The sequence below is a fragment of the Theropithecus gelada genome, chromosome 1, assembly GCF_003255815.1.
Source record: "Theropithecus gelada isolate Dixy chromosome 1, Tgel_1.0, whole genome shotgun sequence".
NCBI classification, from domain to species: Eukaryota; Metazoa; Chordata; class Mammalia; order Primates; family Cercopithecidae; genus Theropithecus; species Theropithecus gelada.
The window spans coordinates 17,691,125-17,835,303 of NC_037668.1; the positions used below are offsets into that span (position 1 = coordinate 17,691,125).

The 144,179-nt window shown below is 39.7% G+C and overlaps 2 protein-coding genes and 1 pseudogene across 4 annotated transcripts; 1 reads left to right on the plus strand and 2 right to left on the minus strand.

Moving 5' to 3' along the window:
• Positions 1 to 16,972: 16,972 nt before the first annotated feature.
• On the minus strand, positions 16,973 to 63,926 carry FLG2 (filaggrin family member 2). Its single transcript, XM_025376593.1, has 7 exons — positions 63,913 to 63,926; positions 62,625 to 62,784; positions 57,282 to 61,489; positions 55,897 to 57,193; positions 55,352 to 55,720; positions 20,108 to 20,266; positions 16,973 to 19,532 (listed from the first exon to the last, which is right to left on the minus strand). Exons 2-7 carry the CDS (start codon positions 62,760 to 62,762, stop codon positions 17,211 to 17,213), a joined length of 8,493 nt encoding a protein of 2,830 aa, XP_025232378.1. The 5' UTR covers positions 62,763 to 62,784; positions 63,913 to 63,926; the 3' UTR covers positions 16,973 to 17,210.
• Positions 63,927 to 104,609: 40,683 nt separating this feature from the next.
• LOC112610196 lies at positions 104,610 to 105,016 on the plus strand (annotated as a pseudogene). The gene has a single exon (XR_003116286.1). The product of XR_003116286.1 is annotated as a high mobility group nucleosome-binding domain-containing protein 3 pseudogene (transcript).
• A 6,173-nt stretch (positions 105,017 to 111,189) lies between these two features.
• Positions 111,190 to 116,422, minus strand: CRNN (cornulin). Of its 2 annotated transcripts, none has more exons than XM_025363507.1 (4): positions 116,362 to 116,422; positions 114,228 to 114,378; positions 112,339 to 113,064; positions 111,190 to 112,161 (listed from the first exon to the last, which is right to left on the minus strand). In XM_025363507.1, the coding sequence occupies exons 2-4, from the start codon at positions 114,363 to 114,365 to the stop codon at positions 111,538 to 111,540; spliced, it is 1,488 nt and encodes a 495-aa protein (XP_025219292.1). In that variant the 5' UTR covers positions 114,366 to 114,378; positions 116,362 to 116,422; the 3' UTR covers positions 111,190 to 111,537. The 2 variants fall into 2 exon arrangements, with proteins under 2 accessions (XP_025219292.1, XP_025219295.1); XM_025363510.1 differs by having other exon boundaries at positions 111,190 to 112,031; positions 112,209 to 113,064.
• Positions 116,423 to 144,179: the final 27,757 nt, after the last annotated feature.

Consider the following 144,179-nt stretch of genomic DNA (forward strand, 5'->3'; position numbering starts at 1 on the left):
GGCTGGAGTGGAGTGGCATAATCTCAGCTCATTGAAACCTCTACTTCCTGTGTTCAAGTGATTCTCCTGTCTCAGCCTCCCAAGTAGCTGGGACTACAGGCACCCACCACTGTGCCTGGCTAGTTTTTGTATTTTTAGTAGAGACGGGGTTTCACCATATTGATCAGGCTGGTCTCGAATTCCTGACCTTGTGATCCGCCCACCTCAGCCTCCCAAAGTGCTGGGATTACAGGCATGAGCCACCACGCCCGGCCCTGCTCATTCTTTCTTATTCTTTTTTCTTGATTTTTATCTGACCTACTTATTTCAAAAGATCATCTTCAGATTCTGAGATTATTCTGCTTTATATAGTTTATTGTTAAAGCACTTGAATGCATTTTATACTTCAGTCAATGAATTCTTCTGTTCCAGAATTTGTATTTGGTTCTTTTCATGTTACCTATCTCTTTGGGAAATTTCCCATTCATATCCTGAGTTATTTTTTCTTATTTCCTTGTATTATTTTTCTGTATTCTCTTGTATCTCATTGAGCTTCTTTAGTATTGATATTTTGAATTATTCTTCTGAGATTTTATGAATTTCTTTTTAAATTGAGATCTGCTGCTGGAGAATTATTGTGATCCTTTTGAGGTGTCATGTTTCCTGTGTCCTTACATTGATACCTGTACGTTTGGTATAACAGTCACTTCTTTTAATTTTTAAATTTGCTTTTGTAGGGGAAGATGTTTTCCTGAAGATATATCTGTGGTGTTGGCTATGTAGGGCACTTTGGTTTTCATTCTGGGTGCATGTAGTAGTGTAGTCTCTTTCTAATTTATTTGGCTATAAACAGAATCAGTGGTATCTGTGATATCCTCAGTAGCTTAGAGTGTGGTTGTTACTGGAGGCTGTGATGTAGTTTTGCTGGAGACTGGGATACTAGTGAAGCCAGTGTTTGGAGCTCATTATTGGGATGAATCTGCCTATCTTTGGGCCTCAGAATGACCTATGCTGGCATCACAGTTAGTGGATTAGATTAGGCTGATTCCTGGGCCTCCAAGTGGCTTTCTTGGGTTCTGAAAATGGCAACAGTGGCCTGGGGGATAGGCAGGTTCTCTAGCCCCTGAGCAGCAAGCATAGCATGGGTAATAGCAGTAGCATTGGTGGGATAGCCCTCTAGAACCCAAGTAATCCATGCTAGTGTTAGCATTAACTGCAGTGGGCTAAGTGGGCCAGTGTCCAGGCTCATAGGTGCTAGCTATGGTAGTAGCAAGAAAAGAGATAATAAAGATTAGAGCAAAAATAAATGCAGTTGATGCAAAAAAAAAAAAGTATGAAAGATCGACACAATGAAAAGTGGATTTTTTTGAAAAGATCGACAAAGTTGACATAGCTAGAATAAATAAGAAAAAAGAAAGATGACCTAAATAAATAAAATCAGAGATGAAAAAGAAGATATTGCAACTGATACTGTGGAAATTCAAGGAACATGAAAGACTACTATGAACAACTATGTGCCAATAAATCAGAAAAGGTATGAGAAATGGATAAATTCCTAGATGTATACAACCTATCAAAATTGACCCATGAATAAATAAAAAACCTGAATGAATAAATAACAAGTAATAAGATTGAAGCTGTAATAAAAAGCCTTCCAGCAATGAAAAGCCCAGGCCGAGATGGCTTCACTACTGAATTTTACAAAGTTGGGGGCCTGGCACCACCACACCAGAGTTACAGCACATAGACTAGGAGTGCTGAGCTGAGCCTCAGCTTTCTAAAATTTTCCAGAAATGAACCCAGTCAATTGAACTCATCTTATACCACAATTAAACCCACAGGGGTATCAAAGACGATACCTCCCCCCAAAAAATCCGAAGGACAGCTTCAAAGATTGAAGGAACATCAGCACACACAGATGAGAAAGAGCCAGTGCAATAACTCTGGCAACTCAAAAAGTCAGAGTGTCTTTCTACCTCCAGATGACTGCACTAGTTCCCCAGCAATTGTTCTTAGCCCAGGCTGAAATGACTGAAGTGACAGAAATACAATTCAGAATATTCATAGGAATGAAGATCATCAATATTCAGGAAAAAATGGAAACACAATCTAAGGAATCTAAGGAATGCAATAAAATAATACAGCATATAAAAGACAAAATGGCCATTTTAAAAAAGAATCAAACTGATCTGGTGGAGCTGGAAAACTCACTTTAAGAATATCATAATACAGGAGTGTAGAGGATCATGGTGGATGGGAGGCAGGACTAGATTGTAGCTCCAGACAGAGCAGCACCTGGAGGCTTGCACTGTGAATTTTAGCTCCAGATCAACTGAAATAACAAACCACCAATCCTGAGAGGACCCACAGACCCTCTGAAGGAAGTGGACTGTTCCTGAGGAACCTGGAAGATACCCCAAATACTGTGAGTGCCCCAACTGTGGAAGTGGGAAAAGGAGACCCTCCTCTCCCAAACCCACACCCCAACTAGAGAAACTGAAAGTCTGTTTGTGGGAGAAGTTTCTGACTTTACCTGAAGCTGAGTCAAGTTAAGAGAGCTAAGCAAAATACAGGGGTAGAGGAAGCATTAGGAAGGCCCTGGGAGCTCACTGGGTCCCCAAGCAACCCATTTCTGCTTGGCACCACCAGGATCCATTGGGAGGGTGGCCAGAGGAGCAGGGGGTAAAACTCCACAGGGAGACAGAATTCGCTAGCCAAACTTTGTAACAATTTGAATGCGTCAAGAATTCTGGCCAGAATTCAGGTAAGGGCACAAATCTGGCATGCAGACTTCACCAGTTGGGGAAGAATTAAAGCCCTTTTCTTTTGCACCTGTGAAGCAGATAGCCTTGGGCAAGTTTTCAAGCCCCTCTTGCCCTCCACCTGGAAACAGACTCGGGGCTGTTGGGGAGGGCACAGTGGGAGTGAGACCAGCCTTTTAGATTGTGTGGGAGCTGGGTGAGGCTTGTGACTGCCGGCCTTCCCCAACTTCGCTGACAACCTGCATAACTCAGCAGAGGCAGCCATAATCCTCCTAGGTACACAACTCTAGTGACCTGGGAATCTCACCCCAACCCTTGACAGCAGCCACAGCAAGGCCCACCCAAGGAGATTCTGAGCTCAGGCACGCCTAGCCCTGCCCCCAACCTGATGGTTCTTCCCTATCCACCCTGGTAGCAGAAGACAAAAGGTATATAATCTTGGGAGTTCTAGGGCCCTGCCCACCGCCCATTCCTTTCCACGCTACTACAGCTGATGCTTTCTGGAAAGCACCACCTCCTGGAAGGAGGCCAACCAGCACAAAAATAGAGCATTAAAACACCAATGCTAAGGACCGTCACAGAGTCCATTGCACTCTCCGCCACCTCCAAAGGAACAGTTGCTGGTAACCATGCTGAGAGACCCGTAGACACTTCACATCACAGGACTCTGTGCAGACAACCACCAATAGCAGCCAGGAGCTGGGTAGACTCACTGGGTGGCTAGACCCAGAAGAGAGACAATATCACTGCACTTTGGCTCACAGGAAGCCATATCCATAGGAAAAGGGGGAGAGCAGTATATTGAGGGAACACCCCATGGGACAAAATAATCTGAACAACAGCCTTTAGCCTTAGACCTTTCCTCTGACAGAGCCTACCCAGATGAGAAGGAACCAGAAAACCAATTCTGGTAATATAACAAAACAAGTCTCTTCAACACCCCCCTCCCCCAAAATCACAGTAGTTCACCAGTAATAGATCTAAACTAAGAAGAAATTCCTGATTTACCTGAAAAAGAATTCAGGAGATTAGTTATTAAGCTAATCAGGGAGGGACCAGAGAAAGGTGAAGTGCAATGCAAGGAAATCCAAAAAATGATACAAGAAGTGAAAGGAGAAATACTCATTTAATTAGATAGCTTAAATAAAAAACAATCCAATATCCAGGAAACATTGGACAAACTTTTAAAAATGTGAAATACTTTGGGAAGTCTCAGCAATAGAATTTAACAAATAGAAGAAAGAAATTCAGAGCTTGAAGACAAGATCTTCAAATTAACCCAGTCCAACAAAGACAAAGAAAAAAGAATAAGAAAGTATGAACAAAACCTCCAAGAAGTCTGGGATTATGTTAAATGACCAAACCTAAGAATAATTGGTGTTCCTGAGGAAGAAGAGAATTCTAAAAGCTTGGAAAACATATCTGGGGGACTAATCGAGGAAAAATTCCCTGGCCTAGCTACAGAGGTAGACATCCAAATACAAGAAGCACAAAGAACACCTGGGAAATTCATTGCAAAAAGATCTTCACCTAGACAGATTGTCGTCAGATTATCCAAAGTTAAGACAAATGGAAGAATCAGGATCTGTAAGACAAAAGCACCAGGTAACCTATAAAGGAAAACCTATCAGATTAATAGCAGATTTCTCAGAAGAAACCTACAAGCTAGAAGGGATTGGGGCCCTATCTTCAACCTCCTCAAACAAAACAATTATCAGTCAAGAATTGTGTATCCAGTGAAACTAAGCATCATATATGAAGGGAAGATACAGTCGTTTTCAGAGAATTTGCCATTGCCAAGCCACCACCACAAGAACTGCTGAAAGGAGCTCTAAATCTTGAAATGAATCCTGGAAACCCATCAAAATAGAACCTCTTTAAACCATAAATCACACAGGACCTGTAAAACAAATATACAAGATAAAAAGGAAAAGCAAAAAAGCAAACAAAAAAACCCCAAAGTACACAGGCAACAAAGAGCTTTATGAATGCAATGGTACCTCACATTTCAATAATAACGTAGAATGTAAATGGCCTAAATGCTCCACTTAAAAGATACAGAACTGCAGAATGGATAAGAACTCACCAACCAACTATCTGCAGCCTTCAGGAGACACAGCTAACACATAAGGACTCACATGAACCTAAAGTAAAGGGGTAGAAAAAGGCATTTCATGCAAATGGAGACCAAAAGAGAGCAAGGGTCTCTATTCTTATATCAGACAAAACAAACTTTAAAGCAACAGCAGTTAAAAGAGACAAAGAGGGACAGTATATGGCAAAAGGCCTTGTCCAACAGGAAAATATCACAGTACTAAACATATATACACCTAACACTGGAGCTCCCAAATTTGTAAAACTATTACTAATGGGCCTAAGAACTGAGAGACAGTAACACAATAATAGTGAGGGATTTCAATATTCCGCTGACAGCACTAGAGAGGTCATTAAAACAGAAAGTCAACAAAGAAACGTTGGATTTCAACTATACCTTGGAATAAATGGAATTAACAGATACATACAGAACATTTCATCTAACAACCACAGAATACACCTTCTATTCAACAGTGCATGGAACTTTCTCCAAGATAGACCATATGACAGGCCATAACATGAGCCTCAATAAATTAAAAAAAATTGAAATTATATCAAGTATGCTCTCAGACCACAGTGGAATAAAACTGAAAGTCATCTCCAAAAGAAACCTTCAAAACTATGCAAATACATGGAAATTAAATAACCTGCTTCTGAATGAGCAATGGGTCAAAAACAAAATTGAAATGGAAATTAAAAAATTTTTCAAACTGAATGACAATAATGACACAACCTATCAAAACCTCTGGGATACAGCAAAGGCGGTCCTAAGAGGAAAGTTCACAGCCCTAAATGCCTACATCAAAAAGTCTGAAAGAGCACAGACAACCTAAGTTCACACCTCAAAGAACTAGAGAAACAAGAACAAACCAAACCCAAACCCAGAAGAAGAAAGGAAATAACAAAGATCAAAGTAGAACTAAATGAAATTGACACAAACGAACAAAAAAAATGCAAAAGGTAAATGAAACAAAAAGCTGTCTCTTTGAAAGATAAATAAAATTGATAGACCATTAGCAAGATTAACCAAGAAAAGAAGAGAGAAAATCCAAATAACATCACTAACAAACAAAACAGGAGATATTACAACTGACACCACTGAAATACAAAAGATCATTCAAGGCTATTATGAACATCTTTATGCACATAAACTAGAAAACCTAGAAGAGATGGGTAAATTCCTGGAAAAACACAACCCTCCTAACTTGAATCTGGAATAATTAGATACCCTGAACAGACCAATAACAAGCAGTGAGATTGAAATGGTAATTTAAAAATTACCAACAAAAAAAAGTCCAGGACCGGATGGATTCACAGCAGAATTCTACCTGACATTCAACGAATAATTGCTACCAATCCTTTTGATGCTATTCCACAAGGTAGAGAAATAGATAGCTTAAAGAAATAGATAAGAAAGAAGGAACCCTCCCTAAATCATTCTAAGAAGCCAGCATCACCCTAATGCCAATAACAGGAAAGGACACAACCAAAAAAAAAAAAAAAAAAAACTATAGACTGATATCCTTGATGAACATAGATGCTAAAATCCTTAACAAAATACTGGTTAACTGAATCCAACAACATATAGAAAAGGTAATCCACCATGATAAGTGGGTTTCATACCAGGGATTCAGGGGTGGTTTAACCTACACAAGTCAATAAATGTGATACACCACATAAACAGATTAAAAAAAAATCACATGATCATCTCAATAAATGGAGAAAAAACATTCAACAAAATCCAACATCGTTTTATGATTAAAGCTCCCAGCACAATAGACATACAAGGGATATACCTTAATGTAGTAAAAACCATCTATGACAGACCCACAGCCAACATAATACTGAATGGGGAAAAGTTGAAAGCATTCCTGCTGAGAACTGGGACAAGACAAGTATGCCCACTGTCACCACTCCTCTTCAACATAGTACTGGAAGTCCTAGCCAGAGCAATCAGACAAAAGAAAGAAATAAAGGGCATCCAAATCAACAAAGCGGAAGACAAACTGTCACTGTTTGCTGATGATATGATCATTTACCTTGAAAACCCTAAAGACTCCTCCAGAATACTCCTAGAACTGATAAAATAATTCAGCAAAGTTTCCAGATACAAGAATAATGTATGCAAATCAGTAGCTCTTCTATACACCAACCGTGGCCAGGTGGAGAACAAAATCATGAACTCAACTCGTTTTACAATAGCTTCAGAAAAATATAATACTTAGGAATATACCCAACCAAGGAGTCAAAAGAGCTCTACAAGGAAAACTACAAAACACCGCTAAAGGAAATCATAGATGACACAAACAAACGGAAACACATCCCATGCTCATGGATGGGTAGAATCAATATTGTGAAAATGACCATACTGCCAAAAGCAGTCTACAAATTCAATGCAATCCCCATCAAATATCACCATCATTCTTCATATAATTAGGAAAAACAAATCTAAAATTCATATGGAACCAAAAAAGAGCCCACATAGCTAAAGCAAGACTAAGCAAAAAGAACCAATCTGGAGGCATCACACTATCTGATTTCAAACTATACTGTAAGGCCATGGTCACTGAAATAGCATGGTACTGGTATAAAAATAGGCATATAGACCAATGGAACAGAATAGAGAACCCAGAAATAAACCCAAATACTTACAGCCAACTGATCTTCGACAAAACAAATAAAAACATAAAGTGGGAAAAGGACATCCTTTTCAATGAATGGTGCTGGCATAATTGGCTAGCCATATGTAGGAGAATGAAACTGGATCCTCATCTCTCACTTTATACAAAACTCAACTCAGGATGGATTAAAGACTTAAACCTAAGATCTGAAACTATAAACATTCTAGAAGATAACATTGGAAAAACCCTACTAGACATTGTCTTAGACAAGGATTTCATGACCAAGAACCCAAAAATAAATGCAATAAAAACAAAGATAAATAGTTGGTACCTAATTAAACTAAAGAACTTTTGCATGATAAAAGGAATGTCAGCAGAGTAAAAAGACAATTCACAGTGTGGGAGAAAATCTTCACAATCTGTACATCTGACAAAGGACTAATATCCAGAATCTGCAATGAACTCAAAAAAATCAGTAAGAAAAAAAATCTCATCAAAAAGTGGACTAAGGACATGAATGGAAAATTATCAAAAGAAGATATACGAATTGCCAATAAACATATTTAAAAAAACTCAACATCACTAATGATCAGGGAAATGCAAATCAAAACCACAATGTGATACCACCTTACTCCTGCAAGAATGGCCGTAATCAAAAAATTAAAACAAACAAACAAACAGTAGATGTTGGCGTGAATAATAGACGTGGTGAACAGGGAACACTAATACACCGCTGGTGGGAATGTAAACTAGAGCAGCCACTATGAAAAAGAGTGTGGAGATACCTTAAAGAACTAAAAGTAGAACTACTATTTGATCCAGCAATCCCACCACTGGGTATCTACCCAGAGGAAAAGAAGTCATTTGAAAAAGACACTTGCACATGCGTGTTTGTAGCAGCACAATTCGCAATTGTAAAATCGTGGAGCCAATCCAAATGCCCAAATGAGTGGATAAAGAAACTGTGGTAGGTATATATATGATGGAATACTACTCAGCCACAAAAACGAATGAATTAACAGCATTTGCAGTGACCTGGTTGAGACTGAGACTATTACTGTAAGTGAAACAATGCAGGAATGGAAAACCAAACATTGTATGTTCTCACTGATATTTGGGAGCTAAGCTATGAGGATGCAAAGACATAAGAATGATACAATGGATTTTGGGGACTTGCAGGGAAGAGTGTGAGGGGGGCAAGGGATAAAAGACTACAAATATGGTGCAGTGTTTACTGCTTTGGGTGCACCAAAATCTCACAAATCACCACTAAAGACTTACTCGTGTAACCAAATACCACTTATACCCCAATAACTTATGGAAAAAAAATTATAATGCAGTCACAAGTATTATCAGCAGAATCAACCAAACTGAGGAAAGAATTTCAGAGGTGAAATACTGGTTCTCCAAAATAATTGAGTCAGACAAAAGTAAAGAAAAAAGAATGAAGACAAATGAACCAAACATCTGAGAAATATGGAATGATGTAAAGAGACCAAGTGTATGATTCATTGGCAAGCCTGAAAGAGAGGGAGAGAAAGCAAGCAACTTGGAAAACATATTGAGGATGTCATTGACAAGAATTTGTCCAACCTCTCTAGAGAAACTGACATTCAAATTCGGGAAATGCAGAGAACCTCTGTGAGATACTACACAAGATGACCATCCTCAAAATAAACAGTCATTAGATTCTCCTAGATAGAAATGAAAGGAAAAGTGTTAAAGGCAGCTAAGAGAATGGGCAGGCAACCCACAAAGGGAACCCCATCAGCCTAAGGTGTATGTTTCAGCAGAAACTCTACATCAGAATATATTGATGACCTATTTTCAGCATTATTAAAGAAGCAAATTCCAATCAAGATTTTAATATCCAGCCAAAGTAAGCCTTAGAAGTGTAGGAGAAATAAGATCCCTTTCAGACAAGCAAATACTGTAGAAATTTGTAACCACCAGATCTGTCTTAAAAGAGGTCCTTAAGGGAGTGCTAAATATGGAAAGGAAAGACCATTACTGGCCACCACAAAAATATGCTTAACTACATAGACCATTGACACTATGAAGCAACCGCACAATCAAGTCTGTGTAATAACCAGCTAATATGATAATAGGATCAAATCCGCACATATCAGTATTAACCTTCAGTGTAAATGGCTAAATGTTCCAATTAAAAAGCACAGGATGGCAAGTTGGATAAAGAAGCAAGACAAAAAAAAGAAAAGAAAATTTCAGCAATATCCCTGATGAATATTGTTGCAAAAACTCTCAATAAAATACTGGTAAATTGAATCCGGCAGCACATCAAAAAGCTTATCTACCACAATCATGTCCACTTCATCCCTGGGATACAAGGCTGGTTCAACATACACAGATCAATAAACGTAATCTGTCACATAAACAAAACCAATGAAGAAAACCACACGATTATCTCAATAGATGTAGAAAAGGCCTTGGATAAAATTCAACACCCCCTCATGTTATAAAACACTCAATAAACTAGGTATTGATGGAACATGTCTCAAAAAAAAAGAGCTATTTATGACAAGCCTGTAAACAATATCATACTGAATGGACAAAAGCTGGAAGCATTCCCTTTGAAAACCCACACAAGACAAGGATGCCCTCTCTCACCACTCCTATTCAACATAGTATTGGAAGTTCTGGCCAGAGAAATTGGGCAAGAGTAAGAAATAAAGGGTATGCAAATAGAAAGAGAGGAAGTCAAATTGTCTCTGTTTTCCGATGACATGATTGTATATTTAGAAAACCCCATCGTCTCAGCCCAAAAGACTCCATAAGCTGATAAGCAACTTCAGCAAAGTCTCAGGTTACAAAATCAATGTGCAGAAAATCACAAGGATTCCTACACACCCATTGCAGACAAACAGAAAGTCAAGTCATGAGTGAACTCCAATTCACAATTGCTACAAAGGGAATAAAATACGTTGGAATCCAACTTACAAAGGATGTTAAGGACCTCTTCCAGGAGAACTACAAACCACTGCTCAAGGAAATAAGAGAGGACACAAACAAATGGAAAAACATGCCATGCTCTTGGATAGGAAGAATCAATTTTGTGAAAATGGCCATATTGCCCAAAGTAATTTATAGATTTAATGCCATCCCTATCAAGCTACCATTGACTTTCTTCACAGAATTAGAAAAAACGACTTTAAATTTCATATGGAACCAAAAAGAGACCATATAGCCAAGACAATCCTAAGCAAAAAGAAGAAAGCTGGAAGCATCACACTACCTGACTTCAAACTATACTACAATGCTACAGTAACCAGAACAGCATGGTACTGGTACCAAAACAGATCTACAGACCAATAGAACAGAACAGAGGCCTCAGAAATAACACCACACACCTGCAACCATCTGATCTTCGACAAACCTGACAAAAACAAGTAATGGCAAAAGGACTCCCTGTTTAATAAGTGGTGTTGGGAAAACTGGCTAGCCATATGCAGAAAACTGAAACTGGACCCCTTCCTTACACTGTATACAAAAATTAGCTCAAGAAGGATTAAAGACTTAAATGTTAGACCTAAAACCGTAAAAACCCTAGAAGAAAACCTAGGCAATACTATTCAGGACGTAGGCATGGGCAAAGACTTCATGACAAAAACACCAAAAGCAATTGCAACAAAAGCCAAAATTGACAAATAAGATCTAATTAAACTAAGGCACTTCTTCACGGCAAAAGAAACTATCGTCAGAGTGAGCAGGCAACTTACAGAATCAAAGAAAAATTTTGCAACCTACCCATCTGACAAAGGTCTAATATCCAGAATCTACAAGAAACTTAAAGAAATTTACAGGAAAAAAACGAACAACCTCATCAAAAAGTGGGCAAAGGATATGAACAGACACTTCTCAAAAGAAGACATTTATGCAGCCAACAAACATGAAAAAAAGCTCATTATCACTGGTCATTAGAGAAATGCAAATCAAAACCACAATGAGATACCATCTCATGCCAGTTAGAATGGCGATCATTGAAAAGTCAGGAAACAACAGATGCTGGAGAGGATGTGGAGAAATAGGAACACTTTTACACTCTTGGTGGGAGTGTAAATTAATTCAACCATTGTGGAAGACAGTGTGGCGATTCCTCAAGGATCTAGAACTGGAGATATTTTTTATTATACTTTAAGTTTTGGGGTACATGTGCAGAATGTGGGGGTTTGTTACATAGGTATACATGTGCCATGGTGTTTTGCTGCACCCATCAACCTGTCATCTATGTTTTAAGCCCTGCATGCATTAGGTATTTCTCCTAATGCTATCCCTCCCTGCCCCACCATCCCCCGACAGGCCCAAATGTCATTTGATCCAGCAATCCCATTACTGGGTATACACCCAAAAGATTATAAATTATTCTACTATAAAGACACATGCACATGTATGTTTATTACAGCACTATTTACAATGGCAAAGACTTGGGACCCACCCAAATGCCCATCAATGATAGACTGGATAAAGAAAATGTGGCACATATATACCATGGAATACTATGCAGCCATAAAAAAGAATGAGTTTATGTCCTTTGTAGGGACATGGATGGAGTTGGAAACCATCATTTTCAGCAAACTAACACAGGAACAGAAAACCAAACACCACATTTTCTCACTCATAAGTGGGAGTTGAACAATGAGAACACATGAACACAGGGAGGGGAACATCACACACTGGGACCTGTCAGGGAGTGGGGGCGGGGGAGGGGCAAGGAGAGAGAGCATTAGGAGAAATACCTAATGCATGCGAGGCTTAAAACATAGATGACAGGTTGATGGGTGCAGCAAACCACCATGGCACATTTATACCTATATAACAAACCCCGACGTTCTGCACATGTACCTCGGAACTTAAAGTATAATAAAAAAGTAATTTTATTTATAATAGTTGCAAATAAGGCCAGGCATGGTGGCTCATGCCTGTAATCCCAGCACTTTGGGAGGCTGAGTTGGGCAGATCACCTGAGGTCAGGAGTTCAAGACTAGCCTGGCCAAAATGGCAAAACCCCATCTCTACTAAAAATACAAAAATTAGCTGGGTGTAGTGGCATGTGCCTGTATTCCCAGCTACTTTGGAGGCTGAGGTAAGAGAACTACTTGAACTCGGGAGGCGGAGGTTGCAGTGAGCCGAGATTGCACCACAGCACTCCAGCCTTAGCGACAGAGACTTTGTCACACACACACACACACAGACACACACACACACAGTTGCAAAGAAAATAAAATACCTAGAAATAAACTTAATCAAAGAAGTGAAAGATCCCTACAATGAAACTATAAAACATTAATGCAAGAATGGAAGAGGACACAAATGGAAATATACTTTACATTTATAGATTGGAAGAATAAATATTGTTAAAATGTCCATACCACCCAAAGCAATCTACAAATTCAGTGTAATCTCTATCAAAATACCAATGACATTCTTCACGGAAATAGGAAAAATAATTCTAAAATTTATGTGGAACCACACGAGACCCAGAATAGACAAAGTTATCCTGAACAGAAAGAACAAAACTGGAAGAGTCGCATTACCTGACTCAGTATGCTACTGGCATAAAAGCAACAACATAGATCAATAGAACAGAAGAGAGAATTCAGAAATAAAGTTATATATGCACAGTGAACTCACTTTTAACAAAGGTGCCAAGAACATACACTGGGGAAAGGAGAGTGTCTTCAATAAATGGTGCTGAGAAAATTGGATACCCATATGGAGAAGAATAAAATTAGACCCTCATCTCTCACCATATGCAAAAATAAAAAATGTATTAAATACTTAAATCTGAGACCGACAATTATGAAACTACTAAAAAAAAAAATTGGGGAAATCATCTAGGACATTTTGAAAGATTTCTGGGCAAAGATTTCTCAAGTAATACCCTAAGCACAAGCAACCAAAGCAAAAGTGGACAAATGGGATCCACATCTAGTTAAAAAGCTTCTGCACCACAAAGGAAACAATCAACAAAGTGAAGAGACAAACCACAGAATGGGAGAAAATATTTGCAAACTCTCCATCTGATAAGGGATTAATAACTAAACTATGTAAGTAGGTTAGACAACTCAATAGAAAAAAAATCTAATAATCCAATTAAAATATGGGCAAAAGATCTGAACAGGCATTTCTCAAAAGAAGACATACAAATGACAAACAGGTATATGAAAAGGTGCTTACCATCATTGATCATCAGATGCAAATGAAATGCAAATCAAAAATACAACAAGATATCATCTGAGTTAAAATAGCTTTTATCCTAAAGCAGGAAATAACAAAAGGCAAGGATGTAGAGAAAAGGGAACAGTAGTATGCTGTTGGTGGGTGTGTAAGGGCAAGAGATCTGAACAGGCGTTTGTCAAAAGAAGACATACAAATGGTAAACAAGTATATGAAAAGGTGCTTACTATCATTGTTCATCTTAGAAATGCAAATCAAAAATATAAGGAGATATCATCTCACTGAGTTAAAATAGCTTTTATCCAAAAGCAGGAAATAACAAACAAAAGGCAAGGATATAGAGAAAAGGGAACAGTAGTACACTCTTGGTGGGATTGTAAATTACAGCTACTGTGGAGAACAGCATGAAAGTTTTTCAAAAAACTAAAAATAGAGCTACTACATGATCCAGCAATCCACTTCTAGGTACATACCCAAAATAAAGTAAGTCAGTATATTGAAGAGATATCTGCACTCCAATGTTTATTGCAGCAGTATTCACGGTAGCCAAATTTGGAAGCAACCTAAGTGTCCATTAAGAGATGAATGGATAAAGAAAATGTACCTACACACAATGGAGTTATAGAAAAGAATGAGATCCTGTCATTTGCGGCAACGTGGATGGAACTGGAGGACATCATATTAAGTAAAGTAAGTCAGGCAGAGAAAGATAATCTTCACGTGTTCTCATTCATTTGTGAGATCTAAAAATTAAAACAATTGAACTCATGGAGATAGAAAGTAGAATGATGGTTACCAGAGGCTGGGAAGGGTAATGGAAGGTAGAGGGTAAGTGGAGATGGTTAATGGGCACAAAAATATAGTTAAATACAGTGAATAAGATTTAGTATTTGGTAGCACAATAGGGCAACTGCAGTCAACAGTAATTTATTGTGCATTTAAAAATAAGTAAAATAGTATAATTGGATTGCATGTAACACAAATGATCAATGCTTGAGGTGATGGATACCTGATTATTTTGATATGATTATCATACATTGTATGCCTATATCAAAATATCTCATGTATCCCATAAATATATGTATACCTACTATGTACCCACAAAATTTTTTTAAAAATTTTCCCAAAGAAAAATTTAGAAACATGTAGTTATCTTGCAGAAAAATTGTTGATTTATATGTGAGAGAATTGGTCGACCAAGTTAAGGAAAAAGGTAAAAAAACAAATTTTATAAAGGAAGGAGAGAGGACAGAGAAAACTTGATGTTCCAAGTGAATCTTGTTGGCATCTTTTTGGGTAAACTGATTTTCTCTCAAAGAACAAAAAGGAGTGTCTGGTAATTTTATCCTTGAGTGGGCAGGGATATGAAAGAAAAGTTTCAGTTGTTTATGGGTTCTTCAGAAAACTTGAGAATTTAGGTGTCTAAACGTCTGGCTAAAACTATTTTAAGGTCTGTGTGTCCTTCTATCAGTACCTCTCCCATAGTTAGACTAGGTCTGCACTGTTTTCTTATTATATATTTTTTTCTTAGCCTGTTAGTTATGCCTGGCTCCTTTAGACAGGAGCTACAGGAGGTAGCCGCATAAGCTGGTTGTGAGACTGGGGGCAAGGTGGCAAAGTGTATCAGAGAAATGGACAAAGGCATTCTCTCTGTGTATGTCTGTGGAAGTTCAATGAGGCCTGAAGGTATGGAATCTTATGGAGTTTGCAGCTTTGTAGGGGCATTTGGGGAAGCACTTCAAGCAGGAAAGCATGACACTGGTGGGAAGGAAATACCATCTTCAAGTGGCTTGTGGAGAACAAATATACACATATTGTTTGAGGCTAACTAGAAAAATGAGTTTGTTTGTTGCTTTTCATTCAGTCCCTGCACCTATTGGGTATTATTGTAACTCTGACAATTTTACTTTATCTTGGTTTACTGAAGTGTAAGTTCAATAAAGGCAGCTTTTTGGAAGTGCTTTTATAAAACCACTAAACGCAGATTTGGAGACTTGAGATCTAAGTGCTACTTTGGTGTGGATTATTTGCGTAATAGATTCATCTGCAAAATGTGACCACTGGCCTACATATCACTTCTAGTGTGATATTATGGGAATGAAAATTTGGGTATGATTCTTACAGAAGCATATTCCTTCTAATGGTAGAACTTCATTAATATTTTTACTATTCTTTTTTCAGCCTTTTCATCTACTTGCTTAAATTATAAAGATACAAATATTTTCCTTCCAGGCCAGGAGGGCACTTCTTTTTAATTCTTTTTCCTTTGTCAGGATATATCAGCACAACTTCTCTGCTCCAACTAGTCTCCATTGCAAAGCATCTTCTAATGTCTTTGGAAGAAGGATCTGTGGTCAATAATTTCTGTTTCCTGATCTTCCTTTGACATGGCTTAATCACCACCTAAGTTGATAATTCCATATTAATAATAGTGATTCTCATGATTGAACAAAGTGTGTTTTTTGTTTTTTGTTTTCCTGAATGTGATTGTGGGACAGTGATTATGTTGGAGAAAAATATAGGCCTTGGTTAAATTTTGTCTTTCATTATTTATTACTTGTTATTTTGAATGTACTGTATCTGCTCTATGTTCATATAGCTTTCCAGCGATATAGAAGACATCTAATTCTGGCCATGGGGAAGTATGTAATTTGAGTTTATGACAAATAAGCATACAAGAGACAAATAGTATTAAATGATCAATAGTTTATTTTTAATTTAAATGCAGTTTACTAAAATACTAATTATGTCCAAGATTATTTATTTGAATACAGAGTAATAGAATTCCAATAGAAGGATCATAGAGAAAGATGTGCTAGCCCTGATGTTGATACAGCCACTTTGGTATACAGAATTGTTTTATATTTTTGGCTCCTTCGATATTTCTGGAAAAGATTAATTTAGAAATTCAGAGAGTATCTAAAACTTAAACTTTCAAAAACATAAAACATTACTTGAACCCCAATCTCCTGAAATACTCCTAGTTTTCTTTCTTTTTCTTCTTCTTCTTCTTCTTTTTTTTTTTTTTTGAGACGGAGTCTAGCTCTGAAGCCCAGGCTGGAGTGCAGTGGCGTGATCTCCACTCACTGCAAGCTCTGCCACCCAAGTTCACGCCATTCTCCTGCCTCAGCCTCCCGAGTAGCTGGGACTACAGGCACCTGCCACCATGCCTGGCTAATTTTTTGTATTTTTAGTAGAGACGGGGTTTCACCATGCTGGCCAGGATGGTCTTGATCTGACCTCGTGATCTGCCTGCCTCGGCCTCCCAAAGTGCTGGGATTACAGGTGTGAGCCTCCGCACCCAGCCAAATACTCCTAGTTTTGTAAAGATAGCTCTCCATGATATTGATTTCTTCTATTTAATATTTCTGAAATATAGAGTTTAAAGGTCACTACACAGTAAAAATAAACTACCACCAAACTAATGAAATACCGTAGCATATTTTAAACAGATTGACAGGAAAAGATAACTTCCCTGAAAGTATTACGAAGTTTCTTGATTGAAAGTGATCTTGTTTCATTCTTCTATTCGTGGATTAATTCCTTTGCCATTAATTTCTTACTCATAGTAATAGTATTTCTGTGACTGACTAAATCCCAGTTGTTTTGATATATCAGTAGAATGGCCATATAAACCTGGTTGCCTATTAATATATGTTGCATAATACCTTGGATGATCTTCACCAAATGCACTTGCTTTTCGGATATCAGATCTTTCCTTGAAAACAACAGGATTGGAATTGTAACTAACACTTCCATGCTGAGAGTGTCTAAACCTGGATTCACCATAATCATAATCTGCACTACCATAGCTGCCATGTCTCCAAACTAAACCTGATTGACCTCTTTCCCTTTCAGTGCCCTCAGAGTGATAATTATAGGAACTAGAACTGTGAGGACTGCCACGTGACTGTATTCCTGAATGATATGCAGAATCTTGTGAAAGACTACCAAAGTGACCATGTTCTTTACTGGTAGTAGTGTCTGAATATACAGAGGAAGACTGAACATGATTGCCTGTATCGTGATGATAGGATCGGGGGTGTATGGATACATCTCTTGACTGCTCCTGAACAGATTCATGAGGATTTCTGGAAGCAGACTCAGACTGCCTCTCAGAGTCTTCTGAGTGTCCCTCACTGGCACTGTCCTGGTTAACACTGGATCCCCGAAGTGTGCTTCTCCTGGACCCCGCTGACTGTCCCTGGCCGGACTGTGAGTGTCTAGAACTGTCGGCCTGAGTGGAAGCCTGGTGGTGACGTGACCCTGAGTGCCTGTATCCGTCTCCTGATTGTTCCTCCTGACGTGTTTGTCTGCTTCCACTTCTTGATCCTGACTGCCCACGGGAGGCATCAGACCTTCCCTGGGAGGTGGTGTGGCTGTGATGGGCCCCTGAGTGTCCAGAGGTGTCTACCGATTGCTCATGGTGGGATCCCTGTCTTCCTCCTCTGCTTGACCCGTGGTGTCCATGAATTGTGTCCTGACCCTCATGGGACACTGAGTGCCTGGAGCTGTCTCGTGCCTGCTCATTGCGGGATCCTTGTCTTCCACCAGTGCTGGGCCCGGTCCGTCCATGGGTGGACTCAGACTGTTCATGAGTGCTCACCTGGTAGACGAAAGACCCTGAACGTCCAGACCTTTCCCCTGACCGGCCACGTGCAGACTCTTGGTGGCTGTGCGGATGGGGTCCAGCCTGTCCGTGGCCTGACACTGACTGTGTGTCTGAGTGTTCTGAATGTCCCTCACTGTCACTGAACTGACTACCGCTTGGTCCCTGGTGTCCACGGTCGCTGACTGCAGATGAAGCTTGTCCACGCCCTGTTCCTGAGTGTCTGGAGCTGTCTGCTGACTGCTGGTGGCGGGATCCATGTCTTTCTCCTGGACTTGATCGTGCCTGTTCATGGGATGACACAGCCTGTCCACGAGAGGAAGTGTCTGTGTGACGAGTGCCTGATTGTCTGGAGCTGTCTGCAGAGTGCCCGTGACCGGCTCTGTCTTCGTGATGGGACCCGGGGTATCTGGACCCATGTCTTGACTGCTCCCGAACAGATCCATGATGGTTTCTGGAAGCAGACTCAGACTGCCTCTCAGAGTCTTCTGAGTGTCCCTCACTGTCACTGTCCTGGCTAACACTGGATCTCTGGCGCGTTCTTCTTCTGGGCTCTACCAATGGTATCTGACTTGTATTTGCATTTGGTGACCTGTTCACTCGATGTGAGGATTTGTCATGAGGTGACCTTGATGTCTCGTATCTTCTGTTTTCTTCCAATATATTTTCAGTGGTGTCATCAACTTCATCCTGGATTGCGTGATATATGGCAATATGGCCTGATTCTGTCCATTTTTCAGCCATTCTTCCTGCATTTTCATAATCAAATTGTCCGTCCTCTTTGTCTTCTTTCTTTTCTGGTCTTTCACTTATCCTCTTCCCCTCGTGTTCTAATCTAGTGATTTCAGTCTTGTTTTTCTCTTTTTTACTTGACTTATGATGGTTTTGTCCATATTCTTCTTCTTTATATGTAGGTGAATATCCTTTTCTTTCCTTTTTTTCAAAACTAGATTCTTGCCTTTTTCCCCCTCTTTCTCTTGGGCTCTTGGACCTTCCCGTATTCCCTTTTCTATTGTTTCTTCTTTCCAGACTTAAGGGTCTCTTTCTCTTTTCTTTGTTTTCTTCCTCTTTATTATCTTCATGTTTATCATGATGACTGTGCTTTCTGTGCTTGTGTCCTGATATTGGTAAATTCTGTTGTCTGGTAGACTCATAGTATGCTTGCGCCAACTTGAATACCATCAGAAGAAACTCAGTGAAGTCAATTTTCTTATTGTGGTCTATATCCAGGTGATCCATGAATACCTCAACCGTATCTGGGTCATCTGGATTCTGTACAGAGGGAAGTCACAGAGGGAGACTGCATCAGACAGAATTACATTATCAGCCAATTAATTCAAAGTTAATTTAGGCACTATGATCTTTGAGTATCATTTAGTGGGACAAAATCTTTTTGTTTTTTTAAGACTTTTTCATCTCATCCTCGCTCAGGTGTTATATGTGAACAAAGATGTAAAGACTAGTAAGGTGTCAACATATGATGGGGTAGGTGACCCTTTTTCTTATTTTAAAAGTCAGAAGTATATATAATTCATTGCTTAATTTTATTTAATAAATACCCCCTTATAATGTTGATGTTTGGCAGAATATTATAAATACCAAATACTAAGAACGAATTTACATTAATTTTTAAATATTTATATATTTTTTTCTCTGAGTGTGTCTGTGTGTTTATAATGTACATCCAGATATAGGGGAAGAAAATAAAATCTATCTCTTTTGAGACAAGATTAACTCTGTTCCTATTTTAAATGAAATAGTTTACAAAGAGCTCAAAATAACCCTTGGTTAGATTATTGATGAGAAACACGAATGCTGTATCATTTGGTCTTGTCAGAGACTCTTACCTTCAGGATTGGCCGAAACTCCTTTTCCAGAAGTTCCTTCAGCTCTTTTTTGCTCAATGTGTCAGTGTTTTTATCTTTTTTTGAATATTGCTTGAAAAGATTAATTATGGCAAAGATGTTTTCCAGGAGAGTAGACATCTTTTGGCAATAAATGTGAACCTAGAAAGAAGAAATGAAAATGTACTTTTTTTGTACGTCTTTTTTTCTAGGTTATATTAATTATTACAATCATTTTCCACATTTTAAACCTACATTTTCCTCTAAGTAATCCATCTTTAAGAATGGAAGATGGCCATGAGAAACTTTTCTCTACCATCTACGTAAAGAAAATGAATAGAGTTTTACTTACTTAAATAAAATTGCCCATTTTTTTTGCCTTGTGCCCACTTACAGCTAGACTTAGCAGTCTCACAGACCTTAGTGTGCTCTAGGTAAGATCATCCCTCTTGCTGATCTTGCCATTGCTAATAACAAGAATTTAGAAATGCTGACTGGTTTTAAGCAGTAAAATTTACTCATATAAATTTACTGAAAATTACTTCCCCAAAAGCTATCTTAATAAATGATTAATTTGCTAAGATACAATTCTCTGAAAGCCAGTTAGCCATATGACAAGATACTCAATGAACATTCATTCAAATTTTCATTTTTTTTGAACATTTCATGAAGTTTGTAATATTTAATTGTATAGGATGGATTTAATAGCTCTTCAATATTTAAAGAGAAAGGTTTTTCTGACTGGGTTTCATTTTGCCATTTAAGGAATGTTCACTTTATCTCATTGGTGAAGAAATTAGTAAGCATGTCAATAAATCTAAGCATGTATTATAAAGAATTATAACTTTATTAGGACTTACAAAACCAGGTGAAACTAAAATACTGTAGAAAACAATGTGAAGGAGATTACTGTAGCAGTCAGAACTAAAACATTTTTGGACCTTAGGTTGTTTGGTAAGAGGAATTAGATATTAATGAATTTTGCTGTGGTTAAGTCATATATGTATTTTGGTAAGTTTATGGGTATTTACTAAAAGAATAGAATTCATAATTTCTAAACTATTAGAGATGAAAAAGGGGAATTAAGAAACTTTAATAATTCAACAGAAGCCAGGAAAGAAGAAAATAAGAAGCACAGAAAAAGAAAGGTAAACAGAAAGTGTAAAATAAATTAGTAGAATTATAAGTAATTTTATTATTATTAATTATAACACATGTAAAATAGACCAGATCTTGCCAGTTAAAATATAGATTGTAAAGACTGAATTTAAAAAATGACAGTTATATGCTTCTTATAAACCCTTTTAAAATTTATGATTATTTTCAGCCAGTCTTATTTATGATGATATTCTATTTCCTGAACTTATCTTTACTTGCAACATATGCAAAATCTCTGTCTCAAGGATCTCACTCTTTGACCTCCTCTTCCACCCTGATGTCAATAATTCTTTAACCTCTCTATTTACTGCTTTATGTACTCACTTCCCTTTTTACCTTGGTTAGACATTATGGTTAATCTCCCCGATTAATCCTTGGATACATCCACTTGTCCCACTCTTTCTTATACCCACTGACCAAAGCTTCAACAACTTGTTCCTTTCCTTTATCTCTGATGTCCTTGATTTTGATTCCTGAGAACTTGGAAGCCATTGGAAAAGAGTTTCCTCATTCTCCTAATATCTGATCTCCAAACCTGCTGCATTTCTATCCATGTACCTTGCCTTCACTGAATTCAGGGTGAATAAACTGTCTGCGATCCTCCTGTCCTTTACTTTGGCACTAAGCCCCATTCTCTCTTGCCTACCCAGACACTTTGCTTTTGTAGTTGCCTACTTTCTCATATGCAACATTAATTCTTCTTTGTCTACTGGATCATTCCCTTCAGTATATATTCGTGCTGAAATATCTATCTAATACTTACCTTCCCATCTCCACCCCACCCCCAATCTCACATCTGCCTTTAGGTACCATCTGATTTATCTGTTCCCTTTTATAGCAAAATTCCTCAAAACATATGCCTATACATTCTGTCTTTACTTCCTCATTCTTGTTTTCCTTTACTCAAAGTATTTTTCTTTCTAAAAAAAAGTATGAAAACTCTCACCAAGTAAAAATATCCTTCATATTTCCAAATCCACGTATCCATGTTTATTTTACATATTACTTGACATATCAGCAGCATTTGATGCAACTGGCTGCATCCCTCTTTAGAGACCCCGCACTCTCAAGTTTCTCCTCCAACATCAGTGGCCACTTTTTTCTTAGCCTCCTCGTTCAGCTCCTAATGTTGCTATGCCCAATGATTCACTCCTTAGCTTCTTTTCTCTATTATACTCCCTTAGGTCATCTCATCTAGTTCTATATAACTTTTTAAATAAGTTGACAACTCACAAGTTTATGCCCCCAGTCACTGACTGTCCCCTAAACTTGAGATGTGTATGTCTAAATGCCTATCTGATATTCTTACTTGAGTCTTGTAGAGATCTTAAATTTTTCATGTTCAAAACAGAAGTCTTGATTTTCAACTGCTTTACCCTAACAAATGTCCCACACCTTTTATCCTCATCAGTGATTCCTGTCTTCCTGATGGCCCAAGTCACAAACCTGAAAATTATTTCTGATTCTCCTTTTCTTACATCCAATATCTATTCCGTCAACATGTTTTATTGATTCTGCTTTCAAAATATCCGTAAAATTAGTCACTTTTCCCTACCTTCACTCTGTTGCCTTCTCTAGTAGTTTATTTTTATCACCACAGAAATATACTGGAGTATTTTCCATCTTAAAACCCTTCCCTTGAACCATTGTTACCCCTTCCCCCAACATTTCTCCTAACATCTTACTAGCCTAATTAACTGCTTCATTTCACAGGAGTCTTGGAGAAGTTTTCTCTGCTTTCTCTCTTAAAATGTTTACCACCCACTTTCTTTTTAACCTGCTTCTCTCAATTTTCTATCACCAAAGCTCTACTGAAACTGCTTCGTGTCAAATCATCTGTGATCTCCAAGTTGTTGAATACAGTGGACTTTCTCCATCATCACCTCATCATCATCATCTTACTTAATATCTTGGTAGGTGAAATAGAATTAACCATTTCTTTCTTAATGGAGTCTTTTTGTTTCTTGGATCTCATGACACCATATTCTTCTGATATTCCCCTTACCCATTGAATGCTGCTGTCTCTCAGTATTCTTTACTAACCTCTCTTCTGCTCAATCTCAAAAGGTTGGAAATATCTGTGGCTGCGTCTTAGACCTTCTTTTAAAAAAAAAAAAATCTACACACCTTTCTGAGGCAATCTCATTGGATCCCATGATTTCAGATACCGCCTATCTGATGACTTCAAAATTGATACCTCTAGGCATACTTTTCTCTGAGCTTACATTCATTCATTCATTCCTTCATTTATTTAACAAATACTGAACAGCTACTAAAGAGTTAGGCACTGTTTCATGCTTTGGAGATATAGTAGTTTACAAGATAGCTGAGATGCCTGCCTACTTTTGTGAAGACAATAAACAATAAATGAATTCAATAATTAGATATTGATAAGTGATATGTATATAGTTAAAATAAGAGTGATATTATACAGAATATTTGGGGGTACTTTAAGGAAACGAGGTTTTGTGGTAGAGGGGACATTTGAGCTTAAAATGGAAAAATAAGAAGGAAGTAGCCTTGTTAATTAATTGAAGAATTTTAGCAAAGGGAACAGTGCAAAGATTCCAAGATGAAAATCAACTTGGCATGTTAGAGATATAGAAAAAGACCAACTCAGAAAATTGCGGACAAATCAGGAATAATACAACATAAAGTCAGAGATACAGACAGGGGTCAGATAATGATGCTCTTCTAAATAAGGTGACACTTGTGCATTTTATTTTAGGTGTGATGAGACTAGATGATATCTTTTGGTAAGACAGTGATCTAATATGGTTTGATTTTTAAAGATTGCTTTGTGCAATTGTTTATTAGTTTGTTTCAGACTAACTCTGAATACAACTAGAAAATGTGTGTGTGTGTGTGTGGGGGGGGTTATGTGTTTGAAGGTATCACACAGCTATCAAGATTGTGACAATTTATTGGGGCTTACATTTGGATTTAGAGGGAAATACAGTATTTTGGGAATTAAGAGACAAAATTTTCTAAAACTGATGAAAAATATCAAGGTACAGGTTCAAAAGGATATTATAAACTCCAAGCAGGAGATATAAAAGAAAACCAAAGCAAGACATATAATAATAAAACTGCTGAACATTTGAGGCAATGAGGAATTGTATTACCTTCAAAGGAGCAACAATAAGATTGATATCTATCTTTTCAAAAGAAACAATGGGAGCTAAAAGACAATGAAATGTTATATTCATCTTTCTGAAGAAAAATAAGTTATATGTTAACAGTGAAAATGTCCACCAAAAAGGAAACATATAAAGATATTTTCAAGCAAAGAAAAACAGAGCTAATCACCAGACACCTGCTGTAAAGGAAATATTAAAGGATAATTCTAGTTGGAAGCACAGAGGAGCAAGAAAGAATAAGAACAATGGAAAGAGCGTATGTGTGGAAAAATATAGCTAGATATTGATTGCATAAAATAATAATAGTAAGCTTTCAGGATTTAAGATGAATAGAATTAAATACATAACAATCCCAGATAAGGCAGTGAGAAAATGGAGTTAAGTATCGTAGGATACTTGTATTATTTGGGTAGGGATTAAAGTATGTTTTTCTTAATAATATACTCTAACAAATCAAGGATGCATGCTATAATTTTTAGGGCAAGCATGCAGATAATAAAAGAGTGTATAATTAATAAACTTTTGTGTAAAGATAATTAACTGGTAAATATTTACTTAATCCAAAAAAGTCAAGAATAGAAAAAGAAATATAAAACAGGTGAGACAGTAGAAACCAAGTAGTAATATGGTAGAGATGTAAATCAAATAGTTTCATAATAATACTGAATATAAATAGAGTAAATATGCTAATTAAGAGACAAGACTGTCAGAGTGGATTAAAAAAAACAACTGTATGCTGCTTATAAGAGACACACATAAAATGTGATTAAAGTGATTGTAAATGAAAGGATGGAAGAAAGAGATACCATTCAAACTCTAAAAGAAAGCTGTTGTTATTATAATAATATCTATCAAGTAGAATTTAGGCAAAAAATATTGCTAGAAGGAAATTTTATAATAATAAAAGATCAATTCTCCAGGAAGCCTCAAAATATATAAATAAAAATTGACAGAAGTATAAGGAGAAATAGGCGATCTACAATCATAGTGGGCTTTTTAAATACACCTCTCTCAGCAACTGATAGAACAAGTAAAAAATATGTAAGAATATAGAATATTTCTACAAAATATTAATAAAACATCAACATACATTAAACACTATACCTAACAACTGCAGAATACCTATTCTTTTGAAATTGACCATATACTGCGCTGTAAAGCAAGTTTCAATAAATTTTAAAGGGGTGAAATCACATAGTTTGTTCTGTAAGACAGTGGGATGAATTAAATAATAGTAATTAATTAAATAATTAAATAAGCAAGAATTAAATAATAGGAAGATAACTAGAAAAATCTTAAAGTGTTTGAAAATTAAGCAATAACTTCTAAGTAATCAATGAGTCATTGAATAAATTACAATGCAAAATTAGAAAATATTTTGAACTAAATGAAAATGAGAAAAATATGAAATAGCATAACTTGTGGAATACATTAATTCTATGCCTAATGGATATTTATAGCCTATATATATACACACACACACACAGATATATACACATATACACTCACATATATATATACACATACATATATATGAATGATATCTCATCTTTCCATCCTTTCATTTTCAATCACTGTTATCATTTTTTATGTGTGAATCTTATAAGCAGCATACAGTTGTGTGTATATATATATATAAAAAAGACTGAAAAATTAATTACCTAAGCATGTATCTCAAGAAGTTTTAAAAAGAACAAATTAAGCCCTAAGAAAGTATAATGAAGGAAATAATAAAGATAACCAAAAATTAATAAAATAGAAAGAAAATTTAGAGAATCAACAGTGCCAAGATTCAGCCTTTGAAAAATATAGTAAAACTGATAACCCCAGCAAGATTAATCAAGAAAAGAAGAATACAGGCATAAGTACCAGTGTCAGGAACGTAAAAGGGGACATTGCTCTCAAGGTTTTGGACATTAGATAGATGACAAAAGCATATTATATAAACATACCAGTTAATTTGAAAATTTAGACGACATAGAAGAAGTGTTTCCAGAAAAACACTTGTTAACAAAACTGAACCAACAATAAATAGAAAACCTAAATAGTCCTATGTTTATTAAAGAAATTGAATCTTAAATGCATTCATTTCCAGTAGGGGAGAAACCGCAGGTCAGATGGCTTTACTGAATTCTATTCAATGTGAAAGAAAGAAATAACTGTAACATCACATAGATTATTTCAGAGAAATGAAAAAGAGGGAACACCCGTTTTATTAATCCAAACTGGCCTCAGTACCATAACCTGACAACAATATAAGAATCAAAATTTTCAGGACAATTCCTTTCATATAGATGCAAAACTCTGAAAGAAAATAATAGTAGACTGAATTCAGTGGTATATAAAAAGAATATACACTATTCCTAACTACATTTTATTCCAAAATTCATGTTTGGATTAACATTTGAAAACCAACCAATTAAGTACTGAAATAGAATAATGGGGAAAATTATATGAACCTCTCAATAGATGAAAAATTGATAAAATCCAACATTAATTCTGATTAATAAATAAAAGATTGATTGTCTTTGAAAAATGTAATAGCAAAAATTATATTTAATGGTGAAATGAAAGCTTTCATCTCCAAGTTTGGGAAAGAGACTAGTATGCCTGTATCATCCTATTGATATATACTATGTATAGTACCATCCTATTTGACGTTGTACTAAAAGTCCTAGCTAGAGCAATACATTAGGAAAAGGAATTAAAAGCAGAGTAATTGGAAAAGAAGTAATAAAGCTGTTATTACTCACAGAATGATGTAACTTTTGTATGTGGAAAATCCAAAAGAATGTATAGCTAAACTATTAGAGTAATAAACTAAACATGCTTCTGGTTATAAGTATATAAAAATCAATTGTATTTCTATATAACTGCAATAAACACTTAGAAAATGAAATAAGAAAGGATGCTATTTACAAAAGCATAAAAAATCAGGAAAATTTTAGGAATAAATCTAAAGATATGAAATGACTGTACTCAGAATATTATAAATGCTGAGATTATAAGTGCTGAGAAAATGAAATAAGAAAAGATGCTATTCAGAAAAGCATAAAAAATCAGGAAATTTTTAGGACTAAATCTAATGAAAACATGAAAGAGCTAAACTCAGAAAATTATAAATGTTGAGATAAACTAAAGATTTAAACAAATGGAAGAATATATAGCTTGTTTATGAATTGAAAGTCTCAATAGCATTAAGATATCGTATCTCCTCAAATTCATTTACAGATGCAATGAAATCCCATTCTGAATATCTGAAGTTTTTTTAAAAATAAAGATTAATAAGGTGATTTCTAAAATTTATATGAAAATGTAGAGGGCCAAGATTAGGTAAGACCATCTTGAAGAAGACTAAGTTGGAAGACATACCAGATAGCAAGGTGTGTTATAAAGGAAGACAATATGGCATGGTGCAAGGGTAAACAAATGTAATGATAAAAGATAATAGTACAAAGTCAGTCTTATATCACTCTGGATATTTGGTTAATGGCAAAGATGGTAGTGTAGGTCAGTAGAGAAAGAATAGTCTTTTGAATAAATGGTGCTGTGTTAATTGAATTTTCAAATGGGAAAAAAAATTAGTTTGCAGGTAGATTTTACATGTAAGAGATAAAGGAAGATAACATTGGAGAATATTTTCAGGACCTTGGGTTGGGGAAATACTCAAAATTCAAAAAGTACTAATTACTAAGAAAAAGACTGATAAATTGTACTGCATTAAAAGTAGGAATGTTTATTCTTTTAAAGATACCATTAAAAGAGAGAAGGACAAGCCACACAGTGGGAGGATACACAAAACACATTTAACCAATAAAGGAATCTGTCCTGAATATAAAAATAGCTCCTATAAATCAATAGAAAAAAATATAGTTAAGCCAACAGAAAAATGAATCTCTACCTTAGGAACTTTACAGAAAAGGATATCCAAATGGCCAGTAAACATATCAAAAGTTCTCAACCTTGTTATGCACCAGGGAAATGCAAATTGAAATAATGTGTGAGACCACAATACACCCACCAAAGTGACTAAAAAGATAAGACAGAAAAAAAATCCTTGACATACCAAATATTGGTGAGAATGTGAAGAATTGAGGTTTTTTTCATATACTGCTAAAGGCAGCATAAGCTGACAGAAGCACTTTGGAAAATTGTTTGACAGTATCTCTAAGTCCTAGTAATTTACTCTTAGGAATATTCCCAACTGAAATATGTATATATGTGTAACCAAAAGTAATATACACAAAAGTGCGTAGCCCTATTATTTATAATACCCCTTAAAATGGAAGAGACCCAAATATCTATCCATAGAAAAATGCATAAATAAATTGTTGTATTTTCAGATAACATAATAGGCAGTGTTGGGAGATAAAGGTAGCCTGGACTAGGATGATAATGGCAGAGAGGGGGATAAATGGATAGATTTGGCATGTTTGTAGGCAGAGTTGACTGGATGTGGTGATGAATCAGTGTGATGAGAAAACAGGAATTGTGGATAACTTCTAGATTTTGGTATGAGCAAACAGTTATTTCTCATTATTTCTATTATTTCCATCATCTTTCACATAAAAGACAGCAGTCTCTCCCTGTTCCTGCTCTTGCCTTCCTATAATCCTGTTTTCCACATAGCAGCCCAGAATGGTCTTTTAAAAACATAGATTATCTTACTCCTCCTGCTTAATACCCCTTTAAGCACACGTTAAAATCTAATATGTACTGTTTTAATTCTACTGTGCCCCTCTTTACATGGCCTACCCCTGTCTAGCTCTCTGACATCACCATATGCCACTGGTCCTCTTTTTAATTATGTATGCTCTAAGGCACACTACCTTCTTTTTGCTCCTTGGAACAAGTTTACTCTTGCTTAGAATCTTGCCCTTTGCCTTGGCTAGTTTCTTTTGTGTTTAAGATTTCAACTCAAAGATAATTTCCTGGAGAGTCTTCCCCTGGGCATCTAATTTAAAGTACTCTCCTCCTCCCACCCATCACTTTACTACAAGCTTGTCCAATCTGTGGCCCAGGACAGCTTTGAATGTGGCCCAACACAAATTTGTAAACCTTCTTAAAACATTATGAGTTTTTTTTTTTAAGCTCATCAGCTATTATTAGTGTTAGTGTGTTTTATGTGTGGCCCAAGACAATTCTTCTTCCAATGTGACCCAGGGAAGCCAAAAGATGGGACACCCCTGCTCTACTACATCACTCTTTTATTTTCTTCATTGTTCTTATCACTATTTGAAATTATCTTATTCATTTATTGTTTACTGAATGTTTCCCCCTACTAAAGGTAAGCTGCTAGGAAGTTTATGTAGCTCACTGCTGCATAGTCAGAGCCAAGATCAAATAGAAGGTAGTTAATACATATTTGTTAAATAAATGAATAAATAGACTAACAATACAGAGTATTGAATAGCTCCACGGAAAGCAAATTTATGCCCTCGTTTTCCTTCTACATAGAAATAAAGCTTTTAGTGACAGTGCCACTAAAAAGAAAGAGAAAAACCCTAAACTTCCAGAACCTTTTGCCTTACAGTACACATACATTCAGATTTCCACCTTGGTTAATAGTAAGTAGGCAAAATTAAATGTATTCCTTCTTACCTTGTTCACCAAAAGAGCAAATAGAATGTAGCCTGAAGGAACCTGCTGGGTATTGAAGGCTGAGATAATGGCCCTTTTATAGCAGGCTGCATGCAGGGAGGAGTCACCCTCTGTGGGATGGTCTGATTCATTCCTAACCAAACCTAGATCCACCCATATCTCCACCTCTATTTCTCCAGCAACATGTGTTTATTTCCCAGCTTCCTCACGTACTCATCTGTACTTGTTTTAGCAAGTTCCAAATTTAGGTTTATGTTTTGGAAATTTTATGGAAGGGTCCCTTTGGCCAAAACAGGTTTTTTTATATGCAGGGCACACACCTACTTTTTTGTAACCCCACTTTGGTTTGGCAGGTGCTTGATAAATATCTATTGATAAATACACTTCCTGATCCTTGTCTCTAGAAGAGTAGGACATATTAATACATTTGTAAGAACTTGAAATTCAATTTATGATAGGAAAACATTACAAGCATCTACATATATGTTCCTTTTTAATCTATGAATTCCATCTTTGAGTACTGAAAGAACTTGTCATGAGATGAATGCTATCTTCTAGAAATTATGGTCAGTAGAGGATAGGCAAATTTAATTTTAATTTTTCAAAGCAGCGCAAGAATGTGAACAATTGAGTTAGAAATGGTGATCACTAGGAGCATGAGTTTATTAGGCAAGACTCATTAGTGTAATTTTACTTTGTTTTCAAGGTTATTACATCGAGGCATCAGAGACATGTTCCACATATTCTTCCTACTTAAACCATGAATTTTCTCATTTACTGCCACAAATATACAGGGAACTCCTATCCCTGGTCTGTCTTATGATATACACACTGTTATGTTGAGCAGATTGCATCTCCATATGGATGTCCCATGGTTATCTCAATCCAGTGTTGAAAACTAAACTTACATTTGCCTCCTACCAAAATATACTATCCTCCAGAAGTCCATATATTGGTAATGATGCCCCCACACACTGCTTGTCTCAAGCTAGACACAGTCATTTTCATTTTTCCTTTTCCTTAATCCCTCATGCTCATGTCACATCATATCAATTCTATTCAGACTTATATTTTGTTATGTAGGCCTATTCTTTACCTCCAGTGCTATAATTTTAGTTCTGGACCTGACCATCTTTCAACTGGGTATTGGTAAAGAAAAAAAAAAGTGTCGTAACTAGCCTCTCTTTCTACTATTAAGCTGGCTAATTCATCTTACCATCTTATGTCATTTGCTGTGCTGGTTTCTTCCTGCCTGCAGAATTCCAAATTTATTTACTTGACACACGTGCCCCTTTACAATAGGCATGAATCTTTCTCCTTTCAGTTGTCCCCTTATTACCTGTGTCTCATGGAAAAGTCACTCTAGAGTGAGCAATATTTCTTGGATGAGCCTGTATTTGTCCACTACTGTTTAAAATCTTTGCGTGCTATCCTCCACTACCCTAACTTGAGAGACCCTCAACCTTAACTTCTCTTTATCTTTTAAGATTCTTCAAAATTACCGACTCCTGCATAAAGTCTTACCTGACATCTCCAGATTTATCACTGTTCCCTCACATACTCTGTATTTACCTCTCAATAGCACTGGTGATATTTTAAATTAATTACTTATTAATATGTGTGCCCCCTGCCCCCTGGTGCCTTGAATCCTGTGTTTCTTCTCACCCTAGCATTGACTGGGTCTGAGTTATCCTTTGTGTCCTTGGGCCCTATAGCAATGCCTGGGACATGATCAAATAAGAGATGCAAGGGTGTGCCAATCTTGTTCAGAGTCAAAGAGATAAAAATACGCCCGAGTTTTTAAAACTGTGTTTAATGTCCTCATTCTTAACCTTATTAGACCATTGATTCTTTCTTTTGTGGAGTATCAGTTAACACCTATAGAACACAGATATTCATTTTCTCCTTTTTTCTTCTTGGGTTTAATTTTTTTTTTACCAGTAGTTATTGCACTTTTGTCTCCACCGTGATGTAATAATGATAGTAATCTATATTGTATACTCATTATGTGCTAGGAATGTGCTAAGATTTTGCATGTATTAATTTTAATCATCAGGATAACACTTTGAGGTCATTATTATTCCTCTATTTTAGAGATGAGGGAATTGATACTGATAAGGCACCCAAGGTCACTAAGCAAATAAGTTACAGAACTAGGATTTAATCTGAGGTTATTCAGACTCCAACTCCCACATTATTTCCACCATGGCATATTGTTCTGGGTGTGAATTTTATCCTTTTTTGTTAGCCTTATTTATATTTTTAATGTTTTAAACAGTGATTTCTTTCAAAGTACCCATGTCTTGGATAAACTTAACTGTGGAAATCATTGCATGACAGCAGAAAGACTAGACCACGGACTATGAGTGAGTGAAGAAGGTAGAATCGAGAGAGCGTCAAGAATGAGGCAATCTTGGATATGACCTTTTAATGGCCAGAAGACCCCAAATCTTGCAGAATTATGTCAATATGGAGGGCAGTGTTTAGTGGTCTTCTCTAGGACATTTTTCCTGACCATGTTATGCTCATTGTATTTTATCAATAACTTGGGTGAAAATTTGGATAGGTGGCAAATATTTTTAGGATAGACTGAGGATTCAAGAATATTTTACCATGTTGCACCAATGGCTGAAATCTGATAAATGAATATTATTGAAAAAGTAAAATTCTGACTCCAGTTCCAAATTACACTTTACAAGGATAGGGTAGAAGACATGAATAAAAGAAGCAGTATTGTGGCAGTGGCAGAGTGATGCCATAGCCAAAAAGGTAATGCGATATTAGACTGCATTAAAAGAAACACATTAGCTGGAACAAAATAGTTGGTGATGTACTTCGCTCAGCATTTATCAGACTATTTCTGTAGCTCTTTGTTCAGTGCTGATGACCATTTTTCAATAAGGATATGGACAAATTGCTATGTGTTCTGAGTAAAGTAGATAGAATGATTGTCTAGATGAGTGGCAAACAACTCAGTGGGATGGATGGATGGCTGGCTGGCTGGCTGGCTGGCTGGCTGGCTGGCTGGCTGGGAGACGCAATATCTGTCTGACTATATGAGTGGCTGTTATACAGAAGAGGGATTACACTTGGACTATATAATCTCAAGGCAGGTAGAACTCAGATAAATATTTAGAAACTATAAGAAACCATGTTTTGGCTTTATATAAAGTAAGGACTTTTTAATAGAATTGTTCAAACATGCAAATAATTATTTTTGGAGATAGTGAGTTCCCTATTATTGCCTAGAGAATTTTGAAGTGGATGGAATCTTGGCATCAACTAGTTTAATCTGCTCACATTGTAGCTGAAGACTAGAAGGTCCAATGTTGCACAGCTGGTAAATTAAAAAGTCAAGGCCCAGGCCTCGAACTCAGGGCTTTTCACTCCAAAATCTCTTTATGTTGCATCAGGTTGCATCAGTTTGCATCAATTACAGGGAGATGAATATGAGAAAGGGATAATTGGGATGGAGTTAGGTAGAGGAACATTGGATAGATGTCTGATAGATGCCCCTTTCAACCTGACAGCTACTATTCTATGATTGAAGTAAATTTCTTTGCTTGACTCAGTTCAGCTCAGTTCAGATAGTTATTTGATCTGGGCAGTTTAATAACTGCAGGGGTAACAGAATTTTGAACTTCACATTATGCTGCAAACAGGAGGATAGTTCTTGGGTTTTCATGCCCCACTTCCTGCCAGTCTGGCTGATTCCACTTGCATGCTAGCTTTTTACCCTCAGAATCTCACAGGAATTTTCCCCCCTAAGTCTTTAAAATTCTTGGTTGTTGAATAGTGAACTCTGTGATGTGGCATGTCTTCTGTATCTCCAGAGAGATCTTATTATCCGTATCATTGTTGCCACATAAATGCTTTCAGAGGTGTTTTAGGTGTCTGTGGTTACATATTGTGGCTGCCAGCATTTGCTAAGGAGTGAAGAGAACTCCCCCATGGCAGGAGTTATTGACAAATAATAAATTACAGGATTTCAATTATAATCATTCAATTGGTTGTCCCTCCCTTTTCCTACCCAGTAGGCTGGAAAGGCATTGTGTTGCCATCTGGCCTCTGGGCTGCTGATGTGGGTCAGATTGTCACGATTCAAGGATCAGCCCTTTGAGATGTGTGACTGAGGCTGTAGGAGTGAAGGGGAGTTGGAATTTGTGGTTAAATGATTTCCTACAGGAGCTGTAGTCATCTTTTGGGAGGTGCTGTTTGGGGTTAGAATTTTTCCAGGTTGAATATTCTCTTGAATTCCGTGGCATACTTGAAGCTGATATTCCTGCTTCATTAGCCATACAGTGGTGGAGCAGTATCTGGCTAAAACACTTCCACTTGCAGCTTATTTTTGCCAGGACAATGGTGATGGAAAGGAATCTTGATCCCAAGCAAACAAAATGTTCAAATTACCATTGATGCCCTCAGATGCTGGTTTCTTTATAGCCAGTCTCTCTCTCTCTCTCTCTCTCTCTCTCTCTCTCTCTCTTTCTATCTCTCCCTCTCTTTCTCTCTGTCTCTCTGTGTGTGTGTATGTTGTGTGTGTGTGTGTGTGTGTGTGTGTGTGTGTGTGTGTGATAGAGACAGAATGAGAATGAGAGAGAGACAGAAATACAGAGAGAAGGAGGTAAAGGATGTAGAAGGAATGAGTGTGAGCGATAATAAGGCTTTTCCAGATAAAAGCAAGCCATTTTATGCCAATGTGGATTGTCTTTCTGTTTTTTTATACGCCCAGCATTTTCATTCTCAGGTACTCATTAACAGTTTCTTTGAGATTTGGAGAAGAGGAAATCAGGATGACTGGCAATGTTGGAAATTGCGAATAGAATTGAAAGAAGCCTGTGACAAAGGTATGTATGTGTGGTGGGGAGGTATATGTGACACACATGTTATTCCAGCTACTACAGATGCAGAAGTCACTGGTCACACACACACACAGACTCAGAATGTATGTGAGAGAGATAGACAGATATAGAGAAAACAACGATCAAATATGAGTTTTTTGTATAGTGAAGAAATATTCTCCAGGAAATGCTTATATCAAAGCTAATTTTCCCCAAACTTATAATGCTTTATTAAACCTCTCAAGTACAACTACAGAGATGGCCAGAGGCATTCTAAGGTGTGAAGGGAGGGGTGTTTATGTAGTAACTGTGTGGTATGAAAGTATTCTCTAACAATTAAGGACAAAAGTAATAACAAAAAATAATAGATAAAACAACTGATCATCCCATGTAGTTAAGGGAGAAAGCCTTCATGACTTGACTCTTAAATGGTTATAAACAGAGAGATTGTGAGATCTTTAGGGTGGCTATTTCAACAACGACTAGTATCAGCAGTAAAGGATGGACCATTCACCATTTCATGTTCCATAGAAATGAACAGTGAGGACTGGTGACAGAGTGATGCAGCATCATGAAACTGGAAAAAAAAATCCAGGAGCAAGCCAGAACAGAGACATGATAGCTATTCGTGCCAAGGGCTTCACCAGTATTTTCTGTTCAGACATGGTCTAACATAGGCCAGTAATTACAGGAAATGTAGATCAGGAGGGACTGGAACTGGGAATAAGCTTCTACTCTTCTTTCTCACCTGTTTCCTTTGCATATAGGGATATTAGAGATATATAGAATAGACAGACAGACAGACCGAGAGATAGACAAGAATATTACAGAAGGAAAATTTCTGCAGGTAACTGAGGGAAATTCAGACTAAGAGATAGGTCATAGTATTTAGGGATCATTTATTCATTCAAGAAACATTTCTTGCCAGTGACTACTTGCCAGTCACCATGCTTGTCACAGAACTGTAAGTGAAGAAGGCATGCTCCTTGTCATCCAAGAGTTTATAATCTAATGAAGAAAGCATACATATAAACAATATGATATGTGTTATAATAAAGGTATTTGTAAATACCTTTAGAAATACCTTAGGTATTAGTAAATAGCTTTTCTTGAGGAAGCGAGTTATTTTCTTTTAGAGAGGTCAAGGGGAGGTATTATTTGAGCTGAACTTTAAACGATGCATTTATTGGATTGTATGGGAAAGAACAGGGAGAGGCAGGCCTGAAAGGTCATATGGAAAGGCCTTGGAAGGCTTGGAAGCTTCTAAGTGATGTAGATATTATTTATATTGGATGGCAACGGAAGGGTTTTTAAGTGGAAAATTGACAGGAGCAGATTTTCATTCAGTAAATGTAACTACTAGAAGTATGGATGGTGGATTAAGTTGGATACAGGCAATTTATATAAAAGAAGAGAGATAGTAAAGCCTCAAACTAAGGCGTTGGCAGTGGGATTGAAGAGAAGATACGTTTTAGAAGCAAATCTTGGTGATGCATTGGAGGCGGAAGATGAGAGAAGGTGAAGAACAAGAGGTAATAGGTTAGCATCCTGGCAAGCAGCTGATGTTGGGCAGGTTAGGGAGGGCAACCCAATGAAGTGGGCCTGACAGGTGGACTGAACTCAATGATGGAGAAGGCAGGAATAGGAGATTTCAGTGGGCAGTGCGTAATGGGGAGTGGTATCAACAATATCATGTCACTAGGTAGCAGGACCTTAGGGCTCGTATTTTAGGCCAGGACTTTAAACTTGGAAGTAAGGAAGACTAAAGAACAAAGAAGGTTTCTATCATGACCAGGCAGAGACTTTTATCATAACTGAGAAAGATCAAAATCAGACTAGCAGCATAGTTGAACTGATGCTAATTCGTGAGCTTTAGGTAACTTCTATTCTTAAATTCCTCCTGCTGAAGATCAGTACTTATTGTGGATGATGGGGACCCTCACCAAGTACCTGAAGACCCCTCTGTCTACCAGCACTAACTTTTTATCAACTTGGACTTTATTCTGTCATTGTAAGTCTCCTGGTTACTCATTCTTCATAATTCACCACCTACACCCTGTAGATTAGGCAGATGTTTGATTGATAATCTCCATGACTATTGGTAAAGCACAACACCAGACTGCACCACACTCCTCTTACCCAGGTGTAGTTAGGGGAGGGCTCAGAATAGTATATGTGGTTTAGCTGTAGGAGCAGAAGGGTTGCATAATCAAGTAGTTTGAGAACTAGATGAGTTCAGAAGGTGAACATCAGAACCACTCTGGAGTTGTATTTACATGTTATTTACAATTTCTGCTCATAACAGAAGTTAAAAAAATTATTCAAGACCCTAAACTACCATATTTCCAGAAGAATCACTGAGACCTAAGGCTCCAAAGTCCCTCAAATGTTAATTTTTGAGACTAATGATGCTCTTTTTTGTTAACCTAATGGATTCTCACATCAGTGGTGACCTTGTTGAGGTAGAGGTGGACTCACACCACCAACATTTCCACTCATTTTATCAGCATTCCTTAAAGTATGGCTTCCTCCATTTCTTAGAGCATTTGTTTCGAGTGATTTATGTTATTTTAGGATATCCAGACAACTTGGAGCCAAGTCCTCACAGCTGGATCAGACAACTTTTGGTGACATCTCACAGTGTGGATTATCAAGCCAGTGTATTAGTCTGGAGGCTAGGTTTTTTGCCTTTAGCTTTGCTCGGGATGACTTCTGCTCTTCTATGGCAATACTTGAGAGGGTAAGGTAGTTTTTGCTCTCATTTTTTGTTTCATCATTTTAATCCATGTTTCCCAGAATCTACCTCTTTCTTTACCTCATTCTATCATTTTTCTAATCAGGCCATCAGTTACTTACTCTTGCAACGTGTACTCCAGCACCATTTCATGTATATGCTTAAACTAATTCATAGAACACTATTACTATTAATATTTGCATTTCTTTTCACGGTATGCATCTAGAAATCCTCAGCTATTCTTTTGTTTTCTTCATGAAATTTTTAATTCTAGGAACTTTTCATATGAGATACAAAAAATGGTTAAATTCAAATAACACCATGTCCACCATATTGGTTCCCTAATTAGAGCCAAGATCACAAAATCCATGATACAGTGTTGAGAGCACAATCTCACATACCTCACAGACTTGCCTTTGACTACTGGCTCCTCCAGTTGCCAGCTCTGTGACTTTGAGCAAATTTCTTAACCTTTCTGGGTCTGTTTCCTCATTTACAGAGTGAAGATAATAATACCTCATTTTCATAGTTCTTCAGTGGATTAAATGTCAATGGTCTGTCACTTTGCCTAGCATGATAGCAAGGTATTCAGTATATGCTAATTATTAGTTTTATATAACTATGAAGTCTTACAGAATTGGTGAACTAAATATGTGACACACTTATTGTGATTGAATTTTTGCATATGTGTTTGTTTCCATCAAGAGAGAAGAGCAAGAAACATACAACTTTTCCTTTTTCTTTTCCAAGATTTTTTAAAAATTGAGTACCTCTCCCTGAGATTATGGAGGTTTTAAAATGTCCTTTAGGGTTCAGTGTGATCATCTGGATTCCTTTACTCACTCTAGAAGATCGGAGGAAGATTTTCATCTGTTTTAGGAGAGTAACCTTAGGAGAATGTTGAATGTTGAATACAAGTACTACTAAAAAGTAGCAAAAATTGCTCTAGGTACATTTATTGTTTTCTTCCATTGTACACATTCCACTTTTTTTTTTTTTTTTTGTGGCAACAGTCCCTGATTTTCATTTAGGAATCCAACCATTGCCCATTCTTACTCCTTGTGGTCAGGGTGAAGGGAGGAGTTTATCTCTGACTTAGGAGGGTAAAGAATGTTGCTTGGATATTAGTGGACAGGGATGGGTGAGCATGTGACCTGGGATGTCTAAGGCAGGGTGAATCTCAGGACTATTGTGGGAACTACCAGTAAAGAGATAGCATTCCTCCTCCACTTCTTCCCCCAACCCCGTGGCCCCTGCACCTTGAGATTTGAACAGGGGAGAATGTAGGCCGAGCTGCTACAGCCAGCTCACGACTATGTGTCAAAATTGGAGTAAACAGAGAGAAAAGCAGAGCTGAGAGATTGAGAGACTCACCCAATCTCGATGATATCCTTTGAGCCTCGGAGTGAGGACAGCCTGCTATCCCCGTTTCAAGACTTTTCAGTGACATGAACCAATACATTCTCCCTTTCATTTAATAAGGTTTGAGTTGTTCTATTACTTCAAGCAGAATTAGAACTGATATAATTGCTATTTACTTTTTGCTGTGTTCTGCATTCATAATAAATATAAAAAACATAGCAAGATAACCAGGGGTATATTAATGAAAGGGTGGTAGTAGAGAAAGGGGAGGAAGAGGAATAGCAAGCCCTCCCCTCGGTCCTTTCATGTCTCCTCTTTTCCTTCAGATCAAAGATCAGATCCCTTAACCAGTATTATCACATTATACTTTCTAAGTTTTATTTTGTTTTTAATTAGCATCTAATAATTGTGCATGTTTATATTTAAGTGATGTTTCTATACACATTTACATTATGTAATGATCAAATCAGGGTAATTAGCATATCAGTCACTTCAAACATTTGTCATTTCTTTATGGTGAGAATATTCAAAATTCTCTCTTCTATAAATAGCTATTTTGAAATATAGTATACGATATTGTTAACTATAGTTACCCCACTGTGTAGTAGAACAGTCAGATAAGAGGAACATTACACTTTTAAAAGGATAAATTCTTTTGGGGGCAAGAGCAGGGTCCTGGTTAAGCACACGAGGCCTGGTTGGATGCGGTGGCTCACGCCTGTAATCCCAGCACTTTGGGAGGCTGAGGCGGGCAGATCACGAGGTCAGGAGATCGAGACCATCCTACCTAACACAGTGAAACCCTGTCTCTACTAAAAATACAAAAGATTAGCCGGGCGTGGTGGCAGGCACCTGTAGTCCCAGCTACTCAGGAGGCTGAGGCAGGAGAATGGCGTGAACCTGGGAGGTGGAGCTTGCAGTGAGCCGAGATTGGGCCACTGTTCTCCAGCGGGGGTGACAGAGCGAGACTCCGTCTCAAAAAAAAAAAAAGAAAAAAAGTACATGAGGCCTGCCTGAGGAATTTCTATGGAAACAGGAGTGTGTGTCTGTGGCCCTAGGCCAGCTCAGCATTGAAAACTACTTGGCAGTCTGAGCATGGCTCCTCCTGTAAACTAAAAATAAATCCTAAAGTCCTCAACTGACTGAACAAACCCTCCCCACCCCAATCTTGGCCAAGTGGACCCTAGATAAATCTTAAAAACTGAGTTCCCAGCCTTGATGGGACAGGAAGTCAGACATATCTTCTTATATCTCCTCCCTTTTGCAGGGTTTAGACACAACTGTCCAGCATTGTTGTGAAAACAGAGAACGTAAGGCTGATAGAACAGAGTCTTTGTGGCAGTAAGATACCAAATTGTAAACAGGAGCTAAGACCATGCCAGGCAAAAGTTAAGTCACACACTTCTGCACTTAAAGAATAAACTATGTTCTAAATGCCATCAGGTTTCTATTTTTCTTCAGCAGCTAAACAAGCACTGGCCTCCAGGTAAGCAATATGAAAACAATTTGTAGCGTATTCACTGCCAGACACTGACTCCATCCCCCTGTTCCACAAACTATAGCTACAGCTTTGATTAGACAAGAAGCTATTTCAATAACTTTCTCCTGATAAGAAGACGACAGACCATGGACGGATTCTGGCCAGTTTTCAAAGGCTGCATATGTGAGTGCCTTTATGTCCTGAAAAGACCCTATAAAGCCTAATTATAATATATTTAAATGTTAAGTCTCCACCCCAAGGTGAACATTGGTCAGATGTAACATGTACATTTATTCAGTATGTGTGCATTAGCAGGACCACGAATATTCATGGCTCCTTCTGCAACCCATTGAATATGTTAGTCAACCCGTTCAGCATAAAGCTCCTATCCCAATCCCTCCTCCTTCAAAATACCTGCCTTTCTGGCATCAGCCAGAGTCCATGTCAGAGGCTTGTCAGAATTTGCCTGTCACCTTTGCGACTGTAACCCTTTATAAGAAATATAGCTCTCCTTTTGAAATTTATAAATTGTGTAATTTTTAAGTTAACACCCCTCTAGAAAATGATTCAATTTTCCTTGTCTTCCTTTTCTTTTGTCTTCTGAAGTCAGAAATCCAGAATCTGTTTGTTCTTAGGTCTCAGCCCTTTTATTCTCTCCTATTCTTTCACCAAGGATGTTCTATTGTTGCAGACAGTTATGTGAGCTTGCAAAATTAACCATTCATAGACTTTGGCCCCAGACTTTTTGCTGACTTGAGACCATCAGCACTCAGGATATCAATTTTTTAAAAATCCTTAGTACAGAGATTTGAGTTAATCATATTCCTTATTTCATGGCACATTATAATTATTGAGCTATGCAGATTCTTCTGTGGAAGAGTTGGTTAACTTTCATCCCCATTCTTTATTCCCAGTCCTCTCCTCCTCCCTCACCAGATAATTATTCTGATGAGTTTACTGTGTATCTCTTAATTTGTACAGGTGCTTATAAAGTATGTATTGTTACTTTTATGTTCATAGAGTTTTACTTTTAGGTAAGTGCTATTTTTTGTTAGATCTCATCTTTTTTTCATTTAGTATCCATGTTGCAGTATGTATGTCTAGTCCATTGCTTCTAATTGTGCTGTCGTTTTGCATCTACTCAGTATACCTCTGCACTTCCCTGGTGATGAACGCTCAAATTGCTTCTAATTAATTCCTCAGCACTAAAAATAATGTTGTGATGAACATCCTTTTACATATGTCCATTATGGATCTCTGGGAGATATTTTTGGGGATCATAAACACAGAAGTAGAATTTCTGGGTGATAGGCTATGTGTATACTTGATATTGACTAGATACTGTCAGATAACTCTCCAGAACAGCTTTACTTTCTTACCAGTAGTACATGAGATTTCCTAAGCCCACATCCCAGCCAACACCTAGCAATATCTAGTTTCCTAACTTTTTCCAGCCCATTTCACTGTTACTTTGATTTCCCTTATTCATGAGTTTGAACATCTTTATGTATATTTGTAAGTCATTTTGATTACCCTATTCTATACATTGCCTGTTCAAATACTTTGCCCATTTTTCTGTTAATTTTTTTTTACTTTAAGAAGTTCATTGTATGTTCTAGATATTAGTACGTTGTTATTTTTAGACACTGCAAATAATTTCAATGTGTCAACTGTCTGTTAACTTTGTTCATAGTGTCTTTCACTGAACAGAAATCTTTAATTATAATGTAATAAAAGTCATCACTGTTTTTGTATTATGTGTGCATGTAAAGTTCTATCTACAATGTTCTTTCCTGTGCTGAGATTACTAGGATATTTTGGCATATTTTCTTCTCTTTGTTGTTTTAAGCTTCATATTCAGATATTTATTTCATTTGAAGTCTACCTTTCTATGTGATTTTAGGTGAAGATCCAATTTTGTTTTTATCTACGGCATGAGCCAGGTTTGCAACTTCTTCTATTAATCTGTCCTTTTCCCGTTGATATATGGTACCCACTTTACTATATGTTAAGTTCCCATATAAACATACTTAATTTCTAAGCTCCTTATCATGTTTCATTGATCTGCTTGTCATTGCAATAATATCACATTGTTATTATTACTTGACTATGTAGTATGCCTTAATACTCGGAAGGGCAAGTACCCACTCTTTGCCTTTTTCTTGAAATGTTGACTCACCTGTTCGTGGATGTTTATTCTTCCATAAAAACTTGAGGTTATTGAACTTCTCAAGAAATTCAACACCAATATTTTGAAGTATTTGTGATTGTATTGAATTTATAGATTAATTTGAATTAACATGTTTATAATATTAAGTCATCCCACCCAAGATATGGAATGTCACTCCATTTATTCAGATGATCTTCTATGTCATTTATTAGATTTAAAAATTTTCTCCATGAAAGTATTATATGTTGTCATTATTTTCTAGTTATTTTACATTTTTTGTTGCTGTCCTGAATGATATCTTGTTTTTAAATACATTTTGTAATTGGTTATTGTTGGAGAGAAGAGCTCTTTTAATTTTTGTAACTTGATCATTTCTGATAAACTTGCTGAATTATCTTATTAGTTGTAATACTTTGTTGATTAGGTGCTTTTTTCTAGCTAGAGACTCGTATTATCTTATTTGCAAATAATGTCATTTGTTTTCTTTTTTCTTTCAACCAGTGTATTTATTTCTCTTTCTTTCCTTATAGCTTTGGGCAGGACACCCCACTATGTTAAACACTAATAATTGTATTGCTCCTGATTTTGTTTCTGAAGGGAATGCCTCTAAGATTTCTTCATTTATTATGAGATATACTGTATTTTTTGATATGTAACACTTACCAAATTAATAAATATCCATTTATTTCTTGTATGAGTTTTTATCTTTGATATGTATTGAGATTTGTCAAATGTATTTCCTGCATTAATTGAGATGAACGTGTTATTTTAATTTTTTAGTATATTAATGTGACAAATTTTAAAGATATATTATATGATTTTTAATAGTTTTTGCATCCTGTTATCAATCTGAATTAATCATTATATATAATGATTATAAATGTAATTATATATAATATGTATATAATTATTAAACATTTATTTTGTAGACAACATGTTGAATCTTTTTTGTAGTTTTTATCAACTATAAATGTCTCTGTCATTTCATTAGTTAGTTTTGGCTATTTACATTTTTGAAATTATGTTATTTTAATTATGTTCATTTAACTAACATAGTATTTCTACCATCTTATTTCATACTTTGCCTTTTCTATAGGTTGTTTAAATGTTTTCTTAAAGATAAAATGATTGGCTAATTTTTTCTATTAACAGATAAGCTCCAATTGAATAAACAAACAAACAACCCATATTTGACTGTATATTGTTTATTAAAAAATACCTAAAACAAATGACAAAGTAAAGATTTAAAGAGAGGGATGTAAAAGATATGGTAGGTAAACACTGATACAGTTAACGGCAGATTAAAATAGAATTAAAGGTAAAGCATTTTGGTAATTAAAGGCATAACGTATTTTGCAACCTTTTGTAAAGGGTTAAAGAGCAGTAAAAAGTAATAAAAATAACTACAGATAAACTAATGATTTAAAAATAGAATATTATTATCAATTATCCCTCCAAAAAGCTGAAAAAATTGAGTGTTATGAACAACTAAGTATCAGTAAGATTGAAATCAACACAAAATGGATGTTAGTAAGAAAATGTCAGTTGCCAAGGAATCTATATCTGACTTTCTATTTTCAACCATGAAAGACTGTTTCAAACTCCAAAGTCAGGAGGCCCACTAGTTTTAGCTAGATATACCAAACCTTTAAGAAATCCACATTTTGCACGAACTATTCCAGTGCACAGAAAAGAATGAAAATTTTCCAACCAACTTTATCAGGTTAGTATAACCTGGTACAAAAATTAGATAGTGAAAGCCCAAGAACATAAAACTATAGATTAATTTCACTTATAAACACAGAATGCACATATCTTAATAAAATATTAGCATATCAATTCCAGGAATGTCCCAAATTTATTTCCCAAATACAGTTTACCAAAAGATTGCAAGATCAGTTTAGCCTTTGAAAATCAAACAATATAATTTAAAAATAAATGAAAAAAATATATAATCCTTTCAGTAGATTGAACAAGACATTTGATAAAATTTTAAACTCATTTGTAGTAGAAGTTTTCAGTAAACTAGGAATAGAAGGGAACTTTCTTAATCTGATATTGGCTATCTAACAGAAATCTATAGCAAACATTATACTGTACTTCAAATACTGAAACATTAGAACAATGCCATTGAAGTCCGGAAGAAGACAAGGATGCCTACTATGAGTACTAATATTTACACAGTCCTAATAAATAAGAAATGAGATAGCAATTCCACTTCTGGGTAGTTATCCAAAACGATTGAAAGCAGGGACTTGGGCAGATATTTTTTGACCCACGTTCATAGCAGCATTATCGACAATAACCAAAAGGTGGAAATAACCTAAATGTTCATTTTGTTAATGGATAAACAAAATGTGGTATTTACATACAATGAAATATTATCCAACCTTAAAAAGGAATGACATTCCAATACATGCTATAACACAGGTGAGTCTTGAAGAAATTATGCCGAGCAAAAGAAGCCAGACACAAAAGGACAAATTTCGTATTATTACACTTAGATAAGGAACCTAGAGTAGTCAAATTCATTGAGACAGAAAAGAGAATGATGGCTGCTGATGGAAAGGGATAATGGAGGATTATTGTTGAATGGGTACAGAGTTTCAGCTTGGAAAGATGTAAAATTTCTGGAGATGGAAGGTGATGATTGTTACACAACAATATGTATGTACTAATGCTACTTAATTGTACACCAAAAATGATTAAAATGATAAATTTTATATGTGTCTTACTGCAATAAATAATTAAGAAATGTGGAATCAATGTTGAAAGAAAGATAATTTGCTCATCAGTTTCAGACAAAATTGACCCCCCAAAATTAATTGACAAACATTCGAAGATAATAAGAGTGCAGCAAGATAGTCAAATATACAATCAGAATGAATAAGTTCATAACTTCCTATACAATAGAAATCACCAATTCAAAAATGTGATAGAAAAATTCTATTTGTATTAACAACAAAAATAAACCCCCAGATAAACCTAATGAAAAAGTGAAATACCTTTACAGGAAAAAGAAAATGTACAAAAGGATATAAAAGAAAATCTGAATAAATTGTGAAATACAGCATGTTAAGATGAGCAGTTGTCTGAGCCAGTTTGGAAAATACTATGGGGTCTCAAAAAAAAAATGGAATTACAATATGATCCATCAACTTCACTTCTGGGTACATAGCCAAAGGAATTAAAATTGGTGTTGAAGAGATATCTGCATTCCCACTTAGACATACCACTTAAAAATGTACACTAAAAGTTAGGTGTTTTCTCTGTGTACATACATGTCTATAAAATATCTTTAAGTTGTCTGGAAAGAATCAAACCCTATTCCTCAGTGATTATTCCTGGGTAGGGAAAATAAGTTATTGGATTTGGGATGAAGGTTAGAGGAGGCTGTAGCATATATCTACAAATATTCTAATTTTTCAAAGGAAGAATGTATTTCTGTATCATTTCATAATTAAAATCAATTTTTAAAATGTTTTAAATTTGCTGTATGTTTTTGTTGAAAGAATGCATGATATGAGCTAATAACGTGTTCAGTAATTTTTATGCATATAATTAATAGGAGAACAGTTTTGATGTCAATTTTATTTATTTACGGTAATATATTGGCTTATTTTACTAGCAGGCTTCCATGTCTGTTTGTTTGTATTTAGAGACTGCTTCTCTGTTGCCCAAGCTGGCGTGCAGTGGCACAGTCATAGCTCTCTGCAGCCTTCAACTTCTGGGCTCCAGTGATTCTCCCACCTCAGCCTCCCAAGTAGCTGGGACAACAGGTGCAGTACACCAAACCCAGCTAATTTTTTGATTTTTTTTTTTTGTGTGTGTGTATAGATAGGTTCTCACTTCATTGCCCAGACTGGTCTCAAACTCCTGCCCTCAAGCAATCTTGCTGCCATGGCCTCCGAGCCGCCATACCTGGTGCATGTTTATGTAATGTGTCTATATTAAAAAATAAGAAAAAACATTGATAACACTTAAAAAGATGGGTTATCATATTAAGTCCTCCTTTAACTTCAGCTATACCTACACTAACCCATTTCCCTTTGGTTCTATTTCCAAAAGGCAACATGAGATGGTAGGAAAAGCCCTAGACTGGGATATGGTATGCAGTGTTTTTCTGATTAAACAGTTGACATCTATTGGTTGTGTGACATTGGAATTCACTTTTTTTCAAATGAAATATAATGGGAATATCATGGGGTTCCTAACCTGGCAATATCTATGAGTGTACTTTAAAGAGTCTGTGAAGTCCCCAAAATTATAAGGAAACATTTGTAAGTGAGTCTCCGCATTTTTTTTTTTTTGAGGGGAAGGGCATTTGGGAGAGAGATGCTCAAATAGTTCTGAAACAAGAAAACAACAAAAGGTTAAGAGCCATTGACCTAGATGATCTTCAGTGACCTTTCAGCTGTGAAATTCTGTTAAAAGTAATCCTTGAGGCTTGAGGCTCTTTTTTCACTCTGTCCTATCTGTTTCTCTTTCCATTTATCAAACTCCTAAACACAAAACCAAAAACAGTTATCAAGTTTCATTAACTATAAAATATATATTTGATTACCAAAGTTAATATGATTATTAAATGGAATAATTCATGTAAAGCCCTTTACCTCTGTCTGGCACATAGTAAACGAACAACAGATAATTTTTTAAAAAAAGAACTGTAGTGGAATTTTTGGTGTTACAACAACAATTTTAAATCCCTAAGCCAGTAGGCTAGGCCTGTGATTTTTTTAGCTCATCGGAGGAAGGTGATAAACTTTGAAATAGTCAATGATTAAGGCTGGAAAATTCTTTGAGTTCTGAGAAAACCAGTAGAAACTCAATTAATTGAGAGTTTTAGCTTTGTCCAAAACCTGGAAAATGATAGGCATTCAATTAATGTTAGTTTCTTCTAAAATTTGGCCTCATATTCCTCACTTTTTATCTTTTTTCTCACCTAGAGGGTCGAAGGCCTAGAATGCTTATTAAAGACCTTGCAAAAAATAATAGAGTTACACTTTTTAAAGTTCTTACTAGAATTTTCTATAGCCGTGGTTCTCAATATGTAGTCTTGGGGTACATGTGAAGTCAAAACTACTTTCATTATAATACTAAGATGTTATTTGTCTTTTTAATTTTCAATCTCTCACAAGTATCCAGTAGAGTTCTCTAGATGTGTGATGTCACAATAGCTTGAAAGCAGAACTTGGTACTATAATCTAGTTGTCTTTTATTAAGCTAGGCATCAATGAGATTTTCAAAAGGGTAAAACAATGCCACTCTTCTCATTAATTATTTGTTTTCTAAAAATAATTACATTTTAATAAAAATATGGTCTGTTAATATGTAATGGACTTGTTAAATGAATAAATATTATAAAAATTTCTCTGTTTTAGTTTCTAATATGGAAAATATTGATAGATATAATCCCCATAAACAAAAGCTCTTCATGTTTCTCAGTACTTTTTAAGAGCAAAAAGGGGACTTGAGGCAGAAATCCTCAAGAATCACTTCTGCTGATTCTACTGAGAATTACTTCTCTGTAGAAATAATTGTTCATTAAATGGATAAAAAATACGGAGAAAACTATGGCTTACCTTCATCCTGGACATAGTCATCATGCTCAATTTCTTGTTTTTGTGAATAACTTTTAACTTTTTTCTGTAAGTGAAATGGACTTTTTGCAATCACATTTTTTAGCTAGAAGGCTGACAAGAGCCAAATTTATAATAGAAAACTGATCCTGTACACCAGAAATGCTGACCAAAGCTGGGAGATATGCCACACAAAATAATTCCATTTGGGAGTTTTTCATAAAAATGCTTGGATCACCACCCAAGTTAGATTTTCTTTTTCTGTACTCTCTGATCATGTTAACACTTTGCCTCCTTCCAGCAGAATAACTTAAGCTTAAGTCTCGCTCTATTGTATGACTTTGATGACACATTTCTTCTTGACATGACCTCTCTTTGTTTGCCTGAGTGACCTTGCTCTCCCAGTTCCCTGGAGCAGGAGTTATTCTTCGTCTATCTGGATCATGTTCTTTTGCTCCAAAGTCTCTCTGTCTATACTCTGTGTGAGTGCAAACATATGAGTTGGTTTATATTTTATTTTAGTGACTTTTTAAATTTGAAAGAATGAATGCTCCTTAATTATAAAATAGTCTAGCAATATAGAAAATTGTAATAGAAGATAGCAACAAATCATCACGAATTCCATCATATAGAAATAATCAATGTTAACTTCTGGAAAACATTATTTCAGGTTTCTTTGTATGCAGCTGGATGGAGAGTTAGACAAAATTTATTTAACACAATGGAATCATACCATTTATGCAATGTTAAATAAAAAGTTAACAATTTTCCATAGTATCTTAATTTTTATTCATATTTAACATGCTGTAAAAGATTCCAAAGAAACTTATCTTTATTTTCATTTTACAATCTTCCCATGCCTATTACTCCAACATCATTTCTTGCTATGCTTCCACATACAACCTATGTCTTAGCTATGCTGTATTATTTTTAGGTTCCCTGAACTCACTATGGTCTTTCTTACTTTAAGACTTTATGTACACTTAACAAATGCCTGGAGTAGTTAGGCTCCTCAGATAAACCTGAATAACTGCTGACCATCTCTAGAGACCCACTGCAAATTCTCCTCTTTCCTTAAGATTTATCTGAATCCTTCCTTCACTTTTAATCAGGGTTAGTTGATCACTTTACTGAAAATGGAGGATCATCCTGTGGTTCCAAATTACTTAGATGTGTTTCTGGCTTTACCAACTTTTTCTAGAATTAAAGCTTTAATTATTGGCAGATTGTCAGTTCTTAAGTAGAACATAGAAATGAAGGGGGAGAGAGGCAGTTTCGCATACTGATCATACGGTGGCAAGTGCTATAATTGACATGATCAATAATAGTTTCTTGATTATGTCTTATTTGATCATGTCTATTATAGCACTTGCCACAGTATTCATATCGGTTGTTTTCTCATGTGTTGGTCTCCTTGATGAACATATAAAGAAAGGAACAGGGACAGTGTCTTCTTATATTTCTAATTTCAGTATCAAGCACATTATCTGTCATTTAAGTTGTTATTAACTTCCCTCCAATGAATAGATGAGTGAACGAGTGACCCTGATGTTGCATTGACAACACCCATATTATCTGGATCATCTGGATTCTGTCATTAAAATAATCATAGAGAGATTGCTAATCAGCCTAGCCCACATTCTTGGATTATATGTTGCAGGAGAGCTGTAGAAATATGAATGTTTGGTCACACATAGGTGGAGCTCAACCATCTATTCTTTCAGGCCTGACAAAACTAGTCAGGAAAGATATTAGGAAGAATGGGGCAATTATTGTAAAGAAAAGAGCACTAGGAACTAGCAGCAGGGACTAGTAATGTTGCTGGAAAATGAAGCCTATTGAGTATTCCCCTAATCTGCAAATATTCAAATCTAGAGCCTATGTGGTACACTTTGGGAGACAACATCACCCTTGTCCAGCCTCTGAAATTGCACCAAATGGAAACAATTGCAGGCTTTAATACATTTTTTTAATGCTATTTGAAAAAAATTAGTTTGGATGAGACATGATTTTATTTGTTTACTGGTTGATTGATTTTTAAGGCATTTAGCTAGCCTAGCAAGGCAACAAACAACATCAGAGCTGTCAAAATGTCATCTTGAGAATTTAAGGAAGAAGCAGAGGGTTGAACTACTGTCCTATTAAAACTCTCTTGACAAAAGATAAAGAATGATACTACTGAGTGAGGTATGGAAACATTTTAACATTTAAAAATTTTAAAAATATATTTAAAATCTATTATCTATCTATTAGTCTATCTGCCATCTATCTATCTCTATCACCTATCATTGATCTACCTACCTAGTCTATTGGTTCTAAAAGAGGAATCATACAGTGATTTTTAAAGGAAAGAAAGTGAGGGAAAGCAACATTTGATATGTATTCTCTGAGTGTTAGGATTTTTTTTTTTTAACCTCCATGACTTTCAATTTGTCAGTAAGGTATAATTAATTTTTTACTCGCAAGGTTGTTTTAGAGCAAGTGTCTGAAGCAGAATGAGTGGGCATTCAGTAAATTTTAATTTTCTTCCTTTAATCCAGAGTGGAATAAATAACACAAATATTGAATATTTTGTATCAAGTTTTAGAAAACAACAACCAGTAGATGGAAACAGGTTTTTCTGTTTGTTTGTTGTTGTTGTTGTTTAATCAGCCTCACAGGAATCTTGAAGTAATGACTTTAAGCTAGGGATAATCTGTCTGTACTTGTACATAAGTTCGTGAGCTCCTTAGATCTTGTTCTTGTAGCCAAAACAGATCATCCTATTTGTGAATTTCAGGGTCCTTCTATATTTCCTCTTCTCTAATACCCTCAGTATGCGAAAATGCCTCTCCCACCCTTCATTTCTATGTTCTAATTAAGAACGGATAACCTGCCAATTCTTAAAACTTTAGTTCTAGAGAAAGTGGTAAAGCCAGAAACACATCTAAGTGATTTGGAACCAGAGGGTGTTCTTCCATTTCATCCTTTTCCTAATTACTGCACTTTATTTGTAGAGAGTAAGAGGATGTAAGATTTTTATTAATGTACACTGTGGGGAAATGAAAAAAAAAATGAGACAACTTAACATATCTAAATAATCTTTAGAAAATGAACACATTTTTCCTTGCAAATTTCATACTTCTTTGGGTTGGATGACTTTATAATGCAAAAAATACACTTGTGAGCTTCTACTGGTAATTCTATGCACTTCTAAGGAGAGCTTCACTCACTTCCACTTACCATGTTTTGCAAAGATTCAGTAATATGTTGCTTAAAACCAGTTTCAAAATCTGAGTTAGTGGCCTTTTAATTGTGTCAAATCATTATTAGAGAGGAAGCTTCCCTCTGTTTCCTGGCTTGATTAATTTCCAACCAAATCCAGAATTGCCTCAATCTTTACTTTTTAAAAATTTTCTACTCTCTTGCTCATTTCCCTACAGTTTACATACTCACCTTTGATTGTGTTAGAGTGCTCCACAAAGGTTGCACTCAGCATGTAGTATTAGAAAGTCTTCTCTGGTTATCAAGGACTCTTGGAACACAGGGACTGTGTATTACACTGTAACAGAACAGCCAGCGCATGCAGTGTGTCTGGTACAAACTGACCTTCAATTTCCCTCATTCAAAGGTCATCTTTATCTAGAAAGTTTGCAAGAAGAGGGATTTTATCTTTCGTTCCTCCCGTTTTGGCCACCCAGAGTTCCTCTTCAGTGCCATGTACTCTCCATGACAGTCTCAGCCATAGTTTGACATCACTGGGTATTTCTTGGTATAGAAATGCTTTACCTATAGATTGCTAGCACACGGATGGTAGTAGAGGGGAAATCTCTAAGTGTGTGTACCTAGGACACTTCTTTCTTTCTAGCATCTAAGAAATTCAACTGTTCACAGAGGTTTCACAGGGGGGCACCCCAGTTTTTAACTTTTTCTTTGTAGACCATACCTGATGTTTCATTTTTATCTTTTCTTTTATCTTAGAAAGGAGATGTGTAACTCTCTTTGAGTTATTTAATACTTCTGGTGTAATTCATAAGGAACAATTGCCCCCTGTTTGATTAAAACATATTATTGTGAGTTTTAGCAATGTGGAATATATTATATTTAAATTTCAAATGAGTGTGGTCAAGGGATTATGGGGGTCATTTATGTACATAACCTATATATTTATATATACACACATACATATTTACACACACATACAATAAAGGCACATTAATGTTCATTCAAGATACCAGTGAAACTTTAGACATTTGTAAATATATTCTTAGAGAATAAAGGCTTTCTTTCTTGTAAACGCTTTGGACAGTGATTCGATCGAGGAAAAGATTAGATGTTGAGTTTTACCTTCTTTGGACTCATTATTAGACTCTGAGTGCTTCACTGCCTTCTAGCGGTGGAATGTGGAATTACAGATGTATGGAATGAGTGCAGATGCCCTGACACAGAGCGAGCTTTGGCTTGAGAATCAGAAACCTATACCTTGGTCATAGCAGCACTTCTAATTAGCAAGTTAATCTCTTCTATTGTAAATAAAGTAAATCCATAGATTTACTTTACTGTCATCTAGCTGTGCAGAGGTAGAATGAAAATCTATGGATTTCTCTTTTTATTATAGGTATAGACTTACTTTATAATAGAAAGAGATTAAATATCAAATTTAAATTTCTAATTGTTCTTTGATTATTAGTATTTATTCAGTGAATAAATGGTGATTGATAGACTGGTATGAATTGGTTACTATTTAGGGTTAACTTCTATATACACAGTAATTTTGCTATCATTAATAGTATACCTGTAGCTTTTTCACTAGTAAACTAACAGACTAGTATTTTGTTGATTACATAGCATGATTTAAAGTTCAGAAAGTACAAGTCCTTCTTAATATTAAAATTTAAAACCCAGATTAAATAGATATATTCTGAGTCTAATCAGAAGAATGAGCCTGTTTTTTGTTGTTGTTGTTGTTGTTGTTGTTTCAAATAACTTCTGCTTCCAATACGGGCTTGTGATTTTGAACACTCACTGATGAATTTCAGTTTAGTTTGAATTCCAAAAGTGAAGGTGGAGGAAAAGTAGCTTGATTTTTGAGTGAAAAGAGGATAAATTTGGATAGCACCAATTTAATGGAGAGAATTATCACTCTTTTAATTAAGTATGGTGTGCTTGGCTTTTTTATTTTTACTTGCAAATTAAGGAAGTAATCTTTAAAGTTCTTACTAGTTCTGACATTCTGGACATTTTATTTGGGTTTTATAGTAGTAAACTTTCTACTGAGGATAGTATATTTTGTACATAATTCTTCTACTAATCATTACTTCCCTCACTGTTCATAATAAATTCATGTATTTTCTCCTTTTAGGCAGGAATAATGTATTTTTAATTGTTTTACTTCTACTGGAAACTTCAGGACAATCAGCTTCTATTGAGAGTGATTCTTCCATTAATATCTTTGACAGAGAAAACCCATGGTGTATAACTCTTATTTCCAGAGCTTGGGTTGTCTTAGAAAGTAGCTACTTGGGATTATGTTTGATAACAATTGCTGTGATGATCATGATAAACTAGAACACCTGAGGTCAACTCATCAGTATAAAGCCTTTCTGTAAATGCTTTACAGAAGCATTGGGCAGCAATTAGATTGAGGAAAATATCAGATACAGTTGAGTTTTGTCTTCTTTGGGGTCCTTATTATTAGTACCCCAGTGCTTCACTGCCATCTAGTTGTGTGGAGGTAGAAGAAAACTGCATCTGATCCCACGGCAGGAAACTGTTTGTGTTTGTGGAGATGAAAGAGAAGAGAAACTATAACTTGATGAAACGTTTATTGCCAATTTTTATGAAGTACAGTTTTCTGGATCCTATATCCAGAAGGCCATGACAATAAATTTAAACATAGTTGTACAGAGTTCTAGTAGTGACACAAAAAGATGCAAATATTCTGAATATTCATGTGGGAAACTACTACATATTCTTTGTTCAGGATGGGATGTGTTATAATGTTTCTAGAGACATTTTGGCTCCTAAACCATGTCATTTAGCTCCTTGGATAGGTTTGTCAATAATTAATTAAAACAAAATCTGGAAAATCCAAATTTTGAAACTCTGAAATTTTTTTAAACCCTAATTTTATTCCCAACCACACAAATCTCACTTTATTATATAGTTCTGCAAGTAGCCCCAAATGATGTTTATTTTTTTCTTCCATTCACTTTTTTCTTTCTTTCTTTCTTTTTTTTTTTTTTTTTTTTTTCTGAGGTGGAGTCTTGCTCAGTCACCCAGGCTGGAGTGCAGTGGTGCGATTTCGGCAACCTCTGCCTCCTGGATTCAAGCAATTCTCCTGCCTCAGTCTCCTGAGTAGCTAGGATTACAGGCACCCGCCACTGTACCCAGTTGATTTTTCTATTTTTAGTAGAGACAGGGTTTCACCATGTTGGCCAGGCTGGTCTCGAACTCCTGACCCTGTGATCCACCCTTCTCGGCCTCCCAAAGTGTTGGGATTACAGGCGTGAGCCACTGCGCCTGGCCCCATTCACTGTTTTTTAACCAAGGAGTTCAATGAATGTGGAGCCTTACAAAAACACCTGGCACCAAACAAAAGTAATATAGTACAGAACTATAGTTAAAATGAAAGAACAGACATATACCCCAACTACCAAAACAAGAGATCATGTTAAATACCTTAATTTCATGTATGTGTCTCATTTCTTCTCTGGGTTAGTTCTTATCTTGGGCTAGTTTGTGTTGGCTTCTTATTCAAAGTAATAACTCCTTTGTTCTTGGACATATTCATAAAGTGGGGTGTTGCTATCTACACAGAAGGAACCAGAGCCTGTTCTTTCCTTTCTGTGGTAACCACTGGCCTCAGAGCCTCTTGTCTGTTTATTGCTCACATCCTCACTGTATATTCTGATACCTCCTGACAGACTTGATTCTGATTCTTGCCTTTGTCTCCCCCACTGCATGTGGTCGTACTGCTTGATGAATATCTATACCTATACTCTTCAATTCCTGTAGGCTGTCAAGAAAGTGACTGAAAATGTATCTTTGACTCTTGCTGTCATTTGACTGCTTATAACTGTCATTTGATTGGCCATTGCTATATACTTGTCTTTCATTGGTACTGAATCCAGATTGACCCTGGACATCTCTTGATGGCCCATGACTTGATACCTATCTGGCAAAACCTGTGCTGGATCTTACCTGCACATGAAAAGTTGTGTCTCCCAAATGTTGCTGGCTAGATCCATGTAAAACTATTGTATTGAACTCTAACTTCCCATGCCTAGATCCTAATTGCTCATGAGTGTCTTTCTCCCAATCTTCTGAATGCCTTTTATTATCAGTATGGGATTGCTGTTTTCTGATTGAACTAGATTTTGAATGGACATGAAATGATATGGATTGTCCATGGTCAGATCCAAGATGGTCATTTGACTGGCTATAGGTGCATCCCTCCCTTCTGGCTGTGTTATATCCAGGTTGAACATAGGTGTTGTTTGACTGTTTATGAATTACTACAGAATGTCCATGACTAGATTCCTGACTTCTTATAATGGGTCCAGACTGATACTGAGAATCAATTGAATGTTCATAACTTATCATTGACTGTTCATGATTTAAACCGTGTCTTCCTGTTCCTTTAGTTGCTTTGGATACTATCAGGCCAGAACTAGAAAATGATTGTCAATGTCTAGACAGTTGCTCGTTTGTGGCGCTATCTATTGACCATGAAAGGTGAGAACTACAGATGCTTTTTCTGCGGCCACCAGAAGGCCCATACCCAGTGTATCCATAGTCATATTCCGCAGGTCCATAACTGCCATGTTTCCAAACGTGACTTGATCCATGCCTTTGCCTTTCACTACTATGTGACTGAAAATGACTTGTTCTAGTAGATCTGGAACCTGTCTCTGTGGATTGTCCATGACCAGAATGGCCATGTCTAGTGGTATCTCCTGTCTGTCCATGAGTAGTTTCCAGTCTCCCATGAACGACAGATCCTGACTCTCCATGTTGGGATCCGGCTTGGCCATGAGTGTGTCCTGAATGTGTGTGTGAGCCCCCTGAGTGCCCTTCACTGTCACTGTACTCACTGTGGCCAGATCCCCTTCTTCCAATTGTCCTGGAACCTGTCTGTATGGACTCGCCATGACCAGACTGGCCATGTCTAGTGGTATCTCCTGTCTGTCCATGTATAGTTCCCTGTCTCCCATGAACGGCAGATCCTGACTCTCCACGTTGGGATCTGGCTTGGCCATGAGTGTGTCCTGAATGTGTGTGTGAGCCCCCTGAGTGCCCTTCACTGTCACTGTACTCACTGTGGCCAGATCCCCTTCTTTCAGTTGTCCTGGACCCTCTCTGTGTGGATTGTCCATGACCAGACTGGTCATGTCTAGTGGTATCTCCTGTCTGTCCATGTATAGTTCCCTGTCTCTCATGAACGGCAGATCCTGACTCTCCATGTTGGGATCCGGCTTGGCCATGAGTGTGTCCTGAATGTGTGTGTGAGACCCCTGAGTGCCATTCACTATCACTGTACTCACTGTGGCCACATCCCCTTCTTCCAGTTGTCCTGGACCCTGTCTGTGTGGTTTGTCCATGACTAGAGTGGCCATGTTCAGTGATATCTCCTGTCTGTCCATGAGTAGTTTGTTGTCTCTCGTGAACTGTGGATTCTGACTCTCCATGTTGAGATCCGGCTTGGCCATGAGTGTGTCCTGAATGTGTGTGTGAGCCCCCTGAGTGCCCTTCACTGTCACTGTACTCACTGTGGCCAGATCCCCTTCTTCCAGCTGTCCTGGACCCTCTCTGTGTGGATTGTCCATGACCATAGTGGGCATGTCTAGTGGTATCTCCTGTCTGTCCATGAGTAGTTCCCTGTCTCCCATGACCTGAGGATCCTGACTCTCCATGTTGAGATCCAGCTTGGCCGTGAGTGTGTCCTGAATGTGTGTGTGAGATCCCTGAGTGCCCTTCACTGTCACTGTACTCACTGTGGCCAGATCCCCTTCTTCCAGTTGTCCTGGACCCTCTCTGTGTGGACTGTCCATGACCATAGTGAGCATATCTAGTGGTATCTCCTGTCTCTCCATGAGTAGTTCCGTATCTCTCATGAACTATGGAATCTGACTCTCCATGTTGAGATCCGACTTGGCCGTGAGTGTGTCCTGAATATGTGTGTGAGCCCCCTGAATACAATTCACTGTCACTGTACTCACTGTGGCCAGATCCCCTTCCAGTTGTCCTGGACCCTCTCTGCGTGGATTGTCCATGACCAGACTGGCCATGTCTAGTGGTATCTCCTGTCTGTCCATATATGGTTCCTTGTCTCCCATGAATGGCAGATCCTGACTCTCCATGTTGGGATCCAGCTTGGCCATGAGTATGTCCTGAATGTGTGTGTGAGCCCCCTGAGTGCACTTCAGTGTCACTGGACTCACTGTGGCCAGATCCCCTTCTTCCAGTTGTCCTGGACCCTATCTGTGTGGACTGTCCATGACCAGAATAGCCATGTCCAGTTGCATCTCCTGTCTGTCCATAAGTAGTTTCGTGTCTCTCATGAACTGTGGATTGTGATTCTCCAAGTTGAGATCCAGCTTGGCCGTAAGTGTGTTCTTGTGAGTGTGGTCTATGTGAGACCCCTGAGTGCACTTCACTGTCAGTGGCATCACTGTGGCTAAATCTCTGTCTTCCAGTTGTTCTGGAACCTGTTTGTGTAGACTGTCCATGACCAGAGTGGCTATGTGTAGTGGTATCTCCTCTCTGTCCATGAGTAGTTCCTTGTCTTCTGTGAACTGTAGATCCTGACTCTGGGTAATGAGATCCAACTTGTGTGTGAATGTGTTCTGAATGTCTGTGTGAGACCCTTGAGTGCACTTCACTGTCACTGTTCTCACTTTGGCTAGATCTTCGTCTTCTACTTACCCTGGACCCCGTCTGTGTGGATTGTCCTTGACCAGACTGGCTATGTCTAGCGGTATTTATTGTCTGACCATGAGTAGTTTCCTGTCTCCCGTCAACTGTGGATCCTGACGCTACTTGTTGAGATTCACCCTGGCCCAAGCCAGTTGATTGACCTGAGCCTGAACCATATTGGCCAAATCCAGTGGACTGACCTGAGCCAGATATATGTTGTCCAGAACTAGAGAAATTGTCTGAGCCAGACACATGCTGTCCAAAACCTGTGGTTGGACCTGAGCCAGACTCACGTTGGCCACAGCCAGATGATTGACTTGAGCCAGTACCATGTTGGCCATAGCTAGACTGACCTGATCTGTACTCATGCCGTGCAAAGCCAGAGGATTGTCCTGTGCCTGACCCATGTTGTCCAAAGCCAGAGGACTGACCTGAGCCGAATCCATATTGGCCAAAGCCAGAGGATTGACCTGAGCCTGACCTGTGTTGTCCAAATCCAGATGTCTGTCCTGAACTAGACCCATGTTGACCATAGCCAGATGACTGACTTGAGCCAGAACCATGTTGGCCATAGCTAGACTGATGTGATCTAGACTCATGCTGTCCAAAACCAGAGAATTGTCCTGAGCCAGTCCCATGTTGTCCAAAGCCACTGGACTGACTTAAGCCTGATCCATGTTGGCCAAAGCCAGAGTATTGACTTGAGCTTGACCCCTGTTGTCCAAAGCCAGATGTCTGTCCTGAACTTGACCCATGTTGACCATAGCCAGATGATTGACCTGAGCCAGAACCATGCGGGCCATAGCTGGACTGATGTGATCTAGACTCATGCTGTCCAAAGCCAGAGGATTGTCCTGAGCCTGACCCATGTTGTCTAAAGCCAGAGGACTGACCTGAGCCTGATCCATGTTGGCTGAAGCTGGAAGACTGACCTGAGTTTAACTCGTGTTGTCCAAATCCAGATGTCTGTCGTGAACTCGACCCATTATGACCACAGCCAGATGATTGACTTGAGCCAAAACCATGTTGGCCACAGCTAGAATGACCTGATCTAGACTCATGTTGCCCAAAACCAGAGGATTGTCCTGAACCAGACCCATGTTGTCCAAAGCCAGAGTACTGACCTGAGCCTGATCCATATTGGCCAAAGCTAGTGGATTGACCTGAGCCCGAACTATGTTGTCCAAAGCCAGATGTCCATTTAGACCCATGTTGGCCATAGCCAGATGACTGACTTGAGCCAGAACCATGTTGTCCATAGCTAGACTGACGTGATCTAGACTCATGTTGCCCAAAACCAGAGGATTGTCCTGAGCCAGACCCATGTTGTCCAAAGCCAGAGGACTGACCTGAGCCTGATCCATGTTGGCCAAAGCTGGAAGATTGACCTGAGCTTAACTCATGTTGTCCAAATCCAGATGTCTGTCCTGAACTCAACCCATGTTGACCACAGCCAGATGATTGACTTGAACCAAAACCATGTTGGCCATAGCTAGACTGACCTGATGTAGACTCATGTTGTCCAAAACCAGAGGATTGTCCTGAACCAGACCCATGTTGTCCAAAGCCAGAGGACTGACCTGAGCCGGATCCATATTGGCCAAAGCCAGTGGATTGACCTGAGCCTGATCCATGTTGTCCAAAGCCAGATGTCTGTCTAGACCCATGTTGGCCATAGCCAGATGACTGACTTGAGCTAGAACTGTGTTGGCCATAGCTAGACTGACCTGATCTAGACTCATGTTGTCCAAAGCCAGAGGATTGTCCTGAGCCAGACCCATGTTGTCCAAAGCCAAAGGACTGACCTGAGCCTGATCCATATTGGCCAAAGCCAGTGGATTGACCTGAGCCCAACCCATGTTGTCCAAAACCAGATGTCTGTCTAGACGCATGTTGGCCATAGCCAGATGATTGACTTGAGCCAGAACCATGTTGTCCATAGCTAGACTGACATGATCTAGACTCATGTTGTCCAAAACCAGAGGATTGTCCTGAGCCAGACTCATGCTGTCCAAAACCAGAGGATTGTCCTGAGCCAGACCCATGCTGTCCAAAGCCAAAGGATTGACCTGAGCCTGATCCATGTTGGCCAAAGCCAGAGGAATGACCTGAGCCAGACCTGTGTTGTCCAAAGCCAGATGTCTTACCTGAGCTAGACCCATGCTCATCATAGCCTGAGGATTGACTTGATCTAGACCCATACTGGCTACAAGTTTGACTTGAGCCAGCTACTTGTTGTTTGAAGCCAGAGGACTGACTCAAGCCTGTTCCATGTTGTTCACAGCTAGTAAACTGACCTGAACCAGACCGATGTTTACCACATTTGGAAAATTCATTTGAACTAGAAGAGTTTGAAAAGCGGCCACAGGAACCATGTTCATGTTGACCATTACTACAAGACTGGCTACCTCCAGACTCATATTGTCCACAAAAAGAGGACTGACTTGAGCCTGTTCTCTGTTGTCCTCCACAGTTCTGTGGTTGACCATTTTCTCGAGCTCCGTATCCCCTCTGACTATAGGACTGACTACAGGAGTTAGACTCAGGTTGACCACATCCAGAGGGCTGACCTCCTGAGACACAGTCATGGCCTTGTCCTCCATTAATTCCTGACTGACAGCCTGACTGAATATAGCTAGAATGATTTACTTGCCCTCCAAATCTATGTGACTGACAAGAATTTGAAGCATTTTGTGGCCTTCCGCACCCACTTGAATTGCTATAACCACATTCATGACTTCGACTATCTCCTGAACATGAACGGCTAGACCCAAGCTTTTGTCCTCTACTTCTTGACTGAGTAGAGTTTGATTCATGCCCACTAATCTCCAATCCACATGACAGACCACCATGACCTTTCCTTTCCCAACTCTTTGATCCAGATCCAGATTCATATTCTTCCCCAAATTCCCTAGAAGGGCTAACATGTGACTTGTTTATTCTTTCCCTCAGTTCTCCAGAGCTGAAACCATGTCTCTCTTTGCCACTACTCCATGAGTGACCAGAGCTGGACCTGTGGTACCTTTTCTGAGATCCCTCTTGGTTTCCAGAGCTGGATAAATTACCTTGTCTTCCTAGCCTCCTGGAGTTGGACCCATGTCTACGTTTCACAGTTCCCCTTGAGTGCCCAGAACTATATCCATGCTCCTCTCCCTCACTCCAACTTGAATGTCTGTAACCTGATTTATGTTCTGGGGTATCCTCTTCATCCTCTTCTGTTTCACTTTCTTCCTCTTGGTGTCGGTGACCACGCCTATGCTTCTTTGACCCTGAAGCTTTGCAGTATTCTTTGCTGAGGACCTTGTTGCAGGCCATAGTCAGCTTGAATATCATCAAAAGAAACTCAGTAAAGTCCAATCTTCTGTCATGATCTCGATCCAGCATGTGCATGATGACATCCACTGTGTCTGGATCATCTGGGTTCTGTATATGAGTGACATACCAAGGGAGACCTGGTCAGCCTCACCTGCATACTCAGCCAACACATTCAAATAGTGCTGTGAAATTGTGGATGTTTGACATGATGTAGTTTTAGTCCAATGGAGGATTACTTTAGGTTAATAGAACCCAGTAAATGTTAAGGGTTAATAGAAAATAAAGACTACTGGGATCCTCAGAAGAAGACATTTCAAGGATTTAAGCTAAAGGATTAAGTGCTTAGGTAAGGCCTACAGGAAGGAGTGGAATAAACTAAGTTCAGTAACTGATATTTCTAAGTTTTACATAAATTGTAACTATTACATGATTACATGTTAATATATTCCATGTTAGAATTTATCATATATTATTTTGAAGCTAGTAACTGAGTCCTCTTTTTTTTTTGAGACAGAGTCTCACTCTGTAACCCAGGCTAGGGTGCACTGGCACGATCTCTGCTCACTGCAAGCTCCACCTCCCGGGTTCATGCCATTCTCCTGCCTCAGCCTCCCGAGTAGCTGGGACTCCAGGGGCCTGCCACCACGCCTGGCTAATTTTTTGTATTGTTAGTAGAGACAGGGTTTAGTAGAGACAGGGTTTTAGGGTTTCACCGTATTAGCCAAGATGGTCTTGATCTCCTGACCTCGTGATCCACCTGCCTCAGTCTCCCAAAGTGCTGGGATTACAGGCGTGAGCCACCATGCCTGGCTAACTGAGTCCTTTTTAAGTAGATGGAATAAAATGCTGATATTTTATTTTTGATTCTTAATCATAGCTATTTTGTCAGCTTGCCATGTAGATGATTTCCCTTTCTATACTTTTTTTTCCCATTTGATAAGATAATTTATTCATTCATGTCCTAGCACAAATTTATTTTCTGCTTTTTCTAAGGAAAATCCTGGGTATATAAGAAAGTCTGAGAGTCTATAAGGTAGGAGTGCATAGGTGGAAAAGTGAGGATGAAACATTCACTTTCTTTAAAATATATGCTGCTTTAACAGACTTTCTGGCATCCCCAAAATACTGCTCATAGAGGTTGCTTAGAGTCTACTGGGGCTGTGCACATTTTAGCTGATCTGGATCATATAACAGAGCATGTACAGGACTCCAGGAGCCTTCAGTTCTGGCACATGTTTCTCACCTTCAGAACTGGATGAAACTCTTTCTCCAGAAGTTCCTTTAGTTCATCCTTGCTCAGTGTGCCACACTCCCCATCTTGCTTGGTGTATTTGTAGAAAACATCAATTACAGTGACAACACTTCTCAAGAGGTCGGTCATCTTTTTGCAAGTTTAAGTGAACCTGGACACAGAGAAACAAAGAACCCTATTATTCATATTTTCCCCTTTTAACTTATCAGCAATTTTCATTTTAATAATAACCATCATGATTTTTTTAACTTCTTGTTTCTTTTTTTTTTTAAATTATACTTTAAGTTCTAAGGTACATGTGCGCAACGTGCAGGTTTGTTACATATGTATACGTGTGCCATGTCTCTTGTTTCTTTTAAATCTCAAAAAGTAAGAATGGGCCAGGGATGATACAACACTGTTGAACACAATGAAAATTAACTTTGTTAACTTTGAGTTACTTTTCTATGATCAACTCTTGGCATGTTACTGTTTCAACTGAGTATAGACCTCAGGTCTCTATATTTCTTGTCATGGGTAAGTATAGTCTCTACATAGTATCTACACTTTGAGTGTGTTGTTCTAAGGCTTCCAAAGTTTCCAGAACCAGCCAGACACCATGGCCTCAATCTGTCTTTCTAGTTTCACTGCTTTTCTTGAGTCAAAAGTGACAGACCTTCCACCATGCACATCTGTTTATCCTATGGGCACCAGAAGCTAAACTGGACCCTTAAGGCCTTCAGCAAATTAAAAATGGGTGAAGGGGCTCAAAGTAGCTTGGTGTTTTAGAGGCATGAGATAGCCCTCAGTAGAGCTTAGGAACTCTCTTAATGTCAAGCACTTGACCAAACACCGTTCTCTTTAAATAATCAAGAAGAAGAGCTCAGCAATGCAAGCAGCAGTTTAACTAGTGGATAAGTAGATCTTGGAGCTCTGGGAACCAACACTGAACAAGGAAGGGACTCTGCAACAGTCCCAGCTGCCTCCCAGTTTGAGCTGGACAACCCAGAAAAGAGAGCATGGAAAAAGACTGGAACAGAGTGTGGAATGGCCTAGAGGAAGGCGAACTTCTACTTATATTATTCTTGTCCATAAAAATGAACTTATTCCAAAAAGACCGCAGAATAAACTAAACTAACCAAACAAATAAGCAAACAAAAAGAAAAGAAAATGAAAGAAAGAAACAAAAAAGAAAAGAAAGGCAAAATATACATGAACTCTGCCTTAGTTTTTATCCCTAGAATTCTACTATGGACAGCACCAAATATTCATAAATGTAGCTGGATGAATTATCTCTCACCTGGTTCACCAAAGGAACAAGTAGGATAAAGCCTGATGCAGCTTGCAGGGTGACGATGGATTGGGATAATGACCCTTATATAGCTTGTAGTGATTATAGTGAGTGAGGTGACTCATTAAACCTAACTCCACCTCTACATATTTACCTTCCTCCTTCACATTCTCATCTACAGATGATTGCAGAAAGGCTAGTACCAGCCCCACCTTCCAGTATGAGGACATGGTTGCAAGATGCCTTTTTTTCAGGGTCCTATACATGTGAAAAGCACAGACTTTGTTTTAGAGGACTCGTTATACATTTCTTTTATCTAGTACCCACAGAAAGTAGCAGAGTGTAAGATGTTTGCAAGGTGCACAATAAATGCTTATTTAATTGAAAATTAACCTGAGTCACTAGGTTCACCTAATTCACGTCTTTTTTGTAATAACGAAAAGTGACATTTATTGAGAATGTACTATGTGCTAGATAGTGTGCTGAATACTTTAAACATACCATCTCAATCTTTACAATATCTATACTTTTAATTACGGGTGCATAGTTGTGTATAATTGTTGGGTACATGTGATGTTTTGATATGGGCATACCATGTGTAATGATCAAATCAGAGTAGAGTAATTGGGGTCTCCAGCATCTCAAACATTTGTCATTTCTTTGCGTTAGGAACATTCTAATTCTACTATTTTAGTTATTTTAAAATATACAATAAATAGTTAACTATAGTTACCCTATTATGTTACCAAACACTAGATCTTATCACCTCATTTAATCTTCACAACCTTCATACAAGATATGTATTTATTATCCCATTTTACAGAGACAGGTTGTGGAAGCATAAGGTTCTTCTCCAAGGTCATAGCTAGTAGGCAGAGAAACCAGAATTTGAACCTGAATCTACCTTATTGCAATGCCATTGCTCTTTACCATCATACTAGCTTACTTCTGTGTATTTATCACATAAGACTATTATGCAAAAATCATGCACCATTTTGGGAGTGTAAGGCCCACTCAAACACAAATAACATAAAAAAGTAACATACAGAGTGCTGTTAGGAAGAGGGGAAACATTCTCTGACCTTGTGAAGGCTCATTTCTAGGCTAGAAACGTGCAATTGGCTATATATAAAAATAATGTTTTCAGATGTGTTTAGGGTGAATTTAGAGTGGGCTTTCTTCCAGCACTCTGCTACCCACTAGTAGTCTGGCATCTTTAGGGCCTGGACCCTTGGGAAAATGTTCACTTATATACGGAAAGTATATCAAATATACTTGAGGGCAACAAAAATAATCAGAGAGTTGCAAGTCTTAAGTATGGAGAGCCAATTCTTCTGTACTTTGCTACCAGGTGATAATGGTGATGATGATGAGGAGGATAGCAGCTACCATGAAGTGCTACGTGCTTACTATCTTCTATACATGGTAGGTTTACATACTTATCTATTTATTCCTCAAAATAACCCCACTTTATAGATAAGGAAATGAAAGCCTAGAGTAATGTAAACATTTGTTACAAATCACAGCTAGTCAGTAGCAGCACTAGAACAGATACCCATGGTATTTGATGCTAAAGCCTAGCATTTAAGCATATATATTCTACATATATGGAGTCAATAAACTCCTATCTGGGCATTCCTTTGGGGCAGTCATCATATCTTATTCATTCGACCATCTAGGGAGCACCTAGAGCTTGGTAAACACTAAGAATGAGTGTCTGTTCACAAAATGTTAATGAATATGCCCTTGAAATATGTCAATTGCTCACATAGCCGAGGAATCCTAGACCAAAACAACCACACAGAAAGTTATGTTTGCTGTTGGATATTATGGTCATTTTCAATCATATGCATCTTTTGGAAGTGCATTTTTGTTAAGATGACTGCTGTGTCAGAAAGACTTTCAGGCCCCAGATTCCACACTGAGACAGAATTTTAAAGCCATTTTTGCACTGTCATTCCAGCAGTATAGTTGAGAACTCTGAAACTCCTCCATAGTTTAGAACTCCATTGTTCACTCTTTTGTATTCTTTGCATTTAGGTCTCTCTTCCTCTTCTCACTTGCTTAGCATAATGGATAAAATTATAGTCGGAAAGACCTAAGTTCTAATCTCAGTTTTGCCTCTTACTGTGTTTCTTGTACAATTATCTAATCTTTTCAGCGTCAGTCTCCTAAATTATAGAATGGGAACAATAACACTTACCTAACAGGCGGCAATTACTTAACATGAAATTGCTTAGTACCCGCCTGGCATATAATACATTCTTAGTACACTATATAATCACTGCAAACTTATTTTGCTAAATATTTCATATAATCTATCACAGCATTTTACACAAAGAAAGTACTTGATAATGTTTGATAAAAATGAGTTAGAAGCCACTAGTAGTCTTTTAAAGGTAGAAATACTACGTCTCTGTCAAAAGTGTTGCCTAGAAGGTAAGTCATGGTTTTGGACACGTACCCTAGAATATAAAGTATAACGAAAAGAAAAACAAACTAAACCACATTTTTTGGGATATAATTCACATATCATAAATGTCAACCTTTTAATCTGTTTTCTGTTTGCCCCCAGAATACTGTGCTGGCAGTGAGCTGTACTTTTTTTTCCCTAATTGGGAAATGGGTTAAAGTATACAGTTCATTGTGTGTGTGTGTGTGTGTTTATACAGAGTATGTGCAATTGAGTTATTGTTCTTACGATGTCTATGTCCTTAAGTGAGTTTCCTCACTTCTCAATGGCTTAGTTTTCCCTCTGTAATAATCATAGGTGTTATTAGTGTCAGGTTCCAACTGGACAGATGGCAGGTCATTTCAGCAGCAATTTTGGAGAATGATTATTGTTCCCATTTCACAGAAGCCTATGCACTCTTTGGAAATAAATCCAAGTGCTGGTTTTAAGTACTGAATTGATACCTGCAGAAAGTTTTGCCCTCCTGGGTTCTGAAAGATTATTTAGTTCAACAAAGCGGAGGTCTGAAGTCCAGAGGAAGGGCACAGTCAGTTACACCATTTCTCTGTATCTGGGCCTTCTTCCTGCCTTATTCTACTCATCTCATCACCTTCTGCTCATTCCATGTCTACATTGCTGAGGCTCTCGACACTACCAGACTCTTTGATTTTAGGCCCATTTGGTGAAGCTTATGCACTGTTGGCCACTGGATTCTTGAAGAGGAAGCTATACCTTAGAATGTTAAAAGTAACTTTAATTGGACCTGTGAAAGTTCCAGTTTTTGGCTTTTCCACTGCATGCCAGATGAATTTTGTTTCTACATCTCATCTTTTTTTTAAATTTTAATTTTAAAAAATATTTATTTATTTATTTTGAGACAGCGTTTCACTTTGTCACCCAGGCTGGAGTGCAGTGGTGTGATCATGACTCAACACAGCCTCGATTTCCCGGGCTCAAGTGATCCTTCTTCCTCAGCCTCCCAAGTAGCTAGGACGATAGATACGTGCCACCATGCGTGCTGATTTCTTTTTTTTCATCGTATTTAAGGTGGCGGAGGTTCTCCAAGTTAAAATAATCTGTTTTACTTCCTGTCATGTTCAAATTAAGAACTTGCCCTAGGGCCCAAGTGGGTCTTTGTCTATCATAAGAACCAAACATTTTCTCTATGTTGTAACTATTTGGAACTCCTGTTTGGGGGGTTTTCAGTGAACTCAACTTAGAGCTGATACCTGAGAATTGATTCAGGGACACTGATGTGCAGTAAATATCTGTTTTCTGTAAGAACAGTTTAGGGAGATGTCCTTGGCTTGCAGTATGATATGGTAGAAAAAACATTGACTTTGCAATAAGACAGATAGATCAATTTGTATTACAGCTGCAACACACACTGCCTGTAATATCTTGGGAACATTTCTAAGTCTGTCTCTGTTTTCACACCTGTGAAATAGGGACAATTACAGACACTTTAGAATTCGATAACATTAGGATAATGCTTAGCACATAATAAGACTTCAATATATTTTCCTTTCTTTTCTTCATACTGTCAAGTTTAATCTGACTTAGAAAATTATCAATAAGTTTTGGGCCTGATAGTTCATAAAGATGATTCTTAACTCCGTTCCCTCCTTGTGGTCTCTCTTCTTAGGTGAAATTGAAGGCCAGCTTTTGGAACTCAGCCTTCCAAGGAACTTAAAATTTCTGTTATGAAGAGTCCCTGAGGAAACTGGATCCACTAGCTACACTAGCTGAGAATGCCCACACTCCAGGATTTCATTTTTATTTTGCCACATCATTGTTGGTATCTTAAGATCAATGTACTGGAGCAGCGGGGTCTCACAAAGAGGATACCTGGTAACACACCCAGGCTTTCAGAATGCACCATAGGGCTTTAGTGACTTGTCCAGCTTCAGCTGAAATGTGTCTTCTGGGACCTACTAATGCTTGTTGAACTTTACTGGATCTCAGAAGCTGGGTATCAGAAGCTCAGATGTTCCTTGGAGCTATCAACAACCTGTGATGACAGAGAGAAGGTTGCTCCATAATGGATTTGGAAACTTACTGGCTAGCTAAACCTGACTGAATGGGAAGGAATGTGGATAGCTTTGGAACTCTAGTTTCACTAGATGAGCTGGAATTTGTATTTTGACAAATTGCAAGTTATGGCTATTAAGTAATGCAACTGATTTTTTTCCCTTAAAACAAACAATCTAGAATCTGTGTAATCAAAATAATTTCTCTAAAAAGGCTGCAAGTATACACTTAAAATGTTGGGGCATTCAGAGCATTTGGAACATTACATTTTTTTGAATATTAATTGGTAGATGAAAATACCAACTTTTAAGTCATATGTTTGAATTTTTGAAATATTAATATGCATTTAGAGTTTGTAAGTCAAGTAAGGTAAAAACTGATATGGTAAAAAAAAAAAAAAAAAGAGGGAGTTCCTTGCTGAGTGTGAATTTAAAGTAACTAGACTTCCTTTTGTCCAGTGGCTCTCAATAATTTACTTCAGCAGGCATTTTTTTTTTAGGATATTCTATGATATCATGACCCTTCTTGTAGGAGCATGCTTTCAGTGGTGAGGCAGTCTGAGAATGTGTGAAGCAGTGTAATGAAGCCAGACCAAGATTGAAGCTTGGCCTGGGATTTGAGCATTAGGAAAACTGTTGAAGGGTTATGTATACATCACACACACACACACACACACACACACACTCTCTCTCTCTCTCTCTCTCTTCCATACTCCCACAACAATGTATAGTATTTACTATACATTGCTGAAGATCTATAACATGGAATGCCTAGTGCTAAGTGCAGTGTCCTTAATGAAATTATATTGGTTTGGAATTATTTATGAGTTTGGGATTATTTGTCAGTACCCTTAAATGATCTTGACACTCACCTATTTGAAAAGATATTGAGGATTTGCCATTTGATATTGACCAGGGTGTATTGTGCACAAAAATATTGTGAATATACATCTGTCTGTCCTTAAATCACTGTAAGTTTTAACTGGAATAGATTTGCTCCACAATATTCAGTAGGGCTGATATTTCATGCCTTCTGGATGAGAAAAGAATTGGCAAAAATTATATCTTGGGCTGCCTCGCACATCTTTGAACAGGATAAGGGAAAAATAAATATAAGACTTATGAGTTATGGCATCAGGCTTTAACTTTAATTTATGAATTAAACCAACAATATTATTGATTATTGCAATTATCTATGTTAATTTCATTTGTTCTCCTTTGAAAATTAATTATGTTTATCTTACTTGTTGTGAATAAAGTCACTCCTCTCATGTGCTTATTTCTTGACTCTGGCACTAATTATTCTTCAGTGCCTAGATTTCCTGGAACAGCTCATTTTAAGTAACTCCTGAACATTGAACTCTGAGAGGAAAGACAGTAAAGTGAGATCTGTGGAAAAACACATCTGCAAATGTCTCATTTTTTTCTCCAGGGTTAAGTTTTCTTCCTTGGAGACTCTTGTCTTGAAACAGTGATACTAGATCACCAGCTTAGCAAGATAATTACAAAAGGCAGATAGAGTAATTATTTTACATAACTATTATAGGGTGACTAAGATCTCAGGGAATGACTGTGTTCTGTAATCCACTTGCCCCACTCAATACCCTGAGTTTTATACAAGCCAAAGACACTTGGAACAGAATCTGACACCTGAGGCTCTAGGGCCTTGGCCTAGGGAAACTAATACTTAACTTTTTAAGTGGTCATTGATGACATCCCACTCATTTCTGAGATGGGTATGGTTTGAAAAGCAGGTGTATTCATGGAGAGTAGGGCTTAGGACCTTTGCTGCAAGAGGAGAAGCTATTAGCTTAGACTTTTCTAGTAGGGACTTTCTCACACCTGTTTCCTAGATCTGGTTGACATAGAAGAAATCAGGGAATACACAGGGTAGGACTCCTAAAGGAATATGTTTTTTGGCTTTTTCCTAAAAACTAAAGCAAAAACATTCATAGCAAAGCAGTTTAGCCCAGTGACTAGTAAGAGTACAGACATTGGAATCTGACAGATCTGGATTGGAATTCTGCTTCAGCCATTTACTAATTATGTAACTTCACATCTCTGTGAATGGGGGAAATTTTCTTTGCAGGGTTGTTACAAAGCTTAAAAGAGTTAAGTCAAGTGTCTAGAACAGAACAGCCATTCAATAAATGGTAGAAATTTTTGTTTTTACACAAATTTTTAAAAAGTACTGTTTTTTGCATTTGTTAGAAAGACTATATTTTCTGTTAGTGAATGACATCATAATCATAAAAAATTACTTTTACAAGTTTTGTTTTGAGAATTAAAATCATATATTAATCCCAATAACATTGTGTTGGGATTAATCAACATCCCTGTGCATCTAACACCGTATAAAAGTGGCCTGTGATTGTTCTGCTTGGAAGTGGATCTTGGTTCTGGCTCAGTTGGCTGGTGGGCCACGTTGATTAAAAATGATTACAGTGCCAATAATCTTGATATTGTTTATGATGCTAATGATAATGATGCAAACTCTGCCTATGATGAAGAAAGAATCCTCAGATCACACCCACTTATTTTTAGGGCAGCAGGTCAAAGCATAGGCCCTGAATTTGCCTGTGGGATACATAGATTCTCTCCTTCTTTCTAGCCCATTTAGTCTATGACTGCTTCTCTGGAAGCAGGGGATTTATAGTATATTTATCCAGTTCTCCAATAAATAATCTTATTTGCTCTGGTTGTACTCTAGCCCCTGTAAGCTTCCTCTTGGTTGTCTGTGGTTCTTAGTCACCTCATCCTCACTAGGAAGACCTACTTGTCTCAGATATTAAATCTATGGAATCTTTTGGAGTTTTATAAATAGAAGAAATTTTCTGTTCCTTCTCTTTTATAAGGAGCCAGATTACCAGTAGTTTTTAATGGATTATAGATCTCCTGACTTCTCTACTTCCTGGCTCTTGCCTTCTTATCCTATAGAATTCTGACTGGGAGTAATAAATGGTTCAGGTTGGTCTAAGTAGCAGGGAGACATTTGTTGACTGAAGGTCTTGTATGAGTGTATATTCTGCAGCTTTAAAGCCTTCCTCTGCCTAAATGTAAAGCTGACGTATTAATTTCGGCTGCTTCTTTCTCCAGCCAGCTTCTCAAGGCTACCAGGAGCTGCAGTTCAGCTGAAGCAAAGCCCAACCAAATTAGGTCTTTGTGTGAAGCCAGAGGCAAGTTGAGGCAGGTACATACCAGCCAAGTTTAGAACTTGCTTGCTGTAGGACTGGTTCCCTCACCTATTAGTTCCACAACCCAGCAATCTGGAGTCTAGGCTGAGCTGCTTGTCAAATGGGATTGTGGGTCATAAGGCAGGCTGGATCTCTATTTTGAGAATGGTAGTAAAGGGAAGGCCCTTTAGATGTTAATTTAAATGTAGATTCCATGGCCCCTATCCTAAGAAACACAGAGGTTGGCTGTCTGATCCACATCTCCACCAAACCCACTTTTCAACTTGAAAAAGGAGTCTCATATGCTTTAATTCTTACACCCAATAAGTTTTCACAGGAGCTAATGTATGTTGGATCATTGGGAAAGGAATAGGAGAAAAAACATTAAATATACAACTGCTCATTCTGTAGCAGCAATAATATGAGAGCTAACCCCCAGACCTTTTTGCCAAACACAAAAGATAAATAGTATGGTACAATGCAAAAGGCACTAGATCTTTCTTAAGTTCTTTTTTCCTCTCATCCTCAGAGGCAAACTGTTAGTAAATCCTACCAATTTTATCTTCAGATTATAATCAGAGTCTTTTTTTTTTTTTTTTTTTGAGACGGAGTCTCACGCTGTCGCCCAGGCTGGAGTGCAGTGGCGCGATCTCGGCTCACTGCAAGCTCCGCCTCCCGGGTTCACGCCATTCTCCTGCCTCAGCCTCCTGAGTAGCTGGGACTACAGGCGCCCGCCACCGCGCCCAGCTAATTTTTTTGTATTTTTAGTAGAGACGGGGTTTCACCGTAGTCTCGATCTCCTGACCTTGTGATCCGCCCGCCTCGGCCTCCCAAAGTGCTGGGATTACAGGCGTGAGCCACCGCGCCCGGCCTATAATCAGAGTCTTTATCATCTCCACTGCATACTTTATCATCTCCACTGCTACCATCCTGGTCAAACTGCCATCATTTGTTGCTGGTAGTACTAGCCTCCTGACTGACACAACTGCTTCTACTCTTACTACCCCACAGCAGGGTGTCTAATCTTTTGGTTTCCCTGGGCCACATTTGAAGAACAATTGTCTTTGGCCGCACATCAAATACACTAACCCTAAAGATAGCTGATGAGCTAAAAAAAAAAAAAAAAGGCAAAAAAAAAAAAAAAAATCTTATATTGTTTTAAGAAAGTTTCCGAATTTGTGTTGGGCTGCATTCAAAGCCATCCTGGGCCGCGTGTGGCCTATGGGCTGCAGGTTGGACAAGCTTGTTCTACAGTCTACTGTCAACTCAGTAGACAGTGAACATTTTAAAACAGAAGTCTGAGTCTGAGCATGTCATTCCCCTGCTTAACACCCTATAGTGGCTTCCATCTTGCTCAGAGTAAGCCACAGGCCAGAGAGGGACTAAAGGATCTCTGATCTCATCTCTTGTTATTCCCCTCATCCTCTCTAGCCACACTGGCCTCTTTGATGCTCCACAAATGTGCCAGTTACATACCCATCTCAGAGTTTCCTCTTTCTGGAGTGTGCTGTACCAGATATTGCCCCCTTATCTCTTTTAAGTCTATACTCAGTTATTGCCTTCATGATTCTCTGGCCAAGATGGAGTAATACGGATTGGATTTACCCTCCCACTTTTGTCACTTAAAATAAAAAAAAAGTTTCCACCCACTGCATTACAGGAAAGATAAATGAAGGAAGCAAAACAATTTCCCCAACTTAAAGCCTGGAGAAAGTTTCCAGGTCACAGCACAGTAGAGGGAATCCAGGCAAGGACACCTTATCAAGAGGACCTTACAATTCTAAGAAAAACTGATAGAACTATGAGAAGAAATAGTCAATTATCATCAGAGATTTTAAAACCCATTTCTCAGTAATTGATAAAACAGAGACAGAAAATCAGTAATTATATAGAAGCATGAAGAACACTATCAACTAATTTGACTTAAATGATATTTATAGAACACTCCACTCAACAGTGGAATATACTTCCTTTCAAGTGTACATGGAACATTTATCAAGATAGAAAAATTCTGAACCACGAAACAAGTATCAATAAATTAAAATTATTCAAATCCTACAAAGAATGTTCTCTGATCACAATGAAATTACATTAGAAACAATAGAAGGAAATGTGGAAGCTCAAATATTTGGAAACCAAAGCACACCTAAAAATGATTTATGGGCAAAAGAAAAAATGAAAGAGGAAATTAGAAAGTATTTTGACTGAATAGAAATGAAAAGATAAACATATCAAAATTTGTGAGTTGCAGCTAAAGCAATACTTAGAGGAAAATTTATAGTACTGAAATGTCTATATTAGAAAAGAAGAAAAGTCTTAAATCAATGCATAAGCTCCTGTCATAAAAACTAAGAATAAATATGAGCAAACTTTGTCAAAAGTAGGAAGAAAAGAGATAATAAAGGTAACAGAATAAATCAGTGAAATAGGAAACAGAAAAATAATAGAAAACCAGTTGAGGCAGAATGTGGTTCTTGGAGAAGATCCATAAAATTGAAAAACATTATTTGACCCAGCCATCCCATTACTGGGGATATACCCAAAGGATTATAAGTCATGCTGCTATAAAGGCACATGCACATGTATGTTTACTGTGGCAGTATTCACAATAGCAAAGACTTGGAATCAACCCAGATGTCCTTCAGTGACAGATTGGTTTAAGAAAATGTGGCCCATATACACCATGCAATACTATGCAGCCATAAAAAAGGATGAGTTCATGTCCTTTGTAGGGACATGGATGCAGCTGGAAACCATCATTCTCAGCAAACTATCGCAAGAACAGAAAACCAAATACCGCATGTTCTCTCACTCATAGGTGGTAATTGAACAATGAGATCACTTGGACACAGGAAGGGGATCATCACACACACAGTCCTATTGTGGGGAGGACGGGGGAGGGATAGCATTAGGAGATATACCTAATGTAAATGACGAGTTACTGGGTGCAGCACACCAACATGGCACATGTATACATATGTAACAAACCTGCACGTTGTGTACATGTACCCTAGAACTTAAAGTATAATAAAAAAAATTGAAAAACATTTAGGCACAGAGAGAGAGAGATGATACAAATTTCCAATATCAGGAACGAGAGAGGAAAAATCACAATCTGCAGATTAAAAGGATAATGAGGGAATATTGTGAATAACTTTAGGCCAGTAATTTCAACAATTTAGATGAAATGAACAAATTCCATGAAAGACACCAACTAGTAAAGCTTACTGAAAAAGAAACAGCTAACCTGAATAGCCTTATGTCTAATAAATAAATTAAATGTGTAATTAAAAACTTTCTCACAAAGAAAACTCTAGGCCCAGATGGCTTCACTGGTGAATTTTACTAAACATTTAAGGAAGAAATGATACCAATTATACAGAAACTCTTCCAGAAAACTGAAGAGGAGGGAAGACTTCCCAACTCATTCTATGAGAGCAACATTACCCTGATACTAAAATCAGACAAAGAGATTATAAGAAAACTATGGACCAATATTCCTTGTGAAAATAGGTACCAAAATTCTTAAAACATTTTGGCAAACCACATTGAACAGTGTATGAAAAACATATGTTACGACAAATGGGGTCTATCCTGGGAATGGAAGGTTGGTTCAACATTAAAAATCAATCATCGTATCAAACTAAAGACAAACTATACTATCATCTTGACAAATGCAGAAAAGGCATTTGATAAATGTCAACATCCATTTGTGATAACGAAATCTCTTAGCTAAACAGAAATTAAAGGGAACTTTCTCAACCTGATAATGGGCATCGACAAAATTCCTATAGCTAGCATCTTACCTAATGTTGAAAGACTAAATGCTTTACCTCTAAGAGGAAGAGCATGGACCAGGTGTAAAGGCTTATGTGTGTAGTCAGCACTTTGGGAGGTTGAGGCAGGAGATCACTTGAGGTCAGGAGTTTGAGACCAGACTGGGTAACACAGCGAAACCCTGCCTCTACAAAAAATAAACAGATTAGCCAGGTGTGGTGGCACGTGCCTGTAGCTACTCAGGAGGCTGATGTGGGAGGATCACTTGAGGCCCAGAGGGGCCAAGGCTACAGTGAACCATGATTGCACCACTACACTCCAGCCTGGGAAACATAGTGAGACCCTGTCTCATAAAATAAAATAAAATAAAATAAAATAATAAAAAAGATTGGGAACATAAATTTCCTTGCTCATACTCGGCATCATAGTGGAGATCCTAATCAGTGCAACGAGACTATAGGTTAGAAAGGAAGAGGTAAAACTCTCTTTATTTGCAGGTGACATAATTATCAATGTAGAAAATAACAAAGAAATGTAATAAACACACACAAAAACTACTAGAACTAATAAGCGAGTTTATCTAAGTACATAAGGTCAGCATACAAAAGAATTAATAATATTTCCATATATGATCAATAAACAATTGGAAGCTAAAATTAAAAGTACTGTGTATAATAGCATCCAAACCATAAAGTATTTAGGTATAATTCTTAGAAATATATCCAGTATATATGTACTGAAAACTACAAAGCACTGATGTAAAAAACCAAGAAAAAACTGAATAAATGAGGAGTCATCCTTGTTCATGGACTAGAAAACTTGATATAATTAAGTTGTCAATTTCCCCCCCAATTATTAGAAATGCAACAGCATCCTAATAAAAATTCTAATGGTCTTTTTCTTTAATGGTCTGTTTTGTTGTTTTTTTTGTGGGGGGGGGAGATTTTCTTTTAATTTGGTCAGTATTTTCCCTCTTCCCTTTTTTTTTTCCTAGGGTACATGTGCACAATGTGCAGGTTTGTTACACATGTATACATGTGCCAAATTGGTGTGCTGCACCCATTAACTCATCATTTACATTAGGTATATCTCCTAATGCTAACCCCCCCTGCCCCGCCACAATAGGACCCGGTGTGTGATGTTCCCCTTCCCAAGTCCAAGTGATCTCATTGTTCAGTTCCCACCTATGAGTGAGAACATGCAGTATTTGGTTTTCTGTTCTTGCGATATTTTGCTGAGAATGATGGTTTCCAGCTGTGTCCATGTCCCTACAAAGGACACAAACTCATCCTTTTTTATGGCTGCATAGTATTCCATGGTGTATATGGGCCACATTTTCTTAATCCAGTCTGTCACTGAAGGACATTTGGGTTGATTCCAAGTCTTTGCTATTGTGAATAGTGCCACAATAAACACACGTGTGCATGTGTCTTTACAGCAGCATGACTTATAATCCTTTGGGTATATCTCCAGTAATGGGATGGCTGGGTCAAATGGTATTTCTAGTTCTAGATCCTTGAGGAATCGCCACACTGTTTTCCATAATGGTTGAACTAGTTTACAGTCCCACCAACAGTGTAAAAGTGTTCCTATTTCTCCACGTCCTCTCCAGCACCTGTTGTTTCCTGATTTTTTAAATGATTGCCATTCTAACTGGTGTGAGATGGTATCTCATTGTGGTTTTGATTTGCATTTCTCTGATGGCAAGTGATGATGAGCATTTTTTCATGTGTCTGTTGGCTGTATGAATGTCTTCTTTTGAGAAGTGTCTGTTCACATCCTTTGCCCACTTTTTGATGGGGTTGTTTGTTTTTTTCTTGTAAATTTGTTTGAGTTCTTTCTAGGTTCTGGATATTAGCCCTTTGTCAGATGAGTAGATTGCAAAAATTTTCTCCCATTCTGTAGGTTGCCTGTTCACTCTGATGGTAGTTTCTTTTGCTGTGCAGAAGCTCTTTAGTTTAATTAGATCCCATTTGTCAATTTTGGCTTTTGTTGCCATTGCTTTTGGTGTTTTAGACATGAAGTCCTTGCCCACGCCTATGTCCTGAATGGTATTTCCTAGGTTTTCTTCTAGGGTTTTTATGGTTTTAGGTCTGACATTTAAGTTGCTAATCCATCTTGAATTAATTTTCGTATAAGGAGTAAGGAAAGGATCCAGTTTCAGCTTTCTACTTATGACTAGCCAGTTTTTCCAGCACCATTTATTAAATAGGGAATCCTTTCCCCATTTCTTGTTTTTGTCAGATTTGTCAAAGATCAGATGGCTGTAGATGTGTGGTATTATTTCTGAGGGCTCTGTTCTGTTCCAATGGTCTATATCTCTGCTTTGGTACCAGTACCATGCTGTTTTGGTTATTGTAGCCTTGTAGTATAGTTTGAAGTCAGGTAGCATGATGCCTCCAGCTTTATTCTTTTGGCTTAGGATTGTCTTGGCAATGTGGGCTCTTTTTTGGTTCCATATGAACTTTAAAGCAATTGTTTCCAATTCTGTGAAGAAAGTCATTGGTAGCTTAATGGGAATGGCATTGAATCTATAAATTACCTTGGGCAGTATGGCCATTTTCACAATATTGATTCTTCATATCCATTAGCATGGTTTGTTCTTCCATTTGTTTGTGTCCTCTTTTATTTCACTGAGCAGTGGTTTGTAGTTCTCCTTGAAGAGGTCCTTTACATCCCTTGTAAGTTGGATTCCTAGGTATTTTATTCTCTTTGAAGCTATTGTGAATGGGAGTTCATTCATGATTTGGCTCTCTGTTTGTCTGTTACCGGTGTATAAGAATGCTTGTGATTTTTGCACATTGATTTTGTATCCCGAGATTTTGCTGAGGTTGCTTTTCAGCTTAAGGAGATTTTGGGCTGAGACAATGGGGTTTTCTTTCTTTCTTTTTTTTTTTTTTTTTTTTTTTTAACAAATTTTTTATAGGTTTAAAATTTCTCCAGAGTTTAAAAGTGAGTGGTTTTCTAAATATACAATCATGCCATCTACAAACAGGGACAATTTGACTTCTTCTTTTCCTAACTGAATACCCTTGATTTCTTTCTCATGCCTGATTGCCCCAGCCAGAACTTCCAACACTATGTTGAATAGGAGTGTTGAGAGAGGGCGTCCCTGTCTTGTGCCAGTTATCAAAGGGAATGCTTCCAGTTTTTGCCCATTCAGTATGATATTGGCTGTGGGTTTGTCATAAATAGCTCTTATTATTTTGAGATACGTTCCATCAATACCAAATTTATTGAGAGTTTTTAGCATGAAGGGCTGTTGAATTTTGTGAAAGGCCTTTTCTGCATCTATTGAGATAATCATGTGGTTTTTGTTTTTGGTTCTGTTTATATGCTGTATTACATTTATTGGTTTGCGTATGTTGAACCATGCTTGCATCCTAGGGATGAAGCCCACTTGATCATGGTGGATAAGCTTTTTGATGTGCTGCTGGATTTGGGTTGCCCTGTATTTTATTGAGGATTTTTGCATTGATGTTCATCAGGGATATTGGTCTAAAATTCTCTTTTTTTGTTGTGTCTCTGCCAGGCTTTGGTATCAGGATGATGTTGGCGTCATAAAATGAGTTAGGGAGGATTCCCTCTTTTTCTATTGATTGGAATAGTTTCAGAAGGAATGGTACCAGCTCCTCCTTGTACCTCTGGTAGAAGTCGGCTGTGAATCCGTCTGGTCCTGGACTTTTTTTGGTCGTTAGGCTATTAATTATTGCCTCAATTTCAGAGCCTGCTATTGGTCTATTCAGGGATTTAACTTCTTCTTGGTTTAGTCTTGGGAGAGTGTACGTGTCCAAGAAATTATCCATTTCTTCTAGGTTTTCTAGTTTATTTGCATAGAGGTGTTTATAGTGTTCTCTGATGGTAGTTTGTATTTCTGTGGGGTCAGTGGTGATATCCCCTTTATCATTTTTTATTGCATCTATTTGATTCTTCTCTCTTTTCTTCTTTATTAGTCTTGCTAGTGGACTATCAATTTTGTTGATCTTGTCAAAAAACCAGCTCCTGGATTCACTGATTTTTTGGAGGGTTTTTTGTGTCTCTATCTCCTTCAGTTCTGCTCTGATCTTAGTTATTTCTTGCCTTCTGCTAGCTTTTGGATGTGTTTGCTCTTGCTTCTCTAGTTCTTTTAATTGTGATGTTAGGGTGTCAATTTGAGATCTTTCCTGCTTTCTCTTGTGGGCATTTAGTGCTATAAATTTCCCTCTACACACTGCTTTAAATGTGTCCCAGAGATTCTTGTATGCTGTACCTTTGTTCTCATTGGTTTCAAAGAACATATTTACTTCTGTCTTCATCTCGTTATGTACCTACTAGTCATTCAGGAGCAGGTTGTTCAGTTTCCATGCAGCTGAGCAGTTTTGATTGAGTTTCTTAGTCCTGAGTTCTAGTTTGATTGCACTGTGGTCTGAGAGACAGTTTGTTATAATTTCTGTTCTTTTACATTTGCTGAAGAGTGCTTTACTTCCAACTATGTGGTCAATTTTGGAAGAAGCACGATGTGCTGAGAAGAATGTATATCCTGTTGATTTGGGGTGGAGAGTTCTGTAGATCTCTATTAGATTCGCTTGGTGCAGAGTTGAGTTCAATTCCTGGATATCCTTGTTAACTTTCTGTCTCGTTGATCTGTCTAATGTTGACAGTGGGGTGTTAAAGTCTCCCATTATTATTGTACAGGAGTCCAAGTCTCTTTGTAAGTCTCTAAGGACTTGCTTTATGAATCTGGGTGCTCCTGTATTGGGTGCATATATATTTAGGATAGTTAGCTCTTCCTGATGAATTGATCCCTTTACCATTATGTAATGGCCTTCTTTGTCTCTTTTGATCTTTGATGGTTTAAAGTCTGTTTTATCAGAGACTAGGAATGCAACCCCTGCTTTTTTTTTTTGTTTTCCATTTGCTTGGTAGATGTTCCTTCATCCCTTTATTTCAAGCCTATGTGTGTCTCTGCATGTGAGATGGGTCTCCTGAATACAGCAAACTGATGGGTCTTGACTTTTTATCCAATTCGCCTGTCTGTGTCTTTTAATTGGACCACTTAGTCCATTTACATTTAAGGTTAATATTGTTGTGTGTGAACTTGATCCTGCCATTATGATATTAGCTGGTTATTTTGCTTGCTAGTTGATGCAGTTTCTTCCTAGCATCGATGAAGTTTACATTTTGGCATGTTTTTGCAATGGCTGGTATGAGTTGTTCCTTTCCATGTTTAGTGTTTCCTTCAGGATCTCTTGTAGGGCAGGCCTGGTGGTGACAAAATCTCTAAGCATTTGCTTCTCTGTAAAGGATTTTATTTCTCCTCTTATGAAACTTAGTTTGGCTGGATATGAAATTCTGGGTTGAAAATTCTTTTCTTTAAGAATGTTGAATATTGGCCCCCACTCTCTTCTGGCTTGGAGAGTTTCTGCCGAGAGATCTGCTGTTAGTCTGATGGGCTTCCCTTTGGGTGTAACCCGACTTTTCTCTCTGGCTCTCCTTAACATTTTTTCCTTCATTTCAACTTTGGTGAATCTGACAATTATGTGTCTTGGGGTTGCTCTTCTCGAGGAGTATCTTTGTGGCGTTCTCTGTATTTCCTGAATTTGAATGTTGGTCTGCCTTACTAAGTTGGGGAAGTTCTCCTGGATGATATCCTGCAGAGTGTTTTCCAACTTGGTTCCATTTTCCCCATCACTTTTAGGCACACCAACCAGACGTAGATTTGGTCTTTTCACATAATTCCATATTTCTTGGAGGCTTTGTTCATTTCTTTTTACTCTTTTTTCTCTACACTTCTCTTCTCACTTCATTTCAATCATTTAATCTTCAGTCGCTGATACTCTTTCTTCCAGTTGATTGAGTCAGTTACTGAAGCTTGTGCATTTGTCACATAGTTCTCATGTTACCGTTTCCATCTCCATCAGTTCTTTTAAGGTCTTCTCTGCATTGATTATTCTAGTTATCCATTCATCCATTCTTTTTTCAAGGTTTTTAGTTTCTTTGTGCTGGTTACATAGTTACTCCTTTAGCTCTGAGAAGTTTGATTGACTGAAGCCTTCTTCTCTCAACTCGTCAAAGTCATTCTCCATCCAGCTTTGTTCTGTTGCTGGTGATGAGCTGCATTCCTTTGGAGGGGGAGATGCACTCTGATTTTTTGAATTTCCAGCTTTTCTGCACTGCTTTTTCCCCATCTTTGTGATTTTATCTGCCTTTGGTCTTTGATGATGATGACGTACTGATGGGATTTGGGTGTGGGTGTCCTTTCTGTTTGTTAGTTTTTCTTCTAACAGTCAGGACCCTCAGCTGCAGGTCTGTTGGAGTTTGCTTGAGGTCCACTCTAGACCCTGTTTGCCTGAGTATCAGCAGTGGAAGATGCAGAAGATAGACTATTGCTGTACAGTGAGTGTTGCTGTCTGATTCTTGCTCTGGAAGCTTTGTCTCAGAGGTGTACCCAGCCATGTGAGGTGTGAGGTGTCAGTCTGCACCTCGTGGGGGATGTCTCCCAGTTAGGCTACTCAGGGATCAGGGACCCACTTGAGCAGGCAGTCTGTCCGTTCTCACATCTCAACCTCCGTGTTGGGAGATCCACTGCTGTCTTCAAAGCTGTCAGACAGAGTCATTTGCGTCTGCAGAGGTTTCTGCTCCTTTTTGTTGTTGTTGTTGTTGTTTAGCTGTGCCCTGTCCCCAGAGGTGGAGTCTACAGAGACAGGCAGGCCTCCTTGAGCTGCTGTGAGCTCCACCCAGTTCGAGCTTCCCAGCGGCTTTGTTTACCTACTTAAGCCTCAGCAATGGCGGGCGCCCCTCCCCCAGCCTCGCTGCTGCCTTGCCGTTAGATCACAGACTGCTGTGCTAGCAATGAGGGAGGCTCCGTGGGCGTGGGACCCTCCTGGTCTGGTGTGGGATATAATCTCCTGGTGTGCCTATTTGCTAAGACCCTTGGTAAAGCGCAGTATTGGGGTGGGAGTTACCCGATTTTCCAGGTGTTGTGTTTCTCTGTTCCCCTGGCTAGGAAAAGGGATTCCCTTCCCCCTTGCGCTTCCCAGGTGAGGCGATGCATCGCCCTGCTTTAGCTCTCGCTGGCTGGGCTGCAGCAGCTCACCAGCACCAATTGTCTGGTGCTCCCTAATGAGATGAACCCAGTACCTCAGTTGAAAATGCAGAAATCACCTGTCTTCTGTGTCACTGGCACTGGGAGCTGGAGACTGGAGCTGTTCCTAGTCAGCCATCTTGCTCTGCCCCCACCTATTGTATCTGTTTTGATGATCTGTAATGAGTGGCCTTTGATGTTACTATTGTAGTTGTTTTGGAATGCCACAAACCACACCCACACAAGATGGTCAACTTAATAAATGCTGGTTGTGTTCTGACTGTTCTACCAAATGGCCAGTGCCCCATCTCTCCCTCTCATCAGGTCTCCTTAATCTCTGAGACACCATAATATTGAAATTATGCCAATTAATAACTTGAAAATGGCCTGTAAGTGTTCAAGTGAAAGGAGCAATCTCACATCCCTCATTTTAAATGAAAAGTTAGAGATGAATAAGTTTAATGAAGAAGGCACATCAAAAGCCAAGATAGGCCAAAACTAGGCCTCTTGTGCCAAACAGTTTGCCAAACTGTGAATGCAAATAAAAAGTTCTTGAAGGAAATTAAAAAGCGCAACTCCAGTGAACACATGAACGACAAGAAAGTGAAACAGCCTTATTGCTGCTATAGAGAAATTTTAGTGGTCTGAATAGAAGATCAAATCAGCCACAACATTCCCGTAAGCCAAAGCCTAACCCAGAGCAAGGCCCTAAATCTCTTCAATTCTGTGAAGGCTGATAGAGATGAGAACACTGCAGAAGAAAACTTTAAAGCTAGCAGAGGTTGGTTCATGAGGTTTAGGGACCTCCATAGCTAAAGAGGAGAAGTCAATGCCTGGCTTCAAAGCTTCAAAGTACAGGCTGATTCTCTTATTAGGTACTAATGCAGCTGGTGACTTTAAGTTGAAGCCAATGCTCATTTACCATTGTGAAAATCCTAGTGAAATGGGAAAAGTTCCCTTGTCCCTCTTGCAGGGCATGTGATGGGGGTGTGGCTCACTTCTTCAGTGCTCCACTGCTCAGACTTCTAGGGGAGCATACAGACAGGCAGGCTGTGGGGCTCCAACCCCATGACAGTGTCTAGAGGTGAATATTTACAGCTTCTAAGCCCCAGTGGGCATGTGTTACAGGGTGCTCTTTTAGTTTGCCATTTATAGGCAGTTTGTGTTAACCAGCTCAATCAGACCCCCTTCCTTATCACAAGACACAGGGATTTCTGTATCCTGGGGTTTCTTGCCTTGGTGTACCAGAAGAATCTGATCACACATGGGCTTGGGGTGTGAGTGCAAAGTTTTATTAAGTGGAAGTAGCTCTCAGCTGATGTGGGAGCCAGAAGAAGGATGATTTTCCCCTGGAGTTGGGCTGCCTCCTTTTAGCCCTGGCACTCCTCTGACGGCCCCAGCCAAACTCTGTCTCGTCCTGACAGTCGATGGCCTGCCGGTGTGTTCTTCTGCTGGCATGCTCCTCTCAATGTCCTCTCAGTGACCAGGTGCTTGCATCTTCTTCTGCCCGATGTGCTCCTCTTCACATCTGTTCACCTGTGTGTCATCTGCCCACTAGGGTCTTGGGTTTTTACAGGCTCAGGATGGGGGCATAGCTGCCAGGGTGGTCTTGGGAAATGCAACATTTGGGCAGGAAATGCCTGTCCTCACCTAGGTCCGTGAGGGTGGAACTCTAGCCAGGGACCACACGCTCCTCTATCCAGCACTTTTCTTCCCCCATTCCATATTATTTAAAGGGATCACACTCTTCCCTTCCTAGAACTCCCGTATCATTTCCCTCTCTGAAGAGATACATCTAACTGCCCTTAGAATACGAATGATGACCAGTCTTAGCTGCTTCCTACTGACAGGGGGCATTGTTTTGGGGAAAACAGCAGTCAGATTCCTCCCAGAGGTCTATCAAATGGTTCCTAGCGAAGGGTAGCCATTGTCCAAGGCTCTGGTTCCCTGGCCATTTGGAATTTGGTGTCTTCTAGGCATGAGAGAATAAAACAAGTTTTATAAGTTTAAGTATGCATAGGTTAAACATGTGTATTATACAAGGAAAGAGTTTAGTGCCAAAGATTACAGAGATAAGAAGTGTAATATACTAGCAACAACATTGTACCCTGAGCTATTTCACCCTGGTGAAAGGAATTAAACTTTGTATGGGAGTGGATAAACTTTAGAAGAGATTAATGTTCTTGCCATATCTTTAGCAGTTAACAAGTGCGCCCTGGGAATACCTGTATCTCCTCTCTCTTTCCCGGGCCTCCCTTTCTCTTATATTATAAAAGACCATGGTAGCCACTTTCAGGAGGTCCTCTAATGTACTATCTGGTCCTAGGTCCTGTTTTTGTAGCTTCCTCCTGATGTCAGGAGTTGCCTGGGTAATACATTTATATTTTAGGATTAGTTGTCCCTCAACTGAATCAGGAGATAGAGGGGTGTGCTTTACCAAGGCCTCTCTCAGCCTTTCCAGGAAGGTAGTGGGAATTTTATCAAATTCCAAATCATGGACAACTTAGTATAATTGAGAGGCTTGGTCCTAGTCTTATGTAAGCCTTCCATTATGCACACCTGAAAGTGTCTCCTTTTCCAGTCTTCTATCTCGTCATTAGGATCCCATTTAGCGTCATTCACTGGTACTACTTCTCTTCTGGTTGGATAATGTTCACCCCCTTCCCTGATGCTATATGTGATAGGAAGCTCATCCCCAAATCTCTCTGCTGCTTGCAGAGCAGCCTGCTTCTCAGTGTCCGTCAGGGTCTGATTCAAAAGTAACACAATGTCTCTGCAGGAGAATTCAAATATTTGGGTGAAAATCTGGAAAGTCTCTATATATCTATCAGGGTCACCTGAAAACTTGCCCAGATCCCCCTTAATTTGCTTTAAGTCCTGTAGGGAGGAGACCCGGACCTTACTACACCCAAATTCACTGGACATTTGTTGGAGGAGCAAGAGTGAGACTGGGGCTTGTTTAGGGCAAGGACTTTTAGGAGAGGCAAGTGAGAGGCTGAAGCGGTATAGGGAGTTTGGGGTGGACCTCGGGGAGCAGGACTGGAGGGAGTTGTCTTCTCTGCTGGGGGTGCCTCTGGGACTTGTATCTTTACTTTCCTGAGCCTGCCCCTTGCAGCCTTCTCTGAGTGTGAGCATTTGCTCTCACTCACCTTCCAGGATCCCGGGGGAGGACCCATTTGAAGTGGGAAAGGTTCTCTTGCTCCCCTCGCAGGGCATGCGGTGGGGGTGTGGCCCACTTCTTCAGAGTCCTGCTGCTTCAAAGTACAGGCTGACTCTCTTGTTAGGTAACTAATGCAGCTGGTCACTTTAAGTTGAAGCCAATGCTCATTTACCATTCTGAAAATTCTAGGTCTCTTAAGAGTTGTGCCAAATCTCCTCTGTTTGTGCTCTATAAATGGAACAGTAAAGCTTGGATGAGGTGCATCTGTTTACGGCATGGTTTACTGACTATTTTAAGCCCACTGTTGAGACCTACTACTCAGAAAAAAGAGATCCCTTTCAAAATATTTCTGCTCATTGACAAAAACCTGGTAATTCAACAGCTCTGATGAAAATGTACAAGGATGTTGTTTCCATGCCTAACTAACACAACATCCATTCTGCAGCCCATGGATTAAGGAGTAATTTCAATTTTCAAGTTTTATTAAGAAATATGTTTTGGAACATTACAGCTGCCATAAATAGTGATTCCTCTGATGGATATGGGCACAATAATTAATTAAAATAATTAAAAACATCCTGGAAAGGATTCACCATTCCAGAGGCCATTATAAGCATTCATAATTCATGAGAGGAGGTCAAAATATCAGCTTTAAAAGGAGCTTGAAAGAAGTTGATTCCAACCTTCATAAATGACTTTGAGGGGTTCAAGACTCCAGTGGAAGAAGTCATTGTAGATGTGATGGAAATAGCAAGAGAACTAGAAGTGGAGTCTCAAGATGTGACTGAATTGCTGTAATCTCATGATGAAACTTGAATGGATGAGAAGTTGCTTCTTCTGAATGGACAATAAAGGTGGCTTCTTAAGATGGAATCTACTCCTGGTGAAGATGCCGTGAACATTGTTGAAATGACAACAAAGGATTTACAATATTCCATAAACTTAGTTGATTAAACAATGGTGGGGTTTGAAAGGATGGACTCCAATTTTCAAAGCAGTTCTACTGTGGGTAAAATGCTATTAAACAGCATCACATGCTACAGAGAGAAATCTTGTGAAAGGAAGAGGTAATTGATGAGGCAAACTTCTCTGTTGTTTTCTTTTAAGAAATTGCCATAGCTACCCCAACCTTCAGGGACCGTCACCCTAATACGACAGCAGCCATCAACATTGAGGTGATACTCTCCATCAGCAGAACGATTATGACTCACTGAAGGCTCAGACAATTTTTAGCATTTTTTAAGCAATAAAGTATTCTAATTGATACATAATAATTGTACATATTTATGTGGTGCATGTGATATTTTGATACAGGCATATAATGTACAATGGTTAATCAAGGTATTTAGGATCTCTGTCACCTCAAACATTTATCGTTTCTTTGTGTTTGGAATATTTCAAATATTTTCTAGCTATTTTGAAATACACAATAATTATTAACTATACTGTGCTATCAAATATTAGAATTTATTTCTTTTATGTGCCTGTATGTTGGTACCCATTAACCAACCTCTGTTTATCCCCTCTGCCCTTTTCCCAACCTCTGGTAACCATCATTCTACTGTCTACCACCATGAGGTCAACTTTTTAAACTCACATATATGAACAAGAACATGCAATATTTGTCTTTCTGTGCCTGGCCTATTTTATTTAAAGTAATGACCTCCAGTTTCATTCATGTTGCTGCAAATTACATTATTTCATTCCTTTCTTTTTTGCCAAATAGTGTTGCATTATCTATATATACCACATTTTCTTTTTTCATTTATTCATTGATGGACATTTAGGTTGATTCCATATCTTGGCTATTGTGAATAGTGTTGCAATCAACACAGGTTTGCAGGTATCCCTTTGACATATTGATTTATAGTAGCGGGAATTCTGGATCATATGGTAGTTCTAGGTTTAGTTTTTTGAGAAATCTCCATATTTTTTTCATAATAGCTATACTAATTTACAACATTGTGTAAAAGATCCCTTTTCTATGCATCCTCACCAACATTTGTTATTTTGCTCTTATTGTAATAATCGCAATTCTAAATGGGATGAGATGATACCTCACTCTGATTTTTACTTGCATTTTCCTAAGGATTAGTTGTGTTGAACATTTTTTCATATACCTGTTGGTCATCTGTATGTCTTTTTTTTTCAGAAATGTCTATTGAAATCCTTTGCCTACTTTTTAATGGGATTATTATTATTATTATCATTATTATTTACTTTGCTCTTGAGTTGTTTGAGTTCCTTGTATATTCTGGATAGTAGTTTCTTGGTTGGATGAATAATTTGCAAATGTTTTCTCCCCTTTTACAGGTTGTCTTTTACTCTTTTGACTTTTCCCTTGCTGTGCAGGAGCTTTTTAGTTTAATATAGTCCCATTGGTTTATTTCCTTTTTTAAGCTGCCTGTGCTTTCGAAGTCTTAGCCACAAAATCTTTGCCTAGACTAATGTACTGACACATTTTTCCTGTGTGTTCTTCTAGTAGTTTTATGGATTTGGGTCTTACATCTAAGTCTTTAATCCAGTTTGAGTTGATTTTTGCATATGGTGAGAAATGGGGGTTTTGTTTCATTTTTCTGCAAATGGATATCCAGTTTTCCCAGCACCATTTATTGAAGAGGGTGTTCTTTCCCCAGTGAATGTTCTTGGCATCTTTGTAAAAAATCAGTTGGTTGTAAATATGTAGATTTATTTCTGGGATCTCTATTCTATTCTATTAGTCTGTGTTTTTATATCAATGCCATGTTGTTTTGGTTACTATGGCTCTGTAGATTTTGAAGTCAGGTAATGTGATGCCTTGAGCTTTGTTCTTTTTGTTAAGTGTTACTTTGGCTATTCAGTGTCTTCTGTGGTTCCATATGAATTTTAGGATTGTTTTTTCTGTTTCTGTGAAGAATACTGTTGGCATTTTGATAGGGATCACATCAAATCTGTAGATTCCTTTGGGTAGTATTGTCATTCTAACAATATTAATTCTTCTGATCCATGAGTATGAGATATCTTTCAATTTGTTTGTATTTTCTTTGATTTCTTTCAACAATGTTTTGCAGTTTTTATTATAGAGGTCTTTCATCTCCTTGATTAAATTTAATCCTCAGCATTTTATTTTGTTTTTATTTTTGTAGCTATTGTGAAAGGAAGTGCTATCTTGATTTTTCAGTTAGTTTGTTATTGGTGTATAGAAACATGACTAATTTTTGTATGTAGATTTTGTAACCTGCAACTTTATTGAATTCATTTATCATACCTGAGTTTTTTGGTGGAGTCTTTAGGTTTTTCTATATTTAATATCACATCATCTGAAAAGAGGGACAATTTGACTTCCTGTTTCCCAATTTGTATGCCATTTATTTTCTTCTCTTGCCTGATTGTTCTAGCTAGTACTTTCAGTACTATGGTGAATAAGAGTGATAAAAGTAGGCATCCTTGTCTTGTTCCAGTTCTTACAGGAAAAACTTTTAGCTTTTAAAAATCAAGAACTATTAGCCTTTCTTCGTTCAGTATTATGTTAGTTGTGGAGTTGTGGGTTTGCCATAAATGGCCTTTATCTTGTTAAGGTATGTTCCTTCTATGTGTGATTTTTTTGAGAATTTTTATCATGAAGGGGCGTTGAATTTCATCAAGTACTTTTTATGCATCTGTTGAGATGATTGTATGGTTTTTGTCCTCCATTCTGTTGACATAATGTATTAGATTTGCTGATTTGTATATATCAAATTATCCTTGCATCCCTGGGATAAATCCTACTTAATCATGGTGTATCATCTTTTTGATGTGCTGTTGGATTTGGTTTGCTAGTATTTTGTTAAGAATTTTTGCATGTATGTTCATCAGGAATAATGGCCGATAGTTTCCTTTTTTGTTGTGTCCTTGTCTGGTTCTGGTGTCAGAGTAATGCTGACCTTATAGAATGAGTTAGCAAGAATTCCCTTCTCTTCAATTTTTTGGAACAGTGTGAGACAAATTAGTGTTATTTCTTCTTTATAAGCTTGGTAAACTTTACCAGTAAAGCCGTTCAGTTCTTAGCTTTTCTCTGTTGGGAGACTTTTTATTACTGATTTCATCTCATTACTTGTTGTTGGTCTGTTCAAGTTTTCTCTTTCACTCTGATTCAATCTTGGTAGGTTGCGTGTGTCCAGGAATTAATCCATTTCTTCCAGGTTTCTCAATTTGTTAAAGTATAATTGTTCATAATTGTCTCTAATGATCCTTTGCATTTTTGTATCTTCTTTTTCATCTCTAATTTTATTTATTTGGGTCTTTTATTTTCTTAGTTTAACTAATGGCTGTTGATTTTTTCTTTTCAGAAAAACCAGCTTTTTATTTCTTTGATCTTTTGTATTTTGTAGTCTTTATTTCATTTAGTTCTGCTCTGATCTTTATTATTTTTCTTTCTACTAATTTTGGATTTGGTTTGTTCTTGCTTTTTTAGTCCCTTGAGGTACATTGTTAGGTTATTTGAAATATTTCTATTTTTTTGATGTAGATATTTTGCTATGAAATTTCTTCTTAGCACTGCTTTTGCCATATCCCATACATTTTGGTAAGTTGTATTTCCATTTTCATTTGTTTCAAAAAGTATTTATATTTCTCCATTAATATCTTCATTGACCCAATATTTTAAAATGTTTGTACATTTTTTAGACATAATGCTATTACACACCTCATAGATTACAGTATAGTATAAACATAACTTTTTATATACACTGAGAGACCAAAAAATTTATGTGACTTGCTTTATTGCAATACTTGCTTTATTACAGTAGTCTGGGACCAAACCCACAATAACTCCAATGTCTGTTTATATTATTATTATTACACCCAAAATGTATGAAGTACTTTAAGTGCATTATTTCTTTAATCCTCATTTTATTATCCCTATTTTACAGATGAGTTACAGAGAGGTTAAACAGTTTTTCCCAAATCAAGCCAGCATTTAATCTCAGGCAGTCTGACTGCGGAATCTATACTCTTGATCACAACAGTTGGCTGTGAGAGAGGATTCAGAAACCCAGGTTCTTACGATCTAAGTAAATTAGGCCACTACTGTGTGCCCAGAACTAAGTAGGACTTATCTTTTAAGCTAGACAAAGTAGTTGGCTCTTTAAACTCTGTCACATCCTACTAATGTGCCAAATTGTGTATATAGCTGGCTTTGGAGCCTGCACTACCTGAGGCATGAAATTCCAAGCAGTCTAGTAAAGAACCTTCTTGCTGTCTAAATAACTGAGTATGATCATGGTGAATCACTACTTAGGAAGGGGTTAGGAGTATCCAGGGTCAGCCCCATGATATATCCACATCCGGTATTCATTGGTGGACTCCTATTGACAAGTGCTGCCAAGAATGCTGAGGTTCTGTCTGAGATGATAGTATCCAGTTATGTGGGAGCACTGTGGGAATGAAGGAACCCAAGAAGAAGCCTGCTCCTAAGAATGAAGGAAACATTTTTGGGTGATGAAATCCAAGAACCCAAGGCAATAGTGTCTGAGGTATTTCCAGATGTTTTTCCAAACAACATTGCCAAGAAAAACAGAGTTGACTGAAGGTCAGAATAATTAGAGTTTGTTTTTTATTTGCTTTCAAAGAGGATGAGGACAGCCACATCAACACTAGGCCTGGCATACCCATCTGGTTTTGGTCAGAAGACAGCTACCACGATTACTATGGGAAAAAGAGATTTCATGTAGAAATTAGAGATTATGTGAATGTGGGAGGAGCTGAGAGATAGGTCTGTAGATCTTCAGAATCTATAGAAAAAGTTACTGTGGAGGATTTCTAGAAGCTACCACTTCTGCCCTCCTTGACCTCCTAAAAAGAATAGCTTGCTCTTTGCTCCCACCTTCTAAAGATGACACAAGTTGGTTTTTTTTCCCCCCACTGGCAAATTCAAATCCAGAACAATATAGGAAGGTGTTTGGGGGAAATATAGCTCCCAGACTTAGAAAGGTGTTATGATGGTGATGGCACCAAGTTTGTCACAGATGATATGACAGACCTGGTATAATATCTCTGTGAACACAAGGATCAAAGTGATGAAAAGAGAAATCCTCCATCTGCTCTCACCAATATCCTTTACTTTTTAACCTGCATCTTTATATGATACTTGCTGCACAGAGTACCCGTTTTGGATTAGTATTACCATCTAACCACCACTACTGACTACACACAGAGGAAATCATTCAACACTAGCTTCTCTGCAACATATTTTTCCACCCTCAGAAACTGTTCTAAACCATTATCACTTTCCATGAGCTATAAGTCCAACACCAACCTCATTCTACTTTTAGAGAAAATAATGATCACTGTTTAGCCTCTTGTGATATTTTTAGAAACTTTCCTTTTTCTGCATGCCTCCTGACATTGAAGGCTACTCCATCTACCTTCAATGTCCTTTTCCTCTTCTCTTTCTCCTGTTAGACTCAATTAGTTCAGATACTATTATTTCAAATATTCCTTGTCTCAAAGGAATGTGTACATACATTGACTGAAAATGTCTCCTGACATGTTCTTGCTGTGTGAAAAATGTTCCATCTCTGGTCCATGGCTAATCCTCGGTGTTCTGGGCTCCATATTCTCATGGAACTTGTTTCCTTGACAACCTCCTTTGACTGCTGTGTCCTTGATACTAACTCCTGTATTGACTGCTGTAATACTGCCTATCCTCTAATTCTCTTATTATTCTTTTTATACTTCAATGTGATATCCTCTTCTTTCCTCTATGCACACTTTACAGATTGTATTCCTTTGTGTTACACCTGAAGTCTTTTTCTTTTCTTTCTTTATATATTTTATGAGAGAGTTATTCATATCCATGGCTTTGATGTTAACCCAATTTAATTATAACTGATAAATTTACCTCTTTCTTGAACTTCAGACTAGTATAGTCAACTGTCCATATCTCCACTTAGATGCTGTATGAGGTGGGCTAAGCTACTGTAACAAAACTGCTCTAAAATTAATAGTGTAAAGAACAATATGCATATTTCTCTATCACGTGAACAGCCCAGGGTGAATGTTTGAGATGAGCAGACAGCTCTGATATATGCAGAAACCCAGGTTAGTGTAGGCTCTGCTATCCTCAACTTGAGACTTCCTAGGTCGTTTAAGTCATCACCATTGCAAACAGTAGCAGGGAGAAGGAGCAGAAATCCAGGGACAGGGATTTATTCTTAAGCAAGTGAGAAGGAAGTTGTGCAATTTGCTCTTGGTCACATTCTACCAGCAAGGTCTTAACCACACGGCCACCTCCCCACTACAAAGAGTGCCTGCAAAATACAGTGCCAAAGGAAGGCTGGGCAGCCATATCCTAGCTACCATTATGTGGAAAAAGGAGAAAATGGATTCTGGTAGGTGACTAGCAATGTCTTCCACAGGTATTGACATGTACAAAATGGACTTCACAATTTTCCCCATTTCAATTTTCTCTTCATCCTATAGTGGGTTTCTGTGTTCATTACAGTCACCTCACTGCATGCAACAAAATCTCAAGAATTGTCCTAACTTTACTCTTTCTCACTTTCCGAAGCCAATGCATCATCAAATTCTGTCAATTTTAGTATCTAAATATTTCCTTGAACCATGTCCTTTTTGCTCCCACTCCACTGCTTTTTTTTTTTTTTTGTAAACCTGGATTTCTGAAACACCTCCTTAAGTCATCTCTAATTGCCTCCAGTCTTGCCATTCTCTAAATAATCCACTGCTCAACCTCCAGAATGAACTTTCTAAAATACAAATTGAATTGTAGGACTTTCAAGTCCTTCAGTAGTTACTTAATACTGTTTGGTTAAAACCCGAACTTCTTAGCATGGATTAGTAAGTTCTTTGTGAGTAGGTATATCAATAAATACACATTTATTGAGTGAACAAATGATCAAGCCCTTGTCTACCTCTCTGTCTTGTCAGCCACTACTCCTTCACACCTGCCTATGTACAAACATGGCACAAAGAACTTCTCTAAGCATAGTGCATTTCATACTCTTTTTTAAAAAATTAATTTTTTTTAGAGAAGGTCTTGCTCTGTCACTAAGGCTAGAGTGCTGCAGCACGATCATAGCTCACTGCAGCCTCGAACTCCTGCCTCAAGTCATCCTCCTGCCTCAGCCTCACAAAGCGCTGAGATTACAGGTGCAAGTCACCATGCCAGCCCCAATGGTTGTTACAATCATATATCCTCAGATTTTTTGTCTTCAAAGGACCGGAAAAGTGATCCTCAAGTTAAAGTTAAAAAGTTAAAATTTCCCTTAAGTTATACTTAGAATTTGATGCCCTTTAACACCTCTGGCATTAAAAAGTTAAAGTTTCCTTAAGTTATAGTTAAAATTTTATGCCCTTTAACACCTGTGAATTGTGGGGAAAATGGATAAAAAGCAAGAAATTTGGGGCAGAGGAGCTTTCTTGATATATACTCTCATATCACACCGTGTAAGCTGCAGTGACACTGCACTGTACTGGGTGCATTTCCATACTTGAAATTTGGCTTCAGAGTGGCTGTTATAATAACAGACTCCATGATGATCTATTATTCCATTAAAAAATATGTTTTCCTAGGTTTTGGGGGAACAGATGGCATTTGGTTACACGAGTAAGTTCTTAGTGGTGATTTGTGAGATTTTTGGTGCGCCCATCACCCAGGCAGTACACACTGAACCCAATTTGTAGTCTTTTATCCTTTACCCCCCTCCCACCCTTTCCCCCTGAGTACCCAAAGTCCATTGTGTCATTTTTGTGCCTTTGCATCCTCATAGCTCAGCTCCCACTTATGAATGAGGACATCTGATGTTTGGTTCTCCATTCCTGTGTTACTTCACTTAGAATAGTAGTTTCCAATGTCATCCAGGTTGCTGTGAATGACATTAATTCATTATTTTTTATAGCTGCATAGTATTCCATCATATTTGTGTGTGTGTGTGTGTGTGTGTGTGTGTTGTGTGTGTGTATATATATATATATCACAGTTTCTTTATCCACTCATTTAGTGCATTTCATACTCTAATACACATGATTTCTACATGAGGACCTATCCAATACTTCCTGCACTCTACTACTGTCCTGCTACCTTTGAATCTTGCGAATCATTTGTTCAGTCTAAATATCACTGCTTCCTTCAAACATTCCTCTTATGACACGGTTTATAATCCCAGTGCTTTCTTTTCAAATGCATTTCAGCCTACTAATATCTTTCTTTTTATGTTACCCTTAGCTGAATCCTATTCTAAATGTGTGATTTAGCTGCTTGAGGTAGAAGACCATTTCCTCCCTTATTCATTGTGCAACCATGACCACCATCTATTTCCAGAAATATTTTATCTTTCCAAAGTAACATCCTATTTCTCCCTCCTCCCAGGCTCTGGAAATCACAATCCTACTTTCTGTATGAATTTGATGGCTCTAGGTGCTTTACATAAGTGAAATTATACATGCAGTATTTATCCTTTTGTGATTGGCTTATGTCATTTAGCATAATGTTCTCGAGGGTTATCCAAGTTGTAGCATGTGTCAGAATTTCCTTCCTTTTCAAGTCTGAACAATATTCCATTGTATCTGTGTACAACACATTTTGCTGATCTTTTCACTCATCTGATAGACACCAGGGCTGCTTCCACTTTTGGTTGTTATGAATATTACTGCCATGAATGTTGGCATACAAATATCTATTCTATCACCAAATATGTACAACTAATATATATCAATAAAACACTTTTAAAGAAAAAGAAAAAAAAAAAACCGTTGTAGTTCTTGCTTTCACTTCTTTTGAATATATAACCCGAAGTGAAATTGCTAGATTATATGTTACAATTTTATTTTTTATAATATAGTGTTAAAATTGATGATATACTCATAATTTTGTGTTAAATTGTAAGCATTTTCCAATGTCATTATACACTCTTAAATGATGGTTTTTAATGATGGCCTAGTATTTACTCCAGTATTTCAGTATTCTGTTCTTGGATATTTTGATTGCTTCCAAATTTTTGCTATTACAATACTGTAATGAACATCCTTTACACAAATCTTAGAAGATTTATCTGATAATTTCCTTAATATGATAAACTCCTAGAGGTAAGATTATTGAGTCAGAAGTATGAACATTTTAAAAACCCTTATTGTATATTAATATTTTTTATACGGTTTGCTCCAATTTAGTACCCCTCCAGTAGTGTCTAGCCCATCTCACTCCACATTTCTCAAAAAATAATTCATTATTTTTGCAATGTGTGGTCCCAGGTAACTGAGCCACCAACAACACATTTCTGGTCCTGGCTTCCCAAGAACTTTGGAGGTTGTAGGTAAAAGGGGCAGGTTAAAAGGAGGATTTGGGAAGGCTTATTGGAGGAAAATAATAGAAGCTGGCAATTTCTTGTGTGAGAAAATAAGAGAGTACATTGGTGAGGGTGGGAAGACTTGGTGCAGATGGGAGAAGGGAGAGAATGGGGCACCAACATATATGGAACATCTCTGCATGAAAGTTGCTTGACATATACTAGTAATACCGCAACCTTTCTTGAGGGAAATATTATAATTCTCATTTTCTAGTGAGGAAACCAAAGCTCAGAAAGAGCCTTAGATCCAAAGCCACATAGATGGTAGGTGGCAGAGCCAGGATTGAACCCAGGTCTATCTGTCCCTCTGACACTGGCATCTTTCTTTTTTTTTTTTTTTAAATTATTTTTTATTATTATACTTTAAGTTCTAGGGTACATGTGCATAACGTGCAGGTTTGTTACATATGTATACTTGTGCCATGTTGCTGTGCTGCACCCATCAACTCGTCAGCACCCATCAACTCGTCATTTACATTAGGTATAACTCCCAATGCAATCCCTCCCCCCTCCCCCCTCCCCATGATAGGCCCCAGTGTGTGATGTTCCCCTTCCCGAGTCCAAGTGATCTCATTGTTCAGTTCCCACCTATGAGTGAGAACATGCGGTGTTTGGTTTTCTGTTCTTGTGATAGTTTGCTAAGAATGATGGTTTCCAGCTGCATCCATGTCCCTACAAAGGACACAAACTCATCCTTTTTTATGGCTGCATAGTATTCCATGGTGTATATGGGCCACATTTTCTTAATCCAGTCTGTCACTGATGGACATTTGGGTTGATTCCAAGTCTTTGCTATTGTGAATAGTGCCGCAATAAACATACATGTGCATGTGTCTTTATAGCAGCATGATTTATAATCCTTTGGGTATATACCCAGTAATGGGATGGCTGGGTCATATGGTACATCTAGTTCTAGATCCTTGAGGAATCGCCATACTGTTTTCCATAATGGTTGAACTAGTTTACAGTCCCACCAACAGTGTAAAAGTGTTCCTATTTCTCCACATCCTCTCCAGCACCTGTTGTTTCCTGACTTTTTAATGATCGCCATTCTAACTGGTGTGAGTGGTATCTCATTGTGGTTTTGATTTGCATTTCTCTGATGGCAAGTGATGATGAGCATTTTTTCATATGTCTGTTGGCTGTATGAATGTCTTCTTTTGAGAAATGTCTGTTCATATCCTTTGCCCACTTTTTGATGGGGTTGTTTGTTTTTTTCTTGTAAATTTGTTTGAGTTCTTTGTAGGTTCTGGATATTAGCCCTTTGTCAGATGAGTAGATTGCAAAAATTTTCTCCCATTCTGTAGGTTGCCTGTTCACTCTGATGGTAGTTTCTTTTGCTGTGCAGAAGCTCTTTAGTTTAATGAGATCCCATTTGTCAATTTTGGCTTTTGCTGCCGTTGCTTTTGGTGTTTTAGACATGAAGTCTTTGCCCATGCCTATGTCCTGAATGGTACTACCTAGGTTTTCCTCTAGGGTTTTTATGGTATTAGGTCTAACATTTAAGTCTCTAATCCATCTTGAATTAATTTTCGTATAAGGAGTAAGGAAAGGATCCAGTTTCAGCTTTCTACTTATAGCTAGCCAATTTTCCCAGCACCATTTATTAAATAGGGAATCCTTTCCCCATTTCTTGTTTCTCTCAGGTTTGTCAAAGATCAGATGGCTGTAGATGTGTGGTATTATTTCTGAGGGCTCTGTTCTGTTCCATTGGTCTATATCTCTGTTTTGGTACCAGTACCATGCTGTTTTGGTTACTGTAGCCTTGTAGTATAGTTTGAAGTCAGGTAGCGTGATGCCTCCAGCTTTGTTCTTTTGACTTAGGATTGTCTTGGAGATGCGGGCTCTTTTTTTGGTTCCATATGAACTTTAAAGCAGTTTTTTCCAATTCTGTGAAGAAACTCGTTGGTAGCTTGATGGGGATGGCATTGAATCTATAAATAACCTTGGGCAGTATGGCTATTTTCACGATATTGATTCTTCCTATCCATGAGCATGGTATGTTCTTCCATTTGTTTGTGTCTTCTTTTATTTCACTGAGCAGTGGTTTGTAGTTCTCCTTGAAGAGCTCCTTTACATCCCTTGTAAGTTGGATTCCTAGGTATTTTATTCTCTTTGAAGTGCCTCCATTTGATGGCCAAATTTTCCTCTGAAGAAGTGTGAGCTTAGCACTTGTGGCATGCCACCAAACTGGATAAACTGATTGGTTTCAACAGATACCACAAATAACAGCAGAGCCACCTGCAGGCCCACATCCACATAGGTGCTTATGTAAGTATGTAGAGCACAGAAATCAACAGATTAATCTGATAGCAAAACCCTAGAGGAGAGGCAGAATGCCAGAACCAGTTAAGTGAGAAAGATCAGGTCATAGCTTGAAAAAAAATGTCTGTGGCTTACCACACATTCCTGCATTGCTGTTTAATTTTGAGATTAACAAAGCCCTTTGTTACGTGAAGGTGTGACTTAATTTTTTATTGATTGTGGGTAAGGTGGTGTAATTGAATTTTACGACATTTATTTATAAGACAAACAGACACTTCAATAGTAGGTATGGCTTTTAATCTTATCATGAAATTGACGGTAATTAGAAGAGTGAGTTCCTGGCTGGTGTATCATGGAACATAGAAGTGGATTTTAGTTGTCTGTTTTACGAGGGCAACTATGTGTTTGTTGTGAGTAGCAGGCAGTGGAAAAAGATCCCTGATGAAATGAGAGAGGTTGTTTTGGGAGAGGGAGGTTATGGTCATGAAGAGTAGAGTTCCTTTACAAATATATTTCTCTGCACCTGAAAATGAGGCCCAAAAAGTCATTTGAAGAATTGATGATGGCTGTAATAGAGCCATCTGGAACCGTATAATAAAGGCTAAGATTAGTTTGGGAGTTCACAGGTAGAGGGCATGGGTTTTTGCACTCTGAGATAAGATTCCTTATTTATGTCAATATATTTCTCATGTATTAACTTCATGCTAGCTCTTTGACTAGAGCTCCTTAGGCTAGAGCCTAAGTCTGGTTCATTTTATAGTATGGTTAGCACAAATTTGGTGCTCACAAATTCATAGTAATATACAAATCAGCATATAACATAGCATTCTTTATTATTTGTAATTATTTACATTTGGGATTAGGGTTGAAAAACGAGGTATATTTCAGCCCGTATATGGGAATTTTCCTCTGCAGATAGTGACTTCCTCTTGAAATAAAAATAAAAAGAACCTAAATGATGAATATGTCATGATACATGATGAAATGTATCATAAAACAACAAAAAAGATTTTTCTTGTCAATGTGGCTCCAATTGTTTTAGTTTGTTAAATGTTCCTCTCTAAGTCAGATGCAATAGTTGGAAATGGTTGACTATGCCCTCTCCAATGACACATGCCCTCCCTTCCTCTGCCTGAATCCTGTGGGAAAATAAACCAATTAGAGATCGATTTCATATCCTCTTATCTAGCAGCTTAGTCTTGAGTGGGAGAGAAATGGAACAGTGAGAAGCTGATGGACAGGACAGGGGCTTGGGAGAGAAGGCGGGAGTGTTGGTGTTACATTGGTACATTTAGAATAATACACAGATTTAGCCCTAGTCCTTAGGTTTTCTTTGAGATGGAAATCCCCAGGTTAAGCCGTGGTCTAGAACACCTGCTGGAAGCCACAATAATATTCATAGAATGAAAGTTTAGCCCATGAGAATCTTCTATATTGGGTGAGGGTCTGTCTGATTAGGACCATTTGTATCTTTTTCTCTTTCTTTAAACATTCTTTGCTTTATAAATGGCCTTAAAAAATGCTTCACTTAAAACTTATTTTCTTTATCCAGTCTATCGCCATTGGGCATTTGGGTTGATTCCATGTCCTTGCTATTGTGAATAGAGCTGCAATGAACAAACAAGTGCGTGTATCTTCATAACAGAAAGATTTATATTTCTTTGAGTATATACCCAGTAATGGGGTTGCTAGGTCAAATGGTAGTTCTCCTTCTAGATCTTTGAGGAATCACCACACTGTCTTTCACAATGTTTGAACTAATTTACACTCCCACTAACAGTGTAAAAGCATTCCTTTTTCTCCACAACCTCGCCAGCATCCGTTGTTTCTTGATTTTTTAACAATTGCAATTCTGACTGGAGTGAGATGGTTGGTATCTCATTGTGGTTTTGATTTGCATTTCTCTAATGATCAGTGATGTTGATCCTGTTTTCAGTTTGTTGGCTGCATGAATGTCTTATTTTGAGAAGTGTCTGTTCATGTCCTTTGCCCAGTTTTCGGTGGGGTTGTTTGTTTTCTTCTATTAAATTTGTTTAAGTTCCCCATAGACTCCTGATATTAGACTTTTGTCAGATGGATAGATTGCAAAATTTTTCACCCCCTCTGTAGGTTTTCTGTTCACTCTGATGATAGTTTCTTTGATAGACTGGATAAAGAAAATGTGGTACATAACACCCTGGAATATTATGCAGTCATAAGAAGGAAGGAACGAGATCATGTCCTTTGCAGGGACATGAATGGAGCAGGAAGCCATTATCCTCAGCAAACTGATGCAGGAACAGAAAGTCAAACACTACATGTTCTCACTTATAAGTGGGAGCAAACTGATGAGAACACATGGACACATAGAGGGGAACAACACACGCTGGCGTCTAGCAGAGCAGGGAGGGATAGCATCAGGAAGAATTACTAATGGGTGCTGGGGCTTAATACCTAGGTGATGGGTTGACCTGTGCAGCAAATCACCATGGCACATGCTTACCTGTGTAACAAACCTGCACATCCTGCACATGTACCCCAGGAAATGAAAGTTGATGGGGGGGAAAAAAAAAGACTTGTTGAAGGCTTACCCTGCCATGTGTGAGGCACTTTTAAATATATGGATTTAGCTATTCTCACAACTACCTGTGAGGAAATGCCATTATTTTCTCCACTTTAGAGATGAGATAATTAACGTATGTGCCCTGATCAAGGACGCATCTCTTCTAAGGTACACAGCCAAGGTTTGAACTTAGGTAAACTTGCTCCCAAGCACACAGTCCTAACCACCAAACTCTACTAACATGGGCTGCCCTAAATCACTGAAAATAGTCCATAGAAGCTATTCCACAGTCATACATATTTGTATAGTATATAGGTGTATATGCATATATAGTTTGCAAAAGGTATATATTGTGTATGTTTTGCATATAGATATACAATTTATAGATATAATTTACATATAAATTTGCACATATAGACATACACTTTCATATAGATGTCTGTATGGTAATTTGCATATAGAAGAGGGTCTAGAGGAATTAAATAACAGTGGTTATTTCTGGTATTGGTTTTTAAAAATATTAATCTCTTTGTGTCTTTTTTGATTTCTCTGTGATAAATATATGATGGTTCATGGCTATTTTTTCTTACTTTAAAAACGATTTGTATTTCTTTATTTAGGAAATTTAAAAACATGCATTGATTGAGTTCCTGCTTGCTCAGTACAAAATTATACAAAGCCTGAGGAAAACCTTGGGTCGGACATAGACCAATGGAACAGAACAGTGAACTCAGAGATAAGTTTACATATTTACAGCCAGTTGATTTTTCAGCAAAGCTACGAAGAACATACACTAGGGAAAGGACACCTTTTTCCATAAATATTGCTGGGAAACCTGGATAACCATTTACAGAAGACTGAAACTAGACCCCTATCTTTTACCATATATGAAAATCAGTTCAAACTGGATTAAAGATTTAAACATAAAACTCAAAGCCATAGAACTACTGAAACAAAACAGGGAAAATACTTCAGGACATTGGTCTGTTCAAAGATTTTATGACTAAGACTTCAAAAGCACAAGCAACTAAATTAAAAATAGGCAAATGGAACTATATTAAACCAAAAAGCTTCCCCACAGCAAAGCAAACAAAAGAGTAAAGAGACAATCTGTAGAAGGGGAGAAAATATTTGCAAACTGTTCACTGACAAGGGACTAATATCCAAAGCATACAAGGAACTCAACAGCAAACAAATAATCCTATTAAAAGTGGGCAAAGAATCTGAATAGACATACCTCAAAAGGAGACAGACAAATGGCTAACAGCTATATGAAAAAATGCACAGCATCACTAGTCACCAGGGAAATGAAAATCAAAACCACAATGAGATATCATTTTACCCCGGTTAAAAGGACTATTAGACAAAAAATAACACATGCTGGTGAGGATGTGGAGAAAAGGGAACTCATACACTGTTGGTGGGAATGCAAATTAGTACAACCATTATGGAAAACAGTACGAAATTTTTCTCAAAAAAACTAAAAATAGAACTACCATATAATTCAGCAGTTCCACTACTCGGTATGTATCTAAAGGGAAGGAAATCAGTATCTCAAAGGGATACCTGTAACTGCTTGTTTATTGCAACACTATTCACAGTAGCCAAGAGATGGAATCAACCTAAATGTCCATCAACAAATGAATGGATAATGACAATGTGTGTATATACAAAATGAAATACTATTTAGCCTAAAAAAGAATGAAATCCCGTCATTCACAGCAACATGGATGAGCCTGGAGGACATTACATTAAGTGAAATGTCAGGCACAGAAAGATAAAGACCACGTGTTCTTATTCGCACGTGGCGGTAAAAATAAATGGATCCCATGGAAGTAGAGAGTAGAATTGGGGGCATTAGAGGCTGGAAAGGGTAGAGGGGAGGGGAAGATTGGGAAAGGTTGCTTAACAGATACAAAATTACAACTAGATAGGAGGAGTGAATTCTAATGTTCCACAGCAGCTGTCTCCAGCATTTTGGCTCCAGGGACTGGTTTATGGAAGACAATTTTTCCAGGGTCCCCAGGGGCTGAGGGGATGGTTTTGGGATGAAACTGTTCCACCTCAGATCATCAGGCCTTAGCTTCTCATAAGGGTCATGCAACCTAGATCCCTTGCATGTGCAGTTCACAATAGTGTTCGACAGGAGGTGGAGCTCAGGCAGTAATGCTCACTCTCCGGCCGCTCACCTCCTGCTGTGTGGCCTGTTTCCTAACAGGGCATGGACTTGGGCACCCTTGTTCTATAGCATTGTATGGTGAATATAGTCAACGATCATTTATTGTCTACATTCTAAAAGCTAGAAGAGAGAATTTTGAATGTTCCCAACACAAATAAATGACAATTGTTTGAGGTGATGGACATGCTAATTACCCTAATTTGATCATTATATATTGTATATATGTATCAGAATATTACTCTATACCCCATAAATACATACAATTATTATGTGTCAACTAAAAATAAAAGGAAAACATCCAAAACAAACACAAAAATCGTGGGTCTGGAACATCACCTGGCTATCTGGTTACCTAACTGATTTACTTTTCCTTTCCAAACAGAAGACCAGAGAATTCCAAAAGTGTGTGTTACTATGTTGGCACCCAGGACACCTCTCCAAAAAGTATTCCTCTTTTTGTCACTTTGTAGTATCAGCTCTTTTCCAGAGAATCCCTAAATAAACCGGAACCAGTGTCTCCTATGCATTTCACCCAGAGCCATGGGCTCATAACCACCTGATAATACCGTGGAACAGGGAGCCTCTCCCCTGGAGGGTGTTTAGTGCTGTGAGAAGGTCAAGAGGCACCTTTCAGCCATGATGGACAGGAGGTGATGCTGCCTTGAAAGTTTAGCCTTGTCTGTTCCAACAGGCCCACACCCTCACCCTCATCCCCTCTAAAAGAACTGGGTCTTGTGGATCTGTAAGCCTCTCACCACTCATGCAGACCTTAGGGGCAAAGCCATTTGGCTGCTTTACTGTCTTAGTTTTTTTCCCTCCATTAAATGGAAGTAGGTAAGAATAGGAGGTGCTTATTCCAGCCCTAACCCTGCTTACTTTCTAAAGATGTGGCCAGGGGAACCATCATTTATTAATTACTTGTAGCTCGTGTATAAATGGGGAACACTGAGGACGTGCCACACAAAGCTGAGTGGTGGCCTACATCAGTCCTGAGAGTTGAATCCACAGCCTTCTGTGAGTAACCAGGACAACAGCAGACTATAGCCTTGGTCTCAGGGCTCCTAGGAGAAGTGCACAGACCATCACTTTCTGTCTTGAGGAGGGAGAGCCACAGGATGTTGACCTCCCTGCCTCTCTGTAGGGACTGCTCCAGAAATGTGCTTTCCTAGGTGGGATAATCAGGACATCCTCACACAGTGTGCCAAGGCCCTGGAAATGATGTAGATATATAGTTTTTGGAAGATAGTTGCCAGTAGGAGTGGCTCCATGAAAGGCACTCCTTAAACACACACACACACACACACACACACACACACACACACACACACACTCAGCCCCACGGCTCAGAGCAGCCTGGGGCTGCTCTCACTACTGGTAGCTTCACTACTGAGGGTTCAGGGCCACTTACTCTGGGTGCTGCTGTGCCCCAGACCATACCACTGAGCCCGTTCCTGTCATCTTCCTTCCCATTCCAGCAGAATCACAGTTACTGCCGGAGCTCCTTTACAGGTATTAGTCGTATCTGCCACTAGGGGACAGCAGCACAGTATACTTGCCGTCTAGGCAGACTGGGACGCTACCTGGTGAAAGAGGTTTTCTGGGCCTTTGAAGTGAGGCTTCAGCCCTGAGTGTCCCTGAGGACAGGGCCATTTTACACACTACAACCAATCCAATGTGACTGGGACTTATGAGCTCTGCAAAAGCCAACAAAAATATTTGAATCAAACATAGATAGATAGGGGCTGTGCTGTGCCCTGTGCATGAGCAGCTGCAGTGGCAGAGGCAGCATCCAGAGGCAGCGCCAGCAGTTCCACCCCGTTGCTTTACTTTTTGCTGCACTGACATAGCCACTATGCAGAAGAGAAAGTCTTCAGAGAATACAGAGGGCGAAGATGGCTCCAAAGTAACTAAACAGGAGCCCACAAGATGGTCTCCCAGATGGTCAGTAAAACCTCCTCCACCAAAACCTGCACCCAAACAAAGAAAAACATCTGCTGAGAAAGAAACTGGAGCAAAGGTTAGCAGAGGTGCTAAAGGGAAGAAAGGAAAAGCAGGAAGCTGGAAAGGAAGGTACTGCACCATCTAAAAATGATGAAACTAAAGCTGAAGAGGCACAGAAAACTGAATCTGTAGTTAACCAGGGAGAATAAATTGCCATGAAAAACTGGGGTTAATTTTATGTATCTCTTGGGTCAACTTTTAAAAAGTGTTTCTACTATTTTCTAAATGTTAATTGTTTAGGACTCTACTAGTTGGCATGCAAAAATATGTAAGGATCAACATTTTACCCTCTCATAATCATGCTTTTTGGAAATTTCCATCATCCTCAAGTAAAATAAATATCAGTTGAATATTGGAAGCTGTGTGTAGGATGGATTCAGCATTCCATGCACTTGCTTTAAAATTTAGTACTGTGTATACTGTGGTGTTTTTACTGTGCATATTTGAGTTTTTCATGCAGTTTTTCTAGAGCAATAATCAGTGGTGCTTTTGAACCTAGGTTTTACGTGATTTTAATAAAACATGGATAGTTATGACCACCTGCTGACAATTTGTGGTTTAAAATAAAAGATTTTCTTGTCTACAAAAATAAAATAAAATAAATAGATGTCTTTCCATAGGTATACCTGTGTGTCAGATCCAAAATAAATGTGCAAAGGAAATCTATAAACATTTAAATTTAAATGTCTAGATATAAAGCTTTGTGAATCTCATTTATTGTTAAATTTAGTATTCATAAAAAATTCTTACCTGTTAAGCAATTTTAATATATATATATTTTCAAAAATGTGCTTTGCGACTTCTTTGCAACTGCAAAAATCTTCTTTGCAACTGCAAAGAAGTCATAGCTAAAATGAGGCAAAGGTACAACTTATGTCCTAATTCCAAAAACAAAACTATAAAATTTTTTTTCAAAAAATTTTCAGCAAAAATTGTATTTAAGTGGCCTGTGTGTACATTTCAATGTGTTTGATATGATTTGGAAGGATGATTTCTCTATCCTTTGAAAAAAATAGAGTCTGTCTCAGAAAGTGTAAACATACTTCATTCCCATCAAGTCTCTGTATTTTCCACAAATTTTCCCTCTTGTCTCTAAAATAGCATGCACATTTTTTGAAAGAAGCCTCTATGCGTAAACTTTAAAAGTCAAGGATGGGCGGTAAGTCCCTACAGGAGACGGAGGGCGTGGGCCTGAGATGCAGCAGCCTAGTTGCCTTGAATGTTACGTGAATGCCTTATGGTCACAGGGGTTTAGGGCCCCTCTCTTAGGCCTCTGGGCTCTGAACTGCTTTGAGAGAACATCCTTTCTGCCAAACCCTAACTGTTTGCCAAACCCTAACTGTTGAAAGGAATGGTCAGTCATAACCTTCCTATTCCTGCAAGGTCCTCGGAACATGGATGCTGAGATGGTGTCTTCTCCATATTTTCATGGCCAGACTTCCTGTTAAGGCTGGAGGTGAGAAGTGGAAGGACCACTTTCTATGGCTTCCTCCCCAGCCCCTTTGGATGGATCTTCATACACTCTGGTGCCCTTTCTTCTCTGTGAGGTTTGACTTGACACTGAGTTGACAGTCCGAGGACCGGGGTTTAGTCCTATCTCTGCCTCTTTCTTTCTAACTGCATAAGTTTTTGACAACACTAAAGAAACTCCATTTTGTTATTTGCTACGAGCTTGATTATGTCTATGTTTCCATAGTCACATGTCTGTATAGGGATTATGTTAATTTATGTATGTGACAGGAAAGATTAGGACATCCAATTCCTTTAACAAATAATTATTGAATGCTAGGCACTACTTCAGACACCAAAGAAACAGCAGGAACAAGACAGGCACATGTAGTATTGCTGAATTGTACCAAATTCCTCTCCATTGAGGCTGTCTCATTTTGCATTCCCACCAGAAGGTGTGAAAATGCTTGCTTCTCCCCAGCTTCATCATCGTCTCTTCTCAAACTTGCAAATTTTTGTCAGGCTGATAGTGAGAATCATCTCTCAGTATACTTTTGGTTTATGCTTCTGGTATTACAAACAACTTTAGCATCTTTTCATATATTGAAGCATCATTTGTATATTTTGTGAGCTATCTGTTTGTATCTTTTGCCTATTCTTATTTCTTATTTTGTGTGTTTGTGCCTTCTTACCCCACCTTTTTCACTCTTTTCAAAATTAGGTTGGTTTTTCTACACGTTGATTCCTAAAAAAAAAAAAAGGGGTGGGGATTATTTATTCATTTACTTACTTATTTACTTGTTGACTGCTTTTCTGTTTTAGTTGTTAACTTATACTTTTATTAATTTTTATGGCGAATTCATGTAGCTGTGTTCTACAGATCCTTATATGTCTAGTTTAATTATCATTTTCCAAAAATTCTACAATTTCATTTTACATTCAGTTCCTTTTATTCAAGAGTTTTAAAATAATGTGTGTGTGTGTTTACATATATATTGTTAATTTCCAAAGACAACAACAACAACACAAGTTTGGCAAAAGCCATCACTATTACATGTTCCTTTAAGAATGATATTTGTGACCAGGGACAATGGTTCATGCCTGTAATCCCAGCACTTTGGGAGGCTCAGGAAGGTGGATCACTTGAGCTCAGGAGTTTGAGACCAGCCTGGGAAACATGACAAAAACCCCCCTCTACAAAAAATACAAATTAGCCAGGTATGGTGGCAACGGCCTGTAATCCCAGCTACTCGGGAGGCTGAGGCAGGAGAATTGCTTGAACCTGGGAGCTGGAGGCAGCAGTGAGCTGAGATCATGCCACTGCACTCCAGCCTGGGTGACAGAGTGAGACCCTGTCTCGAAAAGAAAGAGAGAGAGAGAGAGAAGAAGAGAGAGAGCAAGAGAGAGGCAGAAAGAGAGAGAGAGAGAGAAAGAAAGAAAGAAAGAAAGAAAGAAAGAAAGAAAGAAAGAAAGAAAGAAAGAAAGAAGGAAAGAAAGAAAGAAAGAAAGAAAGAAAGAAAGAAAGAAAGAGAGAAAGGAAGGAAGGAAGGAAGAGAGAGAAAGAAAGGAAGGAAGAAAAGAAAGAAAAGAAAAAGCAATAAATAAATAATTCTGTTATTATTATTATTGAGACAGGGTCTCCGTCTGTCATCTAGGCTGGAATGCAGTGGCACAATCTCAGCTCACTGCAACCTCTGCCTCCTGGGATCAAGTGATCCTCCTTCTTTAGCCTCCTGAGTATCTGGGACTACAGGCGTGTGCCACCATGCCCAGATAATTTTTGTATTTTTCTTTTTGTTGAAATGGGATCTCACTATGTTGCCCAGGCTGGTCTTGAACTCCTGAGCTCAAACGATCTGTCTGCCTCAGCCTCCCAAAGTGCTGGGATTACAGGCGTGAGCCACGACACCTGGGCCTATTTCTAGTTTTGAGTAATGCGTTGAAGTTTTCTTTGTGACCTGATATTGAATATTTCATGTGTAGAAGGTATAGTCTTTTCTTGTTAGGTTAATACATTGCTGGACTATACGTCTGTAGAGTTCTTTGTATTTTATTGAATGCACTGTTTCTTCTCTACACTTACTGTCTTAAGCTGAGAGAGGTGATTAAAGTGCCCTATTATTACTATGTTATTTTCTTTAAGTTTTTCCTTGTATCTCTTATAGTTTCTGCATCATCAGAGTTGTGCTACATTATTGAATGCATAGATACTAAAAACCATTACATCTTCATTGTGAAATTATAGCATTTAGCATTTTAAAGCATCCTTCTTAGTCTTATTTAATGCTTTTTGATCTAATCCGGGATCAACATCATGACTCCAGATTTCTAAATTTTGTTTTAACCTGCATTTTCCTGATATATATTAACTCAACCACCTCATTTACAAATTGTTTTCTGACTCCCTTTGATTTGCATACCTCCTGTAAGGAGCATAGACTTGTATAGAGCTAATAAGCCAACTTGTTCATCTAGTAGTGAGTTAAGCTCTTGACATTATTATTATAAATATGTTTGACCTCAGTCTATCACACTCTTTTGTATCCTATTTATGAAAATATATATCTTTTACATAAATAACATCATCCACTCTGTTGTCTGTTTTATTTGCTTTTTTCTAGAATGTCTTTTGGTGTTGAGGAAGGTTCGTATTTGTGTTGTCATCTTGTAGTATATCTTTATGTAATATGTATTCTGTATTCCCCCTTCGCTTTAATAAGTGGCATATTCACCTCCTACTCTAAGTAATAATAAAATTTTCTAGAAATTTTCACCTTACCTTCCTTCTTCTTTCCTCAGTATCTAATGTGAAGTGATATCCTTTTACTCCCAGTTTTTCCTTGTAAGCCTATGCTTATATTAAGACAATCAGGGACCTCATTCTACTTTCTGTATGCTTTCTCTTTCTCCCTTCATTTTTTTGTTAGCTGTATTGTATTTAAATTTTCAGTGCATATAACATGGAATGCTATTCTGTCACCTTTATCCATATTATGTAGTCTTAGTTCTACAGTGAAATATATTTAAATGTGCATCATCAGCTTGTATGCCAAACAGTTCTATGATTCAGGGTTTAGTGTGTAGGTATGTGTGCTGATTCTCTAGTAGATTCCCCAGAACGGGCTTATGGGAGCAATATTCCCTGAGTCTTTGCATTTTCTTTGCTGTTTTTCTTTGGCCTTTGTACTTACAAGCCAATGTGAATCGATATAAAATCAACTTGTCCTCAGAAGAACAACCTTGCCTTTCACACATTTACCCTTTACTACTCTGGCTCCAGCTCTAGATTTTTGTTTGGTATATTAGTTTTCTATCACTCCTGTAACAGTTCACCATAAACTTAATGCCTCAAAATGACAACAATTTTATTCTCTTACAGCCCTGAAGGTCAGGAGTCTAAAATCGAGGTGGCAGAAGAGCTATGTTACTTTTGAAGGCTCTAGAAGAAAATGTCTTGCCTTTTCCAGATTCTATTCTCCACACATTCTTTGGCTCATAGCACATGGCCACAGCCACTGGTTTCATCACCACACTTCCTTTTATTGACTTTGATCCTCTTATCTCACTCTCGTAAGGAACCTTGTGATTATATTGGACTCACCCAGATAATCCAGAATAACCCCCTCCTGTCCTATCTCAAGATTCCTAACTAAATCACATCTGTGAAGTCCCATTTTGCCATACAAGGTGACATATTCACAGGTTTCCGAGATTAGGTCGTGGACGTCTTTGGAGGTTGTTATTTAGCCTACATTTTGTTTTTGTTTGGCTGTTGTTTATTCCACATTTTGTTTTTTCCTTAGCGATTTCCCTTACCTCCTGTAAACCCATAATGCAGTGGAAAAAATGCTTTACGCAGGATCTAGTTATTTTGTCTTGGGAAATCTTTCAGAGTATCTAGTCTTCTCTACTGACAAAAGCACAAGACCCCCAATAAATTTCTAAACAATATTAATTGGCTCCAAACTTTAGAACCAGCATCTGTAGGGTTAGGTTTATACATCTTTTTTTTTTTTTTTTGAGATGGAGTCTTGCTCTGTTGCCCAGGCTGGAGTGCAGTGGTGCGATCTCGGCTCACTACAACCTCCACCTCTGGGGTTCAGGAGATTCTCCTGCCTCAGCCTCCTGAGTAGCTAGGAGTATAGGCACCCACCATCACGCCTGGCTAATTTTTGTATTTTTAGTAGAGACAGGGTTTTACCATGTTGGCCAGGCTGGTCTTGAACTTCTGGCCTCAGGTGATCTGCCCACCTCGGTCTCCCAAAGTGCTGGGATTACAGGTGTGAGCCACTGTGCCTGCCCTATAAATCTTTATTTTAAAAACTGTTCTTCTGGTCACTCTTATAATAAACCAGAATTGATAGTCTCTACCCCATAACATGGTTTATATCTGGTGGGTGAGACATCATGAGAGGTCAGAGCTGACAATGATGGGGAGGTAGGAAGGGAAGCACAAAATTCTGGCCCCTGGCTTAGTACCTGGTAACACAAGCCTTCTCGCTCTTTCCCTTCACAGTCACTGGGAACCTTCTTCCATTTCTCGGTAATCTTAAATCAGCTTTCCTGTGTGACCTTACAGGTAAATAGAGGTTTAACACTATAGAATTAGAGGTAGTGAAAGACCAAGAAGAATTTTGCCTATCTAATACTAGTTGTCCTTTCAGGGCCATCATAAAGAAAGCACCTTTTCTACGAAACCTTAGATGGTCCATCTCTGCCAAGTATTAAATATGATATATAGCAGGAATCTCATATAATATCTTCTCAACTAGTTGCTCTTCAAAGGTAGGGACTATGTCCAGTTCATCATCTCATAACTCTACAGCCCTTGGCCTGTAATGTCAACAGAAGGTGATTGAATGAGACACAGAGGCCAGTTGCGTAAGGTTTTATTGATGCATTAGGGTAGATTGGGCAATAGACAGATGTCAGAGATAAAAATAGTCCTGAAACCCCCACAAGATGAGGACAATTCAGTACAAAGGGGTGACTTGCTCTGCGTCTTCCTGCTCCTGAGAGGGTCTGCACTGCAAAGCAGGTAAGAGAGGAGTTTAGGATAGAAAGCTCCTTGCAGAAATGATCTCATTGAGAAAGACCTAAAAGGGAAGCTGCGTAATAAAGAGTTGATGTCCAGGGATGCGCCCACTGGACTGGTCATGCAGGACAAGCCAAACTCTCTTCAGCTGTCTTCTTCCAGTACTGGACATTGGAGTTGAGGGAGTCATGGCTTGTTGCTTCTCAAGTAGGAATACAGCTCCCTAGCTGTGATGCCTTGCTTCTCTTCTGGCTGGGCTGCATCCTGGCCCTGTGCTGAGGAAACACTGGTATGCAAGTTGCCCTGGTCCAGCCTGAAGATTGCTGTCTCCCTTGAGTGGTCATCAACCCATTCCTCACCAACCACAGTGGGCTGTATGTCTCCCTGCCCTTCTGTCACATTGTGCCTTGGGTGAGTGCTGCTCCACTCCTGCCTTCCTGACTCAGTGCTTGCCCCAGTCTGGGCCTGTCCTCCTGGTACTGTCTCTCCTGCCTCAGGGTTGCTCACTTGTGTCCATTTTTGACCACTACCTGGCTGCGTCTGGGTCTGTCCCTGTTCTCCAGCCCCTCCGTGGCTTACAGTTTGGCTTCTATCCTGCTCCACAGTCTGGGTGTGTGACCCTGCCTGTGTCTGAGCATGTCCTCCTGCCACAGCCTGGCTGGTCTGGCTCCTGCCTTGACCTTGGATCTCAGTCCCTCTGTTCTGGTCATTGATGGACCCCTGTGTCTGGGTGCTGGTGCTTTCTGTCTGGTGGCCGCTGTCCTGCTCCACGGTCTGGGTGGGTGTCTGGGTGTGTGTCCCTGCCTGTATCTGAGCATGTCCTGTCACAGCCTGGCTGGTCTGGCTCCTGCCCTGACCGTGGATCTCAGTCCCACTGTTCTGGCCATTGGTGGACCCCTGTGTCTGGGTGCTGGTGCTTCCTGTCTGGTGGCTGCTGTCCTGCTCCACAGTCTGGGTGGGCGTCTGGGTGTGTGATCCTGCCTGTGCCTGAGCATGTCCTCCTGTTACAGCCTGGCTGGCCTGGCTCCTGCCTTGACCATGGATCTCAATCCCTCTGTTCTGGTCATTGGTGGCCTCCTGTGTCTGGCTGCTGGTTCTTCCTGTCTGGTGGCTACTGTCCTGCTCCACAGTCTGGGTGGCACCTGCCTGGGTCTGAGTTCCAGATCCAGTCACAGTCTCACTGGTCTGGTGGGCTCTGTCCTGTTCCCTGGTCTGTGGCTGTCTCTCTGGCCTCATCTGTGTGGTCTGATGCCTCTTGCCTTCTCCAGCTCTCTGGGTCTGCTCTGTGTGCCCAGAGCGTTGTATCTGCGGACTTGTTCTCTCCTGGCTCTGGGACTCAGCTTGCCTGTCATAGCTGCTGACCCACGCAGAGCCAGTGGCCTGACCCTGGGTCTGAGCCCCAGGCCTGCTCTGCCCTCTGGAAGGCTGCTTGCTCTGTCCATGGCTGCTCCCCTCATAATGCTGCCCTTTCCCTGCCCTTCCCACTTCAGTGCCACTTCTCTGTCCTTCACTCAGCTCCTGCCAGGCCCCAGAATGGAGGCTTCCAGACTCTTGAGAGCTGCAGGCTTCCTCAGGACTCTCGCTCAGTGTCTTGAAACAGGCCTGGGCGACTTTAAACACCAAGACCAGGAATTCCTTGAATTCCACAGTCCCTGTGTGGTCTTCATCCAGCAGACGCAGGACCTCGTCCACAGTGGCTGGATCGTGGGGTTTCTGAGGAGAAGATGAGGTGGAGTCAGCAGCCCTCCCCTGAGGAGGACGTGGGCAGGCCCCTTCCACGCTGCTGCCAGCTTCCCCTGCCACAGACCCCACACTCCACACACATACGGCTACAGCAGCAGCAAGACTTAGTTGCCTTTATTTTTTATTTTTTTAGTCCTGTCTCTCTCCCTCAAGTATAGGGAGCGTTTTTTGTTTTGTAGCCTCTATTTGGCACAATTTCTGCGCTACAGGAAAATTAGATAAAGGTTTATTGAAGATTTAATAAATTATTGAATTCACAATGCAACTTTTTGGGCTCTCAGGTTGACTGTCTGAACTGCCCCTGGCATCTTGCCCCTGGCATCTTGCCCCTGGCACTGAGGCCTTAGTCTCTTCAGCAGGCCCAGCACAAAGAGCAGCAGGTTGGGAACACAGCCCCATGGGAATTCTGTGCTCTCCTCACTGAGGCCCAGATGTTTTCCCACGATAAAGAGGGAGGGATGCAGTGGGCCTACAGGGCTGCCCTGAGCATGTGGACGCAGCATACATCTGTGCCCATACATCCTTGTCCCCAAGGCCATCATCATCCCAGTTGCTTTAGATGCAAACCAAAGACAGGAAAGTGCATCAGGCCTTGGTTCCGGTTTGTCAGGAGGGGTGGGGCCCCGAAGTCTCCCCCTAGCTTTTAACAACCTGCTCTTCAAAATTTCGTTTCTCATGTGATCAGTCTGCTAATATTTTTGAGTAACTGCTTTGTGCAAGCCCAGAGCTATGCTTCTAATGAATGCCTATGAATGGATGATTACATTTCAGATAGACGTGGGAAATATTTACGATATCAAATTTAAGAGGCAGCAGAAAGCAGCAATTATTTTCATTTTGAAATATTCCAAGGCTATGCTCCTCTCTGAGTTGTTCTTTTAGAGCCCCTTTACCTTGTCTTTAAGTTAGAATTAATTAAAACCAAGGTTTTAATCTAAAGAGCCAGGACTTGCCAACTCCCATGACCATCTCTGGTTCTTTCACCTTTTATTCTGCCTGCACAGTTGCCATCTGTCCTGGCAGGCCTGGGTTTATCTGCTGCCTCCTCAAATTCCCCAGGCAAGGCCTCTGCAGGCAAACAAGGTTTCACTTTCCTGCTATGTCCCTTCTCCACCCAGTTCAGCACACCGTACCACAATCACATCGGCAAACTCTTGCTCCAAGAGTCTTTTCAGCTCCCCTCGGGTGAGCGCTGTGCAGCTGCCCTCCGTCCTTGCGTAGCGCCTGAAGGCCTCGATGATCCCATTAATGTTTCTCAGTAACTGAGGCATCTTTGAAGTCAACCTGGACAAGATGAAAAATCCCCTTGGAGGTTCCATAATCAAACTCAGCTGTTTCCTTTAGAGCACGTCTGCTGCTAGGTCTTTCCTTGCATGTTCAGCTGTTTTTGGTCTTCCTTTGTCCTTTCCTATGTAATACATCTTATGTGTGGGAAGGAGGAACACACAGGATGGAGGCAGGTTCCTGAGTCACAATTAAATGCTGGCCCCATCACCTACATATGGTGTGAGCTGGGACAAATTGCTTTGCCTCTCAATGCCTCAGTTTACTCATTGTAAATGAAGGTGATATTAGTACTCTATAGGATTATTGTGAAGATTTAAAGACATAATTCATAAAAAGCATTTGGCAGATGCCTGGCTTATATTAAGTGTTCCTTATTAAATATAATTATTATGCTATTATACACATATACACACATACAATTTTTGTACACTTATATAATCACTCTACTGCTCACAAGGCACTTGCCTGTGCATCATCTCCTCTAATCCTTATTATTTCCACTTTTTTTAATAAGTGAGGAAACAGGCTCAGAGAAGTTAAGCCATACAATTTTTAAGGAGCAAAGAAATCCTAGAATCCATCTCTCCTTAAGCCAAATGCAATGGGCTTTCTAGAATGTACCCTGTGGACAGGATTTATTTGCTCATCACAAGGTGTTAGGGTCCCACTGGGAACACCAAGAGAGGAAGTAAACACACATGTCAGTCAACCCCTGTCTTGGATGGGAGCCAAGAAGGAATTCCAGGGACACAGCCCTCCTTTCTTGTTTTCTTTTCTGGGAAAGTGGGAAGAAGCTGGGCTACCACCTGCTGGGAATGCTCAGGAGGGGGAACCTTCTTTGGGTGGGAGGCCTTCCAGTTCTGAAGGCCCAAGTTTCTCTGACTGTCACTTCTGTCCACAGCCTTGGGACTTATCAGAAAAGTCAGCTTGCCCAACAGGCATGTGGCTCCATTAGGCCCAGATTTCTGGTGACCTACGAGTTGCTTCTTAATCAAAGGGAAAGCTTTTCTTTTTCATTAGCCAGAAGTCTGGAGGTAGGTTGAGGTGGGGCCTGGGTTTGGCTACATGAACAAGAGGAAAAGAAACTTGAACATTCATTAAGCAGAAGCCTTGGAGAGACCCAAAGGAGATGGTATCAAAGATGACAAGTCTCAAATGCAAGGAGAGATGCAGCGCACGGCAGCTGGAAACCCAAAGCGAGGATGGGACGAGGCAGATATAGGTAGGAGAAGAAAGAGAAAAAAGGAAGGAAGGAGACTTGAGTTCTAGAAAAAGCAGATCGGTGTGGCCATGAGGACTCAGTAGGTTACAGCAAAAAGTGGGTTGTTCAGGAGAAACCCTTTCTCGGATCTGATAACCAACAATTTCAGGCAAACTTTTCATCAAGGTAAAAAACTGGGAATATTTTTCCTCAACATAGATGAAAAATATCTTTCTTTTTTTATAACCATGTAGCCAACTTTAACCACTGAACTTTAGATAATAAAAATAGTAAGATGACGTTTTAGTTGCATTTTAGATTCCTTAGAATAAATCTACAAATATTTTGCCTAAATATCACCCTGGTGTAGGAGAGGGGAATCATGTAAGCTCCTTCATTCATGACACAGTTTGATCTTATTGTTCTAGGTTGGTATAAGTAAACTGATTCTGATCCCACAGACTCTCAGCACTGCAAAGAAGCTTCCAGAGCCTTAGAAACAAGAAACCTTTGCTGATCCAGGAAGGCCCATGGGTGGCCCCATAGCAGCTGCCCACACAGTTTCCCAGTGACAGGAGTTGATGCCAGGCCAGCCTCAGGGAGGAAGAGAAAGTTGGATTGCTTTAGGAGAGCATGTTTCCCAGCGTTAGCGTTGGTTTGCCCAATGCCCACAGCTAGATCTGAAGGACGCATAGCCCATACCTGACAGCCTCAGTTTTATGAGCTCAGATCCCCAAGACACTGAGAATGAGAAAGAGGTTTCTTATGAGGGGACTTACCTAATGCCCAGGCGGGATGAAACAAGTGGCTGTTAAGTAGTGTGAGGAGTACCAGGTCAGTGTGATGAGAATCTTTTATAGGGGTTTTAACCAAGGCTCTTGTTTTAGACAGGATATCCTGCCCTATGGGAAGACTTGATTCATCCAAGATTCAGCCCAGCCCAGCCCCACCTCCTCTTGTCTCTGTTTTACCTGCTGATGTGTGACTGCCTTGGTCTAATTAGCAGGCCCCTCCCACCACATTTGGTGCCTTCTGTAGCTGAGTCCTCTTGACAGGAAAGCTTCTTTCCATTGTGATGGGCTCAGCAGTGCTTGGCACAGGCTGGGGTCCTGGTGAACATTCTTTGTCTCCATGAGCCTACAAAGTCATGGGACTCTTCCCTCCACCCCGCTTTTTTTTTGTTTTTGAGATGGAGTCCTCTCGCCCAGGTGGAGTGCAGTGGTGCGATCTCGGCTCACTGCAACCTCCACCTCCCAGGTTCAAGTAATTCTCTGCCTCAACCTCCTGAGTAGCCGAAATTACAGATGTGAGCCACCATGCCTGGCTAATTTTTGTATTTTTAGTAGAGACAGGGTTTCACCATGTTGACCAGGCTGGTCTCGAACTCCTGACCTTGTGATTCACCTGCCTCTGTCTCCAAAGTGCTGAGATTACAGGCGTGAGCTACCGTGCCCAGCCACTCTTTCCTTTTTTAATATAAACGTTCAAGAATATATCTATTGAGGTTAACTTTTACAAAGTAGCCACTTTGAGAGACCACACATGTTTTTGTGGTGATGTTACTCAGAACTGCTATTACTTAGAACATTTTTTGAATTCTTGTTTTGCAAGTGCCTTTCACACCTAGTGTATGAGACACAAGAAAGCCAGTTTCATCTTTTTAAAGTTGGGTCTCATTTTTAAATTAAAACAAAAAAGTTAATACTTTCCTACCGCATGCTATGGGTAGGTAGATTTTGTAGCTGGTGAGAAAAAAGGCTTACCATGATCGTGTGCAAACTCCTCATTGCAAGGACAGGAAACTCAACGGGCGGCTAATCAGCAAATATTTGTGGAAAGCTTGCTCCATTTCAGGCAGAGGGCTAAGGCCCTAGGAATAGAGTGTTGAATACAATGTCAGCAGTTTCAACTCTCATGAAGTCTATAGCCTGGCCATCCCAGGGGAAAGTCCCCAAGAGGTTAATGATAATGGTAATGGCCATTTCATTTCATTTGATTTTAGTTCATTTTCATTACCATCTCATCTTATTTGATCTCCCTAGTAATCCCCTGAGGTGGTATGGCTAAGCCCAATTCATAATGAGAACACTGAGAAATCCTCAAAGAAGTAGCCACTCAGGGAAGAAGAGACGGTGCTGGACTAGAGCCCCTCAGACTCCAGGCCCGTGTTCTCTGTTGCACCATGCTGCCGTTTATTCTTCTCTCATTGAGTTTTGGCACTTTATAAACATCACACGTATCCTCAATGCATGAAGAACCATTCCTGAGGAGGAAGTTTTCTGAGCTCTGAAGCCAAGTCCCAAAGAGGGCTCTTGAGTGGCACTTTGCAGATAATATATACTGTATAGCTTCCTGAGTGACTCTGGAAGGGAAAACCATCTTTACCATCCTCACTTATAGATCAGCATGCAGCAGACAGGAAAGGGAAAAACAGGCTGGGAAGGCATGGTAAGGGCCTTGGTTGCAGAGACTGGTGTATTGAGGGCAGCCCCGTAGCAACAGCACAGCCTCCAGCACATCCCCTCAGGGCACAGAGCACTGGGGAGCTCCAGACTGCAGGAGGGCAGGATGCAGGCTTTGTGTTTGGAAAGATCTATCTACATGGGGATGGGTTGGCTCCAGTCCTGGGGTGAAGGTGGGATAGGCATGTTGGTCAGGGAAAAGCAGAATAGGGGCCCCAACCTTTGGGAACAAGATGGGGCTGAGGTTGCTTCTAGCTGGTCACAGTTAGAAGAAGGCCAGTGTGAAAGGGTGAAGTTGGAGAACGAGAGGGAGAGCCGATTAGACCTTCTTCTGTGGGTGGTGTTTGAACTTTTTCTGAAGGGGCTTAGAACTTCCAGAAATGTTTGGGAACTGAGGGAAAGTTAGGGAAGTAACAAGCCAGAGGTTGTATCTAGAAGATGAATGTGGGGTAGGTATTATTAACCCAGTTTATAGACGAAGAAATCAAGGCACAGAGAATAAGTAAGTAAACTTAAGTAAACTACCCAAGGTCACATACCTAGGAAGTTAGACCTGAATTTGAACTTAGGTCTGCCTGCCTCCAAAGCCTAATAGGTCTTTACATGTGCCTGGGGCAGGACTGAGCTATGGGGAGCTGGGGTACCATAGAAGTGGAGGTTAAAGAACTGTATGTGTGTGTTGGGCCAGTGGAGGTGGGTTGAAGTGTGCAGGTGGGGCTGGGGGAGGTGAGTTGGCAGAGATTGGGACTGAGCCTGTAATTGAGTGTGCAAGTTTCTTAGTTTGTAAAGTTTGTGAGGAGATGTTATAAGTTAGTGTGCAAGTTGTCAGAATCAAAATGGAGTCATTTGTCTTCAAAAAAATCCTTGACAAATATAGAGCTAGGGAAGGCTGCGAAGAGAGAGTTCTCATGCTTGTACACCTGATAACAAAACTGTCACAAAAGACTGCAAAAACCACAACCTTGCACAAAGGCCATAATAGCCTTACACAACAAATGCTTCTGTGAGGACATCTGCCCAGCAACTCCCTGTCCAATGTCATACTAGCAACACCATTGTTATTGATCTTTGTAGCCAAGAATATGCATTTCAATACAATTATGTAATTTTTATCATTTTTCCTGTAAGAACTTTTGTTTTCCTTTACCTCCCTGAATATGCACGTAGTTTACTATGGCACATGTATTCCCATTGCAATGCCCTATTCTCAAATAAATAGCTTTTCTTTAAAGAGAGCCTCTCTATGGTTATTATTTAAATTGACACTAGTGACTCTATTTAGTAGTTACATTTTATGGGTATGCTGGAGGACAGTGAGACCAGGTGCTGGATCAGAAACTCAGCAGTGAAAACCCAGTTTTGCACTTTGATTCCTTCTTATACACTTACTCAACAATGTGTTGCTGACCTCTACTTGATTTATTCCTACAAGATACAAGCAGTATTTGCTACACTTAGTGGGCTACAAATTAAGATTGCTTTCCAGAAAACCAGCCCAATTGGGCAAACAGGCCCTACACACCAAAAACAGTTATTTTAAAATGAAAAGTAGAAATTTTTAGAATGTTAAATAAAAAATATTGTCAAATACCACAAGGTCTTGGGTAAAGAATCACTGCTCAGGAATATGAGAGATCAGGGTCTATGTCAGCAACACCTCCCTACCTATGCTTGTTTTGGTTTGCTAGTTTTATTTTACTTTATTTTATTTGCTAAGTGCCTACTATGTACAGACACTGTGCTAAAAGCTTATACATATCATTTTATTTAACTCTCACAACAACTCTATGGTAGCAAAGATATTATCCCAATTTCATAGATGAAGAAATTATCATTAACTAACTTAATTTTCTAAAGACAGAAAATAAACGGCAAAGGCAGGATTTGAACCCAAACCTGTTCAACTTCGGAGCCCAGCATCTTAATCACTCTGCTTTGCATCTTGGCTGAAGTTTCTTACCTGAAGTCTGGGAAATTCCCTTTGACTTAAACCCAGCTTAACATGGTGTGTTCCAGCTTAACCACTACGTGAACTAGCTGTGGGACCACAGAGTAACAAATAGGGCAAGTTCGCAAATCCAGAGGCCCTGTGACATGCTGGGGACAAAGCCCAAGGAAATAGTCTCTCTTCATACTGACACTTCTCCTCCTTCCACCTTCCCCCTTGTTCAATGACAAAATCCAGAATGTTTGGCAAAAGCATCTGTAAGTTCAGCCCAGGAGAACAGCTGGGCTTTCATGGAGGTGGTGCTTTTCTTTGGGTTCCCTCCAGTCCTACATCATGATCATTATCTCCTGACTTCCCCCAACAGGGAAACTGTACTTACCACCCCGCACCTCGCCCCCTCCACACACACACGGAGGCCGAAGCAGACTGCTCAGCAGGCTAAACTCCATCTGTCTAATGAAATGTCTCTTCCAGTGCAGCTTCATCAACGTCTGCTGTCAGGTCCTGGTTGGCTGGTGGATGAAGGGGACAGGGAGACAACATGGTAAGCTACCTGGGTCCTCTTGGGTCAGGTGGCAGGTAACTGTTAATCCTGACATGGCTGCCTTTAAATTTCTGCCATTACAAAGGCAGCCAAAAACCCAACCCTTAAAGAATGCTGCTCACCAGACATCTTCACCTTCACCCAGGAGCACACAGCGGTAATATGGGACAATGAATGGCTACAGGGTGGCCACTCACATCTCTCTCAAAAAGTATTAGATGAGAAAATTCCATGATCTTGGGCTTCACCTTCAGAAAAGAACAAAACTGAATCTGAAAGTCAGAGAGCTGTTTTCTAGAGTTGCTTAGGTTATGAGAGAATTTGCGGGTCCACGTTGCCCACGTATCCTTACTGAAATACAGGGTTGTGGGGGAATGGTTCTTAGAGGAAAAAAGAACAGTGAGAAGTTCTGGGCCTTCTTATTTTCTCTCTGCCTAACTTGGAGTCTCTTTTCTCAAACCCACTCCACATAGCCCCGATCAGAAAATCCCGGAAGCCCAGATGCTCAAGTTTTGCCCTGGAAATGCCAGGGAGGATTAGGCAGATATTGGAGACACACCTGTTGACACAGTTTCCAGTGGCTTAGTGAGTATCTCTCAGGACATCTGGGCCTAATCCCTGAACGGACAGGTTGTGTTGACCCTGCAGTTTCTCTGAGTTCTGATCTAGGCAGCAGGCACATGGCTAACATGATTGTTAGTATCCTTGGTTTCGCCAGAAGAACTGGAATCTGCCATTTAGTAGGGACTCTGCATATCCTAGATATAGGTGTCCAATCCATAGGCAGAACTCCTAGAACCTGCAAACTGGAAGGTTCCAAGCTCTTTTTTTCCCAAGGGGAAAAGAAGAAAAATCATGGCAGGAGCAGTGAGCTCCTTTTCCTACTTCACCTCTTCTCCTTCTCAGAACCCTACAAATTCCTGGTAGTGCCAAAAGTTTATCAACTTAAATGTAAAGGAAACAGACTAATTTTCTCACTGTGTCCTTATTCCTATCATAATCTCTGGTCAAAGTATGGGCCTACTATTCCCTGCAAAGATCCAACTCCTGCTGCCTTCTTGACTTCCTGCAGCCCTTCTTCTGGCCTTGAATGCTTTCTCTCCATCTCCTCTATGCAAAGACCCCCCATCCATTCAGAACAGCTCCAATAGCACTTCCTCCATAATATATTTCCAGATCAACCCACTCCGATGAAGTCTTCTGCAAACATATTCACTTGCTCCAAATATTCTTTTGTTGGTACATTTCACAGCATCTATTTTACTCTACCATCATTACCATTGGTTGTCTATTTGCTTTATCATCTTTTCTAGATCATCTCCCTTTTTGAGGACAAGGCTGTTTTGCGGTAATGTGTAATGACTTGATATGAAAGCATTGCCCATTTCTCAGGAGAGCACAGCTTTCTCCGGAAAACATAAGGACTGGGTGCTATGTCACTTAAACCATGCCTGGCCCCATATTTCCACCCCTTTAGAGCCCCTGGGCTTCATTCCTATGCTTATGGGGATAGAGGGGATACCTCCACATCCAAAGCCAAAAGGGGATCCCAGGAGCGAGTTCGTAAAAAAAAAAAACTCCAATGCAGCTCTAATCAGGATGGACTGGATTTGTGCTGGCTTTAACACTACAAACCTGTTGGTACAGGTCTCCACTAGGGTTGGTCAGTTTTTACCTAAGTCTTTCTCCATTAATCAAAGCACCTATCCCTTCCAGGGAGTTTTGGTATCCAAGATTAAATGGTGATGACAAGGTGTTCTCAGCAAACTGAGTAAAAAGGGAACACCAAAGTCTTGCAAAGGTGAAAGCCATTAAATGGGAAGTTACTTTGGGGGGTTGGAGATATAGTTCTTATTTAATAGGAAGAGAGTTGGGTGCTGAGTACTAAGGGCCTATGAGGTTATTCTGGAGGCCACTGACTATTGTTAAACATGAGCATTAATTTTCTTCAGACCACGTTGATAAAGCCAGTTTGGGGAAGATTAGAAGACACACAGGCATGGCTCGCATCTCCAGAAGTGCAGAGACCAACACGGCTTCACAGTGTAACTGGCTGCATGATTTGAGAAGTCTCTTAAGCTCTCTGAGCCTGAGTTTCCTTATCCATAAAATAGGGATAACCTTTGTTTACACCAAATGGTTATTGTGAGATTAAAAATATACCCTGTGTGTAAAAGCACATTGTAAACTGATGAACCCTACAACATTATTGTTGTTGTTATTTAAAGCAGTAGTGAATAATCCTTTTGAAGACCAAGAAGAGGAATGGGCATGACATTACTATTCCAATGGATCACTCATTCTATCATTTAAGAGGCATAATCTGTGAATAATAACACACGCCTTGGAAAATCCAAAAACAGAATTAGAAAAAACAGTGAGCAGTATTTCACAACTGTCCTTTTTCCCCCCAAAAGGATTTACTAAAGACTTTCTTCAGTTACTTTTGTATTAGTTTATATATCCTCACTATTTCAGAACAAAGGAATATAAAGCTAATGTTAGGAGCCATTGTTTTCAGATCATTCTGAAGTGAAAATATAGTTCTCCATGGAACATAAAGAAGTAATATTCAACTCATACAACTTTTGTGTTGCCGAAAGCTAGACACAGCCTTGCAGTCAGCCTTGCAGTAAGTAGTTATTGGCATAGAGCTGTATGGGACTCTCTGAGGCAGTGGTTTGCTGAGACCAGCTCAGTCGGGGAGACCCTAACCCAGCAGCACTAGAGAAATTAAAGACACACACACAAAAATATAGGGTGTGGAGTGGGAAATCAGGGGTCTCACAGCCTTCAGAGCTGAGAGCCTCAAACAGAGATTTACCCAAATGTTTATGAACAGCAAGCCAGTGATAAGCATTGTTTCTATAGATTATAGATTAATTAAAAATATTCCTTATGGGAAATAAAGGGATGGGCTGAAATAAAGGGATAGGTCTGGTTAGTTATCTGCAGCAGGAGCATGTCCTTAAGGCACAGATCACTCATGCTATTGTTTGTGGTTTAAGAACACCTTTAAGCGGTTTTCCACATTGGGTGGGCCCGGTGTTCCTTGCCCTCATTCAGATAAACCCACAGCCTTCCAGCGTGGGCATCATGGGCATCATGAACATGTCACAGTGCTGCAAAGATTTTGTTTATGGCCAGTTTTGGGTCCAGTTTATGGCCAGATTTTGGGGACCTATTCCCAACATGTCCCCCTTATTTGATTTGCAAAGCGATAAAAGCAAAGACAGGTTTGTCGCAGTGAGCCACTTCTTGCAGGAGTCAGGATCCACATCTGCAGACTATACGAAGACAAACAACACAGTTTAAAAGCACAATCATCATTGAAATCACAGAGCTTCCAAGTGTTTTTATCCATTTTAATGGCTTACTAGCTGCTAATCTGTCTGCAGCTCTGTCAAGCACTCCAGTTCCTGGCATTAAGGTCAGGTGTGCCTGGGATGCTTTAAATATTTTTTCTTTTAATTTTGCAATATCCAAACACAAGTTTGTAGAGTGTCCTTCTAGATGCTTTTTTATTCTTTCCTAAATTTTGATCTTATTAAGAGCTATTAATAGTTTCCACAAATTCTTATCTTTAGCTCCTACAATGGGCCATATCATTTGAGGTTGATGTGCCACTATACCACCATGTTTCCAGATAATAGGAACTCTTGCTGTACGTCTTACCATTTCTACCATCTGACCATTTTGTTCAGACCAGTTGAACATAGTGTGGCCATGGCACGCAGACTGAGAGGTACAATTCAAGCTTAACATCCCTTTAGGGGACCAATTAATAGAGTCCATAGGAATTGTTGTGCAGCACCTCTGCCTGTTCTGCAATGCAATCTTCCTAAACAAGTACGTTCATTTTTTCTAACTGGGTCCAATCCTGTCTACAAATAGGTTTTTGAGGGCAGTATGCCTCAATTATAGGAGCAGATTTATTATGGTAAATACTGAGACCAGAAAGCATGTGTAACTGTGTCATAAAGTGATTACATCCAGGCATTATTGCCAGCCAAGATTGATAAAAATGTCCAATAAGTATAATTGTTCTCTGTGCCAGCCCTTATTGAAGGAATACTCATGGCAATGGCGATCACCGCTATCATAGCTATTGTTAAATTACGTATTGTGACTGGTTGTCCCACTTTCCTCAGGTTTTCTTCTGCCATCTGTGACAGCTTCTTGATCTGTCCCCAGGTGGGTGGTTGTGTTCAACAGGTGTTGCTCATGACAGTTGAGGTCCTCCTCAGCATCACTCTTGACATGGCTGCAACCGGGGAGTCCTCAGGAACCTCCTGGAATCTCTTCCTCAGACAATTGGTCTACAATTAGAACTTGTGCTCCCCGTTGTTGTAACAAATCTCTCCCCCATAAATTTATAGGTACCGAAGTTATAATTGGTTGAATAGTCCCAGGTTGTCCATCAGGCCCTTCACAATGCAAAATATAACTAATTTGATATACTTCAGTGGCTTTACCAACTCCAACTATGTTAAATTGAGCGGGTTGAATTGGCCATGTGGACGGCCAGTGCTGTAGAGAAATGATTGAAATGTCCACTCCTGTATCTACCAAACCTTTAAATTTCTTTCCCTGAGTAGTTATTTCACAGGTAGGATGTTTATCAGTAATTTGATTTACCCAATAAGTTGCCTTGCCTTGTTTATTTGTGCTTCCAAATCCTCCTGTTTGTTTAATTTCACTTTTCCCCATTCCCACATAAGGCACAATCAGGAGCTGTGCTATATGCTCTCCTGGCTCTGCTTTCCAGGGAACAGAAGTAGATATAACAATTTGAATTCCCCCATTGTAATCTGAGTCAATGACTCCTGTCGTATTTGTACCCCTTTTAAACTTAAACTAGACCTTCCTAAAAGTAATCCTATCATTCCTGCTTGCAAGGGTCCACAGACTCCTGTTGGGACCTTTTGCAGGTGTTCCCCAGGCAGAAGGCTCACAGCTTTTGTGCAGCATAAATCTACTGCGGCACTACTGGCTGTGGTGGGGAACAGACATTGGACAGGGGTGAGGTAATGGCCTGAGCTGGAAAAGCCCAGTTTGGAATGGGGCCGGGATGGGCACCTCATGGCATTTCCTGAAATTGGGTTCCCATCTTTATCAAACTTAGAATGACACTGATTAGCCCAGTGTTTTCCTTTTTTGCATTTTGGACATATTTTAGGCTCAGCAGTTTTCTTTTTTCTCCTATCTGGCGTCCTGACTTGCTGATTTTTTCTACATTCTTTTTTAGTATGACCATGCTTCCCACAGTTAAAACAAGCTCCAGGAAATGGAGTATTTCCTTTATCCACTCTCAGTCCTGCCATTGCCTGTGCCAACAGAGTAGCTTTATGCAGATTACCTCCAATACCATCACAGGCCTTGATACAATCAACTAAATGTGCTTTCCCTCTAATAGGTCACAGAGCAGCCTGGCAATCGGGATTCGCAATGTCAAAAGCTAATAACTGTAACACTATATCCCGAGCAGCCAAATCTTCAATCACCTTTTCAAGAGACTCCTGTAACTGAGATATAAAATCTGCACATGGTTCTTTTGGTCCCTGTTTTACAGCACCAAAGGAAGGGTATTTTTCTCCACCAGAAGTGACTTTTTCCCAATCTCTAATGCACACTCCTCTAAGCTGTTCTATGGCATCACCCTGCATGACTGCTTGTACATCTAAACCAGCCCAGCCGCCAATCCCCAAAAGTTGGTCTACAGTTATATTAATTTGAGGTTGGGACTGGGCATTGTAAGCAGCCTGAATGGAAGCTTCATCTGCCCACCAAATTTTAAATTGTAAGAACTGAGCAGGAGTTAGACAAGCTCGAGTAAGAACATCCCAGTCAGTAGGAATCATCTGACTGGAAACAGCAACATTCTTTAACAGTCCTATTACAAAAGGAGAACCTAGTCCTTATTGATTAATAGCTTGTTTAAACTCTTTGAGTAATTTAAAAGGAAAAGGCTCTAATGTAGCAGGAGCATGTCCTTAAGGCACAGATCTAGGGGGTGTATTCTAACAGGGAATTGTCAAGCCTCTAAATCACCCTCTCATCTAGCTTGCTGAATTCCTGCCTGAATAGAACTGAAAGTGGTCGCTGGAGGTGCTGCTTGAACAGTCACTGGGGCAACTACTTTTCACCCAGTGTCCTCCAGAAAAGAAAGATCTGGAGGGTCAGGCCACTCTTTTTCTTCAAAATAATAATGAGGGTGTGCAGAAGGGTAGGGATGAACCTCTCCCTCCTTTGCTGCTTTAGCTTTAGCTGGCAAACAAACCTGCTCTGTAACCTCTTCTGTTACTTCGTTATGCTCTCCTTCCTCCTCATCTTTAGTGTGAAAATGTTCCAAGGTGGAACGAACTAGAGCCCACACTTGTCCCATTGCTACCGTGATGCTCCCTAATTCCCCTTCTTACTCACCACGGGGAATGCTTTAAGAGTACTTGGGTGTCCTCCAGCTTAGTTCCACATTTTCCAACAGTTGCTCCAGCAACACTTCGACTTGGGTTCCAGGTCCCACGTTGGGGACCACTTGCTGAGACCAGCTTGGGGGTCTCCTAGCAGCGCTAGAGGAATTAAAGACACACACACACACACACACACACACACGCAGAAACATAGAGGTGTGAAGTGGGAAATCAGGGGTCTCACAGCCTTCAGAGCTGAGAGCCTCGAACAGAGATTTACCCACATGTTTATGAAGAGCAAGCCAGTGATAAGCATTGTTTCTACAGATTACAGATTAACTAAAAGCATTCCTTATGGGAAATAAAGGGATGGGTCAAAATAAAGGGATGGATCTGGCCAGTTATCTGCAGCAGGAGCACGTTCTTAAGGCACAGATTGCTCACACTATTGTTTGTGCTTTAAGAATGCCTTTAAGCTGTTTTCCACCCTGGGTGGGCCAGGTATTCCTTGCCCTCACTCCGGTAAACCCAAAACCTTCCAGTGTGGGCATCATGGACATCATGAACATGTCACAGTGCTGCAGAGATTTTGTTCATGGCCAATTTTGGGGCCAGCTTATGGCCAGATTTTGGGGGCCTACTCCCAACAGTGGCTGATCTGGGTATCCAGTCTTTCCATGTGAGTGCTAAGAACCTGATTTCAATCCCTTTCCTGAATTGAAGTTTTCAGGTGCTTGGTGGCCTTATTGTAAAGGTTCCACAAATCCATGTGCCTGCCAACCATTGCTGCATATGGAATACATGCCTGACACTATGTGCGTGCTATTATTTTTCAGACATAGGCTGATGAAGTGGCAGCAGTGGCCAAGACACAAGTCACTTTTCTCCAGGGTGGGCCTGACAACTAGGTCTGAGACACTGACTACTGAAAGGAGCTGGTTACAGGCAAGGCCTGGAAGTCTGGATGGTGACAGTGCCTGGCTCACAGAGGCCAAGATCCATCAGCTAAAGCTTCACTCAGGGCTTAGCAAAATTCAGGTGAAATGGATGTCCTGAAAAGGAGCATTAGGAGACACTTCAGAGGAGGTGCTGAGGAGTTCAACAGGGTATAGATGCAACTGTTAGACCTAAACAGTCAGTTCATTTACTGATGAAGAGATGGAGGCTTGGCTTGAAGCTCAGCAGCTGTGGATGGTGCAAAGATTATGTGCCAGGCTGGGCATGGTGGCTCATGCCTGTAATCCCAGCACTTTGGGAGGCTGAGGCGGGCAGATCACCTGAGGTCAGGAGTTCGAGACCAGCCTGGCCAACATGGTAAAACCCCATCTCTACTTATACAATACAAAAAAATTAGCCAGGTGGGGTGGCAAATGCCTGTAATCTTAGCTACTTGGTAAGCTGAAGCAGGAGAATCATCTGAACCCGGTAGGTGGAGGTTGCAATGAGCAGAGGCTGTGCCATTGCACAACAAGAGGGAAACTCCATCTCAAAAAAAATAAAAAAGATTGTGTGCCCACCACGGTGCTGAGGTGACTTTTGCACATGACACCTTTACATCTCATACCCTGAAAGGTTCTTCTTCTTCCCATATTTCACAGGAGGAACTTGAGTTTCAAAGAGGTAAAACGACATGTCCAAAGTCATACTGACCACTTTTGGGGGAGATAATGAGGTAAGAGGCAGGTGGGACTTGTCTCTGGACCAGATTGGAGACTGGCTAAAACAGGGAAGAGACACTGAGAGCATCTCCCATTGCTCTTTCTGTCCATCACCATGAGACACTCCCACCAGTGCCATGACAGTTTACCAATAGCGTGACAACACCTATAAGTTAACACCCCATTCCAGGGCAACACTGAGAAGTTACCACTCATTTTCTAGCTATTTCTGAATAACCCACCCCTTAATTAGCATATCATTAAAAGTGGGTATAAATATGACTGCACCCCACACCCTGTTGCTACTCTGGGTGCACTGGCAATGGGGTAGCCCTCCACAGGAGCAGTCAGAGAGCTGTAACACTGTTGCCACTTCAATAAAGCTGCTTTCTTCCACGACTGGCTTTGAATTTCTTCCTGAGTGAAGTCAAGAACTTGCCCTACATCAACTGAACTGGAGCTGTGTTTTTTAAAATCCTGGCTCAGTGGGCTTCTTACTATGCAAATTTGCCTCCATAGTGGATTTGGGGTAAGGTGGGGAACATGAATGCCCATAAGTGGTAGGTAAAGCGCTTTTTTCAATGTGAGGGCCTGTTTCACAGTCCTCTCACTAAGGCAGGAACAAGGACATTGAAGACTATGAGCATGGGCTAGGGTGGTCCCACATAAAGGCAAGACCTCAGAAGCAGTTCTTTGAGGCAGGAGTGTGGTGCCCTGGAACTCCATGTAGCATCACAGATGATAGCCTATTTCAACCCTTTAGAAAGGGACTCAGAGCCTGTAAGAACTTGGAGCCTCCTTCTTTGCTTCTCAATTGTTATCCTCTTAGCCTGTCCTTGGCCAGGCATGACTTTTGTTGCTGTTGTTGTTCCAATGGAAACTGAGGACTTTGCAGGCCAACTGAACTCAGGATATAGTCTGGCTCCTCCCCTTATGAACTCAGTGACTTAGGACACATCCTTGACTTCGCTGAGCTTTGGGCTCTTCTCTGAAAATGGAGGTTATATAATACTTTTTCCTTCATGGATTGTATGTAGATTAAATAAACTGGTGAATCTTGAAAGGTTTTCCTGGTGACTGATAACAGTAGACTCTCAGAAGACAATATATATGATGCCAATCATGAAGATGGAGACAAGAGCGCTGATGGCAAAAGATAACCAGCTCTTCAGAGCTGGCTAAAAGTCCTAAAATAAGAAGACTTGATATGGTTAAACAGAAAACCCAGAGGCTCCTATGATCATGAGGGAGGTTTTGTAATGTAACATCGCTGAATAATAAAGTGCATGTGTTCACCTGTAAAAGATAATCTACTTAAGTTTCAACATGCACTTCTCTGTTCAGGTGCAAAGTAGGACCAGAGTAGTTGATGAAAATTCCAAAATTGTGACTGCAAATGAACAGAAAAGTTCATTTCAAAAGTTCAAAAAGAACAGACAAGTCTCTGCCACTTCTGTAACAGCTATGGGACAAAGCTATGAATATTTGGGCATATGTTGACAACAGTTGACACAGAATCAGAATCACACAAGAAGCAAATCCAGAGAGGATAACATTTACATGATTTACCAATTCCCCAGTGAGGTGGGATTCATGTCAACCCCATAAGTGCTTTGTAAATTATTTCAAAATCTATTGTGAATACAATTTTTCTTAAGCTAATACTTCTATCAAATAATTTATACAACGCTGTGGGTTCTGTCACTTTTAATTATTTTTGCTGTCAGTTCCTAAGATCTAAATTGAAAGAAGATCATCAGTTTTACTATGGATGAAGTCCTAACTGGGGAAGGATGTGCTCACTGCCTTCTAGATTCGGGTTCCCAGACTTGGCTCACAGGTCAGGTCTCTGCATCTGGCCTGGTGCTTGATCTCCCTGGATGTGCCACACCCATCACTTGTGCTCAGATGGTCTCTCTTTGAACCCGTTGCTGCCTCACATGGAAAAACAAACACAGAACACTGCAAGGTAAGGTGAAGTCCCTGAGGTGTGTCATCTGGGGAAGGGCCAGCTCTGCTCTGCCATGAAGGATGCATGTATTTGTTTTGCTCATACTTGGAAATATGTCTTTGCAACTTGGAAGTATGTCTTGTATATATCCAAGCACTAACAAGCCTCAGATTGCTTTTTTCAAAAAAAATAATAATATCTGTCCCCACAAGCTGTAGAGAGGATATAGGCACTGATAATTACAGGCTAGATCATCATAGTGAAGGTATATTAAATACATATATTTTTATGTAACATAGGGATTATTCTATATACAATACAAAGTTTATTTTACTTGATTTTTACATAGTGATATGGTTTGGCTGTGTCCCCACCCAAATCTCAACTAGAATTGTATCTCCCAGAATTCGCACGTGTTGTGGGTGGGACCCAGGGGGATGTAACTGAATCATGGAGGCCAGTCTTTCCCATGCTATTCTCATGACAATGAATAAGTCTCACAAGATCTGATGGGTTTTTCAAGGGTTTCTGCTTCCTTCTTCATTTTTCTCTTGCTGCCACCATGTACAAAGTGCCTTTTGACTCCTGCCATGATTCGGAGGCCTCCCCAGTCATGTGGAACTTTTTAGTTATGCCTTTATCAGCAGAGTGAAAATGGACTAATACAGTAAATTGGTATCAGGAGTGGGGTATTGATGAAAAGATATCTGAAAACGTGGAAGTGACTTTGGAACTGGGAGACAGGCAGAGATTGGTGCAGTTTGAAGCGCTCAGAATAAGATAGGAAAATGTGGGAAGGTTCAAAACTTCCTAGAGACTTGTTGAATGGCTTTGCCTAAAATGCGGATAGCAATATGGATAATAAAATCCAGACTGCGGTGGTCTCAGATGGAGATGAGGAACTTGTTGGGAACTGGAGCACGGTGACTCTTGTTGTGTTTTAGCAAAGAGACTAGTGGCATTTGGCCCATGCCATAGAGATTTGTGGAACTTTGAACTTGAGAGAGATGGCTTAGGGTATCTGGTGGAAGAAATTTCTAAGCCGCAAAGCATTCAAGAGGTGACTTGGATACTGTTAAAGGCATTCAGTTTTATAAGGCAAGCAGAGCACAAAAGTTTGGAAAATTTGCAGGCTGACAATGTGATAGAAATGAAAGACCCATTTTCTGGGGAGAAATTCAAGCTGGCTGTAGAAATTTGCATAAGTAGCAACGAGCCTAATGTGAATCCCAAGACCATGGGGAAAATGTCTCCAGGCCATGTCAGAGAACTTCATGGCAGCCCCTCGCATCACAGGCCCAGAAGCTCAGGAGAAAAAGTGGTTTTGTGGGCTGGGCCCAGGGCCCCTGAGCTGTGTGCAGCCTAGGGACTTGGTTCCCTGTGTCCCAGTCACTCCAGCTGTGGCTGAAAGGGGCCAACGTAGAGCTTGGACTCTGGCTTCAGAGGGTGGAAACCCCAAGTCTTGGCAGCTTCCACAAGGTATTGAGACTGCAGGTGCACAAAAATCAAGAATTAAGGTTTGGGAGCCTCTGTCTAGATTTCAGAAGATGTATGGAAACACTTGGACGCCCAGGCAAAAGTTTGCTACAGGGGCAGGGCCCTCATTGAGAACATCTGCTAGGGCAGTGCAGAAGGGAAATGTGGAGTTGGAGCACCCAAACAGAGTTCCTACTGGGGCACTACCTACTGGAGTTGTGAGAAGAGGGCCACTATCCTCCAGACCCCAACATGGTAGATCACCAACATCTTGCACCATGCACTTGGAAAAGCCACAGACACTCAATGCCAGCCTATGAAAGCAGCTGGGAGGGAGGCTGTACCCTGCAACACCACAGGGTCAGAGCTGCCCAAGACCATGGGAACCCAACTCTTGCATCAGCGTGACCTGCATGTGAGACCTGGAGTCAAAGGAGATCATTTTGGAGCTTTAAAATTTGACTGCCCCACTGGATTTTCAGACTTGCATGTGCCCTGTAACTCCTTTGTTTTGGCCAATTTGTCCCATTTGGAATGGCTGTATTTACCCAATACCTGTACCTCCATTGTATCTAGGAAGTAACTAGCTTGCTTTTGATTTTATGAGCTCATAGGCGGAAGATACTTGTCTTGTCTCAGATGAAACTTTGGACTGTGGACTTTTGGGTTCATGCTGAAATGAATTAAGACTTTGGGGGACTGTTGGGAAGGCATAATTGGTTTTAAAATGTGTAAACCAATTTGGAGGGGCCAGGGGTGGAATTACATGGTTTGGGTGTGTCCCCACCCAAATCTCAACTCGAATTTTATTTCCCAGAATTCCCACGTGCAGTGGGAGAGAGACCCAGGAGGAGTTAACTGAATCACGGGGGCTTGTCTTTCCTGTGCTATTCTTGTGATAGTGAATAAGTCTCACAAGACCTTGTGGGTTTATCAGGGGTTTCTGCTTTTGCTTCTTCCTCATTTTTCTCTTGCTGCCACCATGTAAGAAGTGCCTTTTGCCTCCCGCCATGATTCTGAGGCCTCCCCAGCCATGTGGAACTTTTCAGGTATGTCTTTATCAGCAGCGTGAAAGTGGACTAACACACATAGTAAAACAAAACCAGGTTTTTAAAGATTATTATATAGTCTTCAACTTTTCAACATCATTTTTAGTGGTACTAAAGAATTCTACCGAATGGAGGTGCCATTACATATTTAATTATTCCACTTTTTAGTTTCTTAGCCGGTTTTTTTTTTTTTTTTTTTATTTTATAAAACACACAACATGAGGCCAGGTGCAGTAGCTCACACCTATAATCCCAGCACTTTGGGAGGCGAAGGCAGGCAGATCACTTGAAATCAGAAGTTTGAGACCAGCCTGGTCAACATGGTGAAACCCCTTCTGCACTAAAAATACAAAAATTAGCTAGGCATGGTGGCCCACGCCTGTAATCCCAACTACTTGGGAGGCTGAGACAGGGGACTGTCTAGAACCTGGGAGGTGGAGCTTGCAGTGAGCCGAGATGGTGCCACTGTGTTCCAGCCTGGGTGGCAGAGCAAGAGTTCATCTAACGAACAAACGAACAAACAAACCACACAATATGACTATTCTTAAATATATATATTTAGGCTTAATTTAAATGTTTTCTTTAAATACCTAGAATAAAATTGAGGGATCAAATAATATTAGTAAGTTTGAGGCTTTTATGTACAACAGACCAAATTACTCTCTCAAAAAGTGATTTCAATTTATACTCCAATGAATGCTCAGCCCCTAAAAACTCACCGATATGAGGAACTATAAGCTTTAAAAGCTGCCACTTTAATAGATGGTATCTCAGTGCTGTGATTTAAATCCTTTCATTGACTGTGAGTAGAACATTTTTTTTTTCAGTGTTTGTTGGCCTTTGTATTTTTTGCCTATTTTCTTTGTCTATTTTTCCTGGAGATGGAAACTTAACTACAGTCTTCCAAACTAAATTATTTTATTTTGGAAATTACTTTTAAACACATTTTTCTTTAGGCTCTGATCATGATTTCCTTTGTTTTCTGTCATCTCTAGGCCCTAGAGTCATAGTGGTCTTTTTATTTTTATTTTTTAAATTTAATTTTATTTATTATTTTTTTTTGAGACGGAGTCTTGCTTTGTCACCCAGGATGGAGTTCAGTGGTGGGATCTCGGCTCACTGCAACCTCCACCTCCCAGGTCCAATCGATTCTCCTGCCTCAGCCTTGCGAGTAGTTGGGGCTACAGGCACCCGCCACCAAGCACAGCTAATTTTTGTATTTTTAGTAGAGATGGGGTTTAACCATGTTGTCCAGGCTGGTCTCAAACTCCTGAGCTCAAGTGATCCTCCCACCTTGGTCTCCCAAAGTGCTGGCATTACAGGTGTGAGCCACTGTGCCTGGCCAGTGGCCTTTTTATAAACTCGCTGACCTAGATGGTGGTACCTCTGAGCCAGGCCCCAGCTGCCACAGTGGGCTCTGGGCAGAGGCTGATGCTGCTTCATCTGGAGGACAAGTTGTTCAGCTACCGGAACAGAGGATATGCTTGAGAAGGAGAAGGGTTTGGGGCTGCTACCACCTGTCTGATGCCCTATCGTCCAACCTCTGGCCTGGAAGCTGCTCTGGCTATTGGAGGAGCTCTGGATGAGGCAGAGGGCACAGTGCCGGCTGTTGAGGCCAGCTTCTCCTACTCCAGTGTGCCATCTCAGGTGAGTCCCACCATCTCTCTGGGCATTGGGTGCTCATCTGGAAAATTCAGGGGCAGTGGCTCTTTCATAGGCATGTAGTAAGGATGAAATGGAAAAGTGTCTTGTGGATGGTTATGAATTTTAACAAAAGCAAAGTTATTATTTTATTTGTAAAAATTTATGCAGTACATTTGTTACACGTACATAATGGATAGTGAGCAAGTCAGGGTACTTAGAGTATCTCTCACCTGAGTACAATACATTTTTGTTAACTATAGTCACCCTACTCTGCTATTAAATATTGAAAATATTCCTCCTATCTTATTATACGTTTGTACCCTTTAACCCATTTCTCTTCATCTTCCTCCCTATCCCTTCTCACACCCTTCCTAATTTCTGTTACCTTTCTTCTCTCTACCTCCACGTGATCAAATTTTTTAGCTCTGACATATGAATGAGAAGACATGATATTTGTCTTTTTGTGCTTGGCTGTTTCACTTAAGATAATGACCTTCAGTTCCATCCACATTGCTGCAAATGACACAATTCCATTCTTTCTTATGACTGAGGAGTATTGCATTGTGTGTATATACCACGTTTTCTTCATCCATTCATCTGTAGATAGACACTTAGGTTGATTCCATATATTTGCTCCTGGGAATAGTGCTACAATAAACATGTGACTGCAGGTATCTCTTTGATTTCTTTTCCTTTGGGTAGATACTCAGTAGTAAAATTGCTGAATTTAATGGTAATTCTATTTTTAGCTCTTTGAGAAATCTCCTTGCTGTTTTCCATAGTAGCTGTACTAGCTTTCATTCCCACCAGCAGTGTGTAGGGTTCCCTTTTCTCTACATCGTCACCAACACCTGTTATGTTTTGTCTTTTTAATAATAGCTTTTCTAATTGGAGTGAGGTGATATCTCATTGTGGTTTTGATTTGCATTTCTCTGACAGTGATGTGGAACATTTTTCATATACCTGCTGGCCATTTGTATGTCTTTTTTTTTTAGGAAAGTTATTATTTAGAGCTCTGTCTGTGGTTCTGGCTCTTTAGAGGAAGTGCTGGTTGGTTTGGGGTGGGCGGGTCCAAGTTAGTCATGTTTGGGGAATGTTTGACATGTTTGGGGAGGCTATGCTAAGACCATCATATTAACTTTGACCTCCCCAACCTAATCTCACAATAGTGTACTTCTCTGCATCTCAGTTTCCTCACCCTTAAAGTAAATATGAAAACTTCCAATGTTATTGGGCTGTGTGAAGATTAAGTGAGTTAATCTACATAAAGCATTGAGATTAGTTTTAGGCACCTTGTAAATGCTTTATATAGATTAACTTGTTTAGTTATTACATAATCCAGTGAGGTAGGTATTATGTTATCCTTACTTTACAAATGAGAAAACTGAGACCAGAGAGGTGAAGTTGTCAGCTCAAGCTTGCACAGCTGTTAAGTGGCTGAGCTAGGCTACATATCCAGACAGTCTGTCTTGAGAGCCCACATGTCTAACCACTCAACTCTTCTGCTGCTATCCTATATTGGGGTGGGAAGCAAAGGCGGATAAGGAAGGAGTAAAGCCTGGCCTTTCCCTCCCAGAAGTTAAGATGACAGTCAGGATCATGCAGAGACTTAGGGTTCATGCTTGTCAGCCCAAACCTGTACAGTCTTATCCAGCCACACCTCTTTCAGGAAATCTTCCCAGATGAGCTCTACCCACGTGAGCAATCCTATTTTCTCCATTCTCTTTGAACTTATGAACCTAGTTTTCTGCCTGTTGCTTTGTAATGATTTGACAATTATTATTCATTCAATGGACATTTATCAAATGCCTGGAATGTAGGACTGGAATCAAGGGATATGCAGACATAGACAAACCATATTTCCTTTCTGCTGGGCATTTATAACTTTGTCAGGGACACAGACAAAAACATAAGAAAGACACAGGCATAAGAAACACAATTTGAGATCAGTATTGTAAAAGAAATGTGAACAATGTACTACAGAGGCATGGAAAAAATAACTTGTTAATTCAGACTGGGGTGGGTGGTCCTGGGAAGGCTTCTCAGATTGTGTATTTCCATCAGGGTCTTGAAGGATGGATAAGCAGTACGGTGGGGAAAACAATCAGAGGAGAGTATGAACAAAGACTCAGCCTGTAAAATATTCCCAGCAAATCTAAGGCAGCACTGTTGGTGATATTATAGCTGCTTTGTTATCATCATTAATAGGAATGAGAACTCTCTATCCTTAAGACTGTGTTTGCATCTCATTTAAATTATTAGTGGGGGCTCTGCATTCTGTGCTCCTGTTCTGTATTTCTCCAGGCAGACACGAGCATGCTCAGAGGTTCCTTCTCCTGCAAGGGACAAACTGCAGAGAGGGTGGCTGTGCTGTCTGGTTACAGTGCTTAGCAGCAGTTCTTGTCTCCTTGGTCTGGCAAGAGCAATCCCTCTAGGCTGAAATGAGAGCAAAGCTGGCATCCTGCCAGTGGCTGATTCTACTCAGGAGTGAGGCAGGAGACAGTGCCTAAACTTTTTAGTAGTGAACCTACCAAAGATGTTCCAGCACCTGGGTCTGGAGAAAGCATCCAGTTGCATTGCTTTGGATCATTTTGAGGTCTTGGGTTTGGCTTCATTTAATGGATACCGCGTGGGCTTGCAGTGAAGGTGAGGAATCAAAATACTAGATCACATCTGAATAAGCAGGAAACGTTTTCTAGAAAATACTTTTCCATTTTTCCATTTATCCACCCATCAAATATCTGTCTAGCCCCTTCTCAGTGTCAGGTAGTGAACCTAGTGCTGGGGACCAACCCAAAGATAAAAAAGATGCAGTTCTTTCCCTGAAACTGAATTGTCAAGTGACATATAGTCACAAAATTACAACCTGAGTACTTTAACCAAAAGGTACAGGGAAGGGGCACCCAGCACAGAATTAGGATTAGAAAGTTGACAATTCTTGAACTGAGTCTCAGTGGAGAAAAAGGAGGCAGCAGAAGAAGTAGTTCAGACAGAAGGTGCGGTGGAAGGCAAGAGCAGAGAATTCCCAGGAACACTTTTGATGGGGGTGGATAGAGAGGAGTGGGGGAGAGGTGGAGGTTGCTAAGCTATGTGGCTGGAGAATGTGGGCAGAGTTAGGTCTTTTGGGCCTTACAACAGTGTTTGGACACTACCCCTAGGGCACCAAAGGGTTTTGAGCATACAAATGAAATGACTTGTTTAGCTTTGCATTTTATAAAGGACACTGTCTGCAGTGAGGACAATGCAGTGGTGAAGGGGCAGGAACAAATGCAGGGAGAACAGTTAGGAGTCTGTTGCCATTATTCAGGAAACAGAGGATAGAGACTTGGCCTGGACAGGGGAGTTTGACTAAGGATGGGGAGAGATTTGAGAGGTTTTTAAGGGCGTAGAATTGATAAGACATGGCTATGAAGTGGATGTGGGTGTTGTGGAGCAGAGAGGGATCAACAATTACTTTTAATGGTCTGGCTTTGGCCACCACTGGGTCCCTGGTGACGCTCTTCACTGAGACAGAAATCAGAGAAGGAACTGGTTGAATCAGGGCTGGTGGCAGAGAGATGAGGTCAGTTTTGGTCATGTTGAGTTAACTGGAGATAGGGCATTGGACTGACTGAGAATGCCAGGTCCTAAGTTAAGGATTTGGAAATCTTCAGTACAGAAGTCCTAGTTAAAAAGTTGAGAGTATTGGGTTTGAGTGAAGTGTATAAAGCAGATCAAGAACATTTTAAAGAGGACTGGAGAAAAACAGGGAAAGAATTGTGTCAAGGAGAGAACACAAATATGGCCAGAATCAAAGAGACACAGTAAGATGAAGACTGAAAGTTGCTTGGCATTGACCATATAAGAGCACGGACAGTATCAGAGACAGTGGACCTGAGATGGAGCAGGGACCCCTTTTAGGATCCTGTGGGACCCTCCAAGCATGGAAATAAAGAAAAATCTTGAGTTCCTTCAAGGGAAATTCCAGGCACCTCGCTAGCTCTGAGAAATAAATGGGCAACTTCATAAGCAAGAAGGTGATAGTAACCTAAAAGAATAGCCAAGGAAGTTAGAGTCACAGGATGTTACATTTCCTACAGAAACCAAAGATATCATCTTAACATATGTCCCTGAGTTACTTTCTAGAAACCTAGATCCCAACCTACAGGATCCACTGGCACATGGACCTCAGATAAGGGGTTGCTGAGGACTGAGCTCAGACCATCCTTCTCTGTCCTAAAGTTCTTCTTTAGGGGCCTAGAGGAAGTCACGCCCATGGACCAGAGCTAGCATGTTTTTCTGCTGTCCCAAACATTTTAAACAAATCTTCTTTCCCTTAACCAATTGCAAATCAGAAAATCTTTGAATCTGCCTATGACCCGTAAGGCCCCTTCACCTCCCTGCTACTCCCACCCGGCTTCAAGTTACCCCACCTTTTTAGGTCAAAACAATGTATAACTTCCATGTACTGATTTACAGTTTTGTCTGTAACTTCTGCTTTCCTGAAAATTTCCCCTGCCTTCAAAGACCCTTGATTGCAAGCATCAGAGAGTTCAGGTCTTAAGCATGAGCTACCCACTTCTCCTTGCTTGGCACCCTGCAATAAGTGCCTCACTTTACCCCTGTCTGCACTCCTGATGTCAGTGTTTGGCTTTGCTGTGTTGGGCAGGTGGACCCCAAATTTGCTTCAGTAACAGACCTGGAAGTGCAGGAGAAAGAGAGTCAGAATGCGTAGTCTAACAAGCGAGTGGGAGGTGATGAAGAAAGAGAGAGCAAAGAGCACTTTTCAATAAATTTGGCAAAGATGGTAAGGCCAAAGAGAGAGGATGATGAAAGGAGAGGTAAGTTGGACGAATTACTTTAAAATGGGAAAGGCTTGATCATGCTTGTATGTTGAGGGAAAGGAGTCAGTAGAGAAAGGTAAACATCAGCCTGTATCCCCGGATGCAATAGGATCCCAGCAGGTCCTCTGGGCCACAGGGTTCACAGGGAACTCCAGGCCCTGTCGGCAAAGCTGCCTTCTGGGCTAAAAGGTCACCACCATACTAAGTCCTCGGCGGCCGCCCAGGCCTCAGCTTCTTTCACCCTCCACCAAAGGCTGTCTCATAAGTCTTTGTTCTACAAAGGAAGCCCCAGCTGGTAGAAGAGCGGACTTCAGATCAGCTCAAATCTCCCCTCATCTCCAAGGCTTCGGCCTGTGTTTAGCAACGGGGAGCCTTTCTTGGCGCTCTGCTGCCAACAGCCATGGAAGAAAAAGCAGTTGTGGAGTGTGGCAGCTGTAAGGGTAGCTGGGGTGGAAGCCTCGAGTCTCGGTTCCCATCCCGGCAGAGGGCGGAGTTACTCCAGCAAGATATGGGTCAGGCTGCCACCTAGTGTTCAAGTCAACGTGTAGCAGGAAGGCCTCGCATGCCACTAACTGAGCAGGAAATAGGTGACAGAGGGATAACCGAAAGCCTGCAAAGCAGCCAGAATTCAGAGAGAAGGGCACAGTCCTGAACCAGAGAGAGAATGTGTTTCAGGTGGTGAAGACAGACAGCGAAGCTACCGATCAGTCGGTGGCAGAGACCAACAAAACAACCTGCGCACAGGGCTACAGTTACGAGGCATTTTTACCTGTATTGTCTCTCGTGCCATCCCTTGGGTTAATTATTATGGTTTTCCCTGTTTTACAGATGTATCTTCTCCCTGGAAAGTTCAAAAGACTTGTTCAAGTCAGTAGCCTGTTAGATGGCAGAGCTGGGATTTGAAAAGAGGTCTTCCGGCTGGGCGCGGTGGCTCAAGCCTGTAATCCCAGCACTTTGGGAGGCCAAGACGGGCGGACCATCCTGGCTAACACGGTGAAGCCCCATCTGTACTAAAAAATACAAAAAACTAGCCGGGCGTGGTGGCAGCGCCTGTAGTCCCAGCTACACGGGAGGCTGAGGCAGGAGAATGGCGTAAACCCGGGAGGCGGAGCTTGCAGTGAGCCGAGATCGCGCCACTGCACTCCAGCCTGGGCGACAGAGCGAGACTCCGTCTCAACAACAACAACAACAAAAAAACAACAACAACAACAAAAAAGAGGTCTTCATACTTTGGGGGGGGGGGGTGGGGTGGGAGCACTGAGTTTCACATCAGGAATAACAGGAACAGCTGAAGGCAGAGCAGCCATGACGAGTGGGGCTCTGGGCAGAGCTAAACGATAGGGACCTATGCCCAGTGGACCTTAAGGTACAGGATTAGGCCGGGAGCTAAGAAATAACCACCACTGCCCAGTTGTGTGCAGTGCCTGCTGGGCCTTGAGCAGGGTTTGCCAGTGAGACAAGCTCTAGAAAGTCCTGCACAGGAGCCAGGACAGGCACCAGCACCAGATCTTAGGGGGTCTGGGGAGGAAAGTCCACAAGGATGACTGCCAAGATGGCCGGTGACAGGCCCAGTGGCCTGCTGACCAGCGGCTGAAACGGAGAAGGGAAACCAGAGAAATGCACCAGTGAGGGCTCCTGAGAGCAGGAAAGACCAGGGGAATCCAGCCCTGGCATCTCCTGGTAGGAGTACAGAGAGGCAGGAGGAGAGAAAATCCAGTCAGCTCTTTTGTGGGGAGACGCTGGCTTGGAAGGGAGACCAAGGAGCGTCTGGGGATGCCGCCAGTGGGGAATGGGTGGCTAGAATTGACTTCTGTTCAGAGCCCCCAGCTGAGAAACAGCAAATGTGCTTTCTTTTCACCTCCCCGGACTGCGTCAGTAAAGGTATGGGGGCAGCACCTGGGGGCCAGGCAAAGGATCTCTGCACAGAAGGGTGCTGGGTCCCGAGTCCACATGGCAGCCAAGACAGTTGGTCTTCAAATGGTTTAGGCTAAGGACTCTGTGCTTGGTACAGTTTTCTACCTCAGCCCCTTCCTGGTGGCTCTCTTTTGTTTTGCTTTTCTTTTGGTTTTCCAAATAAAGTTTCCTTTGAAAAAAATCACCCCACTCCTGTTTTTTTTTTTTTCCCGAACACGAAGGCAGAATCATTTGTTCTCATGCAGAGCAAGATAACTAACCAGACAGAACATCCCGAAGGGCCCAGTCTTAGAGTTTGAGTTGGACAAGGGGTAAGCTGGGGCAGGGAGAGAAAGCAACTAAAGAAGGCTGGCCACATGGGGCCTGTGCTGGTGGCAACGTCACTCCCTTGGCCCTCAGAGACCTCTGCAGTCCCACACCCTCTTCCCGCTCAGTGCACTGGTGACCCTTTGTTTTCCCCGCGTACTCAGGACCTCCTTGCTTTTCCACTCAGATTGCCTTAAAATTTTTCTTAAAAAAAAAATCTGGCTGTACTAGTAAGAGAAGCTCAGCATGGGAAAGGTAGGAAAGAATATAATGAAGATAACATCAATCACACAGCTTTCTGAATTAATTAAAAATAAACAACCTAATCTCATCTTTGATGACTAGTAGGTTCCTCCCACTTCCCTTCCCAGCCACTAAAGGGTCACTGGTGCTAGGGTGCCTCCCATAAAGTGGGGACTCAGCCCATGCTTGCTGGGTGGCCGATTGTTGACTGGTACTCTGTGAGCTCCAAGTTTCCTGTAAACATTAGAAAATACAGCATGGGTTTTGGGTGGCAGCTACTCTGGGGCATACTGGCTGGGGAGCTGGCTGAATTCCACAGGCTGGTTTCTCTTAAGTTAACTGGTGGCTTCCTGCCATGACAACAAGCTCAGCCCTGTGGGAAGTGGGTTTGGATGGTGCTTCTGGGTCACTTCAGCGTGAGTCAATCCTGGGAGGGGTTGGTCTGTCAGCAGTCAGATATTGAGTACCTACTGTGTGCCAGGCACTGGGGATGTAAAGATGGAGGTCCCTGGAGACAGGCTCCACAAACTAACTGGAATTTAATCTGGAGTTAGATACAAAACACTGGGAGGGCAAAGGGGAGGTGTCTGGGAGTGGATCAGCCTCCAGGAAGGCTTCATAGAAGAGGTGACCTGAGAGGTGGGCCTTGAAAGGTGAGTATGGTATAGTAGTAGGTTGTGGGGCTTCAGGGGTAGGTGAGGTGAGAAGAATCTATTCTAGGAAAAATGAATAAAAACAGCGATCTGGAGTTATGATGGTTTAAAGTGTGTCCTGGAGACAATCAGCAGGACCTACTGTGGCTCACATTTTCAAATCTGTGCCCCACTGTGCAGGAGAGCGGCTGCTGTCCCAGAGGCCCCGTGTAAGCTGCCAGCTACCCCTGAGCTGTGGTGGACCCTTTCCTTGCTCCTCCATGTGTCTCTTGGGCTTATCTAGCAGGGGACAGGCATGTCTGTGTCTGCTGTCCAGGCCCAGTTCCAATGCCCTTTCCCTGAAGCCTTTGGGATTCTCTCTAGGCAGATGTGGGTGCTTTCATCTCACCCTGTCCTTGTTGCTGTTATGGCCCTGTCCACACTGATGATAACTGTTTTCTTCACTAGGTCTACGTGTTCCTCACAGGCAGGAAATGTACTTGGTTTGTTCCAGCATCTAGATTCTCAGCATCTGGTACTGGACCTCATGTAGAGCACGCAATTAAGTGTTTGTTAATTCTTAAATTTGCTCTAGGAACACATCCCCATCTCTCTGCGGATGCAGGCTCAGTTTTCCCATCTACACCCATTTTAGGGATGAAAGGAGGACTCTAAACAGTGATGGTCTGATGCGAGATAAGAATGTCCAGGGTAGATTGTCCTCATCAACCCCAATTAAAACTTGATTGAGAAGGTCACAATTCAGTCTTCTGTAATGACAGCCCATTATTTAATTGACTGAAGCAGGTTTTGTCTGGCAACTTGACAAGTACATACTGCAAGGCCTCTCCCACTCCACCTACAGGGCTAACATGTGACAGATTTAGGTGGTAAATGCTTGAAATGCCTTGAAGATTTTGCTCCAGCCAGCAACCTTGCTGTGACAAGGGCGGGTCCTGATGACAAATAGTGGCCTGATTACTGGACCCATTGTTCCCAAAATGGGCCTTAGGAGGCTGCCCAGTGGCTGAAATAGCTGCTGAACTGCCCACCATGGACTGGGAGATGAGAAGCATGTCTCCTGGGTTCATGTCCTGTTACATCATTGACCCCATTTAGTAACTTTGACCTTGGCTTTTCAGATGAGTAGCCAATTGAAGATGAGAAACAAAAAAAAATCTCTAATTCTTATAAGGGAATTTTGTGGTGATGACCTTCCAAGGAAGGGTGGTTGGATGGATAAACAGAGGGATGGGATTGGTGGATGGGCAGGCAGTGAAACATCAAATAATGGACATATGGATGGTAGAATAAATGCATGAATAGATGGAAAGCCAACCTGTGCTGGCTTGTGTCCTAGAGACATAAAGTGTGCCCTCTGAGGACAGTGTGCGTGGGGGCTGCTGGGGGCTTCTAGTGCCTTTGTTTCTAATTTCTGAGTGCAGTTTCTGAAGATTTGCTACGTGTAGTTGAAAAGCTATGTGCAAAGCATAACTCTTCCATATATTTTTCAGAAAACAGCAATGAAGTTAATGCA

What these genes read in the sequence shown, in the direction of transcription:
- FLG2 (XM_025376593.1), bottom strand. Translation starts at nt 62,762, where the DNA reads ATGACCGACCTCTTGAGAAGTGTTGTCACTGTAATTGATGTTTTCTAC. An exon ending in GTCGGATCTCAACATGGAGA is followed by an intron (nt 57,194 to 57,281) that starts GTCAGATTCCAT and finishes GGTCATGGACAG; the next exon opens with TCCACACAGAGAGGGTCCAG. An exon ending in TGGCCGCAGAAAAAGCATCT is followed by an intron (nt 55,721 to 55,896) that starts GTAGTTCTCACC and finishes ATTGATTCTCAG; the next exon opens with TATCAGTCTGGACCCATTAT.
- CRNN (XM_025363507.1), bottom strand. Translation starts at nt 114,365, where the DNA reads ATGCCTCAGTTACTGAGAAACATTAATGGGATCATCGAGGCCTTCAGG. An exon ending in AGTTTGCCGATGTGATTGTG is followed by an intron (nt 113,065 to 114,227) that starts GTACGGTGTGCT and finishes TCTTCTCCTCAG; the next exon opens with AAACCCCACGATCCAGCCAC. An exon ending in TAACAGGAGGACATGCTCAG is followed by an intron (nt 112,162 to 112,338) that starts GCACAGGCAGGA and finishes GGACATGCTCAG; the next exon opens with ATACAGGCAGGGACACACAC.